This window comes from Microplitis mediator, chromosome 6, assembly GCF_029852145.1.
Source record: "Microplitis mediator isolate UGA2020A chromosome 6, iyMicMedi2.1, whole genome shotgun sequence".
NCBI lineage: Eukaryota > Metazoa > Arthropoda > Insecta > Hymenoptera > Braconidae > Microplitis > Microplitis mediator.
In genome coordinates, this window is record NC_079974.1 from 14,791,749 (window position 1) to 14,912,717 (window position 120,969).

Below are 120,969 nucleotides of genomic sequence, written 5' to 3' on the forward strand. Positions count from 1 at the left end.
TATAATTATATAAAATTTTATGCAGCATTTTTTTCCGGGCGTGTTTTGAATGATTTTACTTTTTAGCTTTAGAATTGTCTCAGTCGTTAATGGATTAATAAAATAAAAAGGTCGATCGATATTTTCGTTGAAAATTGAACGCTCTATATAAAAAGGTGTCTTGTTATTTTTCGAAATACCTACTTTTTCAAAAGTTAATCAAGGCCAAAGTTAAATTAATCGTAAATTTCAATATTGTTTGACTTTCTTGACAAAACTATCAGTTTCATCGCTTGATACCACAAGACTTTATTTGTAGATCTTTTTATTTTTCTGGAACTATCTTTAATGAAGTTTTTAAAATTCCTGAAAACGTTTGAGTTATTTGCATTGAAGTGTCAATTTATGGAAAAAAATCTTGTTTATTCATTATTAATCGATTATATAATGTGAGATATACGTTTTTGTAACTAAAGTCATTTATTTATAATTATCAAATCATAATAAAAAAAAAATCATATGCTTAGCAATGTAAATATCTCTGATTAATGTTATATAATTTTGCTTAAAAATCTTCGTTGAAAGACGGATCGATTCTTATTAATAATTCACTCAAATTTAATTGTTTTGCACTCTTAATAATAAGGATAAGGTATAATTATAAAATCCAGAAACTATGCGAATATTATTATGTTAGCAAAGCTATAAACAAAAGAATGTTGGTCTTCTCAGATAGCAAAATGACGTCTTGATGAGTTCTGAATGAATTCCTATTTATGATTTGGACATTTTATCAACATCTTAAAGAAGTCTTTAAGAAGTCCTCAAAATGTCGAATGAGCCACCTAGCGAATTCAGTAAGATCTCAGTATGAATTTACCATGACGTCTTTAAGGAGCTCCTAATTTTGAATTCATAAAGAAGTTTAAAACAGAATACATTTAGTCGTCACAAAACTGACGTCTTATTTATGGAGTCTTCAAAAACTCTCAATTTAAGAGTTCTTAAAAATGACACCTTTAAGAAGTCATTATAAGACTTCTTGAGGACGCCTTCAAAAAGACGTCGTAAAGCAGCCATTGCGACTTGAATGCTGCCTGGGTTGTTAACAAAGGAATTTCTTCAAAATCTATTATTGAAAACATGAACTTATATTTACGTCAATAAGGAAAAAAAAAGTTTTGAAAAACGGTTGACTCTGTAAGCTAACCGCAAAACTTCTCGCAGTTTTCAAACTCGGAGAGCTTGGAAACGTTACTATTGGTAAACTTTTGAGTTCTTCGAACTCAAATACGGCTTCACCAAAAATATATACATTTCGCTGAAAAAAAGTAATTTTTGTCCGACGATATCTTCGGAACAAATCAACCAATTCGCAGGTGCATTGCGGCAATCGAAAGAGTTTTTAAAGACTTAGATTTGATCAAACTTGAAATCAAATCGAGCGATTTACGAGTTATGTACGAGAGCTTACAAAAAAAAATTTTCTTTAATTATTACAACCGTCACGAAAATTAAGGAGTATTAAAAAATTCCAAATCTTTAAGTGATTTTCGACAAAAAGTAATTCGGAGGAAAATAGTCGTACAGCAAAGACAAAAGAATCGAATCATAGCTTCAAGATTCTAGTTTTCAGATTTGAACTTGAAAAATTTTTATTATGAACGGTTTTGAAGTAATCCTAAGAAGACGGACGAAAAAAAGAAATTTCTTTTTTTCAGGTTTCGTAGTCTCAAAAGTTTCTTTGGGAACTGAAAAAAATCAGCTCGAAATCTCGAAAATTGAGCTATTGCTTGACAAGTTCATTTTCCCATTGAAAATACATGTAAAAAATTTTGACTTTCATACCCTTGTAAGAAATCAAATTCCCTACAAAATTGTCCTAAATAGCCGTGCTCGTAACTACAATACAAACAAATGTTACAAGCCTCTAAAGCGAAAAAAAAAAAAAAAATTTTTTTATGTGTAATTATTGTTTTTACTTTTTTGTTATTTAATTGCTGGTATTTTTTTTTTCTAATTTTAATTTGCAATCTTCTACAGAAAATCGATTTTTCCGTGAGAAATTATTATTTCATCAGACTCATAAAGTGAAAAAAAAGTTATCGAGCTTAAGCTACTTGAAATTTCAAGGTATTAAATACTTTAAAATCGTGACGATTTACTTTTTTTTTATCTGATGTGTCAATCAGTCAATAAAATAGATTTTCTGTAAAAGATGAAGCAATTGCAAATTAAACCCTGATTAAGAAATCTAATTTGAAATGATTTAAAAAATCTAAATTATTTCACATTGTATCATATCATAAAATTATAATCTAAAATAATTCGAAATAATTTAAAATTCTTAACTTCGAATTATTTGAAATTATAAAAATATGATTTGAAATAATTCAATAGAATTAAAAATTCTCGACTTTGAATTATTGGGTGCCACAACCTGTGCCTAACGGAGGTGACTCGAAACGCACATTTGCATCGAAAGTAAAAGTGTAAGTAGCGACACGTATGAATAAACAAACGACAGATAAAAGTTACGTTCGGAGAAACAGGAATGAAGAACGTGATGGATGTATCATGTCCGTTCTGATGAACGTAATCTCTGAATAAAGTTCCCTCCGATAAACCGGACGTTTGGTTAAAGTAAAATTTGTAGAAACGGAAGAACGGAAAACGAGCCACTTGTAGAAACGGAGGAACGAAGAATGATACGTTTGAATAAACGCGGGTAACGGAGAACGAGACGTTTGTAGAAACGGAGGAACGAAGAACGTCCCGGGAAAAAATGATCAGACCTGACCATGCCTGTTCATGTATGATCAGGCCTGAAATTAGACCTGATTATGCCTGTTCATGTATGATTAGGCCTGAAATTAGACATGATCAGGCCTGATCATACCTGTCCATGCCTGTTCATGTCTGAAGCGTTGAATACACTCAGGCCTGATCATGCCTGTTCATGTCTGAAGCGTTAAATACAGTCAGGTCTGATCATGCCTGTTCATACCTGTCCATGCCTGATCATGTCTGAAGCGTTAAATACGCTCATGCCTGATCATACCTGTCCATGCCTGATCATGCCTGTTCATGTCTGAAGCGTTAAATACAGTCAGGTCTGATCATGCCTGTTCATACCTGTCCATGCCTGGTCATGTCTGAAGCATTAAATACGCTCATGCCTGATCATACCTGTCCATGCCTGGCCATGTCTGTTCATGCCTGTTCATGTCTGAAGCGTTAAATACGCTCAGGCCTGATCATACCTGTCCATGCCTGGTCATATATGTTCATGTCTGTTCATGGCTGTTCATGTCTGCTCATAGATCTAAAATTTTGTTGACCAAGAATTTATCACGTATAAGATTTTTATTACTTGAAGTTCATACGAAACTTACTTTTCAACTAAATCTCTTAGGTCAGTGGGTAGCGAGTTACACTTTCGAGCGCAAGGTCCATGGTTCAAATCCTGCACACGCCCGAATTTTTTATTTTTTTTATTTTTATAGCAATAATTATATACATGTATAATTGAATATAGTTATAAATAATTATATATAATTATATAGGGCCATTTTTTATATATAATTTTTTTACCCGGATGGGCATGACCAGGCCTGACCATGCCTGATCAGGCCTGGTCAGGCATGGTCATTTTTCATGTCTGATCAGGCCTGAAGACTCATGCCTGTTCATGTCTGATCAGGTCTGATCATTTTTTCCCGGGGTGACATGTGGACAGCGTGCGGAACGGTTCAGGGAATACGCTACCGGACCTCTTTGAAAAATAAATGGGACTGTCTTTGTTGCGCTCGTAGAGTAAATGAGAATTTTAAAACAATTTTTCGCTGAGACGAATTATAATTTTTGAAAATACAAAATTTCTAGCCCTCTGTTAAAGTTTTAAAAAACGCTAAAGACTTTTTATTTTAGGTTTCCAGTGTTTGTTCGTGACTTAAATTGAATTGAAAATCGGTTACCGTTACCTCTTAATGTGAGGTTTCTTAAGGTAATTTGGTAGTCAAACCTCCAACAGTTAACCCTTACTTTAATTGTGATAATTTCAAAGATTATATTTTAAAAGCCCTTGAAAACAAAAAACCAGAATTTTTTACCACACCGTTTAAAAAATATAATTAATTAAACTTTCGTGAAAAATACATGGGCTCTTATGGCTGTCTTTATTCAACTTAATAGGAGGTCGATAATTTGTAAAAAAATGGCACAGTTAACTTAGGCAAAAAAAGTATTCAGTCTATGATATAATATCTAAAATATCTACCTACCAAATTTCGAAACAATTTACCACATGGTTTTTTTTTTTTTAATTAACTTTTTTTTTGTGTGACAGAAAGATTTCTGTCTTTGTTTTGTAACCTATTCTGCGCTTCTCTTATTTATACTAGAGAATAAATGGCGGTTCTGCTGTACCCGCGAAATTTAAATTATTGTATACATTCAAGGAATAAACATATATTTTGTAACATGAGGAAATTCGACATCGACCCGTGGTTCAACATTATTTGAAATATAATGAATGTGGTGAGCCAATTCTGGTGACACCTATGAGCAAAAATTTCGACTTCAACCGAGTATCGATCCAACGCTTGGATTGAAACGAGAGATCCGGGATGGACTCCGTACTGAACGTCCGCGTTTTTGTAATTTGAACAATTCGACTCCGACTAACCGGACATTTTCGACTCGGACTTTTGAAATTCGATTTATGTCGTGAAGAATAATCCGAGTATTAAGCAACGATTAATTAAAGTAACCGACGATTTAATCCGAGTGAACAATAAACCGCCTTTTGAGAACAAGCCGAAGCATTGGCGCGAAACTGAATAAGTGTACGAGTGTATTTATTATTGAACAAGTGAGACGCATTCGCGTAATAATTATTAATTAAATAATTAATTACGTGTAACAATTATATGATAGTGAAATTTAACGCGTTACCGAAATAAAATATTATTTCTATTTTATTTTATTTTGTTAGAGTATTTCTAAGAGTTGCGGATTATCTCTTTCTCATTCGTTGCGGCAACCGAGTCTTGCCGTGTACAATACTCTGACGTCACTCGTCAAGTATTCCGTCAATACGCACCTTGTATGTGTGTTTGAAAAATAAAATAAGTTTATTTTATTTTGACAACCGACTGTTTTCTTCGAGCAATGAACTGACTTTGTGTTCGATCAAATACGATTTCTACGAGCAATTTTTTTTGTTTATATCGAGTCAAGCCGACAACGGCAATTTATATTTTATTTTGTAAACCGATTATTTGATTTGTGATACCGATTAATTATTTTGTTTGTTCAATATACGACTGATTGTTTTGTTTAATTCTGATCAATCATTTATCGTAATCTTAAGTGCCTGACCTTTTCACGATCCGCCACCCTGAGCCGATATTTTCGACATTTGTTTAATGGTGATTAATAAATCACCTGGCGCCCAACTTAAATAATTTGAACAAGGTTGCCAAAATCGTAAGTGTATTCGGACCTCACTCCGGTAGATCCCCGGTGGTGAAAAACCCGTTACAATTTATATAATGTTCGTTAAATACTGGTAACTGGACTGGTAACAAATACAAACTAAAGAGTTGAATAAATAATAATAATTAATACTTATCATCAATAAGATAAGACATCTAAAAATTACGAGAAAGTTTATATTTCAATTATTAAAATTAAACAAAAAATCATTTACGTTTTTTACAAATTAAAAAATTATTAGATGTGAAGATTAGTACATTATTTACATTTATACATAATTTCTTTTGTAAATTGTGTGTCTTACATTTATCATATTATTATGAACTGTCAAAAATTTACTGGGATTATAAGGTTATATTTACTACGAAAACGTGATACACATTAAACTGTCAAAGAAACTAGTGTAAGCATGAGTACCAACTTTCATAAACAACAACTGTTAGTACTGTTGTTATGCCCTGGGAGGTTACTAGGATCGAAGCTGACGCCACCTCCTGGACAGTAGGCATTTCGTTGTCACGCGGGACCAATTTTGAATTTGAAAACAGTGATAAATTTATTGTTGACTATGATGATGATGATTATTATTATTATTTAATGAAATAATGAAATTATGGATAAGGATAGATGTAATCGATAAAATTACTTTTATCTGAAGACTGAGTTTTATTATAAAGTATAGATAAGATTTGATCAGTAATAACAGTTGTGCTCGTCAATAGTTCTCGGAGAGAAGTGAAGTTACATCAGACGGCAGAAAGATCTCTGACTCTCTACTCTTCGACTTCTCCCACCATTCTCATGCTCACACACATACTTATGCAATATATGCACTTATACATATCAACGTTCTTTCTAATTATATACTTATACATTTATACTTCCTACTAATACACGTACGAGATATGAGCTTACACCTCTACGTTCTTTACTTATCCGTTCTATGACTTTATTTATTACTTCTATTATTTATATTCCGTTTTCCTGTACTTGAATACAAATTTTTAGTTAATTATTTCAGACTATCAGAGGTTTATTCCTCTATAATTATTGTATATTTAATTATTTAATACGATTGACATTATTATTTGTCGTAGACTTCATGAAAACTTTTGATCTAGTACCGCATAAGCAGCTATGGCGAGAGCTTGCAAAGCTGAAAGTAAGCTCAAGATTTGTAAAAGTGTTGAAATATATATATGACAGAGCAAACATACGAATCAAAGTAGGTAATAAGCTATCGGAAAGCTTTTGTGTGACTGAGGGTGTACTCCAGGGTGAATCTTTAAGTGCGTTATTATTCATCATATATATAAGTGATTTTGAGGCATATCTTAGAAGTGAGGGACTAGAAGGATTAAACATTGATGGCATAAATAACCTACTAGCTGTCCTATTTGCTGATGACACGGCTATCCTGGCAAATTCACATGTAGATCTGAAGAAGAAACTAGAAGTACTAAAAAAATACTGTGATAAAAAAGGCTTGAAAGTGAACAAAGAGAAAACCAAAATAATGGTTTTCAAGAGATCTGGAAAGCCAAAAAACATTAGTCACCGGTTCAGAATGTATGATAATGCAAGCATTGAGGTGGTTAATACATATAAATACCTAGGAATACAGCTATCGTCGACGGCCTTAGGCAGTGCTGCGGCGTCAGGGGCAGTAACCAAGGCAAATATTGCTACTGCAGCTAGCTTGGAAATTTTATATAGAACCAAATGTCAAAACTGGGAGGCCTTTATGAACCTGTATTACAGTATTGTGACGTCAGTAGCTTTATACGCCTTTCCAGCTTGGGGTATGGGCTATGATGACATGATTGACAAAATCCAGGTAGGGTTCCTCAAAAAAGCACTACATCTACCGAAGTGTACGCCAGGTTGGGCAATAAGACTCGAACTTAGCATTCTACCTCTGAAGTACCAAGCCATGAAGAACACATGGGCATGGTTTGTTAAAATACTTCCAGTACTGGAAGCGAAGGACAACTATCTGCCAAAAATTTGTATAATGCGTCTTATCAAGCTGGCGCAACCCTATCCAAAACATCCCATAGAATCCATTAGAATGGGTCAAAAGCCGCTTAAAAACCAATACAAGTCTATAGGATTCTATGCGGCTTTTGACCCATTCTAATGGATTCTATGGGATGTTTTGGATAGGGAAAATACCAACGCATCGCAGAACTATAACTGGATAGTACACTTTAGGGAGTTTCTAAAAATATCAACTAGTGAAAATTTGCTCAACAATCTGGAGGTGGATTCTTGGAATAGGAAAGAAAAGTTGGTATTTAAGAAATTTAACTATAACTTGATCCTAACTGACTTTTGTAAGGATAGAACATCTAGATATAGTCAACTACATATAAATAGAGTAGTTGAATGTGATAGGGCTGAATATTTCTGTATTAAATCTACTGCTCTTGTCAGGTCGATAGTGCAATTGAGATTAGCAAGCAAGTACGCATCGTACTTCACGCTAAATAAATCAACAGTTCGAGTTAATCCAAAAAAAACTGGTCAGTGCTGTGGTTTATATGAACTTGAAACTATAGAACATTTGTTTATAGACTGTCCAGCTTATAACGCTGTGAGGCATCTTCTGCCAACTATCAACAACATGCCTCTAAGCTTTAGTTACCTTCTTGAGCTGTTTAATAATCTAACTTATTCTAGGTGTAAAGCTATTTTCCATAATTTATGGATAAAAAAAAAGAAGACTAAGATTTTATTTAAATTATATTGATATAATTAGTAAATTAATTATTTTATAATTTATAATTTCTTTTTTTCAATTAACAATTATTTTTTTTTGTTATGTAACTTATGTGTAAATAATTAAATAAGTAAAATAAAAATTACATTATGACAATAAAATATTTTAAATTATTAAAAAATATGTTAATTAGATTACCTATTATTAAGAAAATAAAAAATACAGTTATCAAAATAACAATCTTTGCTCAATCATTAATTTTAATGTTTTTATTTTTATTAATATATGTTTTAATAAAAATTTTATATGAATTTAAATTTTCTTATTCCGATCCCTACCCGCGTATAATGTTAGAGTTACCTTTCGAAATCTACTTTACCGTCAGAGATATAAAAATTAAAAAAGTTGGTACCACTGTATACTCGAGTTTAAAGTTTATTTGGTATAATATACTGCTACCACTAAATCGCACAAGAATAAACTTCTACTTGCTACAACTTTCGATGCTACTAAGTATGTTGGAAATGTACAATCGCTGACTTGAAATTATTGTAAACTTAAATAAGGCTAGACAAAAATTCAACTGGCATTATAAGCAAACTGCTCTAAATTAATTTGACTCATTTTAAAAAAAGTATATAATACTAATGCATTAAATTGTTGTTGTTATAATATATTAGTGACTATTTTTCATAATAGCAACAAATACAAATGTAACATTTTATATCCGACTTAATCACTGTATGCAAATACACATCATCGGTTCGATACACAACTGTTCATAATTTGACATCTTTCTACATTACTAAGTGACTATATCGTATTACTACTATCAGCCATAGGTACAGTCAGAACAAGTGATTCATACCGTCCATGGTTACAAGCGTACCAACTGATAAATCTATAATGCGATAACTCCCTGCAGTAGATTTCTTGCTAGCATAGTTATATGAAGGACATTTATGTTATAAGATAAATCTATGTTAAAACTTTTCTATGCAGAATATTTCTATTGCGGGACATCTCTATGTAGGATATCTCTATGCAGGATATCTCTATGCAGGATATCTCTATGTAGGATATCTCTATACAGGATATCTCTATGTAGGATATCTCTATGCAGGACATTTCTATGTGGCAGATTTCTATGCTAGACAAATAAATGTCTAATTACATTTCACCATAATAAAATAACTTTAGCACATAGGTCTTAGTTTGAAAAAATAATAAATAGTGAAATTTTTTTTTTTTTTTTATTGAGGCTTAAATTTATGAAATCGACGATATTAATGATTAAAATTTAAGTCAAGAAGCGTGTATTTTTTTGAAAAAAATAGAAAAAAAAACCTGAAAACGGTTGACCCAGTGGGCCAACTCGAAAACTTCCCGCTTTTTTCGAGCTCAGAAAGCTCAAAAACGATTTGATTGGCAAATTTTTGAGCTCTTCGAAGTCAAAAAATGTTTATTTCAATGTTCAACGAAAATAAAAATACATTTAGCTGAAAGAAATTAATTTTTGTCGTATACGATATCTTTAGAACGAATTATTCGTAAATTCTTGAAATGTTAGAAAATTTACGAATAATTCCAAAATTTTTTTTTCAGCGACTTAAAACTGTAATAGTTATTCCCATAAATCAAATTTGGTCAAAGGTAAATAGAGCTCAGACACGAACATACAAAAAAATTATTTTAGATTACTTTAAAAACTCAGCTCCCCCATATAAAATTGAATATTTGAAAGTTGATCAAAATTGTCTTGTTGTCAATCGAGTAATTTAAAAAGTTACAACGCGTACAAAAATTTTCGGATAATTCTTAAATATTCAAATAATTCGGAAATTCGAATTGAATAGTTATATTCGATTCGATTCGAACATCCCTAAAATTCGTTTTATTACCTCATAATATTACCTTATAATATATATTATAATTTCATAATATAATTAATAAAAACATTGTTTATTTACTAAATGTATGAAAATATAACTATACGATTGAAACTAAAATTTTTGAAGTATATGAGTTTAGAAAATTCTTTTACAGCGTTAATGAATAATTGTATTTTTGTATATTTATATTACTCTTGAAGCCATAGTTTTACATATATTTGTCCTACATACAAATGTCCTGCATAGAGATGTCTTGCATGGAGATCTCCTGCACACAGATATCTTACATAGAGATATCTTGCACAGAAATGTCCTGCATAGAAATATTCAGCATCGAATAATTTTGACATCGAAATATCTTGTAATATAATTGTTCTTAATTATAATTATGCCGACTCAGAAATTTACTACAGAGAGATATCTGAGCATAGAAATTTCTTGCATAGAGTTTTCTGTTGGTACGCTTGTAACCATGGACGGTATGAATCACTTGTTCTGACTGTAACTATACCGGGAATAATATTCAATCGAAATACTTTTCAACTCGAAAGAACTTGCTGTTAGGACAAAAAGATGGCACCCGAGATGTACATCTCTAACCGTAACATATTGTAGTCAGCTTGCCCTAAACTTTCTAGTGATTTTGACGTCCAAATACAGCTGTAGACTTATGGCAAGTTGAAACTTCCGTTTGACGTCAACTTGCAGTCATAGTGGCTATCAGGGCGCAAGTTTACTAGTCTTGACAGAGGTAATCCCCTCTCCATTATTAAAAAAAAAAAAAAAACAAATGAAATGAACAAGATTATTTTTTCTGTTATCAACTATAAAAATGTTAACAACACTTGTTTTAATCATATAATATTTTAAATTTAGCTCAAAAGTGTAACTTTAGACCGACTATATTTTAAGCCAGAGTGACTAGAGAAATAAGTGCTCTTTGTACGTGTAACATACATAAAAATTTACATTATATGTATATATATATATATATATATATATATATATATATATATATATATATATATAGATCGCAAACGATGGATAAAATGATTGCAGTTCACTTAACCCATCTGGCAGTTGATCCAGTTGATTCATTAAAATTGTGATTTATTTATATTTTTAAAGTCACGTAATTATTATTACTATTACCACAATATAGAATTTTAAATGAAGAACTTTAAAAATTTAAATGCCACTGAAAAGTTATTGTCAATTAAACTACGATAATGCACAGTTTTATTATTTTTATATATTATATGTATCCAAGTGTTTGTGTAATTTATGTGTCCAATGAATCAATTTTATTTCCCCTAAATCAATAGTATAATTATGTAATTTATAAATTTATTGAAAGTTTGTTCGCTAGATATGCAATTATATATATCTGTCATGACAAAAGAATAAATCGTGTTTTATTGTGAATATATATATAGGCATTACATATATATATATATATATATATATATATATATATATATATATATATATATATATTAGGGTGATCCAAAAAATAACAAATTTTTTTTTTTCTCAGAAACAGGTTCAAAAGTTTGATTTAGATAAAAAAAGACGCCTGTGAAAATAAGAGCTCTTAATATTAACATCAAGAGGTTCCTAATCGCACTTTTCTATTTTCCATAAGAATAACATGGAAAAAATTTTTTTTGCGTCTTCTGATTATTATAAGTAGCTAACGATGCGTCATAGGAATAATTGGCAGGCATGTTTTTGTAGGTAATTGAATGCTCTGCAAAAAAAGTTTCTTATCATTTTTTGATAAATAAAAAAAAATAGTCTTGTGATCGATTTTAAGAGCTTGATATTAAAATGAAAATAACTAGAAAACAATGCGGGATTCGAAAAAACTTTATTGGAAATAACTTCTAGGGAATGAAATTGTCTACAAAAAAGGTTTCATGATATTTTGTAATAGGTCTGATGGTTTCGCCGGAAAAGTAAAAAGATCTCAAAATTTAATATGAATTTGACTTCAACCTTAAATAACTTTTGAACAAATAGATTTATCAAAAAATGATAAGAAACTTTTTTTGCAGAACACTCAATTAGTAGCTAACGATGCGTCATAGGAATAATTGGCAGGCATATTTTTGTAGGTAATTGAGTGTTCTGCAAAAAAAGTTTCTTATCATTTTTTGATAAATCTATTTGTTCAAAAGTTATTTAAGGTTGAAGTCAAATTCATATTAAATTTTGAGATCTTTTTACTTTTCCGGCGAAACCATCAGACCTATTACAAAATATCATGAAACCTTTTTTGTAGACAATTTCATTCCCTAGAAGTTATTTCCAATAAAGTTTTTTCGAATCCCGCATTGTTTTCTAGTTATTTTCATTTTAATATCAAGCTCTTAAAATCGATCACAAGACTATTTTTTTTTATTTATCAAAAAATGATAAGAAACTTTTTTTGCAGAGCATTCAATTACCTACAAAAACATGCCTGCCAATTATTCCTATGACGCATCGTTAGCTACTTATAATAATCAGAAGACGTAAAAAAAATTTGTTTCATGTTATTCTTATGGAAAATAGAAAAGTGCGATGAGGAACCTCTTAATGTTAATATTAAGAGCTCTCATTTTCACAGGTGTCTTCTTCTATCTAAATGAAACTTTTGAACCTGTTTCCGAGAAAACAAAAATTTGTTATTTTTTGGATCACCCTAATATATATATATGTATATATATATTTAATAATTTATACGTCGTTAATGATATATTTTAATTGTTATTGATGAATTAAATTTAAAATTTTAGATAAGATAGTAAACTTCCGATGGAGCGTGTTTTGAAAGCTGTTCCAGTGGATTTGAGAGTTAAAATGGAGGCATTGGTGCATGATTTGACATTAGCACTAGAAGAAAGCAGTAACACATCAAACATTAGACGACGTTGGGGTTTGAGAAGGCGAGCACGATCTACGGGAAATATCCGTAAGTGTAAGGACTCATATTTTATTTAATTAAACTAAAATGTAAAAATTTCTCAAGAATACTTTCAGTATGTTATATATGGGTCTCGTCGAGATTTCAACTTTTAATTAGGTATTTTAATAATTTATTCTGCAGACAGTCTGAATAATAATGCCTAATCATTTTCTTATTAAAATGTTCGTGTTATTGATAGATTACATAACAAATTGAATTTAAAAGGACATTAATTTGCACTTATTTAATTGAAGTTTTATTTTTCTCGATATTCTTATTATTAATAAGCCGTACAGTAATATTTGTAAAAAATTGTTTACATGTAAAAATTGATAGCAGTATTAAGAAGAAAAATTTTTTTTTAGCATCTCTGAATACGAACAAACACTCAGATGATAGCTCATCTTCTGCCTACGGTGCTCGTATTCCAAAAGCTTCATCAGTATCAAAATACCAATCTGATAGCGATGATACTAACAAAACTAAAAGATTCGCACGATTTTCAAATCTTAACAATATAAGTAACATTGAAAGTGATTCAGTAAATGAGAATTTTGTACCGAGAACTAATACAAAAAGAAAAAGGAAATTCAAACGAATGGCTATTGATTCTGATTCAAATCCATCAACATCACAAACAGCTATTACATTTATAGCACATTCTGTTGGCAAAAAAAAACGTGTTTTTCGTAATAGCTGTGAAAATAAATATGGTACTATTTGGTGTGGTAAACGTAAAAGATCATGCCGTGAAAGATCAATTGATTGTGAGATGCTTTCACCAAAACAATCACGTAATTCAAAATCTAAAAATCGTGCTAAAAGTCAAAGTGAAGATGCAATGGATTGTTCAAGAATTTCAAGCTCAAGTATTTCATCGAGTGATTCAGAAGCCGGAATAATTACAAATGATGAAGATAGAGAAGGTGATGATGAGCAATCAGATTGGTTTGGTGATTCAAATTTATGGGATGAAGATTGTACTGATGATAAGGCACCATCTAATCCAGCTTTCCAATCTATGCTTCAAAGAAATTTTGAACATTTAACAGATGAAGCTAAGAGGAATTACCGTCAAAGAATTCAATGGATTCGAGATGGTTTGAGTGGGCGTGAAATTCGTGCTGGACGACGTCATGTTGATAATAAGCCTGGTTATTCTATCATAACTTCAGCTAATGAAAAAGTATCAAGGTTTCTTCAAGATCCTTCTCAAAGTGAACTTAAATTACATCCAATGCATCAACCAGAGCGAGAAAAATTACGAAGGCTGGCAAATCTTTATAGTCTTAATTTGAAAGGTGATTTAAATTGTCCTATTTTGTATAAAACTCGACATACAACTCAAGCAATTTGTGTTGATCAAGTTTCTTTCAAAAGATTTTCTGATTATAAAAGACTGAGAAGAACTCCACCACATTCACCAAATTTTGAATTAAGAAAATCAAATCATGAAATTCAAGCATCATGTACAAATGATCCTAATCCAACAATTTTGCCATCACCAAATTGAATCAATTCAGATTCTCACAGAATCAACAACTTATTGGGGTCCTAAGAGAATAAAATATGATTTATAGTTGAAAAATTTTCATTTTTATTCGTAAAAAATCGATTGAATAATAATTTTTTTACATTAAAATAACTAATTGTAAATGATTTCGAATTAATCAATAGAATCAATTTTTATTTATATATTTATTTGAAAGAAAATTTTATTTGTATATTGCTAAATAATAACAGCCAATATTCATTAAAATAACTCATAAAAAAATTTTGTCAACCTAAGTTACTCAGTGAAAATGAGTAAATACTTTTAATTACTTTTAATTAAACTTGTTTGATAATTTTTCACATATATCAATTATTCGTTGACTGAAAGTTACTTGCTGTCTATCTTAATTTAATTATTACGTCAAGATATTTACAAATTATTTCTAATTACGGCAGATGATCTATGCCCTGTATTTTAGTGCTCACGATCGGTTTCCACCTATGGCTCGTACTATGATTTCTAGTCATTGGCCATCGTTAGATCCCACACATTTCCTTGAGTAACATAGATACTATATGGGTCATTCCATGCCAAATCGACCACTTTTGAATCCAACCCTTTGCAATTTGACTGAAAATAGTCAAAATTGATGATTAACATGAAATTTTTGGCTCAAATTTTTTTTTTCTTTTATAATACCTTGTACTGATTTTCAGAAATTCCGAAGCTTTCAAAACTATATATTTTTATTGCTTTTTTTTTTTTAAATATGAATTTCTGAATTTTGGTGCAAAAAAATTTGTAATAGTTATACAAATTATTTTACAAAAAAAAAGAGAAATCTCATCTAAAACAGATTCTTTGTAAAAAATTGCGCTATGTGCATGTTCAAAATTTGTCACATATTAAATGGAACATGATTTAAAAAAAAAAAAAACGACAATCACATCAAGTAACTGGGTTATTGTAGAGTTAAAGAAAAAAATTTTTTTTTAATTATACCTTGTGGAGCTCGAAAACATTATTGTCAATACGTTTTTGAGCTCTTCAAGCTCAAAAATAGAAATGCTGCACATTCCATTGCGAAAATTCAAGTAATAAACTATAACAAAAACAAATATTGGAGTAAATTGTTTTTTGTTTTTATTTATATCAACAATATTTTCAGAAATAATGATCCGATTTTGACGTTCAAAAAGCATTTGACGCAGTTTTTTGACTTCTAACATTAATTTTAAAACATTTGATAACTAATATTATGAGTTATTCAGAATAAATGATGTAAATTGTTATTTTTCTTATTGTTAATCACCAATATCTTTTAAAATAATGAATTGATTTTGACGTTCAAGGTGACATTCGACGCAGCTTTTCAATCATTAACGTTCAAAAAAACACCGTCGTCAATTAGTTCATCTATTTAGATTTTATTAGAAAAAAAAAAACACTTTTTCGCAATTCTTTTGACAGCTGTTTCTCTTGAACGTATTTACCGATTTTGATAGTTGAGGCAGCATTCGAAGCGGCTTATAAAGTTTTAGAGCTGATTAGATTTGGGAATTGATCCATCAAGTACATTACAAGTTATAAAAAAAAAAAAACAATTTTGAAAAAATTTTATTTTTGAAATATCTCTGAACGTACCTTACCGATTATACTCAATTTCTCAAAAAGTGTTGGAATTAATGAGCCGCTTCGAACGCGACATCAAAAAGCCAAATCGGTTCATCCGTTCAAAAGTTACAGAATATTTACATACATGCATACGTACGTGCATACACACATACATCATCTCGAAATTAGGCAGAATAGCTTCTTAGAATCTCAAAACGTCAAGATTTGGTAGAAAATCGATTTTCGAAAATCGGACCGAAACCAATAACTTACCTTTTTTTTTTAATATTTTCAATTTTTTTATTCATTCAAAAATCAAATTATTAATTAATTAATATCATGGATCTTTGATGTCATTTTTATTGACCAGTTGTCTAATTGCATTCCAATCGATAAATTCTTCATGTTTGTCATATAATTTAGGCTGCTTAGGGATTGATCGTGAAAGTTTTTAGAATTGGAATTACAAATGCTAGAAATAAATTCACTTCTAAAATACAAGTGATAAATATTAACTGTTGACATAATTAAAGTCCCAGTATCATACATTCAAAAAATTATGTCTCATTTAGTTTCTTTTTTAAATATTTTGATTCATACTAAATCCAGCGATTTTTTTTATTATTAAAATTTTATTTTTTTTTTTTATATGAAGTGTTGACTTAATTCAAATAAGCACCTTAATTAAACGTTTCAGTTTAAGTGTCTCGGTTGTTGCAATTTCAAAATTATTCAAGTCATTGAAGTATTGTAAAATTATATTTTTACATTCTTTCATTAACTTAAAAAAAAAATATTATCAATACTTAAAATAATGAATAGGTCTCTTAATAAACTAGTTACATATCACGAGTTGAGGTAATTATTGATTTTTAGAATCTTCTTTTACCTGTAAATTAACATAATTTTTTAAAAATGATATTAGTCTTATGATATAAATTAAACTTTTTAACAATGATGTACAGTTTCTAAACTGAATAAATGAAATAAATATAACAAATTAAAGTGTTATTAATATTTATTCAATAAAATCTAATTATACATGAACATACTTATAATGAACAACATTTACCCAAGTTTTTTAACATTAGCCATTGCATTTTCATTCATAATCATTTGGTACTCTTGAAATCTCTGAGATACTCGTTGATTCATTTTTAAATATTTCTCCATACAATTTAAAGCACATTTTTCTTCTTTTTCTTTAATATCTCGTGAAGTAAAATCAGATATACAATCAATGAAACAAACTTCTGATAATTTATTGTACGATGTAAGGAAATCTTTAAACTTATTGGAAAAAAAAAAAATTATTTATAAAACAGAAAGTAAGTAAATGATATTTGTTTTTAAAATATACTTACAGATTTAATTTGTTCAGCTTCAACTTCAGCAGGTACACCAGCCATTGCCATTCTTATTTATTAATTTTTAAAGATAGTATTTAAATACTTTTACATTGGTTCTTATTAACTTACGATTTATAGTAGGTTATGTTTGAGTTTTGAATGTTTTTGAATAAGAACCATAAGAACTAAGAACGTTAAAAACCGAATGAATGTGATAAATGTAAATATGGCTTTGTGTCGCGATTTCGCAACTTAGAAATTACCATTTTTCGAATGACAAATTTTGAATAGAAAAAAAGTCAAATCGTAAAATTTTTCAAACATCCTAAATCAACGATCATTCAACAGGTTGATTAATTAATTAATTATTTTTTCCTTAATAATTGAAATTTTTTGTGATTTTAGGAATGTATTTTTTTTCATAAAATATTTATAAATAAAGTTTTATTAAAAACTTTTTATTTCATTTTTAGAACAAATAGAAAGTTAGAATTTTGATTTCTACATGAAATAGTTAAAAATTACCAAATTGTGTCATTTGAGTTGTTCATTTTATTTAAAAATTAGAATAATATTGTGTGAGCTTCAAAAATGGAGATGAAATTTTTTTCTTCGGTTTATTTAATTAATTAAAACTAAATTTAAAAATATTTATATTTCAAATAGCAATCAGTTTTATAAAATAATTTACAAAATTAAAACTTTAATGAACAGAACACTCGTAATTACATGAATTTAAAAACAATTCAATAGTGATGATTAATAGTATATTTTAATTGTGAAGAAATTTCAAATTTATTTATAATAAATTCAATACTCATAAAAAAAATTCAAACATGAAATTGTGACAAATATCTATATCGTATATATATATTGGCTCCGTGCACGAAAATACTAATACTATTAAATCATCAGTGTAGACGTATAGATGCATAATGACAGCGCCACCAACCAGGAGGATCGGAACTTCTGGAGGATAATACGTATACACAAACACATTGACTTCTATAGTAGTATACGTAAGCGCACGGAGCCAATATTCCGATGGTTTAAACACACTACACCATTAATTTTTAATGACGTCCGTACATGTAAATTCCCAGGTAATTCTAGTAATAACCCTAATCCACTTTAGCTTGAAATTGACAGTAATTTGACATTGAAATTGCCTGAAATTTGCTGCCTGAATTTGCAGACAATTTGACGGCTAAAGTTGGAAACAAAGATTTACGGTTAATATTTGCTCAATTTCCCTGATAGTCACACTCTGAACATAATTGCTTAGCAAGTTCTGCAGTGAAACATTTACGGCTAACTTAACGACAAGTTTCTGGCAAGCCTCGGCTAGATATGTTATGTCCTCCACCTATTGGGAGGTTGATTAATTAATTTACTATAATGTGAATTATCTGTATGGGGTTATTTCGCCCGGGAGTATTTAAATACTCAGCTTTGGTATACCGATTGTAAATTGGGAAAAGATTTTTCAATGAAAAATAAAGTTTACTTTTTTATCTGAACAATTAAAGTGGAAAATATATTTTAGCTTAGTACAAGATGCGACATTCGCACTCGAGCTTCTGGCTTATTTTGCCTTACAAAATTCATCTTAAGATTATTCCAACTCTAAGTTTTGAAGAGGCGTTGCCCTTGGGGACCATGGCAGGGTAAGTTTCCCTTATTGGCTGGCTGTGGGGACGTAGTCGGGGCCTCATGACGTCACAGTCACTACTTCTGCCCCTCGAGGTTGAATCTTCTGCTCGCCGCTTGGTCGACTTTCTCAACAGCTGCTGCGTTACCCGATGCTTGGACCGCTCGAGTTTTATTGCGGTCTCTAACCGGCTTATCTTCCATTCTTCAAGTTTTTAACTTCCCGCTAAGAAAATTGTAAATTTTCAAAAATTCGGGAAGTTATTGTTTTCACCCCGATTTTCGAAAATCGAGTTTTCATCAGATGTCGACGTTTTGAGGTCCTAGGAAGCTGTTCTGACTATTTTCAGAATGATGTCCGAGTGTATGTATACTAATGAATCGATTTGGATGTTTAAGGTGGCAATCGAAAGAGCTTGTTGGCCATTAACTTTCCTAAAAATTTCAGATCATTTGGTCATGTAGACTCGAAAATATTGGCGAATTACGAAACTAAAAAAAAATTTTTTTTTTTAGTTTTTTAGTGATTTCTCAGAAACGACTTGAATAATTGACTTCAAAATCGAATCAGCTCTAGAATTTGATAAAACGCGTCAATTGCCGCTTTAGCCATCACAATCGGTTAATTCGTTCGTGAGATATCGTGGGAGAAATAAATGCTAAAAAACGGTTTTTTTCGAAAACAATGGCATACGCGGGAAGTTTCGGGGCTGGCCCGCAGGGTCAACCGATAGACCGATTTTTTATTTAAAGGTTTCAAGGAATTTCCTACTTAAGATTTATGATAGGGTACTTAAATCTCTATAAAAACTACTTGAATTCGAAATACACAAAATGTTTATAAATAACTAACTCAAACGTCTACACAACTTTCTCTTAATTCTAGCGAACAACATGCTTAGAAAGTTTCAGACATAATTTCCTTACTTTAACAATATTACAAGCATTTATAATTTTATTCTAGGCGAGCCTCGAGTGACCAGATGGACCAGAAGTTTTGTTCTTTCAAGTCCCGAAAAACCCTAAATTTTCCCACGATTTATTTCAAATATCTATATATATAATTATATTTTAATAGCCCGCGTAGGGTTTATTTCTTAATTCCGCGAGAGGTCATTTCGATCAGGCAGGTGAATCGCGATGGGACATCACGTATAATACTTGCGTGCAAGTTGATGCAAATCAACTGCCGTCATCTGAATGTAATTTGACAGAAAAACATGCCATCAATTTGAAGTAAAACTTTCAACCAACTTAACGTCATCGATTGACAGTAACACTTGGAGTCAAATTGAATTCAAGTTACAGATAATTTACTGTCAACTTAAGGGTAACTGCTTGTCTCCAACACTTTTCTTTAAGGCTCCGACGTACCTATATAACGAAATTTCGAATTTAAGAATTCTAATTACTTTTTGAATATTTATGGGACTCAAATGATGAAAATCTTCCGAAGAAGTTCGTCTTCATTAGAATTCTTAAATTCGAAATTTCGTTAGGTGCGGCCCATTCTTAAGTTGGCTTTAAAATACGGCAGTAGCTTGAAGTTAACTTGTGGATAAGGTGGCTATCAGGGTAATAGCACAGTTTGCTTTAGCAAAAGTTTATTTTTCAAAAGCTTCCTTGAATTTTTCGGCAAATTTCCGTCAACTTCGGACTTTTCCGTTTTTTACTACAATTTGTATGCAACTCGCTATTCAATTTGACGTAAATTTACTACCAGAATTAGAATGCAAATTCACTTCAAAGTTGACTAGAAAAAAGTTTTTAATTTTCAGGCAAGTTTTATGTCAATTTATTGTTAATTTGACTTGAAAAATTGTAAAGTATTTTTTTACTGTCAAATTGTAGACATTTTTATCTATAAATTTGCTTACTTTCTAAAAAGGTAAGAAAGAACATTACCGATTTTTTTTTATCTAGTAAAAAGTTACCTCTATCAGGGAGCAATCTTTATTTTTTACGTTCGAAACTGTGATTTTCTAAGGTTGGTATACTTCTGAAATTTATACTTTTGACGGTTTGCCTGCAAGCCCATTGAGCATGATAAAGTGCAGTCGTCAGATGTCGTTTCCATCGTTCACTGGAAATAGAAAATTAAAAATGTAACAATATCGCTAGATGACAGCACGTAGATCATTTAGAATTGTCTATTTAAAAAATTGAAAAGTAAACACGCAAGCTTTAAACAAAGGTTTTTTATTTCATTTATTTTTTTTTGTTTGGTACAACATTAGAATAGTTATCTAGGCTATGATAGAAAAAAAAAATTAACAGACATTACGAAATAAATGAAACAATGTATTCCAATTTAAGGTATGCAATTGATTGAATAAATTTTATTTAAGATGTTAGCTCTGTAATAAAACAACAAAAGTCAATCATCAGAATTTTGATACATATTGAAGATGTTTTAAAATCTTGTATTTATAAAGGACCCACAACGAAGTTAAAAAAATATATAATCTGTATATACTGCGGACGTCGAATACACGCTGGTTCAGCTAAGGCCATAGTGTATGAAAAAAAAATAAAATTTTATGCCAGCTTAGAACAGAAAATGCATTGTTACCAGCTAAATATTAATTAATAAGAAGTATTGGTCTATCGAAATTTACAGTTTTTAAGATTATTCATCTCGTCAAAAAAAAAAGTTTATTACAGTAAATAAATTTCATAACCGTATTGGCGCCGAAATAGCTCAGTTGGGAGAGCGTTAGACTGAAGATCTAAATGTCCCCGGTTCAATCCCGGGTTTCGGCAGGTCATTTTTTTTTTTTTTTTTTACTATAATTTAATATAACAGGAGTTATCAGATATTTTCGAAAACAAAATCTCTAAATACAAAATACAGACCGAACATTCCCTGGCGGTCCTGATTCACCGTGATATAGGGTGAATTACGGTGAATCACGCTACTAGGGTGAAATTACGGTGATTCACGGTAATTTACGGTAATTCAACGCGATTCACGGAGATTCACCGTGAATCACCGTGAATTACCGTGAAATTACGGTGAATCACCGTAAAATACCGTGAATGTGTGCGTGATATCACGGTGAACTTTCACGGTGATTCGGAGTAAAATCACGGTGATTCACGTCTATCCACGGTGATGTTCTATAATCGAACTATGGAGATTTACCGTGATTCACGGTGAACTTTTGTAAAATTCTGCTGCCCCATCGAGGTTTCATAATGTATTGCCTTTTTTTTTATACAATAACAGTGATTCACCGCAACATCACGGTGAACTCTCACGGTAAATCACGGTGAGCGTTCACGGTGATTCCCGGTGATTCACCGTAATACACCGTGATTCAGGACCGCCAGGGTTGATGCACTACTGTCTAATTTAGCGAAGTGCGCTTAAATTGTTTGACAATATTCGTTTGTTTAAGAGAGAAACTCGGCCAAAGTTTCCATTTACTGCACAAGTGCAACAAAGATAGTACTGTTCGTGGACTTGAGTGTAATAGAGAGAGAAGTACGAACCCCTGTTATCATAAAATTGTAAAGTAGTTGCATTAAAATAATTATGGATTTTAAATACACTGGTCACAAAAATGAAAGAATATGAAAAAACGATACTGAATTTTTCAGTGATTTCCAAAATGCTGTTACTTCGCGTAAAATTATATGACGTGTCTGCTTTTTTTCCAGTTTTTTTTTTTTATTATATTTTGCTTCATTTATAAATTGTTTCCGTCCATCGGATCGTATGTGAAATCTTATCATACGGTAAAAATTGAAGTCTTTAATCTGACAGATGTAACCATAAGTAAAAATTGGAATCTATTCAATTTATTATTTAATTTTTTGCACACTTCAAGCGCAAAAGTGCTATGGATGCTTTATGAACGGTTTTTTATTTCCAATTATTTTTTTCACACAAAAATGTTTCTATACACGGAGAGAAATGAAGCTCAATATAAACGAAAAAATACTGTCTGATTTTCGATTTCTACTAGATCTGTTTAGAAAATCATAAATTATGATAATTTTTATGAAAAATTAGTAGAAAGTAACAGCTCTGATTAAAAAAAGCGATTTAAAACGATTCGAAATAAAAAATTTTAAATACTTTTTAATGCTTTTGAATACCTTGAATACTTTTGAATCCCTTTTCTTATGGGCATTTAACATTGCAAATCGTTTTAAATCACTTTTTTTAATCAGGGAGGTACGCAAAAAAAATTATAGAGTAGCATAATGATTTTTGAAGTCTTTGATTTTTAATAACCAACAAATATAAAATATGTTATGCTATGAAAGTAGTATCAAAATAAATCTTGAACTTTTATAAATTGAGAGTAAAGTTTTGATAAACGTTTGCTATTAATTGAAAAGTAAATAAAAATTATTATGTGCTATATATTATAGTTCTTTAATTATGGATTTGTAAATTTTTTATAATTTTGTATCAAAAATTATATTCAGCATAAAAATATTTATTTCAAATAGTATTAAATTCGAAATAAATTCGTTACATTTTAAACTTCTGTGTAAAATTTTTTCTACAAAAAAATGTTTTTTTTGTTTTATATTATATAAATTTTATAATTTTTGATCACTCAAGAATTAATAAGAACTAAAAATAATAATTGCCACAATAGAATAACAAAATTTACGGATTTTGTCATGATATTTATATTTACTTCAATTTTGTTATAATTTACGGGGTATAAATTCTCGAACATTGATTCAATTGAAAATTCTAAAGCTAGCATAATAAAAATTCTTAAAATTTTAAAAGTTTTAGTTTTGTCAGTTGATAAGTTTCATTATACGATCAGTAGAAATTCTACTTTATCAGTAATGCAAAATTTCTCGTGCCAGCATAATAAAATTTGTGAAATTTAAACTGATATTTACTTTGAGGAACAACACTTCTAGAAAATCATTAAAGTTTCAAAAATTGATAACAGTCTTTACACCCATTTAATAAAATTTCATTGAAATACAGCTATTTATAATTTTTTGACAATAATTTTTGTTTGTCTTTGAGTAATTTTTTACAACGGTGTTTAAACAAAATAATCTTTCGTTCTAAATGTTCGGATTTGTTTGGTTATTTTTCTGATCAGTACTCCGTGGGAATTCATTCAAGAAGCATCTATTTTATTTAGCAAGTGTCAATTGTTCAGTTGAGTTTTATGGAGTTGTGTGATTGTGAAAATCTTTATTCTTATTGATTTTAATATTATTATGCTTATGAGATTTGTTTGCATAACTATTTTTACGTTTGATAATAAATTACACACTTACGAATAAGAATAAATTACATTTTTCTTTTGTTTTTATAAAATAAAAAACTATTCGATGTATCATTGTATGTCATAAATGTAAACCGCATGGATTTTAATTTTATGGAAAATTAGATGTATTTTTATTTATTTTATATCATCCTTATAAATGTTTATTAAGTTAGATGAGTAGTTATAAGACTTTTCGTAAAATTTATAATATTAATATAATAATTTTAACGAGACTTTTCTTTACTTTGTAAATTCAATATTGTACGAATCGTGAAATTAATTTTTGAAATATATTGTTAACTAATTACCATTACCAATGCTGCTTAATAAATATAAAATTAAATATTGTTGGAAAATCCAAAATTGCACACCTCAATCGCTCATTTTATTTTTAATCATTACTTTTATTTTTTTTTTATGAATTTTTTTATTCAACTTTTAAATTATGAATTTGATTATTTCTTTACTTAATTCCACTTAAATTTTTTTTTTTTATTTAATTTTTTCTAAATATCCCGCATTTTTGTTGTAGATGTCGCTCTTTTTTTTGCATACCTCAAGCGCGAAAGCGCTGGTGTGCTTTATGATCGCTCCCCTAATAGCCACTTTGCATTGAAATTGACGGTAATTTAATGTTGAAATTACCTGAAATCTGCTGCCCGAATTTGCAGACAATTTCACAGCAAAAGTTGAAAATAAAAATTTGCGGTTAATTTTTCTTCAATTTTAAGGTAAACTTGTACGAAAAAAAACGGTCGGTAATGTTCATTCTTACCATTTCAAAAGGTAAGCAAATTTATACATAAAATTGTCTACAAGTTGAGCGTAAAAATATACTTAACAATTTTTCAAGTCAAATTAACGATAAATTGACATAAAATTTACCTGAAAATTAAAGACAACTTTTTTCTAGTCAACTTTTGAAGTGAATTTGCATTCTAATTCGGGCATTGAATTTACCTCAAATTCAATAGCAAGTTGCATACAACTTGTCGTAAAAAACGGAAAAGTCCGAAGTTGACGGGAATTTGAAGAAAAATTCAACGAAACTTTTGTACAGTAAACTTTTGCTCAAGCAAACTGTGCTATTAGGGTCTATTTTTTCAATCCTACTGTTTTACGCCAGTGCTGCTGCCAGTAGTTGATGGGGAGAAAAAAAGAAAAAAAAATTTACTTGTGTAATAATAACAATAGTAAAAATAAAACTGGCCTCTGAACTTTTCGTGAATAATCAGTCTTATTATTTTATTTAATTACAATTAAACTAAAAAGATTTAGACAGTAATTTTCAATAGGGTTCTTGTGATCAAAAATACAAAGATAATAAAAAAAAAGTTAGGCCGATTAATTGTGTCTATCGAGAGTTATTTGGTTTACTAAGTTTCATACAGGACAATTGACAACTCGTATCACTGGGATGAGAATAATTTATATTTAATTAATGGAATAATTAATCGACTTAATATTGGGTCGAAGTTATTCTTTAATAAATTGTCTTTGTGTTGGTATAAAATTTGACCCATTTCAGTGTAATCGAAAAAGTCTAGAGATAATTTAATGTGAGTGAATGAGTCAAAAAATTTAGAGCGATCATAAAGCACACCAGCGCTTTCGCGCTTGAGGTGTGCAATAGAGTGTTTTGTGTTGATATTCTCATATGTTTCTATCAATTATCTTTAATAGTCTTATATGTATATACAAAAACGTATAGTATAAATATTAAAGATAATTGATAGAAACATATGAGAATATCAACACAAAACACTCTATTTTTTATTTTATATTTTTTTAGCAGCATTGTTATTGGTAATTAGTTGACAATATATTTCAAAAATTAATTTCACGATTCGTGCAATATTGAATTTACAAAGTAAAGAAAAGTCTCGTTAAATTTATTATTTTAGTATCATAAATTTTACAAAGAGTCTATATACATTTTTAGATTAGTAATATAATTTTTATAAAAGTTAATTTAAAGAGTAAAAGAACAAAAATGAAAATTATTATTTTCTTCAATAAATTTTTGAATAATTTTGATCGTATAAGTAAAATAATTAAAACAATTTTTATTATGCTAGTGGTACATTTTGTTATCATAAGACGGTGAACATTGCATCCTAGCGACACAATTTTTGTCGTGTCAGTTATTATAACTATAAAATACTTAATAATTTTTATTATGCTCAATACGAAATGTATTATGTTCAAGAAAGAAATTTTTGTCGGCCGCATCGAAATTTTATTATGCTTCAATACAATTAGTAACAACACGCATAACATAAAATATTGGAATATTATACGGTTTCAAGTTTAGTCGGCTAGCATAATAAAAATTTATGGATTTTCACATAAAATTTCATGGAATTTTCACCTTCATTTTTTTCCGTATACTCATTTAATTACACTAAAATAGGACAAATTGTATACAAGCATTTGGAGAATTTATTAAGGAACAATTTGAATTTAATGTAAAGTCGATTCATTATTTTAATAGTTTAAAATAAACTATTTCAACTCAAGAAACCAGTGCTGTGAATTGTTACGTATGAAACTTCGTATAAACAAAATAACTCTCGATAGACACAATTAATTGGCCTAACATTTTAACATCATGTTAAGGGGGGGGGGGGCTAAGGGCTAAATATCAGATTTTTTTGGTTTTCTTATAGCTACACATTTTAAGAATATAGTCTCCAAATTTGAAGTCGATCAGAGCAAAACTCTCGAAGTTATTAACTAGTTGGTCTTCTTTGAAACTGTAGCTTCGATAGCTGCTGGTGGTCGGAAAGGGAGTTTATTCACTTAGTGATCGTTCTAACCTATATTGTTCTGTTTTAAAAAATTTTTGAGCAAGTTGAAAAAAAAAATTTTTTTTTTTTTTCATATTTAGCATTTAAAACTTTAAACGCATTTTCCTCGAAACTACTTTTTCAAAGTCCGTGAGCACTACTTTTTAAAAACTACATTACCGATTTATTTAAAACTCGGTACACACTTTCTACGTATAAAATAGTTTTAGAATGTTTTTTTTACATCATGGGGGTTTCCTACCTCCAAAATGACGCAAATTTTCGTAAAAAATAGCAGTTTTTACTTTAAATGACCACAAAAAATGAAAAAATGAAAAAAAAATAATCAGAGAACGTTGGGGGAAGGATTTAATAATGCTTTGACTAAATTTCAGTGGTTTTTTATTTTAAATAATTTCCATCTGAGATCTAGTGCTCACCGCAAATCGTCTATTTTAAAAGACGTTCTGGAAAAAGCTCCGTCACCGGCTTGTTTGCGGATACTTTTGCAGAAAAAAATTACTTAATGTTGTTGAATCTATACTTAATAATGTTCAAAAGGTTGCAATAAATTAGCTCAATCCATACGCCTACAAAAAATTCGTAAAAAAAGTGAGTTTTTTCACGATTTAGCCGTTACCCCCCCCCCCCCCTTAAACTATTAATTAAAAATAGTTATTATTAAGAAAATATTTGAATATCGATTGGATAAAATAAATATTTATATATAAAAAAAAATTTGGGACTTAAAAAAATTTGATGGATTTAAAAGAGTTGAAAAATTTTTTAAGTCCAGAATAATTTTACAATGTTAATTTGGACTTAGAAAAATTTAATCGACTGACAAAAGTTGAAAAATTAGCTCGAATCGAGTTAGCGTTAGTAGAACACATCTCATTGCTTCGCAAATGACTTGTGCAATTTATAAGTCCAACAAAATGCTGTCTTAAATTAAATTTTAGGCAATGTAGGATAGAATCACAGTTCTAAAATCACTTTGGAAGTATGATTTTACCCTCCCACTCTAGCGGACCTGATTTACCGTAAATTTTCGGTAAGTTCTAATGCAACTCCACGGTAGGTTTCCTAGCGAACCGGATTTACCGTATCTCACGGTAAATCCACGGTAAATTACGGCAAATCCACCGTAATTTACGGCAAATCGGAATTTTACGGTGGTTTTACCTAATTTACCGTAAGTTGGGTCCGTTAGGGCAATGCTACTTTGAGGGCATGGAGATCAAAATTACAGTACAACTGTGAGCGGCAGGCCTGTTAACAAAAGAATTGAGGGTAATATCTAGGCTAAAACCACATTTCAGATTTCGACTCGAGTAAACTTTTTATAACTTTTGAACTGATTAACCGATTCGAATGGTTCTTGCGTCAATCGAAAGAGTTTGTCGATCGTCAACCCTGATAGCCACTTTAACCACAAGTGAACTTCAAGATACTGCCGTATTCTAAAGCCAACTTAAGAACCGTTCTCAGATAATTTTGTCCAAGCTTTTCTCTGAGATAAAAATCCTAAACGCTAAATAAAGACACAGACCCGATGCTTTACTCTATGAACTAGCGAAGTGCGCTTCAATTTTTTGACAACTTCCATTTGTTTACGAGAAAAGCTTGGACAAAGTTTCCATTTACTGTACAAGTGCGACAAAGATATTACCGTTTATCCACTTGAGTGCGAATAGAGAAACAAATGAAAACGCGTCTTAAAGGAAAGTTTTGGAAAGCAAGCAGTTACCTATAAGTTGACGGTAAATTATCTGTAGCTGAAATTCAATTTGACTACAAGTGTTACTGTCAGACAATAACCCTTGCGACATTAAAAACATTCTGGATACACTCTGGAAATATTCTGGTAACACGATGCAACCATACGGACTCCAGAGTATTTCCAGAATGGTTTTGTGCCCTTTTCTGAGAGTGAACCCAGAGTATTTCCAGAGCGGATACGGAGTAAATCCAAAATGTTTCCAGAAAGTATCCAGAGTGGATACATACTGACACCGTTATGCATCCACATTGAACACAAACTGATACCAAAGTGTTTCCAGAATGTTTCCAGAGTGGGATCAGAGTGAATACATACTCAAACCAGAGGGTATTCAGAGTAAATGAATACTGAAAGAAAAAAAAAATTTACCGAAATATATTATTTTAAGAATATTCAAGAGCATTTATTGAATACAATTATGTTTCTGGATTGTAAAAACAATTTTTCAAGAAAACAAAAATATTTGACATTATTGTCACAATGTAATATAGCATCTACTACACGGAAAAAAATAGATAGGAATGGTTACTGTGCTACACAGGAATGATCGTAAAGTATGTAAAAACTAACCTTAGCACATTACTAGTTCTCGTTATAATAGGAATGGGTCGTTTTTACATACGACTGAGTATGATCTAACATAGCAACCATTACTATGTTACACATTATGCCGAAAACATGACTGGTTATCGTGTTCACAGTCACTGTTCGCTTCCTAGATAATACAGATTTCTTTCAGCAGTCGATGTGTTACTATATAAAATAGGTATAGGTCCTGTGTGGAGATGCGAAAGACTCCCCGGTCAAATGCGTCCCATTGTCGTTCAGCATAGTAACCATTCCTGTGCTGGACAGGAACTGTTGTTTTCAGCCACATGTCTGACTACTGTTTAGCGGGAATTTATGTTTTAAACAGCACTCAGACATGTGACTGAAAGCAACAGTTCCTGTCCAGCACAGGAATGGTTACTATGCTGAACGACAATGGAACGCATTTGTCCGAGGAATCTTTCGCATCTCAACACAGGACATATACCTATTTTATATAGTAACACATCGACTGCCGAAAGGAATCTGTATTATCTAGGAAGCGAACAGTGACTGTGAACACGATAACCACTCATGTTTTCGGCATAATGTGTAACATAGTAATGGTTGCTATGTTAGATCATACTCAGTCGTATGTAAAAACGACCCATTCCTATTATAACGAGAACTAGTAATGTGCTAAGGTTAGTTTTTACATACTTTACGATCATTCCTGTGTAGCACAGTAACCATTCCTATCTATTTTTTTCCGTGTATATGACCATCCAAACAGGCACTTGTCACTCTGTCAAATAACAGAGAAATACCCGTGACAGAATTATTTTTAAATATAGAATATAAAAACTCTGAAACACCTATCTAACCAGGAACAGGACAATCATAAGTTGGGCGCGATCTAGCGGCGAACACTGAACTACTTCCACTGCTGCTTAGCACCAGTGACTTTCTCCTCCTTAACATATATCTTCTCCCAGCAAATTTTTCTCTCAAGTCTTTCACATTAAAACCCGGGTCAAAGCAAAAATTTTTTTTTGGGATAAAAATACTTAATGAAAATAACAATTTTTAAAAAAACAATTGTTTCTTAAAAAATGTTTTTTATTGCTAAAAAGCGAATTTGCTAATTAATAATTTTTTTGTATTTATTAAAAAGTATTCATAAAAATTACTGTTATTCATAATTCCTTAAGCAATTGAGTTAGAGCTTCGGTTACAAGCTCGATTTGTTTAATGATTAATGGATAATGAAAAAGACTTGAAGTGTTGTAGTTGTGTCTTCAATAAGTTATTTTAATAACAATAGAGAAGAACAGAAAGGTAGCGACAAGTCCAAGTGTACAATAATTTAAAAAATTATATAAAAGATTAAAAAAAAATTTTTTCTACAAAATAAAACGCTTGGTTATTTTTAGTATTTGAAAAAAATATTGCGTGAAAATTTATTTGTTTACAACAAATTGTTTGTTTAATAAACAAATAATAAATGAATGAAAACAATTTTTTTTCTAATATAACAGAACATGATTAATGATTATTTAAAAAAAATAATGGTTCTTTAATATTAATATTGAGTAAAAAAAAAAATTGTTAATTAGCTAATGCGCTGTTTAGCAAAAAAAAATTTTTTTAAGAAACGATTTTTTTCTTAAAATTCCTTATTTTTATTAAGCGTTTTTTTCCCAAAAAAAATCTTATTAAATCTAATTAGCCATGTATTTGTTTATGACAATTATTTAAACAATGCAAGTAAAAATTTTTTTCAAATTATTGTTATGTAGCTTTCAGCAATAAAAAAACAAAATAATCAAAAAAGTAAATTTTCTTGATTGCTTTATTTACGTTTTTTATTTTTCAATGGCTTAGATTGTTAATAAAATCGAAATTTTTTTATTTTTTCACCAGCTATCTTTTCTAAACCCTTTCAAGAATAGCTTTAAGAAGTAAAAAAAATTCGGGGTTTTTAGTTTGGAAATAATCAGGGTTTTTATGTAAACTTTCAACAAGTAAAAATTAATTAATTAACAAAAGCATAGTTAATTAAAAAATTTGGGTTAAGATTGTTTTTCTGTAGATTATTATTGATTTATGAGTTTAGAAAGTACCCAATTTTTTTTAGTCCTTAGTATTTAAATTTTATCGACTCTGGGCCCATTTTGAAAACACTCTGATTTCATCCTGTACTCATTTTGAGCCCATTTTGAAAATACTTTGATTCCATTCTGGACTCACTGTGGGCCCATTCTGAAAACACTTTGATTTCATTCTGGATTCACTTTGAGTCCATTCTGAAAACACTTTGATCTACTCTGGATCAATTCTGAAACCACTTTGGTTTCACTCTGAAAAAAGGGCACAAAACCACTCTGGGAACATACTGGACTTAGAATGTTTACATTCTGACTATGATTCCAGAGTGTTTCCAGAGTGGGTTGAAGGTCGCAAGGGAACGTTAAGTTGATTAAAAGTCTCACTTCAAATTGACGGCAAGTTTTTCTGTCAAATTACATTCAGATGACGGCAGTTGATTTACATCAACTTATACGCAAGTATTATCCAGTCGAGGTTTGCAAGAAACTTGTCGTTAAGTTAGCCGAAAATATTTCACTGCAGAACTTGCTGAGCAATTATCTTTAAAGTGTGGCTATCAGGGAACATTTCTGAAAATTTTAATTCATTTGATCAAGTAGACTGGAAAATATTTGCGAGTTACGAAAAAAATTTTTTTTTTAGTTTTTTTTTTCTTTCAATTTCTCAGAAACGACTCAAACGATTGCCTTCAAAATCGATTCAACTTTAGAACTTAATAAAACGCGTCGGTTGCCGCCTCAACCATTTTAATCAGCTAATTCATTCGAGAGATATCGTTGGAGAAATAAATGGAAAAATACGGTTTTTCGCGAATATCCTTGAGCTCTAGAACTTAACGCGCCGATCGCCACATTAAAATTGGTTGATTGGTTCAAAAGATCTCGGCGACGAAAGGTTTAAAATTAACAATTTATGTCTTTTGTTCCGGATAAATAATAATATAATGTACTAAAATGTGTTCAAAATTATACTAACTCTTCGTCTTCGTGGTCACTCTCGAATACCACATAATGAAATAAAACTCGTTCTTCAGTTTAAATAATTTTACCAACACAAAAATTGAAAAAATACTACGAGGTCACCCGTCCAATTTATGTCCCACGTCGATGCTGCTTAACTTTGGTTATCGATGGTTTGTAGTCTGATCCTCTAGTCTGTTATACACTTACAATTAAGAAACGTTTATGGCATTACTTAACTCAAATAATGAATTTGATATATCCTACGTAAATAATGTACCTAATGATGAATTTGGTTTTGTACATAAAATACAATAGAATTCATTAGATACATATAATCAAATCTATTTGTCTATAAAATTATAGATATTCGTATATCAATCGATATCGATTTATACTTTTGAATTGCTGTTGAAACACCTTTGAATATTTTTTAAGGATTGGGGATTTAAGTTTGATTGATAGTTGATAGAATAAAAATTTAATAATATTGATATTAAAAAATTGTCATATTATCCCAGTAAACACATTGACGTAAATTTGACGTCAGAGTGACGTTACGCTATATCATTATTTACGTAAGATATAAGTCACGAATGAGTCAGGTGTGACTCATTATTTCACAATTTTTTACGTAAGATTATGATGTAAAACTAATGACGTATACATGACGTAAATGTGATGTTTGTGTGACATTCTATGACGTCAATATGACATATGGGTGACGTCAAAATTATCAATTTGGAAAAAATATTTTTGAAAAAAAAAAAAAAAAAAAATGAAATACTGAATTTTCGATTTGATTGTTACCGTGCGAACGCATTGTGAATTCAGAAACAAGATTAGATAACCTTAAATAATGAAAAAATCCTGGGTGTCTGCTGGGTTTAAACACGGCTCCTCTTGGCTGATAGTCCTGAACGTTGCTCACTGGTCCATATCACGAGAGTCCAAGTCTTGTGCTTAATTGATGTATTAAGAGTGAAATGCCGGAAAAGACAGAGTTCATAAGTTTTCGTGAAGGATTTTTACAAAATTTAAACAAACTTTATGAACTTATATGAAAATTTATAGAAACAATATTTGTCGGCTTCGATCATTGTGAAAACTTAATGAAGTTTTAAACAATAATGATCGAAGCCGACAAATATTGTTTCTATAAATTTTCATATAAGTTCATAAAGTTTGTTTAAATTTTGTAAAAATCCTTCACGAAAACTTATGAACTCTGTCTTTTCCGGCATTTCACTCTTAATACATCAATTAAGCACAAGACTTGGACTCTCGTGATATGGACCAGTGAGCAACGTTCAGGACTATCAGCCAAGAGGAGCCGTGTTTAAACCCAGCAGACACCCAGGATTTTTTCATTATTTAAGGTTATCTAATCTTGTTTCTGAATTCACAATGCGTTCGCACGGTAACAATCAAATCGAAAATTCAGTATTTCATTTTTTTTTTTTTTTTTTTTCAAAAATATTTTTTCCAAATTGATAATTTTGACGTCACCCATATGTCATATTGACGTCATAGAATGTCACACAAACATCACATTTACGTCATGTATACGTCATTAGTTTTACATCATAATCTTACGTAAAAAATTGTGAAATAATGAGTCACACCTGACTCATTCGTGACTTATATCTTACGTAAATAATGATATAGCGTAACGTCACTCTGACGTCAAATTTACGTCAATGTGTTTACTGGGCGATTTTCTTTCAGAAATTTCCTCCTCTTTAAAGTTTTTTTTTTTAGATTTTCGATATCACTTATAGTTATTGAGTTATTAACAAAAATCTAAGATTTTTTATTTTGTTTATGTTTTTTGTTGATAAAAAATTGAAATTTTGATAAATAAAAAAAACAAAAAACACATCTTGCTCAAAATTTAATTCTGCATCGAATAAGTTATCACTTATATTTTTGCCACAATTCTAAAGATTTTTTCCAGCATATTCACGCAGGATTTTCACAAAAATCTTCGTTCCTATGTAACATAGTAATGGTTACCATGCTAGCATAGGAATCAGAACTATTTTTTTCTCTTCGTTCAGTGAATCGACGCAAGATCTCACCACGATGTCGTAGATCACGGTGATTCCGCGAAAATCACTGTTATTGTATAAAAAAAAAGGCAATACATTACACCGGCACACAAAAAAAAATAAGTTCTCTGTACTTTTGACGGGACCTATTTATTCCCATGTATTTTGACTCGCTGAATCCGAATCCAAGGTCCGTTTAACCCGTACACCCTCAGATTTTTAGAAAACTTTAAAAAACCTCAAAAATACACAAAAATCGACCGTTTTTTAAATTTATAAATTTTTTTAACCCTAACTAAGCATGATTTTTATGTATTTCGGTCCTCCACATACTAACCTGAAGTTTATTTAAAACATTAGCCATTTAAAGTCTGAGTAAATTCCAAAAAACCCCAAAAAATTGCAAAAAAGCAAAAAAATTCTTAGTATTGTGATGGAAAAAATTTTATAGGGCTAAATAAATAATTATTTTCATGTATGTTTATCTGTCACATATAATTCTCGAACATCCATGGCTCAGACATCTCTAAAATTTTAAATAAATGGCAAAAATTCCCAAAAAATCGAAAAAAATAAAATTTGGTATAACAAAAATCATTTTTTAAATCGAAATAAATAAAAGAAATCATACTGTTCGATCTGTGATATATATATATAAAAAATATTTTGGCCGAAAACACAAAAAAATTTTAATATGCTTCAAAAAATTTTTTTCATCATAACACTAAGAATTTTTTTGCTTTTTTGCAATTTTTTGGGGTTTTTTGGAATTTACTCAGACTTTAAATGGCTAATGTTTTAAATAAACTTCAGGTTAGTATGTGGAGGACCGAAATACATAAAAATCATGCTTAGTTAGGGTTAAAAAAATTTATAAATTTAAAAAACGGTCGATTTTTGTGTATTTTTGAGGTTTTTTAAAGTTTTCTAAAGATCTGAGGGTGTACGGGTTAAACGGACCTCGGATTCGGATTCAGCGGGTCAAAATACATGGGAATAAATCGGTCCCGTCAAAAGTACAGACAACTTATTTTTTTTTGTGTGCCGGTGTTATTAAACCTTGATGGGACAGCAGAATTTTACAAAAATTCACCGTGAATCACGGTAAACCTCCATAGTTTGATTATAAAACATCACCGGATTCACCGTGAATAGACGTGAATCACCGTAAAAGCTCACCGTGATATCACGCACACATTCACGGTAATTTACGGTGATTCACCGTAATTTCACCCTAATAGCGTAATTTACCGTGATCCACCGTAATTCACCGGTATATCACGGTGAATCAGGACCACCAGGGTCAAGAAATATTTTCTTGAGCCATGAATTTATTTCTGAAGGAAGTCAATTATCTTGCTTCAAGATTTTCTTCGCTCTAAAGATTTTATATCTTCGATGGATAACTCTCGTATCTTGACTCGAAACTATAGTTTGTATATATATGTTATCTACAATTGATACACTATCGAATTCTTCAAACAAGACCACTTGATGCCGTCAACTAAAAATGTCGTATTACTGTATTAAGAACCCGGGAAAAAATGATTTTGCCTAATTATATATATAATTATATAGGGGAGCCTGGGGCACGAAGGCCCCCTTAAGCCGGTTTTTTTTTTTTTTTTTGTGGCTTTTAACTATCAAATGCGTTTATTTTCTGTCTATTTCGGAAGAATCAGTCGAAATTTTGCAAAAAATCGAAAAAAAAATTTTTTTTCTGGGGCACGAAGGCCCCCTCGAAAAATTATAAAAATTTTTTTTTTTTATTTTCCGTGAAGTTATGACCTTTATAATGTTTTTGTTATATTTCAGGTCAGTATGGAATATATGGGGTAAAATGAACCACTAGAAAAAAAACATTGTAACGAAAAAAATTTTTTTTTTTTTCATTTTCCGTCAAGTTATGACTTCTATAATGTTTTTATTATATTTCAAGTCAATATGTGATATGTGGGAAAAAACGGACCACTCAAAAAAAAAAAATTGTAACGAAAAAATTAACTCGACGGAAAATAAATATAGTCATTTTTAGAATCTCATTTAGAATATCTGTAAATTATTAATTAAGTAATTTAAATAAAATTTAAATAAAAAAAATAAAAAAATTTAAATAAAAAGAAGAAAAATTATTTTCCGACGACTACTATTTTACTACGAGGCCACCCGTCCAATTAATGTCCCACGTCGATATTGCTTAACTTTGGTGATCGCTGAATTGTAGACAAATAATCCTCTAGTCTGTTATGCACTTATAATTAAGAAAAGTTTATGGCATTACTTAACTCAAATAATCAAATTGATATATCCTCCGTAAATAATGCACCTAATGATGAATTTGGTTTTGTACATAAATTACAATAGAATTCATTACATACATATAATCAAATCTATTAATCTATCAACTTATAAATATTCGTATATAAATTGATATCGATTTATACATTTAATTTGCTGCCGAAACCTTTGAACATTTTCTAAGTATCGAGGATTTAAGTTTGATTGATAGTTGACAAAATAAAAATTTAATAACATTGGTATTAAAAACTGTCAAATGATGTAATATACATATATATATTAGGGTGCTTCGTTTAAGATGACTATTTTTTTTTTCCAATTCCCATGTCAAAATATCATTGTACACATTGAAAAAAAAATTCTCACCAAAGATGAGCTCTTAATTTCACTTTTAAGTACTCGCTAAATGAATTCGAAATTTTCCCATTTGATTAACACGTAAATTTCAATTTTATTTTTTCAATTATCTATCAAATAAATATCAGTTGTGTGATAATATCTAGTGTTTGTAAATAAATATCTAGTGCTCAACTGATATTTATTTACAAATAAACCAATAATAAGGTTAGAACGGTTGTACCGTGCTTGGGGAGCCGATATCAGTTGAGCACTTCTGTTGAGTTCCCCCTCTACCGTCAGTCCGGGTAGCGAACGCGATCGCTTTATCGGAAATCCGCTCGCGTTCAACTCGCTATTATTTGACCCCAATCAAAAATTAATTTTTTTCAAAATAGCCGAGTTTTTTGCAATTAAATTCTAGATTTTTTAGAATAGGTGCGAGTGCTGTAGTAAATTTAGTTTCGGAGATATTGGCTTCCAAAGAAAAAGCGGTTCTTTGATTTTTAAAAATCAAATTTTTGAGATAAAAATTTTGAAAAATGTTAAAAATGCTCGTTTTATTACCAGAAATATGTGGAAAAAAGAAAAAATGAAATCGGTTGATTTTTCAGCTTGCTAGCTCAATTTGTTTATAAAACTTCGATTGTTAATAACTAATAAACTATCAGTCTGACGGGGATTTACCCAAAAACAAAATTGTAGATTTTATTAAGCTCTACAAATTTGATGTGAAAACTTAACCCGCCAGATTGATAGTTTCAGAGATATTTAATTTTTAATTTACGTTTTTTTTGTTTGCCTATTATTTATAAACAAATTGAGACCGCCATTAGATACTTGTTAGAATTTCTTATTATCCTACTTAGTATCGAAATTTCAAAAAATTAGAATTTTTCGATCAATTTCCAGTTGGCACCGCCGATTTGGCTAATTTCTGTGGGCTAAATGTATAAGAACAAAATATAAAAATACATATTACACATTCATATGTAAATATAACAAGTATATGAAACAATTATCTTTGTACTGAGTGAGAAAGTAAAAAAAAAAGCTTCCGATGGTCAAACAGAGGCGATTGAATTAAGTGAAGAAAAGACGGAGGAAATGTAGTAGAAGACAGTTTTGTTTTACATGACATATTTTTGATGATATATTAACCAGAATATGTTATATATTTCTTCGGCCATAATTTTTTCAAAAAGTACTAAAATCTTGGATAAAACAGCGATTTTTCAAATTTTGAGATGTTTAATTGGATTTATCTCGAAAACTACTAGCTCTACGGTAATGGCTTAGATAACTTTTTTTGTAGGAAATCAAATTTCCTACAAAAAAAGTCGTGTACAATTTTGTCGTAAAGTTAATGGTTTGTGAGTAAAATAGAAGAAACCATTAAATTTGAGAAAAAATTGGCTTTAAGATTTTTTACTGGTGAGGTCGGTTAGAAAACATAAATTAGCTACAAGCACTTTTAAAGAGGAACGATTCCTTTGTGATTTCCACCTATGGTCGATCAAATATCTTGAAATGCCGTAAAGCTATAGATAATTGAAAAAATAAAATTAAAATTTACATGTTAATCAAATGGAAAAATTTCGAATTCATTTAGCGAGTACTTAAAATTAAAATTAAGAGCTCATCTTTGGTGAGAATTTTTTTTCAATGTGTATAATGATATTTTGACATGGGACTTGGAAAAAAAATAGTCATCTCAAACGAAGCACCCTTATATATATATATATATATATATATATATATATATATATATATATATATATATATATATATATATATATATATATATATTAGGGTGTGCCATTTTAAGGCTGTATCTTTTTTTTACTGTTATACCAGAAATTCTGGTAGTATATAGAGAATAAAAAATTACGCCGCTGGGCTAAAGGGTCTAAGTCCAATAGCGGCTTAGCTCTTAAAAAAATTCGATTTCCCATTTAAATAACACAAGAAATTTTTTTTTTAACTTTGAGTATTTTTAACTCATGAATAAATCAATAGATCGAATTGACTAATACATATTTTTGTAGGAAATTGAACGCCCTACAAAAAAGGTCTCTTATCATTTTTCGATCAATCGATCTGTTCTAAAGTTATTGGAGCTCGAAGTCAAATTATAGTAAATTTCTAGATCTTTTTACTTTTCCGGCAAAACTATCAGACTTATCACAAAATATCGTAGGATCTTTTTTGTAGACAATTTCATTCCCTATAGATTATTGTCAGTTAAATTTATTCAAATTCCGCATTGTTTTCTAGTTATTTTTTTTTTCAATTTCAATCTCTTAAAAAAGTAGTGTTCTGATCGATTTCAAGAGCTCGGCATTGAAATAAAATAACTAGAAAACAATGCGGAATTTTAAAAAATTTTACTGATAATAATTTGTAGAGAATAAGATTGTCAACAAAAAAGAACCTATAACATTTCATGATAAGTCTGATAGTTTTGCCGGAAAAGTAAAAAGATCTCGAAATTTACTATGACTTGACTTCGAGCTCTAATAACTTTAGAACAGATCGATTGATCGAAAAATGATAAGAAACCTTTTTTGTAGAGCGTTCAATTTCCTACAAAAATATGTATTAGTCAATTCGATCTATTGATTTATTCATGAGTTAAAAATACTCAAAGTTAAAAAAAAAAATTTCCCGTGTTATTTAAATGGGAAATCGAATTTTTTGATGAGCTAAGCCGCTATTGGACTTGAACCCTTTTTCCCAGTGGCATAATTTTTTATTTTCTATATGCTATCAGATTTTCTGGTATAACAGTAAAAAAAAAATATAGCCTTAAAATGACACACCCTATATATATTAGGGTGCTTCAAAAAAAAACTTTAATTTTTTTTTCGCTCTTACCCCATAAAACATTAGTGGTTGCCGAGAAAAAAATCCTCCCAAAAGATGGGCTCTCTAGCTCAACTCTAAGAGGTCGCTATTTTAATTTTAATTTTCCATCTGATTAACATGTAAAAATTTATTTTTTTATTTTAAGTGTAATTACTCGTAAGCTGCTCAATTTTTTTCAAATTTATATATAGATCTTCAAAGTTGATTTCTCAAGCTTTCTAAAACCCTATGACAAGTCATAACTATCCCCAATTGAAGCTAGCAAAAAAAAATCGAATATTAACAATTTCATTTTGAAATACAAAATCGATACTTTTCAGATAGCTTTAATTGACATTCGAATAATGGTAATTATGACTTGTCATAGGGTTTTGAAAAGCTTGAGGACTCAGCTATAAAGGTCTATGTATAAATTTGAAAAATATTGATCAGCGTACGAGTAATTACACTTTAAATGAAAAAATAAATTTTTACATGTTAATCAGATGTGAAATTAAAATTAAAATAGCGACCTCTTAGAGTTGAGCTAGAGAGCTCATCTTTTGGGAGGATTTTTAACTTCCCGCTGAGAAAATCGACGATTTTCAAAAAATTCGGGAAGTTATCGGGTTTTCATCCCATGCCGACATTTGAAGGTGCTAGGATGCTATTCTGACATTTTCAGAGCGATGTCTGTATGTATGTGTGTGTGTGTGTGTGTGTGTGTGTGTGTGTGTGTGTGTGTGTGTGTGTGTGTGTGTGTGTGTGTGTGTGTGGATGTAACCTCTCATATCTTTTTGATGAATGAACCGATTTAAATGGTTCTTGCGGCATTCGGAAGATATCTTCTGAACTTGGATTTTCAAAAAATTTTTAGACCATTTAGTCAAATAAACTCTGAGATATTGAAGAAATACGAAAAAAAAAAAAAAAAAAAATTTTTTCGTTTTTTTTGGATATTGTGAACTGTTGGATCGATCAATTCCAAAATCTAATCAGCTCTAAAACTCGATAAAAGCTTTCGATTGCCACCAAGAACGTCTCAATCAGATAATCCGTTCAAAAGATATCGTCGACGAAAGAAACAGTAGAAAACGGTTTTTTGCAAATATCGTCGAAACGACTAAACTAATCATTTCCAAAATTTCATCAGCTCTAGACCTCAATAAAACGCGCCGATTGTCACCCCAACCGTCTTAATCGGATAATCCGTTTGAGAGATATCGTCAACGAAAGAATGAAAAAAATCGTTTTTTTTCGTTTTTCGTGAATATTTCGGAAACTATCGAATCGATCAATTAAAAAATCTAATCAGCTCCAGAACTCGATAAAATCATTCGATTGCTGCCAAGAACGTCCCAATCAGATAAGCCGTTCGAGAGATATCGTCAACGGAATAATAAATGTTAAATCAATATCTGCTTTTTCATTGAATAACATCATAATTACTAAACAAAATTACTCAAAATTAATATGTTCTTCTTTATATAAGTCATTGGAAGTGATTGCCTAAAAATCGTCATGTTCGCTCGTATCAGGATATACTTACACGATATAGATACAACGTATCACGTAAATACTTATTTTTGAGCTAATTATTGAACATAATTGTGAACAAATATAAAAAATGCTCGTTCATTTATTATTTTGGATTCTAAATTTTTAAACTTTAACACACTGTAAAAAATAAGGTACTGACATCAAACTCCCTAAGAGTTTGACAAATTTCATCTTCAGTGAAACCAAATTCGTTTGAACCCACGAAAACTAGTTTGTCTCAAGAAAATCATTTTTATTGAATGAAAATCTCTACTCGATTATGAGAAATTGCTTAAGCGTTTATGTTAAAAGTTTTTAAGTTTGACCGTAATTAAAGTAACATTTGATTGAAAAGTAAAATATATTTTAATTAAATTTTGGATGTACTTGATTTAAAAATAAAAACTTGTTAACGCAAACTCTTCAATTTTTAGAAATTTAACTGAAACTCTTGAAACGTTTAGTTTGACAACTTCACTTGTTTCAATGAAACAAAAGTAGTTTCCTATAATACCGAACGTGTTGTGTCAACCGACGAGTTTCTTGGAGAGAGAATCCAACGAGGTTGTAGGAATAATTTGACGCACTCACATTAAAACTGTAAAATATTCGACAAGAATATAAATGTATTCGTTACAAAATATCGAACTATATTTGAATGAAAGTCTTTATATTATCGGTTAAATAAAAAAATTTATTTATAAAAAGAGTCACATATTTATCACGTTTAGATCAATGTATAAGCAATTGACTGTATGTATCCATTCAATATGAGAACAAAGTACTAGAAGCACAACTAAACTCGAACTTTCCTACTGGTCCCGTAGCGTAGCGGTAAAGCGCCTGACTCTCGCGCGTAAGGTGCTGGGTTCGATTCCTCCGGATACCAATTCTGCGGTTATTTAAATTTTCACTAAAAACTGAGTATGTCGGAATTAATTGTAAAGTGTAATGTATATAATATAATAATAATAATAATAATATAATGTAATTGTCCCAATACTTATTAAAAAAAATAATAATCATACTAATACTAATAATAATAATAAAATCAAAAATAAAAAAATACGTAAGAAAAAAAATTTTTTAAAAAATTAATTATTGATGAAATAATTAAAGGCAATATTCACTTGATGCAGATTACTGTTTTTTTGGATCAATGCAATACAGCAACTTGAAACAATTCGATTTTTTATTGAATCAATTGCAAGGACAGTTTCAACGGACCTACAAAAATATTACTTTCAACACTAAAATTCATTTGCTTTAATAAAATTTTGACTTAACTGAAAATTCATACCTTCAATCACCTAACAATTTACTTTGAGTGAAATTTTTAATTATTTTATATAAAACAAAAATCATTATTGTATCAACAGTTTCAATGACTTGAACTAATTTCTATTTTTTTTTAAATGAAAAAAGTTATTGAGTTATATCAAATACTATAGAGTTAGTTCAAACGACTTGGTACCTTCCCTCAAGAAACTCTCAGTTGAAGCAAAATATACTGTCAAACGTAGAGGGCGGTAGACTCGATCGCTTGACGCGCTTGGCTGTATCCAAACGCATGGAGTACTTGAGCCAAACGAATCTGGTTTGACGTCAGGAATCTTTTTTTACAGTGCATAAAACGTTACCCTGTTGAGCTTGAAAAGCTCATAAAAAAAGGAAACAAAAGTATCTTCGAGCTCGAAGAGCTCAAAAATGTATTCACAACAATGTTTTAGAGATCGAGGAGCTCGAATACAGCGCACGGAAAAAAATGTGTAGTTAAATTTACTACAAATGGAGTTCCATTTACTACACTGACTAGTAATATATAGGATAACTACACGTTTAGTAACAGTTACTAGTACACTGTAGTACACAACCTGTAGTACCATTTACTACAGTAAGTAGTAATAAGAACTTGTATTAAATAACCACTGTGGTTCATTTTACTCCACAACATAGTAGAATATATTTTATTCGTAATGTATTAATTTAATATCTGTTAGTTAACGATCATTAGTTTTTATGATATTGAAAACGTTATAAAAATATAAAAATTAATCTTAGATTCTTCGGACTTACAGTATATCAAATTAAAATGATATAAAAAAGAATTTATTAATGAATAACTTAAAATAATAAGGACTCAAATTTCAAAAGCCTACATTTTATCAATATCTGATAAGGATAATTTTAAAAATATATTTGTAATCTATAAATTCTTGTATAAGCATAAACTTAGAATAATTAAGTATAAATTTTTATTAATAGAAAATATAAAAAACATGGTTTTAAAAGTTATAATTCTAATAAATAACAAATACTCAATAGGCAATGATTTAAAAAATTGCATTAAAATCAGGATTCACTGATAAGAGCATAGAAATAAAATTTTATAGAAGAAGTTGTAGGTGAGGTAAGCAAGAGGAAGAATGACAGGTAATACAAAACAAATTTTTTTGTATTATATTTTTTATATATATATTTATTTTAAATTATATATATTATAATTGCACGCCTCGATTTTCAATTATATATATAAATATTTTTAATTAGGGGAAGGGGGGGCAAAAGGGGGTACCTAAGGAAATACTAAGTTTTAGAGGACTTAAATACGCTAAATCTTTTTGTTTCTAATGGCATTCACGGTAAATAGACAAAATTTTAAGCTGCCGTTGCAAAATAAAATTTTTATTTTTGACGGGCAAAAAGGGGTACCCTTAAAAAAAGTTGGAAAAAAAAATTTCTGAAAATTGATCAAATTTCATTAAATTAAATATTTTATATGTAATATACATATAGAAAAATTACATTTCACATCATTGGTGGATACGGAGGCAAAAAAAAAAATTTTTTATGGGGCAGAGAGGCCTCTTTCCAAAAAATGAGAATTTTTTTGTATTTTTTAAATTGTTTTCATCATTAAGAATGTATTTCTTTCTCTTGACAACTATTTTTGGTTCTATATTACTCAAAAAAAAATTTTTTAGGTGTAATAAATCGTTTCCCCTCGATTAGCTTAATTACTAATTGTTATTTAATAAAAAAAAACAATTCTATATTTCGTATTTGTCATTATTTCGAACCCAAAAAAACGTGTTTTTTGATTTTTTTAATTACAGATTATTTGGAATTACTTAAAAAATTTTATCAATTAAAAAATAAAATATTATTTTCGAATATTTTTAGTGGCCAAATCTGCCCCAGCTGTAGAAAATCAGCCGAAAAATGGATTAAGATATTTAATTTTTTTTAATTTGACGAGAAAAATATTAAAGAATTATGTTTTCAGAATTTCCGGCTGGTCCACTTAGCCCTAGGTGTCATGCGTAGGGCTAAAAATACGAAAATATATCGGATTTATAGTAATTAGACGAAAAAAAAAAAAATTTTTTTTTCCATAAAATTTTGGGGGTACCCCGATTGCCTACCCTACCCCCTTTTGCCCCCCCCCCCCTTCCCCTATATAAATTATTATTTATAATGTTTTATAATATTATTTATAATATTAAACACACTGACACAAGTTGAGGATACCCACAGAATGGAGTAAAAAAGTTTTAGGTGGCGCTGTTATTTTCTTCTTTCGATCATTTTACCACACATTGGAGTAGATTGTACAAGTAATCTGGTATTGTATACTCCAAAAATAGTAACAGATACCAATTTATATAAAATTGTGTGGTTCCCAAAACCACAAAATAAGTATTTTATACTACATTGAGTAGTTGTGGAAACTACAAAGTTTTACCACATTACAGTAGTAAGCAGAACTCCTATGGTAGTAAAATATCATGCACACTGTGGCTTATGTTACTACAGTTGTCATTGCGGCGACCATAAAGTGTAGTAAAATTTTTACTAGTTTGGTGTAGTAAATTCTACTCCAGCATTTTTTCCCGTGCGCGGGAAGTTTTAGGGCTGGCCCGCAGGGTCAACCGATAGCCAGATTTTTTTCTCGGCAACCACTAACGTTTTATGGGGTAAGAGCGAAAAAAAAAAATTTAAGTTTTTTTTTGAAGCACCCTAATATATATATATATATATATATATATATATATATATATATATATATATATATATATATATATATATATATAGATATACATAATTAAATATTTATAGGTTTTATAATATCAATGGAGTCTGATCAGATCTAATCATACTCGCTTCGCTCGACCGGATAACTAACTCGGTCTTGATAAGAAAGCGCCCATAGCCTCAAACGTCTGACCCCTATCCAAAAATTCCCATAGAATCCACTCAACTGCGACAAAAACCGCATAGAATTCCATAGACTGTATTGGTTTTTATGCGGTTTTTGTCGCAGTTGAGTGGATTCTATGGGAATTTTTAGATAGGGACGTCACTTCAAGCCGTCAGAATCTCCCTACCTTTCCGCATATGTATCGAAAATAACTATTTTCACACAAGCAATCCTTGATTACTAAACGCACAGCACGTCACGCGCAGAAATTTAATGTACAAGCATTTAAATTTTAAAATGTGTTCAATGAAAATTAAAATAGAAATATTGAAATTCAAAATGTCTTTGATTTTTTATACTTGCGTTGAAAATTTTAAAAACAAGTTTAAATTTTAAGTACGTTTATTAAAATTCGTATTTTTTTTCTTAACTTTAAATACCAGCTTGATTATGAAATTACGTACTTTAAGTTTCAAGCTTTTTTTAATTGAAAATGAAATTCAAATATCTAGTTATGAAAATTCAACTCCTTTTTTAATGTAATTTTCAAATTATTTCAACAGTGCAGTTATTCTGAATCTTAAAGAAAACATTTTTTTGTATTTTTTACCGTTTCGGTATATAAAAGATAAAGTTAAGTACTCTTTATGCCATATCTACTTCAACTATTGCTACTTTTAGTAGTATTTAATTAACTATAAAATAGTACTATTAATAGTACTTTGGCTTCATCTTGACGACAACATTATGTACTGGACACTTTACAAATGTGTAGGATACAGCTGTATACGCATAATTTTGAATCATAAAATATTTTTTTTTTTAAAAGCACAGCTGAATAGTTGGAAGAAGCGGCAACACTGCCAGTGTCTGCTAGGTTCAAGGGTACGGACGAACAGGAGGTCGGTCTCACGGAGTAAAAAAGCTAAGTAAAAGGATGCCAAAGTCGATCGAGATATACTGCACCCGTGGACTGATGTTTCATTCGTAACACAAAAAGAACCCCAGAAGGCCGGGTCGAGCAGACGGTTAATTTTTAAATCTCAAATTCACGTCATATAGGTTGCGTGACGTCACGAGTTGTTGGCCTGCTGCATTTTACGTACACTTGTAACAAATGAGTAGTTTTAATTCCCTGTCAAGCCCTGACTCCTATGACTATTATTTCTTTGTTTATCGTATTCATTTTGGGTAATATTATGTTTAATAAACTAAGTTTAAGTTTGAGTTTTAATACTAGAATCGAAATTATAAATTTATATATAGGGCATTCCATGTCAAATCGACCACTTTTGAACCCGACCCCTTTCGATTTGACTGAAAATTTTTTTTTCTTTTCTACTCCACTAAAATGATTTTTCAGGAAATTTTCAAATTTTTTTACCCAACCCGAAAAAAGTTATAAGTTTTTAATAAAAAAGGCTTTTATTTTTTCGAATAGCTATAACTTCTTTAAAAACTGACTATTTGGGACGTTTTTTTTTCAAAATTTGTGTCTTTGAATTTACTTTTCGAAAAAAAATACAAAGAATACTAAGATATTAAAATCTATGGAATTTTTCACTTTTTAGAGTCACAGGCTTTTGAAAAAGCGACAAGCGTTGGATTTCTTTTTCAAAAGCTTGTGGCTTGGTCAAAAATTGACCAAATGGCAATTTTTTTTTCTCCATTCTCTTTGTTTTTAGATGTTGTTTTTGGAAAAAAATACAAAAAATTATTTATTGGTGTTGTCTATTTATTTTTTTTTAATTTTTTGAAAAAAATCCAAATTTTTTTGAAGATTACTGCTTAAAATTTTTGTTTCTTCTCAATTTTTTTAATTCTGAGGTCTTTTATAAATCCTCAAAAATTTCCAGTGATGTTTTGTGAAATAAGCCCAGCTAAGAAATAGTTATTTTCGATACGTATGCGGAACGGTAGGGATTCTGATGGCTTGAAGTGACGTCTTGAAGTACGAGGTCTTGATGAGAATGTATCCATAGCCTAAAACGCGTGTCTGCACTTCAAGTCTGTCAGGGTTCCTACCTTTGAGCATAAAGTATCGAACAAAATTTTTTGTCATATTAACGGCGGAAGTTGAATTTGAGAGAGAAACAGTCGAAAATGTTTCAAGGCTTGTAGGAATGTAGAGACAGATAGAGAGAGAGAAGTTACTTTTTGATACAAGTTCGAGGAAAGTTAACCAAACTATAGATTGCCAGAAATCGTATAGTTTGCGCCCTCTGCATGTTGCTTGAAAATTGAACTTTCGCAGTTGATATGACAAAAAAATTTTTTTTCAATCGATAAAAATAATAGAAGGAAAAGTCGGCCCACTCTGTGCTGGGCGGCATTCTTTTCAGAATTGAATAAAGCATGTTTTAAGATAAAAAAAAAAAATCGAAAACGTCGGACTTCGAGAAAATTGCGATTTTTCTCGGAAAAGTGAAAAATTCCATAGATTATAATAACTTAGAATTTTTCCGTATTTTTTTTCGAAAAGTAAATCCAAAGACAAAAATTTTGAAAAAAAAAACGTCCCAAATAGTCAGTTTTTAAAGAAGTTATAGCTATTCGAAGAAATAAAAGCCTTTTTTATTAATAACTCATAACTTTTTTCGGGTTGGGTAGAAAAATTTGAAAATTTCCTGAAAAGCGATTTTAATGGAGTAGAAACGGAAAAAAAAATTTCAGCCAAATCGAGAGGGGTCAGGTTCAAAAGTGGTCGATTTTACGTGGAATGCCACATATATATATTAGGGTGTCCGTTATTTCCCAAATCAATTTTCATTTACCGATCGCCCCCTGAATCTTTAGTTTATGACCTAAAAAAAAATATCCAACACAATGAGGCTCTTAATTTTCACATTAAACCGTGCCCAAATCATTTTATATTTCCCATTTAAATAACATGGGATTTTTAGACTTTTTACTCTTAATTTTTTTTCTCAGAAACAAATGAGAGTAAAAATTTAATCGAAGCATATTCTGATAGGAAATTGAACGTTCTACAAAAAAGTTCTCTTATGAATTTTCGATAAAATAACTCCTTCAAAAGTTATTTAACGTTAAACTTGTGTTTGTTATCAATCCTATAATCCCTTGCGACATTAAAAACATTCTGGATACACTCTGGAAATATTCTGGTAACACGATGCAACCATACGGACTCCAGAGTATTTCCAGAATGGTTTTGTGCCCTTTTCTGAGAGTGAACCCAGAGTATTTCCAGAGCGGATACGGAGTAAATCCAAAGTGTTTCCAGAAAGTATCCAGAGTGGATACATACTGACACCGTTATGCATCCACATTGAACACAAACTGATACCAAAGTGTTTCCAGAATGTTTCCAGAGTGGGATCAGAGTGAATACATACTCAAACCAGAGGGTATTCAGAGTAAATGAATACTGAAAGAAAAAAAAAATTTACCGAAATATATTATTTTAAGAATATTCAAGAGCATTTATTGAATACAATTATGTTTCTGGATTGTAAAAACAATTTTTCAAGAAAACGAAAATATTTGACATTATTGTCACAATGTAATATAGCATCTACTATATGACCATCCAAACAGTCACTTGTCACTCTGTCAAATAACAGAGAAATACCCGTGACAGAATTATTTTTAAATATAGAATATAAAAACTCTGAAACACCTATCCAACCAGGAACAGGACAATCATAAGTTGGGCGCGATCTAGCGGCGAACACTGAACTACTTCCACTGCTGCTTAGCACCAGTGACTTTCTCCTCCTTAACATATATCTTCTCCCAGCAAATTTTTCTCTCAAGTCTTTCACATTAAAACCCGGGTCAAAGCAAAAATTTTTTTTTGGGATAAAAATACTTAATGAAAATAACAATTTTTAAAAAAACAATTGTTTCTTAAAAAATGTTTTTTATTGCTAAAAAATTTTTTCTACAAAATAAAACGCTTGGTTATTTTTAGTATTTGAAAAAAATATTGCGTGAAAATTTATTTGTTTACAACAAATTGTTTGTTTAATAAACAAATAATAAATGAATGAAAACAATTTTTTTTCTAATATAACAGAACATGATTAATGATTATTTAAAAAAAATAATGGTTCTTTAATATTAATATTGAGTAAAAAAAAAAATTGTTAATTAGCTAAGGCGCTGTTTAGCAAAAAAAAAATTTTTTAAGAAACGATTTTTTTCTTAAAATTCCTTATTTTTGTTAAGCGTTTTTTTCCCAAAAAAAATCTTATTAAATCTAATTAGCAATGTATTTGTTTATGACAATTATTTAAACAATGCAAGTAAAAATTTTTTTCAAATTATTGTTATGTAGCTTTCAGCAATAAAAAAACAAAATAATCAAAAAAGTAAATTTTCTTGATTGCTTTATTTACGTTTTTTATTTTTCAATGGCTTAGATTGTTAATAAAATCGAAATTTTTTTATTTTTTCACCAGCTATCTTTTCTAAACCCTTTCAAGAATAGCTTTAAGAAGTAAAAATAATTCGGGGTTTTTAGTTTGGAAATAATCAGGGTTTTTATGTAAACTTTCAACAAGTAAAAATTAACTAATTAACAAAAGCATAGTTAATTAAAAAATTTGGGTTAAGATTCTTTTTCTGTAGATTATTATTGATTTATGAGTTTAGAAAGTACCCAATTTTTTTTAGTCCTTAGTATTTAAATTTTATCGACTCTGGGCCCATTTTGAAAACACTTTGATTCCATTCTGGACTCACTGTGGGCCCATTCTGAAAACACTTTGATTTCATTCTGGATTCACTTTGAGTCCATTCTGAAAACACTTTGATCTACTCTGGATTCACTTTGAGTCCATTCTGAAAACACTTTGATCTACTCTGGATCAATTCTGAAACCACTTTGGTTTCACTCTGGAAAAAGGGCACAAAACCACTCTGGGAACATACTGGACTTAGAATGTTTACATTCTGACTATGATTCCAGAGTGTTTCCAGAGTGGGTTGAAGGTCGCAAGGGATATTTTTAATTCTATTTTCATTTTTATCGTTTTTGGCTATAAAATCGTTAAAGTAAAAGATAGTTGTTATTATCACCAGAGTACCGATGATCATTCATGTAGATTTCATGGCCTAAACAGAAAATCAAGGGAAAAAAAACATTGTTTTATGAGAAATAATAGAAATAACATACGAACTTTAAAATGAATTAATGGTAAGTGATGAAATAAAAATGTAATAACTTCTTTGTCTATAATATTATAAGCAGATTTATTATCAACTTTGCTTTCTCTATAATTTTTTGTTAAGAAAGCTATGGTCGCATTAGGATATTTTGTTTTGTACTCATTTACAACTTAAATCAAATATTGTTTTTGGTCTTTTCGTGTTGTTAAAATGTTGATATACTCTTAAGTTGATTTAATTGCTCTTTCGGTGAGATCATTAATGACTTGTAAATTGTTAACAATTCGCAAGTAAATTTGGAATCCTTACAATTTTTTAAAAGATTTAACATCTATAGAAATTTTTTGAAATTAGATGTGAAACGTGGGCGGGCAATAACGACTATTTAGAAGGCTTTCGAAAGAAAGCAAAAATGATAATAAATCTGCTTATAATATTATAGGCAAAGAAGTTATTACATTTTTATTTCATCACTTACTATTAATTCATTTTAAAGTTCGTCTGTATGAGGAAAGGTATGTTATTTCTATTATTTCTCATAAAACAATGTTTTTTTTCCCTTGATTTTCTGTTTAGGCCATGAAATCTACATAAATGATCATCGGTACTCTGGTGATAATAACAACTATCTTTTATTTTAACGATTTTATAGCCAAAAACGGTAAAAATGAAAATAGAATTAAAAATATTATAGGATTGATAACAAACACAAGTTTAACGTTAAATAACTTTTGAAGGAGTTATTTTATCGAAAATTCATAAGAAAACTTTTTTGTAGAACGTTCAATTTTCTATCAGAATATGGTTTGATTAAATTTTTACTCTCATTTGTTTCTGAGAAAAAAAATTAAGAGTCAAAAGTCTAAAAATCCCATGTTATTTAAATGGGAAATATAAAATGATTTGGGCACGGTTTAATGTGAAAATGAAGAGCCTCATTGTGTTGGATATTTTTTTTTAGGTCATTAACTAAAGATTCAGGGGGCGATCGGTAAATAAAAATCGATTTGGGAAATAACGGACACCCTAATATATATATTGAGTGATCCAAAAAATAACAAATATTTTTTTGTTCTCGGAAACAAGTTCAAAAGTTTTGTTTAGATAAAAAAAGACGCCTGTGAAAATTAGAGCTCTTAATATTAACATTAAGAGGTTCCTCATCGCACTTTTCTATTTTCCATAAGAATAACATGGTACAAATTTTTTTTACGTCTTCTGATTTTTATAAGTAGCTAACGATGCGTCATAGGAATAATTGGCAGGCATAATTTTGTAGGTAATTGAATGCTCTACAAAAAAAATTTTTTTATCATTTTTCGATAAATCTAATTGTTCAAAAGTTATTTAAGGTTGAAGTCAAATTCATATTAAGTTTTGAGATCTTTTTACTTTTCCGGTGAAACTATCAGACCTATTACAAAATATCATGGGTCCTTTTTTGTAAACAATTTTATTCTACATAAGTTATTTCCAATAAAGTTTTTTCGAATTCCGCTTTGTTTTCTAGTTATTTTTATTTTAATGTCATGCTCTTAAAATCGATCAGAAGACTATTTTTTTTATGAGCATGACATTAAAATAAAAATAACTAGAAAACAATGCGGAATTCGAAAAAACTTTATTGGAAATAACTTATGTAGAATAAAATTGTCTACAAAAAAGGACCTATGATAATATTTGTAATAGGTCTGATAGTTTCACCGGAAAAGTAAAAAGATCTCAAAATTTAATATGAATTTGACTTCAACCTTAAATAACTTTTGAACAAATAGATTTATCGAAAAATGATAAAAAATTTTTTTTTGTAGAGCATACAATTACCTACAAAATTATGCCTGCCAATTATTCCTATGACGCATAGTTAGCTACTTATAAAAATCAGAAGACGTAAAAAAAATTTGTTCCATGTTATTCTTATGTAAAATAGAAAAGTGCGATGAGGTACCTCTTAATGTTAATATTAAGAGCTCTAATTTTCACAGGCGTCTTTTTTTATCTAAACGAAACTTTTGAACCTGTTTCCGAGAACAAAAAAAAAATTTGTTATTTTTTGGATCACTCAATATATATATATTAGGGTGTGCCAAAAAAATTCGATAATTTTTTTTTTGACTCTCCCACGAGAAATTTGTTTGTCAGCTCTAAAAAAAAATTCAGTTAAAATTTCAGCCCTTAATTTAAATTTTAAGAGGTCCATCATCGATCTCAAAGTTTTCCCATTTAAATAACATGGGAAAACTATTTTTTTACGTTATTTATGGCTGCAAACTGTAAAGATTTTTTTTTTTTGACATTATTGATCAGTGAACCTAGATAAGCAATAAATTGTCTACAAATAAGTCCAAACAATCAAATCTGTGCACTCAATATTTCGTCTATTAATGACGTTAGAATATGCGGATTTTACGAAAATTTGTTATTTTTACATCTGGAAACTAAACTGTTGGTTGTAGAAAAAAAAAGTTAAATAGTAATTTTGTAGTACATTTGATTCTCTACAAAATTGCCATGAAGACCTTTTGTGTATGATGAAGAGATCAATAGTTATGAGCTCTCGAAGTCTTATTATTTAAATTATTTACTTATAACAATTAGAATATTGACTATAAAAAAAAAGTTGAATGGTAATTTTGTAGTACATTTGATTTTCTAAAAAATTCTCTTTATGACTTCTTCTGTATGATGAATAGTTCAATAGTTACGAACTCTTGAAATCTCATTATTTGAATTATTTACTTATAACAATTAAAGTATTGAGTATAGAGACAACAGTTATTTGAAAATTCGGTAAAAAATCCCATACAGTACGAATATACGCGGAAATTTTATCTTCCACAGGTTAATAAATTTGAGCTCCAAAAGTCTCAATTATAGATTTATTTAAATTATCAGTTTAACCTATTATCTGTTGAGAATAATTTGAATCACGATTCTTTAGCACTATTTAAAATATATGAAAAAACTCGTAAAAAGTCCGTCATATCATTAATAGTTGATGGTTTATTTACTTTTTCTATTCCTTGATTACAAAAATCTAAACAAATAAATTTTTTTTTGTTTTCATTAAAAAAAATCTGTCTATCGGTTGACCCTGCGGGCCAGCCCTTAAACTTCCAGCTGTTTTCGAGCTCCTTGAATTTTTTTCAGTTTTTTTCGGATTTCTCAGAAATGGCTCGATCGGTCAATTCCAAAATCTAATCAACACTAAAAATCAAAAAACAGCGTCGATTCCCGCCTCAACCATCTCAATCGGTCAATTTGTTCGAGAAATATCGTTAAAGGAAAAATGGTAAAAAACTACTTTTTTCGAAAAGAACGGCACCCAAAAGTATTTCCGAGCTCGAATATGTATTCACGACATAGTTTTCGAGCTCAAGGAGCTCGAAAACAGCAGGAAGTTTTGAGGCTGGCCCGCAGGGTCAACCGATAGACAGATTTTTTTTTATTAAAACAAAAAAAAATTTATTTGTTTCGATTTTTGTAATCAAGGAATAGAAAAAGTAAATAAACAATCAACTATTAATGATATGACGGACTTTTTACGAGTTTTTTCATATATTTAAAATAGTGCTAAAGAATCTTGATTCAAATTATTTCCAACAGATAATAGGTTAAACTGATAATTTAAATAAATTTATAATTGAGACTTTTGGAGCTCAAATTTATTGAGCTGTGGAAGATAAAAATTCCGCGTATATTCGTAGTGTATGGGATTGTTTACCGAATTTTCAAATAACTGTTATCTCTATACTCGATACTTTAATTGTTATAAGTAAATAATTCAAATAATGAGACTTCAAGAGTTCGTAACTATTGAACGGTTGATCATACAGAATAAGTCATGAAGACAATTTGGTACAAAATCAAATGTACTCCAAAATTACTATTTAACTTTTTTTTCTACAACCAACAGTTTAGTTTCCAGATGTAAAAATAACGAATTTTCGTAAAATCCGCATATTCTAACGTCATTAATAGACGAAATATTGAGTGCACAGATTTGATTCTTTGGACTTATTTGTAGACAATTTATTGCTTATCTAGGTTCACTGATCAATAATGTCAAAAAAAAAACATCTTCACAGTTTGCAGCTATAAATAACGTAAAAAAATAGTTTTCCCATGTTATTTAAATGGGAAAACTTTGAGATCGATGATGGACCTCTTAAAATTTAAATTAAGGGCTGAAATTTTAACTGAATTTTTTTTTAGGGCTGACAAACAAATTTCTCGTGGGAGAGTCAAAAAAAAAATTATCGAATTTTTTTGGCACACCCTAATATATATATATATATGTATTCGTACTTTTATTTTTAAGCATTAGTTTCTTTGTTGTATTTATGTCAATAATAATTATCAACGGGTGTGCATAATTTACTCTTCTGTATTATTCATTTTTAAATTGTTATAGTATTTTTATAAGTGAAATAAATAATGCGAAATTTCTTAAAATCATGTTTCTGTTCTGATTGCATATTTTTACTGTACATATGGACGAAACATCTGCTCGATCAAACAATAGACTCAGACTAGGTATTATTTAGATCACCCTGTCGTAACTAAAAATGCCATTTTACTCTTTAAAAATATTTAATCTCCTTTCTTTTCTTAGTACATGTTACTTAAAATCTTCAAGACGTAACATCTGTCTTTTTCTCTTTCATTTTTGTTGAGAACGTGCTGAGACTCTTTATCCAAAAAGGGCATTATGGCAAAACGGGAAATGACAGGAAACATCTGCTCTACATCACTTCTAAAATTTATAGAATAATTATCTATTTTTCGAGGTCTTTAAATTGCATCTTCTATATATAAAAATACATACAATAAACACAATTTCTTACTTTTTAATAACAATTAATTTTTTATTGTAAATAACAAATTAATAAATTTATTTTTATTGCTTTTTAAGTTAAACATTAAACTTTTCGACTTTTTTTTTACTTTTGTTACGTTCAGTAAACACAAAAAAAAAATTCTCGACTGAAGGTAAATATTCTTGATTCAAGAAAATTTTTTTGGAGACCTAAATTTTCTCAGATAAAGTAGAAATCTTCTCCAACCAAGACGAATTCTCTTGACTCAAGAAAATCTTGACTTGGTTCCCGAAAACGTTAGTCTTCAAAAATATTTTCTTGACTCAAGATATCTTTTTTTTCTGTGTAATGCCATCAGAAGAATAATTTAATTTGAAGAATAATTATTTACTACATTCAAAAATTATTAATGCAAAAGAATTAAAGACTTCTTCTATAGAATAAAAGTTCTCCTACAGTTTTTTACCAGTCTTTTTTATTTTATTTAAAAATTATAGAATATTGGATTTCAATTTAGATATACACAGAAAAAACTAATATCGTTCTGATAACAAAAGACGGGATAGCGAAAGATTTTTTTATAATGACAAACATGATTAGCTTACGGTAACAAATCAATTTGTTATAGTAACAAATGAATTTGTGTCGTAATTAAGAAGTCAATTTGTTATGAGAACACATGTTTATTATAATAATATCGTCGTACCCGGGAAAAAATGTTTTTATAAAATTTTATAAAATTTTATACTGAAAATGGCCTGGTAAAATTTTATAAAATTTTATAAAGTTTTATAAAATTTTGTAAAATTTCATAAAATTTTACCAGGCCATTTTCAGTATAAAGTTTTATAAAATTTTGTAAAATTTATATAATTTTATATAAGTTTTATAAAACGATTTTTTTTCCGGGATGGGTCACCCATCCAATCAATGTCCAACCTCGGTGCTGCTAAACTTTTGTTATTAAAGAATGGTAGCCTGCTCCGCTCGTCTATTGGTCACTTGTAGCTTTGAAAAATTCGTGGCGGTATTTATATGATTACTCATGAATTCTCATCAGCCATATTTCATAGTATTAATTTATAATTATATATAAAAAAAAGATTTGAATAATTCAACTATCGATTGTTTAATGGATATATAATTTTAAAATTAATTAAATTTATTGATTTTTAATGATTTATATTTTTGAATTAATGGCAAAACCTTTGAACTTTTCCTTGAGTAACGACGATTTAATTTGAATTGCTAGTTGCCAAAATAAAAGTTTAAAAACATTAAATTCAAAATTATCACATTATGTAATATATATATATAAATATGTGAGAGAAAGGGGTGGCGGGGGTAGGCAAAACGAGGTACTTCTAAAATGTTATAAAAAAATTTTTTTTTTTTAAATCTATTATAACCATCCCAAAATTACTTTTGTAAATATAATCGAGCATTATTTTAAATTTTTACGTTAAGCTTATTCAAGAATCGAGTGCCGGTCGAAAAATGTTAAAGACTTTTGTATTATGATAAAAACTATTAAAAACTTTTTTATCTTCCTTTGCATCCAATAATTGTGTAGAATAGAATTTTTCTTAATGTAAATAACTTACAAAAAATTTTAATAAAATCAAACTTATTCAATATTCAGAATTTTTTTTTTTTCTACATTTTTCTGGAAGTACCCTGTATATATTTAAATATTCAATTATATTTTTTATAATATTATAATATTAATTTTTTTATTTAATATAATAATATTATTTTCATATTTGTTTATGACCATATTTTGCCTGCAGAAATGAAATTTTTTTTTTATGGCCATTGAAAATTTTGTCTGTTTACTTTAAATTTCTAACAATTTTTATAATAATTTGTAATAAACTTTATAAAATTGTGTGAAATTTTATGAAATTTTACAAAATGCTACCCCACACTAGATGCAATAGTGACATCAAATTCTCTAAAGTTTTATGAAATATTATAAAATTTTATACAATTTTACAAAATTTCATACAATTATATAAAATTTTATCTCATTATTACTTCCCTTTTGAGATCTTACTTTATGAAATTGTATAAATTTGTATAAGATTTTATAAGATTGCATATAATTTTATGAAATCGTATACAACTTTATAAAATTTCATCTAAATATTACTTCTCTTCTAAGGACTTACTTCATAAAATTATATAAAATTGTATAAGATTGTATAAAATTTTATATAATTTTATGAAATCCTATAAAACTTTATAAAATTTCATACAATTACATCAAATTTCATTTAATTATTACTTCCCTCACTAAGATCTTACTTTATAAAATTGTATAAGATTGTATAAAAATTTATATAATTTTATGAAATTGTATAAAAGTTTATACAATTTTATAAAATCTTATAAAATTTCGTACAATTATATAAAATTTTATCTAATTATAATTAGATCTTAAAAGGGAAGTAATAATTATTACTTCCCTTTTAAGATCTTACCATATAAAATTTTATAAAATTTTATAAAATTCTATGAAATTATATAAAACTATATGAAATTCTATAAAATTTCGCGGTAGTCTTATAAAATTGTATAATATTTTATTTAATTTTATACAATTGTGTAAAACTTTATAAAGATTATTGTATTTTATACAATTTTATAAAATGTCATACAATTTTATAAAATTACTTTTATTTATTACGTTCCTTACTCGGATCTTACTTTATAAAATTTTATTGAATTTTATAAAATTTTATAAGATTTCATAAAATTGTATAAAATATTATAAAATTTTATAGAATCGCATGAATTTTTTTAAAATTTTGCTGTAAAATCTTATAAAATCTTACAAAATTGTATAAAATTTTATATTATTTTATAAAATTTTATAAAAACATTTTTTCCCGGGTAGTTCAAAACCGGCATTTGCTACCGTAAGTAATCTTAGCTTAAGATTACAAAAATTTTTGTTAATGCTACAAATTAATTCTGTTACTTTAACAAATCAGTTTTTTTATTGGAACACAGCAGTTTTGTTACAGTTACAAACCATTGCTTGGCCCAACGAAGAATTTGCTAGCATTACAAACACATTGTAATCCCAACGAATGCTTCGATATCCGCATATTAAGGCACAATTTTGTTACCGTAAGTTATCTTATCTTGTGGTCACAAAAAATTTTTTTCCGTATACAGATAAAAAAATTAAAAAGAAAAATTATGCATAGTTTATAACGTCACTGATTTCTACAGCAGTAAATTACCTTCTGCTTGTTCCCTTCTACGGTCCTGAATAATGATTTTTTTCAAGTTTTTTGTTGATTTAACCCTCACGCCTCTTTAGCTCAGTGGTAGAGCACTGGTCTCGTAAACCAGGGGTCGTGAGTTCAAACCTCACAGGAGGCAATTTTTTTTTTCTTTTAAAGATTGTAGTAGTAAATATTTAATAATGTTCCACCTCTTTTCCTCTTTGCACACCTCAAACATTCCGAATGCTCCGCTCTCACAGAAAATGCAATTCTCACTGGGTTTATTATAATGAAAAAATTTAATGTTTATTCGATTCTTTTTAATAATTGACAATTTTTCTCAATTATTAGAAATTTTGATATTTCCGTGGGTTCATCAGGTACGTGGCAACACAAAATAATAAATGGTTATGAGTCATTTTGCAATAAAATTTTTTTTAAATGATTCATTACAAAAAAAAAAAAAAAAAAAAAAGGATTAAATGAATGGTGATTAACGATAGAAAATGCCATTATTAAATTGAAATTATAAGATTGAAAAATAAAATATTAAGTCTTTTTGAGTTGATAAAAATTATTTTTCACTACATTTTTTACAACGTGAGCTTTATTAAATGATAGGGTTAGTGTGGGTATTACTGCGGTTTTTTTGTAGGTCTTACTTCAAAACACGGAAAAAAATGAACTATATAAATTGAGAATGACAAGTTATATAATGATAAAGTGATTAGTAAATACCATCATTCTAAATAGTAATTTTTTCGTTTATGATTCAAATGTGAATAATTACAGGATAAGTATGAAAATTTATTGTCTATGTACCCTCGCATTTTTGAATCACGGTGGAAACACGGTGGGTTTGTTCCATTTTACCACTGTGATTACGCGGTGAATCCACCGTGATTCCACGGTGGGTTGCCCACTGTGTATACACGGTGTTCCCACTGTGATTACGCGGTGGATACATCGTGGAACCACGGTGGTGAAATAGCAAAAAACCACCGTGGAATCACGGTGAATGCACCGTGTAATCACAGTGGGAACACCGTGTATACACAGTGGTCAACCCACCGTGGAATCACGGTGGATACACCGCGTTATCACAGTGGATACACTGTGTATACCTGGTGGTGAAATGGAACAAACCCACCGTGTAACCACGGTGGATCCACGGTGTTTACACTTCCACGGTGTTTCCACCGTGATTCAAATCTGCGAGGGTAAGAAAAATTACTATTTGAACTTTAAAAATCGTAACTGATCCTTAGAAAATAGACGACACGCATTATAAAATTTACTATTTGAATGTTAAAATTTCCCATATTGACAACCGGGTTATAATTTCAAATAGTAATTAGTAAAGTTTTTTTTTCCGTGAAGCAATTTAATGAAGTTTATTCCAAGATATCGATAATTTTTTTTTTTATACCCAAGTTGTACTTATTATTAACTTAAAATAAAAATCAAAATGGGATAAACTAATATTTTCTTTAAATAATAAGCATTTTAAAGACAAGCCTATATGTATGTATTACTGCGGACCGAAAGTGTTTTCCCGAGTCGAAATATAGCGCCTACATTGATCCTCCTAGTCCTAGATAGTTCCTACTCTGAGCCTCTAAGTCCGACTAGCTCCGATATTGAACCCCGAAGTCTGACTACTTCGCGAGAGGTCCGACTTTGAACCCCCAAGTCCGACTGCTTCGCGAGACGTCCGACTTTGAACCCCCAAATCCGATAAAATTAAATTTATCATGTAATGATAAATAATTTTTGATCAAGAATAATAAAAAATCAATTAATCATAACAAAAATTGTTGTCCATATGTACCTATGATGTACATCTGTTCTATTGATGATTTATACATACTTTAAATTTTTACTATTGCAATAGCATGATGCAATTTAATTTGTTTTAACTTCATTTAGATATCATTATAATATTCTATTCTATAAGAGTGTTCAGCAATAATTAAGTGTTAATTTTCAAAGCAATAGTGAATAAAAACATACACGGGAAAAAATGCTGGAGTAGAATTTACTACACCAAACTAGTAAAAATTTTACTACACTTTATGGTCGCCGCAATGACAACTGTAGTAACATAAGCCACAGTGTGCATGATATTTTACTACCATAGGAGTTCTGCTTACTACTGTAATGTGGTAAAACTTTGTAGTTTCCACAACTACTCAATGTAGTATAAAATACTTATTTTGTGGTTTTGGGAACCACACAATTTTATATAAATTGGTATCTGTTACTATTTTTGGAGTATACAATACCAGATTACTTGTACAATCTACTCCAATGTGTGGTAAAATGATCGAAAGAAGAAAATAACAGCGCCACCTAAAACTTTTTTACTCCATTCTGTGGGTATCCTCAACTTGTGTCAGTGTGTTTAATATTATAAATAATATTATAAAACATTATAAATAATAATTTATATAGGGGAAGGGGGGGGGCAAAAGGGGGTAGGGTAGGCAATCGGGGTACCCCCAAAATTTTATGGAAAAAAAAATTTTTTTTTTTTTCGTCTAATTACTATAAATCCGATATATTTTCGTATTTTTAGCCCTACGCATGACACCTAGGGCTAAGTGGACCAGCCGGAAATTCTGAAAACATAATTCTTTAATATTTTTCTCGTCAAATTAAAAAAAATTAAATATCTTAATCCATTTTTCGGCTGATTTTCTACAGCTGGGGCAGATTTGGCCACTAAAAATATTCGAAAATAATATTTTATTTTTTAATTGATAAAATTTTTTAAGTAATTCCAAATAATCTGTAATTAAAAAAATCAAAAAACACGTTTTTTTGGGTTCGAAATAATGACAAATACGAAATATAGAATTGTTTTTTTTTATTAAATAACAATTAGTAATTAAGCTAATCGAGGGGAAACGATTTATTACACCTAAAAAATTTTTTTTTGAGTAATATAGAACCAAAAATAGTTGTCAAGAGAAAGAAATACATTCTTAATGATGAAAACAATTTAAAAAATACAAAAAAATTCTCATTTTTTGGAAAGAGGCCTCTCTGCCCCATAAAAAATTTTTTTTTTTGCCTCCGTATCCACCAATGATGTGAAATGTAATTTTTCTATATGTATATTACATATAAAATATTTAATTTAATGAAATTTGATCAATTTTCAGAAATTTTTTTTTCCAACTTTTTTTAAGGGTACCCCTTTTTGCCCGTCAAAAATAAAAATTTTATTTTGCAACGGCAGCTTAAAATTTTGTCTATTTACCGTGAATGCCATTAGAAACAAAAAGATTTAGCGTATTTAAGTCCTCTAAAACTTAGTATTTCCTTAGGTACCCCCTTTTGCCCCCCCTTCCCCTAATTAAAAATATTTATATATATAATTGAAAATCGAGGCGTGCAATTATAATATATATAATTTAAAATAAATATATATATAAAAAATATAATACAAAAAAATTTGTTTTGTATTACCTGTCATTCTTCCTCTTGCTTACCTCACCTACAACTTCTTCTATAAAATTTTATTTCTATGCTCTTATCAGTGAATCCTGATTTTAATGCAATTTTTTAAATCATTGCCTATTGAGTATTTGTTATTTATTAGAATTATAACTTTTAAAACCATGTTTTTTATATTTTCTATTAATAAAAATTTATACTTAATTATTCTAAGTTTATGCTTATACAAGAATTTATAGATTACAAATATATTTTTAAAATTATCCTTATCAGATATTGATAAAATGTAGGCTTTTGAAATTTGAGTCCTTATTATTTTAAGTTATTCATTAATAAATTCTTTTTTATATCATTTTAATTTGATATACTGTAAGTCCGAAGAATCTAAGATTAATTTTTATATTTTTATAACGTTTTCAATATCATAAAAACTAATGATCGTTAACTAACAGATATTAAATTAATACATTACGAATAAAATATATTCTACTATGTTGTGGAGTAAAATGAACCACAGTGGTTATTTAATACAAGTTCTTATTACTACTTACTGTAGTAAATGGTACTACAGGTTGTGTACTACAGTGTACTAGTAACTGTTACTAAACGTGTAGTTATCCTATATATTACTAGTCAGTGTAGTAAATGGAACTCCATTTGTAGTAAATTTAACTACACATTTTTTTCCGTGATAGATCAAGAAAAAAATTCGGAAGACAATGTTTTTCTTGATCCAAGTTAACTGTTATTTTCTGTGTGCCCTAACAGACCTACTTTACGGTAAATTCACCATAAATTACGGTACATTCACCATATTTGACGGTAAAGGCGCCATAATTTACGGTGACTCCCACTGAAGTTGTAAGGTAGGTTTACCGTAAAATATGGTAAATTTACCGTAATCCCTTATAGGAAAAAAATGTTTTACGGCGGGACCTGTCTTGGCACAATATTGGGCTACCGAGCCTCGATTTGCTAGTCTTGTCCCAAGAGTTTGCCAATCCTCGACTCCCGAGCCTCGGTTTGCTAGTCTTAGCTCAAAAGTCTGCCAATTTCCGACTCCCGAGCCTCGGTTTGCTAGTCTTGGCTCAAAAGTCTGCCAATTTCCGACTACCGAGCCTCGGTTTGCTAGTCTTGGTCCAAGCGTTTGCCAATCCTCGACTCCCGAGCCTTAGGTTGCTAATCTTGGCCCAAGAGCTAGACTATCTTTGACTACCGAGCTTCGGCTTGCTAGTCTCGGCCTACAAGTCAATTTTCTATCAAATTTGTTCGAGTTCGCTAATAATTGTATTTTTATTTGAGTTCAAATACACTGGTCACAGAAATTAAGGGATAGAAAAAAAATCCGAAATTTTTAGGTGATTTTCAACATGCTGTAACTCGGTGAAAAATGGTCGTATAAAAAAAATAAAAAAAGCAAATTGTAGCCTCAAGTTTCTAGTTTTCAGATCTGGACCTCAAAATTTTTTATCATGTACGATTCCGGAGTAATCATAAGAAAACCAACGAAAAAAAAAATTTCAAAATTTTTGCTGGTCTTTCAATACCTCTATGGGCGACAATAAATTTTTTTGAATAATCCGACTGTCTGACTTTTCTCGGAAATTTTATGCCCTTTAATTTGGTGGCCTTAAAAAGTCTCTACGACGATTTGGCGCCGAGTTATCATTGATCAAAGCAAAAAAGTCCATTTTGGCTTTGATAATCAATAACTCCGGATGTATTGGTCGTACAGAGAATAGAAGTAGGGTTTTGAAAACTGGAAAACATTTTCTATAGGGCAAAATTAGTGGCATTTGATAGGAAAATTTTTTTTAAAGCGATATTGTTTGGTAAAAAACAGGTCAAAATTCACAAATTTAAGGATATTCGGAAATCTTGCTATAACTTTGGATATAACGGATAAACAAAGGATATCTTCGACTTTTTTTCAACCTCAAAGTGTCCTGAAAAAACCCTGAAAATTTCAAATCGCTGCGATTTTTCTTTCTTAGTGCCCCGAAGCTTTAAATTTATCGATTTTGTCAAAAATCACCATAATTGGTAGTTTCTCGGTTTTTGTTCATTTTTTCGATTTGAAAATTTTTTTTTTACCGATAATCTTCATTTCTTTAATCAAAAAGATCGATTATCGAAAAAAATTGAAAAAAAAAATTTTTCAAAAAATTTTTTTTTTCAAAAATTTTTTTTTTTTTGTTGTATCTGTAATGATTTATCACTGTCAAAAAAAATTCCTAAAATTTTTGTTACCGCTGTAACTGCATCTGCTTTAAATGTTAACTTAACAAACATACGCTTTGGGTAACTCTAATGCCGGCGGTAAAAAAAATTTTAGGAATTTTTTTTGACAATGATAAATCATTGCAGATACAACAAAAAAAAAAAAATTTTGAAAAAAAAAAATTTTTGAAAAAAAAAATTTTGAAAAAAAAAAATTTTTGAAAAAAAAAATTTTGAAAAAAAAAAAATTTTTTGAAAAATTTTTTTTTTCAATTTTTTTCGATAATCGATCTTTTTGATTAAAGAAATGAAGATTATCGGTAAAAAAAAAATTTTCAAATCGAAAAAATGAACAAAAACCGAGAAACTACCAATTATGGTGATTTTTGACAAAATCGATAAATTTAAAGCTTCGGGGCACTAAGAAAGAAAAATCGCAGCGATTTGAAATTTTCAGGGTTTTTTCAGGACACTTTGAGGTTGAAAAAAAGTCGAAGATATCCTTCGTTTATCCGTTATATCCAAAGTTATAGCAAGATTTCCGAATATCCTTAAATTTGTGAATTTTGACCTGTTTTTTACCAAACAATATCGCTTTAAAAAAAATTTTCCTATCAAATGCCACTAATTTTGCCTTATAGAGAATGTTTTCCAGTTTACAAAACCCTACTTCCATTCTCTGTACGACCAATACATCCGGAGTTATTGATTATCAAAGCCAAAATGGACTTTTTTGCTTTGATCAATGATAACTCGGCGCCAAATCGTCGTAGAGACTTTTTAAGGCCACCAAATTAAAGGGCATAAAATTTCCGAGAAAAGTCAGACAGTCGGATTATTCAAAAAAATTTATTGTCGCCCATAGAGGTATTGAAAGACCAGCAAAAATTTTGAAAATTTTTTTTTCGTTGGTTTTCTTATGATTACTCCGGAACCGTACATGATAAAAAATTTTGAGGTCCAGATCTGAAAACTAGAAACTTGAGGCTACAATTTGCTTTTTTTTTTTTTTTTTATACGACCATTTTTCACCGAGTTACAGCATGTTGAAAATCACCTAAAAATTTCGGATTTTTTTTCTATCCCTTAATTTCTGTGACCAGTGTAACTTTAAACAGTAAATATCATGATTTTATTATTATTTTAAAATTTCACATATTTCATAATTACAACACACACACAAAAAAAAAATTCTCGACTGAAGGTAAATATTCTTGATTCAAGAAAATTTTTTTGGAGACCTAAATTTTCTCAGATAAAGTAGAAATCTTCTCCAACCAAGACGAATTCTCTTGGCTCAAGAAAATCTTGACTTGGTTCCCGAAAACGTTTGTCTTCAAAAATATTTTCTTGACTCAAGATATCTGTTTTTTCTGTGCAGCAAAATAACAAATGGTACTTTAAAACCTCCAGCTCCTATGAATAGCCTCACAGCCTAGTGGATAAGAGACGCCTAGCAGCCATAAAGGACCAGGTTCGAGACCCAGCAAATCAAAAAAACCTATTTCCATCGGTGCACTCGATTTCTCGATGTCCGAATTTATCTCCATATGTTACCATCACGCACATGATTACCGATATAATTTTTTTTTTTTAAATTTACTTTTAATAAATATAGGTGCTTTATTATTTAGCAAGAGCTTTAGCACAATACTGGCACTCGATATTGGGTCAATACTTAGATGTAGTCTTGGCACATTACTGACATTCGATATTGGGACAATATTAAGATGCAGTCTCGGCACAATACTGGTATTCGATATCGGGTCAGGATAGAATGTCAGGCCTGGCATGAAGTTATCATCCCGATACTCAAATAAACTTGGGCCAGGCTTGAATTTCTAGCTTGGCCCAGAATTAGTAAGTATTGGGCCAAGTCTCAACCAAGTCTGGGCCCGTCGTCATTCCCTACACGGAAAAAAATGTGTAGTTAAATTTACTACAAATGGAGTTCCATTTACTACACTGACTAGTAATATATAGGATAACTACACGTTTAGTAACAGTTACTAGTACACTGTAGTACACAACCTGTAGTACCATTTACTACAGTAAGTAGTAATAAGAACTTGTATTAAATAACCACTGTGGTTCATTTTACTCCACAACATAGTAGAATATATTTTATTCGTAATGTATTAATTTAATATCTGTTAGTTAACGATCATTAGTTTTTATGATATTGAAAACGTTATAAAAATATAAAAATTAATCTTAGATTCTTCGGACTTACAGTATATCAAATTAAAATGATATAAAAAAGAATTTATTAATGAATAACTTAAAATAATAAGGACTCAAATTTCAAAAGCCTACATTTTATCAATATCTGATAAGGATAATTTTAAAAATATATTTGTAATCTATAAATTCTTGTATAAGCATAAACTTAGAATAATTAAGTATAAATTTTTATTAATAGAAAATATAAAAAACATGGTTTTAAAAGTTATAATTCTAATAAATAACAAATACTCAATAGGCAATGATTTAAAAAATTGCATTAAAATCAGGATTCACTGATAAGAGCATAGAAATAAAATTTTATAGAAGAAGTTGTAGGTGAGGTAAGCAAGAGGAAGAATGACAGGTAATACAAAACAAATTTTTTTGTATTATATTTTTTATATATATATTTATTTTAAATTATATATATTATAATTGCACGCCTCGATTTTCAATTATATATATAAATATTTTTAATTAGGGGAAGGGGGGGCAAAAGGGGGTACCTAAGGAAATACTAAGTTTTAGAGGACTTAAATACGCTAAATCTTTTTGTTTCTAATGGCATTCACGGTAAATAGACAAAATTTTAAGCTGCCGTTGCAAAATAAAATTTTTATTTTTGACGGGCAAAAAGGGGTACCCTTAAAAAAAGTTGGAAAAAAAAATTTCTGAAAATTGATCAAATTTCATTAAATTAAATATTTTATATGTAATATACATATAGAAAAATTACATTTCACATCATTGGTGGATACGGAGGCAAAAAAAAAAATTTTTTATGGGGCAGAGAGGCCTCTTTCCAAAAAATGAGAATTTTTTTGTATTAGTAGATTTCATAAAAATCTAACTATTGTATTTGTCCTCATGATGGAATTTTTGAAAAATTTTGCTACCTCTCAACTCAGCTCGACGAGCTGAGTCAGGAAATACATTCAGTTCAAAAGTTTATATATGTATTTATATATATATATATATATATATATATATATAATATAACGCGCCGTTCTCCAACGATAGCATCCGCAATTCTACACCGATCTTAATGAAACTTAGTATACTTATTCTATGGACGATTACCTTGAATGAGTTCGAAGATGAGCCATTTCGGCCAATAAGTTTAGAAGTTATAGTTAATTGAAATTTTGCAAAATTTTCAAAAAAAATTTGTTTGCTGCTCTAACTGGATGTAACTTCTGAACGGTAAGATATAGCTTATTTTCGTTTGTTCTATGTGAAAGCTCGTCCGATTGCCTACAATTTTGACTATACAGCTCATTAATTTGACCATTTTTTCTAGTAGATAAATGGTTTTGAACATTTACAAAATATTATAAAAACTAATTTTATGCGGGTTTTCACTTTGATCATAGCCACAATTTCACACCGATCACCTTGAAACTTAGTATACGTATTTTGTGGGTGACTACCTTGTTCGAGTTTGAAAATGAGCTCAATTGGTCCATTAGTTTAGAAGTTATAGCATTTCTAAATTTTCAAAATGTCCAAAATTCATATATTTTTATTTATTCTTCCTTCAATATCTTTTGAATGTGATAACTTATCGACTTTACATCAAATCCATCTGAAAGCTCTTTGAATAAGCTTTAATTTTCATGCCTATATATATGCCTAGACCACTGGAATTACTTATTTTACCATTCATTCAATGAAATTTTGCTATTGCATTAGTTCTCCTACTCCTTAGTACATTCATGGAGCTACTTAAATTCATATAATCGCAGTGTGACACTTATAAAATCCATACATCTCAATTCAGTGGGTATATATAATTTTGTTTTATCGACAGTGTATAAATGATATGATATATCAATAACAAGATTAACATTAGTTATGATGATAATATTCTCTATATCTACTCGTCGTTCGATATTCTAATAGGTTTTTTATTTCAAATATTAGTACTAATTTCAAGTATGACACTTTGATGTATCGCAATCAATTTTTAATCTTAGAATATTTTATTAGTAGATTTCATTGAAAGCAAATTATCGGCTTTGTCCTTATGGTAGAATTCTCGAGCCCTAAAACCATAATCTTTCATAATTTTTCGAATAGGGTCCGGAATACCATTGGTCCAATAGTTTGAATATATGCATACGAATCTTTAAATAACGTCAAATCAAAACATATAGTGCATTATCAAAAATTCTTCTGAAGCTCAGTTAGTTAGCTTCAATTTTTGGCATTATACTTATAATTTTTGGATTTCTTTTGTTTTAAGAATTTTTAAGAAAATGTAAAAAAAAATTTGATTTTATTATCAACTTTTATTTTAACAGTGAAAAAAATTAAACAATGAGAAATCTACTTCCATTTCGGCTGCCGAATGGCCTTTTTTTTTTTAAATTGTTTTCATCATTAAGAATGTATTTCTTTCTCTTGACAACTATTTTTGGTTCTATATTACTCAAAAAAAAATTTTTTAGGTGTAATAAATCGTTTCCCCTCGATTAGCTTAATTACTAATTGTTATTTAATAAAAAAAAACAATTCTATATTTCGTATTTGTCATTATTTCGAACCCAAAAAAACGTGTTTTTTGATTTTTTTAATTACAGATTATTTGGAATTACTTAAAAAATTTTATCAATTAAAAAATAAAATATTATTTTCGAATATTTTTAGTGGCCAAATCTGCCCCAGCTGTAGAAAATCAGCCGAAAAATGGATTAAGATATTTAATTTTTTTTAATTTGACGAGAAAAATATTAAAGAATCATGTTTTCAGAATTTCCGGCTGGTCCACTTAGCCCTAGGTGTCATGCGTACACGGAGAAAAAAATATTGCTCCTCGAACGATCTAAAGTATAGTAACTCGTAGATCGTTACCACAACAATACGTATGCTTATGGTAACAATACCGTATCGTTCCAGTAACTATCTATTCGATAGCTGTGAGCCCTATACGACTTTCCGTAGTCGTCATCTCACACGGCACCACCTAACCTATTTAAGCATCCATTTTCGCGCCAACTTTTGAATATTGTATAATTGTTGCTAGCAGACGTTTAATAAAAAAAATAGTGTAAAAAATAATTGTGATGTTGAAATATGGACCCACGGGTAATTAATAAATTAACAGAGTAGAATCTCCGTAACTATGTTGACATATTTATTGATAAGTGTTTTTTTATGCTTTTTGTAATCAAATATACATTCATAACCAAAAATCTAAATATTATATATAGTCGACGTTTTATAATTTAAATGTGATACGTAAATAGAAGAAAAATAATTAATAAACAAATGAGATCTGAATTAATATTGAATTTAAAATTAAATTACTAATAAATAAATTCAAAAAATTAAAAGATATATTTTATTAAAAGATATAAGATTATATTTATATTTAAAATTTATTTTGACTATAACTAACTAATAAATCAGTTTTATAAATTATTTTATTTAATTAAAGTTATTTGCTTATCATTTATTTATGAATGATAAAGGTTTTTAAATATCTCATATAATTTGCAACGCGCGTGACGTCAGATAGGGCTCAGAACGATACCGTATAGGTATCAGAGCTATCCACCGTATTGTTGTCAGAACGATACAGTAGATCGTTGCAGTAACAATCTAGTAGATAACTATAGCGTATTGTTACTGTAACTATACAGTATACTTCTGAGAACAATATTTTTTTCTCCGTGTAGGGCTAAAAATACGAAAATATATCGGATTTATAGTAATTAGACGAAAAAAAAAAAAAATTTTTTTTCCATAAAATTTTGGGGGTACCCCGATTGCCTACCCTACCCCCTTTTGCCCCCCCCCCTTCCCCTATATATATTATTATTTATAATGTTTTATAATATTATTTATAATATTAAACACACTGACACAAGTTGAGGATACCCACAGAATGGAGTAAAAAAGTTTTAGGTGGCGCTGTTATTTTCTTCTTTCGATCATTTTACCACACATTGGAGTAGATTGTACAAGTAATCTGGTATTGTATACTCCAAAAATAGTAACAGATACCAATTTATATAAAATTGTGTGGTTCCCAAAACCACAAAATAAGTATTTTATACTACATTGAGTAGTTGTGGAAACTACAAAGTTTTACCACATTACAGTAGTAAGCAGAACTCCTATGGTAGTAAAATATCATGCACACTGTGGCTTATGTTACTACAGTTGTCATTGCGGCGACCATAAAGTGTAGTAAAATTTTTACTAGTTTGGTGTAGTAAATTCTACTCCAGCATTTTTTCCCGTGTACAAGGGAAATTACAGTAAATTCGGTCCGTGAGAGCTTGGTTATAGCAATTATAAAAAAATAGTTTTTGCAACTCATGGTAAGAAATGTAACGGGGTGGAATGCTTCCACATTACATTTTAAATTCAATTTCGACTTGCGCCAAAAGATCCACCCTCCTTCTTCAACAACTGTCAATAATTAAGGAAATACAGTTACTGATGCGCCGGGGTCGCTACGGTCGAGTCCCGACATTTGGTTTTAGGGGTTGGCCAGCCTGAGTGGAGAGGTACGAGGACCAGAGACGACGAGCTATCGGTCTCTTGGCTCGCAGCAACCGCCGTAGACGGACGTGCCTTACTTCGACTACCACTAATATCTTGGTTTCCACTACAATTTCCATCTACTACTACTACACGTGCTGCTAGTGATAATCAAAATGGGCCAAGAGCATAGAAGCCCACCTCAGGTGGAAGCTTATTCTTTAATTAAGTTTATTTAAATTATATTATTAATAATTATTATGGAATGGACCTGGTTGATTTGGAAATGCTTGGAATGGATTGGTGGACTTAGAAGGAACTGGCTAATGGTTTTGGTCTTGGAGGAAAAGAATCGGTGGAAAGAAGGACTGGTTAAGGTTGGAGATTGTTGGAGTAAGTCGAGTCGTTTTGTTTTATTGTCGGGTTAACTATTCCATTTGTAATGTAATATATTTGATTAATCGAGGAGTTATTTAGTAAAAGTATTCGAGTCAGTTTTATTTAATTAGTTGAATCAGTTTTGTTAATTTAGTCGAGTCAGTTTCATCAGTCATTTGGTTATTGTTCATATCTCATTAATTCAATTATCTGTAAAGCGGCTTCGTTTAAATAAATGACATAGTTCATATTAAATTTATACATATTTAATTAATTTTATAACAACCTTCCTGATAAGTTAGGTATAAGATCTCTCTCTTAATTTTAATACTGCGTGGTCCAGTACGGGGTTATCCTCGTCCTGAGATTACTGAGCATAGCTGGACAGGTACGTAAAACACCATGTTTTACACATGTGTGGGCCCTTACTTTATTACGACCACATTTAGCTGATAAAATAAGTGGACCCATTACAGAAAGCACGTCTTTGATTGGTTGAAAATGACCCCTGATAGCACGAGTTGCTCGTCAAAAAGTTGGCATTCATTAGATTGCGATCAACTCGACGACAAGTTGTCGACAACTCTAGCTTTTGCAACTTTTGGCTACAGGTTACACTCAACTTTCTGAGAAAGCTGGCGTCAGTGAAAAGCCGCAATTCGAAGGCAGTTTTCTGAGAAAATTGAAGGCAACTTTCCGTCAACTTATGGATTGCCAACTTTTGCCACCAACTTTCTCAGAAAGTGACCGTCAACTTATTGGATTTCCAACTTTTGCCACCAACTCTCTCAGAAAATGTCTATCAACTTTGGAAATACCAACTTTTGCGGCCAACTTGGCGAGTAGTTGCGGCTGTTAGTTTGATGCCAATTTATCGCTAAATTGGCTATCAGGGACGCTACAAAGAATAAATATCGCGAAGAATGTTCATGAAATTGTTGTTCGTGAAATTCGTGATATGACAAATCTACACTTTTTGTATATATGTATGTATAGATATAGATAGATGTACTATTTATTGAGAATGTTTGGCATTTGCTTTGATCAACGATAACAGCACTAAAACGTCGTAGAAACTTTTCAAGAGCATTATATCACCTAAAAGAGCCTTAAGATAAGATTATTCAAAAAATTGATTGAAGCTCATAGACCGTTTTTAAGACGAACGGAAATTTGAAGTTTTTTTGCGGTAGTTTTCTTACGATTACTGCGAAACCGTTCATGATAAATTTTTTTAAGGCCAGATCTGAAAACTAGACGCTTGAAGCTACAATTTGCTTTTTTTGTTTTTACTGTACGACCATTTCCCTCTGAATTACAGCATGTTGAAAATTACTTAAAAATTTGGAATTTTTTAATATCCGTTAATTTTTGTGACTAGTGTATATATCTAAAAGATAAAACATGATAATTATATTAATAGCCAAAAAAAGTGTAATGAATACAACCACATATTTTATAAAAAAAAAATTTTTATTTAAAACTCCGATACGAATAAAAAAAAAATTACCACATTAAGAAAGTACATTGGAAAAGAGAAGCCAAAGTATTGTGATTTTAGATTCAAGCAACGTTTTCTTGTGTTCTGTGAATGCACTTCACGTACAGTAAAGAGCGAAGGAAAGAGAAAAATAAGTCCTGCGCCACCTCCTCAGTATTCAGACGCAAGCAGCCGTACAGTTCCCGCAAAATATTTTTACAAAGGACGAAGCAGAAAGTGTAGATCTATCGTGTGAATTTTATAAATAAGACAACATACATATGAAAAAACAAAAATTAGTAAAGAATGATTTAAATAAACAATTATTTTAATCACGCATAAAATAATAATTATTTCTAAACGTCAATTTAATTTAACATATATTACTTTTTATTTTAAAAATTTATTATTCTGTTATTATTAGGTAGTTTAAATTGCTATGCCCTTTGTTTCTCCAGTCGACTGTACTTCTTTGGTCGTATGTTCTGGACCGGTTTTGTCGTACGGTCGTCAAGAGACACGACCAGAAGTGATCTTAAGTTTTGTAACCACGTATACTAAATATATATCCAAGATTATGGTCTACCATCTTAATATAATAAATATTCACATCTATAAAATAATAAAATTGAAAATATTATTAAAATAAACGAAAAATATTTTTAAACGCATATATATATTAGGATGTGTCGAAAAACATTTTTTTTTTTTTTTGGCACCACCAGAGATCGATAGTATATGACAAAATAAAAATTGTGTCAGAAGATCAGCTGTTAAATTCAAGTTTTAGAGGTAGCTCATCGAGATTTTTGATTTTCCATTTAAATGACAGGGGGAATAAAAATCTTTAGTTCGGAATTTTTTATTTCGGCAATGGCCCATTGTACAGATAAGCCCAGGATACATTTTTGTAGGGAATTTAGAGCTTTACAAAAAAAACGTCTCTGATAATTTTTTGATAAATCCATCTGTTCAAAAGTTATTGGAGCTCGAAGTCGAATTATAATAAATTTCGAGATCGTTTTACTTTTCTGCTGAAACGATCAGACTTATCATAAAATGTACTGAAGCTTATTTGTAGAGAATTTTATTTCCTACAAATTATCTCTAATAAAGTTTTTTCGGATTCCGCATAATTTTGTAGTAATTTCGATTTTAATGTCAAGCTCTTGAAATCGATCAGAACACTATTTTTTTTTTAAGAGCTTGATATTAAAATCTAAATAACTAGAAAATTATGTGGATCCAAAAAAACTTTGTCAGAGATAATTTGTAGGAAATAAAATTGTCTCCAAAAAAGACCCTATGACATTTTATGATGTCTGATAGTTTCGCCGGAAAAGTAAAAAGATCTCGAAGTTTACTATAAATTTGACTTCAAGCTTCAATAATTTTTAAACAGATGGGTTTATCAAAAAATGATAAGAGACTTATTTTGAAGCACGTTAAATTCCCTACCAAAATATATCCTGGGCTTTTCTGTACACTGAGCCATTGCCGAAATAAAAAATTTCAGACTAACAATTTTTTTTCCCATGTTATTTGAATGGGAAATCAAAAATCGCAATGAGCTACCTCTAAAACTTGAATTTAAGAGCTGATCTTCTGAAAGAGTATTTATTTTGTCATATACTATCGATTTCTGGTGGTGCCCAAAAAATAAAAAAAAATGTTGTTTTTCAACACTCCCTAATATATATATATATATATATATATATTCGTCTAATCATTCTTGAGAGCTGTTACTAATGATAATCACGATTTACCGTATTCGTTGTACGTTTTAGAAGTATTCTCAACGTGTCTTCGAATCTTGTATTCTATACGCGTGGAGATTCGGGCGTACGGCCCCTTGAAACTATGGGGTTACGTGACAAGCATAAAGTGCAGAATAGGGGTATATAAAAAAATTTTCTGTATGAAACACAAAAATTATTGTAAAATTATAAGGGATGCTTAATATACACGCACGGATTTTAAATATTAAATTATTTATATTTTTTGCACACCTCAAACTCGTGATGAGTGTGCTCTACTGTTGTTTGAAAAATTTTCTACAACACATTAAACCGTTTTCACAGCACACGGAAATGGTATCAAAAAAACTCTGTATTACTGAATAAATATTTTTATAAATCAGATTATTGCAATACAAGTCAATTTCTACAAAAATTATTTGATCCAATTGCATTTATGTATATTTAAAAACTTTTCATTATTGTATTTTTGTAAATTTTTATGTGGATTTTTCAAATTTATAGTTAAATTGCTTTTGAAATTTTGAATGAAATATTTACACTAATTCGTGACTTCAAGAAATTTAAATATTTTTTTCCTATTTGGATTTTAGTCAATGAGAATAGAATCCACACTGAAGAATTTTTAACTTCCCGCTAAGAAAATTAGTAATTTTCAAAAATTTGGGGAGTTATTGGTTTCACCCCGATTTTCGAAAATCGAGTTTTCATCAGATGTCGACGTTTTAAGGTTCTATATAGGAAGCTATTTTGACTATTTTCAGAAGCATGTTCGAGTGTCTGTATGTGCGTGTGTGTGTGTGTGTGTGTGTGTGTGTGTGTGTGTGTGTGTGTGTGTGTGTGTGTGTGTGTGTGTGTGTGTGTGTGTGTGTGTGTGTGTGTGTGTGTGTGTATGTGTGTGTACGGATGTTAACTCTTCATATCTTTGGTAATGAATTGACCGATTGAGATGGTAGACGTGGCAATCGGAAGAGTTTGTTAACCGTCAATTTTTCTGAAAATTTCAAATCGATCGATCAAATGGACTCTAAGATATAGAAGAAATACAAAAAAAAAAAATTTTTTTTTCAGTTTTTTGAAAACTTTTCAGAAATGGCTTAATCCAGGGTTGCCAGAAAATCTTTGTCCGAGACGCGCCAACTATGATCAAAATATTTTAACAGGTCGCCCAATCATTTTCAAGTTTAAAATAATTTTTTTGGCTTACAGTTTATTCTCTATTAGCCAATAAAAGTACACTATAGTTTACCGCATAAATTAAAATTAACTTTTTAAAAAGTATAATTGCAATCATTTTTTATGTAGTGATAAATTATAGGATGTTTTTAGGATAAATTTGATGAAAAAATAATCTTAATTAAAGTTTTTTGCAAATTATTAATTATTTTTTAGTGTGAAAAGCAGAATATCGTTACGTATGTTCTGATTAGCATCAAATGTATTCAAATTTCTGTATCTGATTATGAAAAATAAAGGAACAATTTACTTTCAACAGTTATGATGAAATCATCACGCGCGATTAAATTTATAATTTTTCATAAGAAATAAAATTACTACTCAAAACTAACATTTGCATGTCTTATTTATACCAAAAAAGTTGACCTTAAGACGAAAAAAAATTTTGTTTTATCCTTTTAAAAGACATCTTTAAGACATCTTAAAGTTGACTCTGTGACTTGGGAAACAAAATGTTTTTATATGTACACGGAGAAAATTTTATGGTAAAAGTTACCATCAAGTTATAGTACAATTTTTAAACTGAATTATATGATTGATAATATCATTTAAATTATGAAATAAACAATCTGAATGGTAGTGTCTACCATCTGTATGGTAAAGTTTACAATTATTTATGATAGCCAGAAATTATAACGGTTATTATCTTAAATAATTACTACTATTATAAAAAATCGTAATTCTTATTAACCTGATGGTAATGGTTACTATCAGCCAAAATAATGATGACCATCTAAGCTAATAAAAAATTAAATATAAACGTTATAGTCAGACGCTTGTCTATGTGTAATTTGATTAACTGGGGAAATGATTAATTTCATACACACACACACACACACACACACACACATGTATACATATATCTACGCACGTGCACATGCACGCACACATGTACATAAATACGGGGTCGCACACTCACGCGCACACTTACCTGCACACTTACCCACACACACGCGCACCCTTGCGCACACTTATCCGCACACATGCACACGGGTGCGCACACACCCGCGCGACCACATGTACATGTGTGTGTATGTGTGTGACCAGTCTATAACTTTTTAACTAATGAACCGATTTGAACGGTTCTTGCGGCAATCGAAAGAGCTTGTTGGCCATAAACTTTCCTGAAAATTTCAGATCATTTGAGCTGGTAGACTTGAAAATATTTGCGAATTACGAAAAAAAATATTTTTTTTTAGTTTCTTATTGATTTTTCAGAAACTAGTTGAATGATCGCCTTCAAAATCTGATTAGCTGTAGAACTTAATAAAACGCGTCGATCGCCGCCTCAACCATCTCAATCGGTTAATGCGTTCGAGCGATATCGTTGGAGAAAGAAATGGTGAAAAACAGTTTTTTCCAAATATTTTTGAAACGACTGACCCGATCGGATTCAAATTTTTAATCAGCTCTAGAATTCAATAAAACGTGCCGATTGCCACCTCACTCGTCAAAATCGGTTAATTAGTTCAAAAGCTATCGGCGTTAAAAAGTAAAAACAATAACATTTTATGTTGTTTTTTCCGGATAAATCATAAGATAATGTACTAAAATGTGTCTGCAATCATACAAACTTTTCCTTTGTATGGTCTCCTTTGATCATCATATAATGTCATCTTACTTGTTCTTTAGTTTAAATCATATTATCAACAAAAAAATTGAAAAAACACAGTTTTTAATATTTTTCTCTGATATTTTATATATTATTGCTCTGACATGAGTCAAAACTTATTTAAATCTTGATTTTGATCACTGACAGTGATTTCTGTCTCAATACGTCTATTTTATTGAAACTAATCGGAAATGAAAAGTTAAAAACCGTTCTTCATGAATGATTTTCGATTCTTAAATTTTCAAACTTAAGCATAGAACGTAACTTGTTAGAGCTTGAAAAGCTCATAAAAAACAATTGCATGCAATATATTCACACTAATATTTTCGAACTCCTTGAGCTCGAAAATAGCCGGAAGTTTTGGGGCTTGCCCGCAGGACCAACTGACGCCCAGATTTTTTTCTACACATTCAATACATTTTAGGTGGATTTTTTTAAAAATCTAGGTATTGACTTTTTCCTCATGGTCAATTTTTCAAGGAATTTTGTCACAACCTATCATAATTGGTTGAGTAGAATTCAAAAATACTATTCGTTAAAAAATTTATATATACACTGATAGAAGGATTTCTTAGCATTTAAGAAAGATTTCTTAGTATTTAAGAAATCATTTCTTAAACATGATTTTTTTGCATTTCACATACAGTCGCCGTTAATGGAAAAAATGCCGTAGGTTGGCCGATGTCTGACTGCCATCGCCCGGCCAAGTATTGGCAATTCGTAATGGGCCAAACCTGGTTAATTATCAGCAGCCATTTAATTTTTTATCAAGATAGCGTAGTCAAATCGAAATGAATTATTATTAAAATTTTTGAGTATATATGTAATGGCATTGCTGGTTTCATATCAGAATATGACTTCCCGTAATCCCTTTAAAGGAAACGCCAGACATACGACGCTGCCGATGGCTGGCCAATGAATGGCTACTTATGACTGGCCGATTGTCAGTTCGCAACGTTGGGCTACTGTCGGTGAATCAGTAGTCCATGATTGATTCTTGTTAAATGAAAAAATCTACTAATCAATTATTAATTATTCAAATAACTTGTTATTGATAGTTTCCTTTAATTAATAATTATTTATTTTTGAATTAAACTAAGTTTTAATTAATAAATATTTTAATTTTCCGATTAAAGTTATTTACAACTAACAATTAATATATTTTTTAGTTCGTTATCATTTGCAATCAACAACTGAAATTTTATAACTTTACTTATAAAAATTAATTTAATTAAAAAATAAGTCTAGTAAATTTTTAAAGTAAATGTCATTTTTAATGATAGTGGTAGAGCAAGATAATTCAACTGGGTTCTCGATAAATAATCAATTAAATTTAATAAGTTTTATTTTAAAAAATTATGTAATTATAATCAAAATAGTACGAAATTATTATTTTTTTTTCTACATAATTGAAAATATTAATTCAATTGCTCTGTATATTTTATAAAACCGAATGTTTGTAGTCGAATGAATAAGTAGATCATATAAAAGTATCAGTTCAACATTAGTAGGTTCGTCCAGTAGCTACCGTTCAGACCCAGCTATCAGAAGGACAGCAGTTCGCGCCCAGGTTCCAGCGGAATTTGCAACGAGTTTCTTTAAATCCACATCATTAACCTTTTTTAAATAGTTTAAACGTTATTGATCACAAAATATATTAGGTTAATAATATTAAAATTTTTTTTTAGTTAAAATTTATTTGCTTGCTTGGCCGATTGCTGGCTGCCATTAATTGGCCGATAGTCGAGCCCCATTAATGGGCTTATCATTCCGGGTATAAGCCGTTTATCAGCCAATAAAAATTGCCATTACTGAGCCATTAATTGATATTCTTGGCCTAGTAATGGCCCGATCTAGGGCCGATTTCCAAACTTTGTATGGGTTAACAAAAATTTTTTACTGTTTAAAAAATTATTTCTTAACTATTAAAAAATCATTTCTTAAATAGTAAGAAATATTTGTTAAATACAAAGAAATGAATTTTAAGAAAAGGGTTCTTAAATACTAAGAAATCCTTCTATCAGTTTATATATATATGTAATAGAACCAACTTTAAGGACACGATTGCGCCTAATACAATTCTTATCCGATCTTAATGAAATTTTCCGTACTTATTCTACGAGCGATTATCTTGATCAAGTTCGAAGATGGGCAAAATCGGTCGATTACTTCAGAAGTTATGGCTGTTTGAAATTTTCACGATTTTTCGAAAAAATCAGTTCTTATTAACTGTTAAAGTTCATATAACTTTAAAATTAAAACTAATAGACAATTTCCGTAAAAAGATTCTTAAAAAATTTGTTTAGTAAGCTTTAATTTTTGACCGTAAGTTTATGTTTTGACTATTTCTTCCAATAATTTGAGTCTTGAAAGTTTGGATAGAATCAAAAAATTTAGAAAATGTGGTTTTCATTCCGGATAACTTAAATATTTCCCTTCATAATTTAATTTTGTCAGTGATGTTTTGTTGTGAACAGAATAATCTGTAAACTTTACAAATATTTTATATGTTCAAAGTATATATGGGGCATTCCATACCAAATCGGCCACTTTTTGAGGTCACCCCCTCCGATATTTTTGAAAAATTTATATGTTTTGGAGGCTGATAAAAAACGCTCTCATGAATTTTTTCAAATTTTTTTGACTACTCGTTTCCGAGATACCGATTTTTTTCAAAATACGAGGTTTTTTTAACTTCCCGCTAAGAAAATTGAAAATTTTCAAAAATTCGGGAAGTTATTGGTTTCGGTCCGATTTGCAAAAACCGAATTTCTATCAAATTTGGACGTTTTGAGGTTCTAGGAAGCTATCCTGACTAATTTCACGATGATGTCCGAGTGTATGTATGTGTGTACGTACGTACGTATGTATGTATGTAAATATTCATAACTCTTAAACGGATGAACCGATTTCGATCGTTGAGGTGTCATTCGACGCGGCTTGTTAATGTCTTGAGGCCGTAAAAATTTGAACTTAATCGGTAGGGTGCGTTCAGAGATATTTCAAAAATAAAATTTTTTCAAAAATGTTTTATTTGGATAACTTCCAATTTGCTCGATGGATTGATTTCAAAATCTAATCAGCTCTAAAACTCTATAAGCCGCGTCGAATGCCACCTCAACCATCAAAATCGGTTCATTCGTTCAAGAGAAACCGTTGACGAAAGAATTCAAAAAAAATTTTTTCCTTGGTTTTTTTGAAATTTCTCAAAAAAGGGCTGAATAAATCAATTTCAAAATTCGACCAGCTTTAGAACTTGATAAAACGCGTCGATTGCCACCTCAACCATCAAAATCGGTTAATTCGTTCGCGAGATATCGTGGAAGATAGAAATGCTAAAAAATGGTTTTTTACAAAACAATGGCATACAAAAGTATTTGCGAGCTCGAAGAGCTCGAAAATATATTCACAATAATGTTTTTGAGCTCAGCGAGCTCGAAAACAGCGGGAAGTTTTGGGGCTGGCCCGCAGGGTCAACTGACAGACCGATTTTTTTTGAAACGGTTATAACTTCGCGAAAAATACACCAATCGGATCGCTTTTTTTTTTAAAATCTTCGTTTTTGAATGTTCTTTCAAGAAAAAAAAACACGTTTTTATTCTTACTCAATTCCTTCATCGTTTATTTTAAGTTTGAAGCAAAAAAAATGTTTTTTGGAAATTTATGCCCCCTCCGATTTTTTTGAAAAAATTCTCAAAAAAACTTGGATGAATTTAGAAAATTTTGAGACCAATTCGATCGTGGGCAAACAATTCGTTCTATTTTTTTTCTTAATTCGAAAAAAGTTTTTTTCCCTAAATATTGTTTTTCGACTTAATTTGACCAATGAACATTCTCAGATCAGTCTATTTAGATGCTATGATTTTTTTTAAATACTGTGCCGTTCGGAGTATACTATTTTTGGAAGTTTTTCTACTCATTCAATAAACTTCCATCTTCATTTGGTATCACGGAGTTATTTGAGGTTGAAGTCGAATTCATAATAAATTTTGAGATTTTTTTGCTTTACCGGCGAAACTATCAGACCTATTACAAAATATCATTGGATCTTTTTTGTAGACAATTTTATTCCCTAGAAGTTATGCGGCTGAGGCAGCCGTTCGGCACGCGCGTGGCTCGGGCGATCACCGAAGTTAAGTAGCATTGAGCATGGCCACTACTTGGCTGGGTGACCGTTTAGCCACGCATTGGGTTCGAACGAAGGTCTCTGACCGTTAGGCGCGGGATGAAGATCCAGTGATCGGTAAAATGGGAATTTTATCGATCACTGGAGCTTCACCCAAACCGAAACTGTACTGGCTAGGTTTTCTCTGTGGTTTCCCTACGCCACTACACCTCCATTGCACAAGGGAAGTTGTAGGGCATCACAGTAATGATGCAGTACAGTATAAGCACAAGTCGGGCCACAGCCGCACAATGAAGGCAGAAAGAGAAGTAAAGCAGTTGCGATATAAAGGCAAAAAGTGTAAAAGGCCGTTACTACGGCTATATACTAGAAAAACAATTAAAAAAAAAAAAAAAACTTCCCTAGAAGTTATTTTTAATAAAGTTTTTTCGAATTCCGCATTGATTTGTATATATTTTCATTTTAATGTCAAGCTCATAAAAAAAATAGTCTTCTGATCGATTTTAAGAGCTTGACATTGAAATGAAAATAACTAGAAAACAATGCGGAATTCGAAAAAACTTTATTGAAAATAACTTCTAGGGAATAAAATTGTCTACAAAAAAGGTGCAATGATATTTTGTAATAGGTCTGATAGTTTCGTCGGTAAAGCAAAAAAATCTCAAAATTTATTATGAATTCGACTTCAACCTCGAATAACTTTTGAACAAATAGATTTATCGAAAAATGATAAGAAACTTTTTTTGTAGAGCATTCAATTCCGTACAAAAATATGTCTGCCAATTATTCCTATGACGCATCGTTAGCTACTTATAAAAATCAGAAGACGTAAGAAAACTTTGTTCCATGTTATTCTTATGTAAAATAGAAAAGTGCGATGAGGAACCTCTTAATGTTAATATTAAGAGCTCTTATTTTCACAGGCGTCTTCTTTTACCTAAATGAAACTTTTGAACCTGTTTCCGAGAAAAAAAAAAATTTGTTATTTTTTGGATCACCCTAATATAGATATATGTGAATGTGTGGCGGTGTGAGTCAACCGTGTCTCTATACGATTGTCATATGCCTCTTTAACATCTCCCGTATTTAAATTTATTTATAATAGATGAATATAAATTATAACTGTTATTTACCTATGTGTTTATTAATCCATTAACATTCTCTACCAATCCCATGAGAAATCTAAGAGCTTAATATTTTATTTTTCTTTTTTAAATATCTAAATATTTGCTTGCGCCGTTTTTGATAATTCTAATGAATCTATAAATCTCGAAGTTTTGGTGAATGTGTAAGTTTTTTTCAATACATATTTCGTTACGTATGTATATTTTCGTTTCTAACCCTGTTTACTTAAAGCTTGTTTGTCAATCCGAAATTTTAGTAATACGCGCGATTAAATTAGTATTGTTCGTATATTTATATATAAATATATGAGTGAACTAATAATATTTGAATCGTGGATTAAGAATCTCGGATTGAAAAACTGACTTTCAAAAATTGGCTTTAACCTTATAGTAAAAATGAACAAAGGCCGCCTTCATCTTAAACTAAGCGCGACCTACCGAAAAGTCAGGGATCGATCCCTTTCTTCGAGGTGCTGAAATTTTTTAAAAATCTCTCTTCCATTCTGGCTGCCAGATGGCATTTTTTAAATTTTTTTTTACAATGTTTCTTATTTTTGCACGACTCATGATGCGAAGCATCAGTGTGCTTTACGATCGAAAAATATTTTCATCTTTATAACTCAAGCATACAATAGAAAGTCTAATGAGCGATTCATTTTAAATAAATGTCACAGTAAACGCTTTTCTTATTTCCAAGAAATTAGAGACAAATCTATAGAAAATTAAAAAAAATAGATTAGTGCTTCATTCAGGCTTATCACTCGTCGCATGCCGATAACGTTGTTTTATTGACAATCATGGCGGCCCCGGAAAATTATCAGCGTTAACACGCAAGCGCAATGTGATTCTTTTTTTTACATCCAACAGGCTTTTAATCCACGAGGTCTATATAACTATGTATATACTTCCCTCGAGCGTGTCTCCAGTGCTTGTTGTGCGTCCTGGTACAAGTCGATACGCTTCGACGTTTACATCTTTTTTTCGCTATGTTCAATATGTGTATCGCAATTGCTTGTTAGCTGAACTCTATTATTATTATTTTCTAGTAGAATTTTTAAATAAATTAATCTTAAAAATATTAAAAAAAAAAAAAATTTCAGAAACAATTCTTTTTTTAAGCTATCTTAAGTTTATCATATCAATCAACCAAATAATTTTATTAGAAACTATTTAGTTAATAATTTCATGTATACAAGCGACCAAGGTCAATCTTGCAAGAACTATCTATATATAAAACGTATATACCATTTACTGGGAACTTACTCACTGATGCAAAAGAAGAAGCTGGCCTTGAAAGCAACTTTTTCTCATGTCCACTGTACTGATGTATCTTAAAATGTTTTTAAGAGAGAATTATTTTATTACTATACTTCTTATACTTTTCAATGTATTACTAATACATCTACAGCCTATATAATTTATTTTCATCATTTTTAATTATTAATTTATAAAAATATAAATAGTACTGTTTACTAAAAATTTTAATAATAGTTAAAAATACAAATTTCAAATAATTGTGATTATTTGAAGATAGTATCAATTATTGTGAACATTGTTATTATTGATTTGAAAAACAGCTAGCTCTTGTTATTTATTATACACAAACTCGCATGCAGCTGGTTCAAAATTGTGGGACGAATTTTTCAGATGAAAAATCAAAATAAAAAAAACCTGTGATCGGGAGAATTTCTAATATCAATTAGTTTGTTGTTTATTTTATATCGTTAAACTTGCCATGCCACTTTTTTTTTTTTTTTTTTTTCTATATCAATCGTAAAAGTAACATTTTCTGCATTTTGATAAAAATTTTTATCACTTGGTTTAAATGTTAAGAAAATATCTAAGTGAGATTAAAATTATCTCATTTTAAACAGTTATATGCAAATAATTTTTCTAAGTTCAACAATTGACATGTCTTGAAAAAATTATTTTCATTTTTCATGTAATGCTACACGAATCAAAAGAAAATTATGTCCCTGATTAAACAACTGAATCCAATCGAATTAAACAGAATTAAATCTTTAATTCTATTTAATTGAGATAAATTCTGTTAATTCGGTACCTAACTTAATAATGAATTCTGTGCAATTCGACAGGAAAACCAGAATTTATCCAGATTAAAACGAATTTAAATAATTATATTCGGTTTAATTCTGATTAATTCGAAAATAATTCTCCAATTTCTGGTTCTGAATCCGAATTAAACTGAATTAAAACGAATTTGAAATTTTTAAATCGGTTTTATTCTGTTTAATTCAAATTCAAATTTTCAATTCAGTTTCTGTGTCTACATTTAAAAAAATAAATCGTACATTATTTATTGCTTAGTTAATTATTTATTAATGAAATAAGCAAAGTTTTCATTACAAATATATTATGATATGTTTCAGTTTTAGAGAAAAAAAATCTGTCTATCGGTTGACCCTGCAGGCCAGCCCCAAAACTTCCCGCTGTTTTCTAGCTCCTTGAGCTCGAAAACATTGTTGTGAATACATTTTCGAGCTCTTCGAGCTCGAAAATACTTTTGTATCCCATTGTTTTCGAAAAAAACCGTTTTTAGCATTTCTTTCTCCCACGATATCTCACGAACGAATTTACCGATTTTGATGGTTGAGGCGGCAATCGACGTGTTTTATTGAGTTCTAGAGCTAAACAAATTTTGAAACTGTTTGATTTAGTCGTTTCAAAGATATTCGCAAAAAACCGTTTTTTGGCATTTCTTTCTCCCGCGATATCTCACGAACGAATCAACCGATTTTGATGGTTGAGGCGGCAATCGACGTGTTTTATTGAGTTCTAGAGCTGATTAGATTTTGAAGTCGATCGTTCAAGTCGTATCTGAGAAATCAATAAAAAACTAAAAAAAAAATTTTTTTTCCCGTAATTCGCCAATATTTTCGAGTCTACTTGATCAAATGATCTGAAATTTTCAGAAAAGTTGATGGCCAACAAGCTCTTTCGATTGCCGCCTTAACCATCCAAATCGGTTTATTAGTTAAAAAGTTATAGACCGGTCACACACACACACACACACACACACACACACACACACACACACACACACACACACACACACACACTCGGACATCATTCTAAAAATAGTCAGAATAGCTTCCGAGGACCTCAAAACTTCGACATCTGATGAAATTTCGATTTTCGCAAATCAGGGTGAAAACAATAACTTCCCAATTTTTCGAAAATCGTCGATTTTCTTAGCGGGAAGTTAAAAATGTCCAATTAGTTATAAAAATTTTTTTATTTCAATTTTCAACTGAGTTATTAATTTTGAAACAATTTTTTGTTGCAAGTAGGGTAACTTTTTCGATGCTCTTTAACAACTTGCAATAAGAAATAAAATACAAAACTAAAATTCTCTAGAGAAGAAAATATCCCTACTCCAATCTCCAGCAATAGTGGAAAAATCTTTAGACGTTTTGAAGACGTTATCGAAAAAAAACAACATGATCGTGATTTCTAATGATTAAAAACAAAATTTTTAGAATTATTGAAAAAAAATTTTCAAAAATTTTGAAAATAAAACTCAAATAATACTTATATTAATGACGAAAAATGAAATTCATAAATTAAATTGAAATTTTTTGATTATCTAATCAAAAACTCTTTAAATTAGTACACATAAAAGTTTGATAATGAATATCTTTTGAACGTTTAATTTAATCGCCAAAACATAAGACACCTTTTTTATAGAGCAGTTAATTTCCTTCAAAAATTTTTATTGCGCTTTTATAATAGTCATTTATTGTCGAGTTATAAAATTCATAAACAAAAATGAAATTTGTCTTAAAATAATTAAACTTAAATCTTTAATATCATTCAAATGGTGCGGTTGACGGAAAAAATACAAGATACCTTTTTTGTAGAGCATTGAATTTCCTACAAAATTTTTTAGGAACATTTTTCTGTACAATCAATGAATGATGAAGTATGAATTTTTTCCTATTGGACTGAGAAAAAAAGAAAAAACTGCGATGCAGAGGATCTCCCTATTAAAATTAAGAGCTCATATTTGCTGAGAATTTTTTTAAGGTGTCTACCAACCAATTTTTCCGTGGCACGTGTGAAAAAAAAGTAGTTCATTTTTTTGACCCACCCTAATATATATATGCATAGTGCATATAAGACAATTTTGTCAAGTTTTGCCAATAAAGAATCTAGGGCAGTTAACTAACAGGTAACTAAACAATTGTTTCCGAATGTCTTTTATTACTAAAATCTAATTATTTTAACATAGGATTAGAAAAATATTAATATGTAAGAATAAACATTAGACTGTGCCAAATGAAATCGATATTTTTTTTTTCGGTCCCATACGAAAATTAGGTTGTCTCACTAAAAAAAAAAATCCTGAAAAAATTTCAGCTCGATATGTCTATTTTTCAGTTAGCGCTCGCGTAAATAAGAATTTTCTAATAAAATTGTTTTTTATCCCAACTTAATATTTTACAACTCATTAAATATATTGATTAAAAAATGGCCAAGGTGCCATTTTGTAGGGAATTCAATTCTCTACAAAAGGAACTTTTGATCGAATGAAAAACGTCAGCCAATTTTTTTCTGCAGCCCTTTGAACCTAATTTTTTTTCAAAATTCATATTTATATTTACTATTAAACGCTTAGAAAACTATGTTGCTATGTATGAAACTTATTGAATTCAATTTCTCTAGGAACATTTATAATCCCAAGGAATAGTTTTCATACTTAAAGTAATAAAACTAACATTAAACTATTGATATTAATGATATTTCTAACAAGACTTTTTCTTCGTTTTGACATTTTTTGCATTTAATCTTTCTAGTAATTTTTACCTGCATTAGAATATCGTCCATAATTGTAATTTTGAAATTCTTATACTGCTGATCAAAAATTATTACTTTATTGATAAAAATATACATTGTTTATCATAATAAAATACCCATAAAAATTCAATTAAAGAAAAAAGTGATGTTCTAATTGTGCAGAAAAGTTTTTATCGATTCTGTTACTAGTTTTTAAGAGATTATGATTTGTCAGGAGAACCTATTGCAAACAATCTGAAAGTTGCCTACAATGGGCAGCAACAACTTGTAGTAGAAATTATCTAATTTATCTATTTATTGATTAATTAACTAATTAATTAATTAGATTGGAGCAAGTACAGTTTATATTCGCAATAAGGTCTCCTGACATGTCATAAACTCTTAAAAACTAGTAGCAGAATTAAAAGAAAATTTTCTGCACATTAGAACATCAATTTTTTCTTTAATTGAATTTTTATGGGTATTTTATTATTATAAGCATTGTATATTTTTATCAATAAAGTAATAATTTTTGACGATATTCTAATGCAGATAAAAATTACTAGAAAGATTAAATGCAAAAAATGTCAAAACGAAAAAAAAGTCTTGTTAGAAATATCGATAATATCAATAGTTTAATGTTAGTTTTATTACTTTAAGTATGAAAACTATTCCTTGGGATCATAAAGGTTCCTAGAGGAATTGATTTCAATAAGTTTCATACATAGCAACATAGTTTTCTAAGTGTTAAATAGTAAATATAAATGTAAATTTTAAAAAAAAATTAGGTTCAAAGGGCTGCAGAAAAAAATTGGCTGATGTTTTTCATTCGATCAAAAGTTCCTTTTGTAGAGAATTGAATTCCCTACAAAATGGCACCTTGGCCATTTTTTAATCAATTATATTTAATGAGTTGTAAAATATTAAGTTGGGATAAAAAACAATTTTATTAGAAAATTCTTATTTACGCGAAGGCTAACTGAAAAATAGACATATCGAGCTGAAATTTTTTCAGGATTTTTTTTCTTAGTGAGACAACCTAATTTTCGTATGGGACCGAAAAAAAAAAAATATCGATTTCATTTGGCACAGTCTAATAAACATATAAATTGAAAAAATTAATCCAGAAATTATCGGAGTCGATGGAATCACAAAAAGTAGTCTCCTTAACCTACATTTATGATAGAGCATTTATAACGTTTTGTGAAGTGAGAAGTTGTAGAAAAAGACAGAGAAGTGCATCTGTTGTAAGCACCTGACGCAATTCACCTGCTGTGCGTCAGGTGCTCTTCCTCTTGTGCAAGCCTAACGGACAATTCTTCAGCGCCTGCCCGAGAACAAAGAAGAAAGAAATTCACCACTTTATTTTCCCTTGTTCTTATGAACTGTGTGCGTATGCGCGTACGCGTGCGCCTGTATGTGTGAGATTAAATATTCATTTTTAATCAATTTTTACGTTTAACTTTAACAAATCTGTTGATTCCTGATTTAAAAAAACAATAAACGGAAAATAACTACGATTCTAAAATAAAAATAAATATTGTCAATGATTAAGTATCTAAGTATCGCATTTGTTTAAATCTCACGCGATACAATGAAATACACGAGAAAATACCTTCTGTAGATTTAACGGGGACATGCGAGATCGCGTTTAAATACGCGTTTTGTCACACCCGACGGTAGAAAAAGGAATGGAGAGAAATAAAACAGAACATACACCATTGTGTCATTAAAAACATCGGCTTTTGTATACTTTGGTGTAGTTTAATCGCTTAAAAATAAGTTTCGTGCATAAAATAAAAAAAAACGTGTATGTTTATAGTTACTTAAAATAAAGTATGAAATAACTATGTATAGGGCTTCGTGGCGTCTTGAAACAAAGACAGAGAATAATAAAAAACAGGGGAGAAAAAATGACTATTGTGTACACCAAAATAATATATTCTGTAAAAAAATTAATTGAATCAAAATGCAGGCGTCACATGTTAGATTTAATTATATTAATTCAAAATATAATTGATAATATATAATGTAAAATAGTGTGAAAATTTCTTTTTTTGATCGTAACCTATATAACAATCTTTTTAAATTCTTGAGCAAGTCTGTTCTCAAGATCGAAAGGTGTTAGTGTCTTTTTCTGCGTATGTGTTTTGCTGCAGATACTTGTGACCAGATTTAAATTGCAAGCCTTACACAAGACATTCGTGTCAGATTATAACTTAATTCTGGAGGAAGACTTTAGTTGAACATAGTTGCGCATGGCTTGCTCAAGATTTGCTCAAGGCTCAAAATTGACCTTCAGCCTTGAGAAAATCTTGAGCAAGTCATCCGTAAGTACCTACTGTAAGTTACTGGTGCAAGAAATGCGTCAAACATTTTTTTTTTATTGCACCGTGTTCAAGATATCTTTAATATTCTTGCGTATGATACCATGAGCAAGGCATACACAAATCTTGACATAGCCCTGATTAAAGAAAATGATTAAAAATGATTTCACACGTTAAATGTCCATAAGAGACAGGATTAGAAATGATTTGAAGGATTAAAAAGTATTTAAAATGATTAAAAAAGAAATCATTTTAAATACTTTTTAATCATTTTTTTTAATCAGGGAGATTTCTTGATACACGATCATGCAAAAGACACATACGTAGAAAAAGAGCGTAGACTAGCAGCTAGGGGTCTTGCTCAAGGTACTTATTCCAGAATCTTGCTCAAACTCGTGTTACCAGGGAAATATTCAAAAAAAGTTTTAATAAATTTATAGTTCCCTTATGTTGTACATTCCCTCGTGATCACATCATCTATGCGATTTTAGAGCCACCTTGTAGCTTTTTTGCTGTGTTTATACATATAGATATAAAAAAGAAAGAGAGAACAAAGTATATAAAAAGAATAAAAAAGTTTTGTGACTAGAGGATAGAGATGAACAATGTCTATTGAACGATGCGCAAACGGGGCGAAGAGAGCAGTCTGTAACGTCTATAGTTTGCACATCAAAACCGGTTGCGCAGAAGCGAAACAAATGGCAACCATTTGAGAACGAGTGGAACAGAGAAAGAATGAAAGTAGTATATTGCAGTACAGACATAAGTGGCGCACCATCCCGTTCACACACTGTCACATAACACGAGACTCCACTCACACATGACACATTTTCTGAGCAACGTATACTATATCGTAAGTTCCATAGTTCAGTGGAGTGATAACGACACTGGGTTGCAGCGTGACGTCACCCTTGAGTACGAGAAAACGGAGGAGTAAGAGAGATTAAGTAAAAAGTAAGACAAGGGTAGCGTTACGTTCTCTCTTGCCTTGTCTCACTTATTTCTAGCAGGTTTTCTTGTTTACAAACGACCATAAACACAAATATTCAACGCCATAACCTGTACTGAAGAAATAAGACTATGGTCGTATTAAATTCTTGCTTTTTTTACTTTGCGAGACAACCACGTGACACTCATGTAAGCTTTCAACTTTAACGCATTTAGATTTCCCAGTCACGTAGAGCTTCGTGATCGTTGAGTCTCATGACGTCAACGTCATGGCTCACGCACAATGTACCCAACTATGTTACTGTGGTTTGTGGTAACCGTGGTCGGGTTTTCACGCGTCTCGGTCACCGATTATCATTATTGTATTAAATGCAGCGTGACGATAAATATGCTTTTGTATTGCATAAGCTTGTCATAGTTAAAATTTTTGACATTAGTTATGCGATAACATTTTACATAATAATTTCAATTTATAATGTCTTTAAATTTATGTCACGAAAAAATAGTCATTTACTAACGACCACTGGTGTAGATATTAGTATATATAACTACACATAATATGTTAATATACTACACACAACAACAATAATAATAATAATAATAAATAATCTTAATCAATAACATTCGATCAGTAATTTTCCAACCAATAATAATAACGTACTCAACCGTAGATTTAAGTCTGTTCAACTCAACATGGTTTTTTTATGTCTTTATTTAAATTTATAATAATTTATATGTAATCAGAAAACTACTACAAATTTTTCGAAAAAAATACTAAGATTACTGTACCAAAAATTAAATTGTACTAACAGATAGTTTTTTAGTATTATTGTACGTAATTTTATGACTTTTTTTACCAGTCGTTACAAACTCCAAATTTTACAAGTGTAATTATGTGAAATGAATATTCTATTGTTTATTCCCTTTAATGTTACTATCAAAAAGCTGTCTATTGATCAGCTCTGCACAATTGTATACCCGTAATTGTTTTTCTTTTGATAGATTTGAAGAATGCACAATAATGTATGAAAAAGAGAATTTACAATTCATAAATTCGACATTGAATAAAAACTTAATAAATTTTTATTATGATTCCCATCATTCTTCTTATGAATGACATGCATTCAATATTAAGATCTTTAAAAAAAATCCAGTTTAACATATTGCTAGTTATCAATTAATCAATTATACACCTGATTAATCAGTAATCACTGTTTAACCCTTCAGCACTTTCGCATGAGTGCAAGTGAGATATTAAATAATTCAGAAGTGATGAAGGTTTCAACATTCTCTTTTCCCTTTTTTTTTTTTTTTATAAATATTTTAAAGATCAGACTTTTATGCCTGTCTCCTGACTATCGTAAAATTCACAAAATACAAATTCAAGTTGAATTCGTAATTAATTATATATTAATAAATTTAATCAACCAGTCACCATAACCGCAAGGTAAGTAGGCTTACTCGAACTTAGTAACTGGCCAGGCATAGGTTCGAATCTCAGTGGTAGCCGAGAAAATCGGCTCTCTGAAATTCGGCCCGCCACCGACCTTACAAAACCTCGAAGTCCCAACGTACCACTCAAAACAGTTAATGGTCTCTAATGACCAGGGGAGTTTAAAAGCGTCTTTAATGAATAAATAAAAAATAAATTTAAATATTAATTTTAATTAACTTTATATCGTATGTAAAGTTCTTGAACTCAAATTTTCATAAGGTTATCTAGAATAATCTTGACATTGATTTTGATGGCTCAAGGACATCTTTTGAATCACAGAATGACATGAAAGGATGATTAGGACATTCCGTTAATTTTTTAATAGGTGTAGTGAAGAGAATTTTAGTTATGTAGTTATTATTGTAATATAGAAATGGTAGAAGTTTACAGAAATAACCTAAGCCAACCTCTTCTCCGGTCAATATCATAACAAAGTACCTTGTTCACCGTGACTGGTAGAAGTAGAGGGAAATGAAAAGCAAGCGGAATTTTGCCAGGCGGTTAGTACCACATTACAACCTCGGCGCTCTTTCATCGAAAAGTTAGTAGATGAAGAACCGGATTGATTTTCTCCGAGTCTCAACTCTGCAGCAATTCCATAACAATAATATGTGTCTGTGACGTGACATAGAAATATTTTTTTTTGTTTTAATTTCTTTTGTCTTGCAGTCTCCAGGAAACAAATTTCAGGAAAAAATTTTTAAAATTGATTGATTCCTTTTTTTTTTCTTTTTATAAATTTTTCAAAAATATTTATAACACAATAAAAATATAACGGGAAGATTATAAACGAAAGTGATGAGTTTGATTTCCGGCGCGTAAGCTAATAGTAAAGACTCAACTCATCAATTTATTTCTCTTCAATTCACACTTGAGTATTTGTTGCTCTTTTATTCTTCTCTTAACGCGGCAACATTGGCAACGGCGTATGTGATACGTGTAATAGGCTCTTTCTTCTATTGCTGCTATGTGTGGGTGTTTATGCGCAACCAAATCTCTGATAATAATTTGGCAACGTTGAATAACGCCACGATGTTGCCAGACGTTCTTTTCTCTTGCTGGCATACTATACATACATACTATTTTCCGTCGTGTCGTGTCGTCGTAGACTGCAGATGACGTCACGGCCCGTACGATAAACCGTGAGCACGTAGCATCGTCAGCCCGGTTTTGTTCGCCAACAAAGTACGAGTTACACTAGAAAAATTTATATACACACCAACATTTTGTTACGTTTTATTTTTATGATTTTTAATTGATTAAATAATTTTTTTTTTTAATGGTTCTATAGAAAATGTCACACTATTAAATCTACCCTAGGTTTATAGGGCATGCTTTTTTTTCATAAACATTAGTATTAAAATTTCACAGTTTAAAATTATTGTTGAATTTTAGTATAATTATAATAAATATATTAAAATATAAGTTGTAATATAAGTGACGTTTAAGAAACACAGATCATGAACTTAAAATTTAAAGTTCTTCATGATGACGATAGATAAACCAGGAGTAATCATTTAAAAAGTATTGTATGAATTTGTAAAAGTATTATCTTATTCTATAAATACTGGGTCACTTTTAATTTCATAACTAAATTCGCAGCCGAATATAGTAAAGATACTAATTAATTCATTGTTTTTATTTTTCATTAATGATTTTTTTATTGTGTACAGGTATAAGTCAATTGAAGAATTAATTTTATTGATTCAATGTGTTTTTAATTTTTTTTAATTATTTTTTTTAATAGCTCTGATAATGTGGTATGTTTTTTATAGTCATAACCATTATATTGATAACTTCCTAAATAGTCGTCGCTTACGACGTAGTTCAAGGTCAACTAGCTTTTGTATTTATCGTTTAAAGTTTACAAAAAAAAAAACTTGAGTTGTTGAAATTCCATTAGATAAATAATTATAATAATAATAAACGAATAAATTAATTTTTGAATTAATAATTTAAATCTGTAGAGAAAATGAAAATTAACGAAGACTAAAATTTACGATGAAAACATTGATAAATTAAAAATAATAATACAGGGCAGAAGTACCATTTGTGGCCACTGCTCTATTTTTGAGCATTTAATACTTTATTTCAATGAATGAAGAATTATAAAATAAAATTTTTACTGCAATAGTGTGATAAAAGTATCTTTGTACACATTTTAAAAATGAATTATGTCATTGCGTCTTTGTCAAATTAATTTATTAAAATTCTTCTAAGTGTCCAAAACTGGCCCTAAAGTGGCCAAAAATGGTTCCTCTACCCAATATAATAAATAATTATTTAATCACATAATTTTTTTTCCACACCAAAATAAAATTAACGTCTAAATGAAAAAGAAACTAATTTTGCTGTTTTCATCTGGTCTTATATTACTCTACGTCTTACTTTTTTTTCTATACACTTGACTTTGTCAAAGAATTACAATAACGACTCGTACTTGCTTGTGGCAGTCTTAGTGTGATGTCAACGGCAGTGATGTCATTCAACTAATTTAACAAAGTAAACTCGTATAATACTCACTTTGATTGATACTTGACTATATGACGTAATTTGAATTATTAAAATTTCTTTAATAATTTCTTTATGTATAATAAACTATATGTACTCTAAACCGGTCAACGACTGGTTACGAATACATTATGTAACGTTAATAAGAAACGTTTTACAAGTTAAGTTCTCAAGTATAATAATAGTAAACAATAGAGTTGAGAACGATTACTACACATGCTTGTGATCTATATTTTTAATATCGTTTTTCCATGAACGTCAGTTTATATATTTTCAAATAAATATTTTTATTGTTTGAATTTTACGTTGTACTTTTTTTTTGTTCTTTATATATTAGTAAGTAATCTACAATGACCCGAAAAGCTGTCATGATATTTATCATACACAACATAACCATGTGTGTATGCCTTGGTCAATGAAATATTTAGTATATTTACTTATTATTATCTTAATAATTGAAAAAAAAATAATTAATGATTAAATATAGTGAAAACACAAATTTTAAACAATATGACAACTCATATCAGCAATGTATGCTCGTAAATAGTTATTTATATTTTAAAATAGTATATTACCCACTAAGGAAGGAAAGTAGGACATTCCAGCCTGCATGTATAATTGTCTACTCGAGCCAAAGGCGAGGGTGGCAAACACGCAAATTGGGATGTCCGACTTTCCTCCCTCGGTGTGTAATATACTATTATCATTATATATAAATTAATAACATGTATTTAAAGTTATTGCATAATGTTTAATTATATATATATATATATATATATATATATATATATATCTATATATATGTACTTATTTTTTATGATATATCATGACTCATACTATTTAACTGATACATAAATACATTAAAAGATAAAGACAATAAAATAAAGATATTTTTATTTTTGGGTTTATATCATTTTTGGCGGGTGTGATGCTGACTTGTTTGCTAACACAATCGCACGATCCCGGTTTGCCGTTGCGCTCTGTGTACGTGTCCCCCGGGGTCGAGCGTCACGTACGCGGGGAAAAGAGAGCTAGCCGGTCAGTCGCGCGAGAATGCAACGTAAGGAGAGAAGCTGCGCGGAATATAAGACGCATGCGCAAATAAATCGTGACGTCGCGTTTTGTGACGCCACGTTTACCCATTGGCCAAAGCTTGAGCTCTACTAAGTGTAGTGGGGGGTTACACCCGTAAGTGAGTTTCAACGTCGCATTCTCGAGCGTTCCGCGTTTGTTACCGCTGTGTTATTTTCGTGATATTAATTTGTTCAATACAATTTTAATATACCAGTGAAGTCCATGAAATTTATTTAGAAAATATATGTAACTAACTTCTTTGTAAATATATATTTAAATACTTAATAAATTTATAAAACATAGTTGTATATAAAGTTTATTTTAAATTTTATTTATTTTTATATTTTTTTCTTTTTCATTCGACGTGACTCCACCCTTGTGGCTTAAACCTAGTGGTTGAGATTCTCATCTCTCTGTGAGAAGTGAGAGTGAAAAAATTATTAATCTGAATCCCGAGTGATTTTTTTTTTTTTTTTTTAATTAATTTATGATTTTTATATAATTACGATTTTCAACTGGTTTATTTTTGTTTTTATTTGTGTTAGTGAAAGAAGAAAAGACGGACAAATGATCTCAATAGAGATTATGAGATAAAGGATTACTTATTATTATTGTTTTTTTTTTCAACGTGGTGTTAATAGAAAATTTAAATACAAAAATAAATACTCTTATATTACTGATTAAAAACAGTAAATAAAATAATAAATCATCAAGATGATGGGAAAACGAACACAGTGTTATCTTTGTGACCTACCGCGTATGCCGTGGGCTATGATAACGGATTTTTCAGAACCTGTATGCCGTGGTTGCGTCAACTACGAAGGCGCAGATAGAATAGATTTGGTATTAGAGTCAGCCAAACAGCTGAAGAAAGCTCATGGCTTCCAGGACACAAGACCATCGGTTTCAAAAGCATACAGAAGTACCAGTCACGCCGAACACAATGGTGGTACAAATATCGATGTTTTGCCAATTCAAAATGCCGGTCAGGCTCATTCGAGGCACCACAATATTGCTAGTTATTCACAGCTTCATCATCGTAATTCTATAAATGATTTTAATTCAAGTTCACGACAACAGCAACAACAACAACAACAACAGCAGCAACAACAACAACTAGTTGCAGCAGCACGTCAACAACAGCATGAAGAACCTCATGAATTGGCTAATGGCATGAGAAACAATAACGTAAGAATGACAAATGCTCATTTAGCTGCAGTAACTCATCATGTAAATCTCAGTCATAGTCGTAGTACACAATTAAAACGAGGAATATCTACCATTGATGAAGATGAACATCCAGAAAAAAGATTATCACTTGAAGAACAACATCCAGTCAGGCCACCTCTTACTCGAGGTGAATCTCTTCCTGCTGTTAGCCTTGCTGTTAGCTATGTTCAAGATAGAAGCAAAGAAAAACATCCAGTTAGAGCACCTAGTTTTGAGACTGCTACAACATTCAAGGCCAACGGTAAGTTTTTCTCTCTATCGTATTATTTTTATAACGTAACAATAAATTTAAAACTATTTAATAACATTACTTTGAAGAATTGATATCTGGCTTTCTTCATTTGATGGATATTTGTTATAAATAAGAAAGAAAATGAATGTGGGTATTTTTATTTAATCATTAAATAGGTATACAAACATCAGAAATGACACTTGCTAAAAAACAAAAAAATAAATAAATAAATGTTGACAATGACGTACAGACACATGACGTCACGATGATATATTTAGACCAATGAATGGATCCGGTTTTCTCGATATGAATCTCTGAAGCAAACTATTGAAAGACTTTTCCGTATGTTCGTCTTATTTTATTTTTAAAATTGAATCTTAGTTTATACAACTAAATATCAAAATAGATATATAAAATAATTACTTAGCACTCTTATATACACTTATATACAGTTGATTGAAGCATCTATGACTCATCATTTTAATTCCTATGTATGTTTTTTTCCCCTCTCCTATTTACTCACGCGTGACACGTTGACCGATCGATAGTATATATCTGTTACTCTTTACGCTATTATAACTTAATCCTATCAGGAAAGAAAAGTTTCGCTCTATATGTAGACACGTAAAAAAAAATGTATAAAATCTTGTATTTTTATAATTTTTTATTAATTTTATCGAATTGAAATTAATCGTAAGAGTAAGTGTTTAAAAATATAAAATGTGTGGTTAATTAAACTTTTTGTTAAAATATCTTTATTTTTTGCTTTCATTCGATTCCATTGATTTGTAGCATATACTTTTCTTTGAAAAGAGGAATTAATACCGTTACTTTTCTGATCGTGAATAGATATCCGTTATATATGATAATAAATTTTAAGAATTTTTTAATAAGTATACGACAAAAATTTTTTTAAAAAGCAACATAATTTAATTTATAATAAAAAGTTCTCATCTTATTTTTAAAAAAATAATTTTAATTGTTTCAAAAATAAAATTATGACAATTTACTGTACATTCAGATTGTGATATGTTTATAAAAATAAACATATCATAATCTGAATGTACAGTAAATTGTCATAATTTTATTTTTTATTATATGTCATTAATAAAAAAAGATTAAACCTAAAATTAAAAATTATTTACATTGCGTAGTCTTTATCTTTTATTAAAAATAAAGAAAAATCATTCGAATAAATACATTATTATAAATTTGACGAGTTATAAAATAACGAAATACTACACTGAACGAAAGGTGATCTTGGTTAAAAGAGAATTATCTTGAGTCAAGAGAATTTTTAGGAAAACAGAATGTACATTGATTAAAGTAAATTTTCTCTTAATATTGATTATTTTGATTTAAAAAGTTATTTTTTCAACCGAAATGGATTAAAGCTTTAAGTTAAAGATATATTACTTTAGTTAAAATAAAAAAAAAATTATTAAAGAAAGTAAATTGTTTTTGAATTAATATTTTGATTTTCTTCATTTATGCATAAAATATTTCATTCTATGAAATTTAATTTCTCTACGTAAGGGGTGAAATTTCTCAAACCAACTAGTGGCTATTACTTGAACCAAAAATAATAAAAATTCAAGTCAAGAAATTCAAGCTCTTGGTTTCCGTTCATAGCAGCATGCGGATAACAGTGGCACTCGGGTATATGCTGCTTCTCTACTTCGGATACCACTTTGTGTATACACGTAGACGCCCGAAAATCCTAAAAATATGAAACGAGTCAACTAACTGCTGGCGCTGTATTTATATACTTCACACCGATATTCTAATAGTATTAGTTTATTAAGTGAACAATTAATTTATTCATATAAAAATATTGTTTTGAATTGAAGTGTTCAGTAAAAATGTGAATTATTGTAGTTATTAGTCATAATATTTGGTGTTTTTCTCCTGATTCAAGTTAAGTTCAATGATGTGGTTTCAATCGCAAAAAAGTAAGTTAATTATTATTTATGCTGTTTTTAATTACACCAGATAGTCAAGTTTGTTTTCATTTCTGATTCTAAATTCTTATAAAATTTTCTTTTCAGTATGGTATCGTGCAGTTAATGGTGTCAATGAAGCCAGGATAAATGGCAAAACCTTCCATTTCTTTTTGTAAACAAAAAAAATTTTTAATTGTAATGAAAGATCACAATATATTTTTATGATTAATTGTATGTATCCTGAGAATTGAATTTTTAATAAAAGAAATTAATTTAAAATTGAACTGATTTCATATATTTTAAATAAAAGTATTTTTTAATTTACATTAATGTGATTTAACTTTAAAATGAATTTTTTAATTTTTTTAATCAAAAATTGATAGTTTAAAAACTCGATGTATTGAAATGAATCGATATCGACTACATTCGAGAGAACGATGTTTTTAGAAGGAGTTAGTATCTTCCGAAACCAAGAGCTTGATTTTCTTGAGCCAACTAAGTTGTTTTCTTATTCGAAGAAACAAAAAACATTTAAAGCAAAAATTTATATTTTTAAATCAAGATTGAATTTCTCAATTTGAGAGCTTTATATATTTTAATTAGAAAAATAAATTTTTTCGAACAAGAAAATAGGATATTCTAATTTAAGAATTTATATTTGGAAACGACTATTTTCTTCATTCAAGGATTCCTTTTTTTCTATGTATAATAACTAAACTTCAAATATATATTTATTGCTGGGTTCAAAACATACACCTAAATTTAGTAATAAATATATTCTTCTACATTCTCACAACAGTTAAATGATCTCAACAATAAAATTATTGTTTTGAGTTACTCATCAAAGTATGTTAAAATATGTAAGTGTGAATTAAATTGACACAGTTCTTTCCCAAAACTTTTTACTAATTCTAAACTAAAACTCTATTGAAAATGGTTATTGTAATTCACGTCATTCAATTAATATGATTGAATACAAAACACATTTTTTATTATCTTTTTTTCATTATCTAAAATATCTTTATTTTTTTTTTTTTTTTTTTTTTTTTTTTTTTTTTTTAATAAATGCATTGTTCAAATGAAATAAATATCATTATTAATAAATAAATATTAATTCCTAGTCGTGTGATATTTGCAAAATTAGTCTGCGACTAGAAATCATGTATTCATCTGGATTCAAAATACGTATAAATCTGCTCAATACATGAATCTATATTGAAATTTTTTTTGTCAAGTATTCTTAATAAATATTTTTTTTTCATTTGTTAAAAAATAATTAATAATAAATACAAAATAAAAACATTACGTGAATCAGTTAACGCAAAACGACAGGTTTTTCGATCGATCAGCGCTTCTGACCAATATGGCGTCCGGTAGGGTTCCTACTACTAGCGACATAGAGAGTTTAAACGACCATTCAACAGTTTTCGCAACAAATTGACATGAGTTTGTGTTAATATTGAATATATAGAAATATTCAATAAATTGTTATAATAGCTGTAAGCTACGTCATCTTTTCGAAGATATATATATACATATATATATATATATATATATATGTATATATATATATTGATGTGTGTTTGTCCGTGTGTGAATGTGTATTATAACCAGCGGTTTTGAAACAAGGCCGCAACTGCAACGCAACGATCAGTGACTAAGCCATTACCCCTTACTCCTACTCCTTGTGTTTCGTGTCTCTTTTACGTTGCTTTACAAGTCTTATTTCACGACATCAAGTTTGCGTGTACTATATGCAGGGAAAAAGTGCTCGAACCGTATCCCTCTTTCCTCGCTATAGAGTATGCCTTAATGGTTCTTGTGGTCACGGAAAAGTACCGGTCACATGTCTCGTCGACTGGCGATTGCGTGCTTCATGTTGTCTCACTGACTGACTGACTCAACGCTCCGATTCCGTGCTGGATTCACTCTTGAACCGGTTTTACTCCGTGACAATATTTTATTTACATTTTTTATTTTTATTTTTTTACTATCCCATACTATGATTATTTTCTTTAAGAAAATGACACATCTTATGTTATTTTAGCAACGTATAGTAATATATAATTGTTATAATATATAAAAATTTTAAGTTGTAGATAAAAAAAATAAAATAAAATAAAAAATCAAGTGTATATGAGTAATTTACTTAGCTGCTGTATTGTAAATATTATCAATACATATTTTAACTATTGTACGTACGTATGTCTATCAGACGTTTGTAAATTGAATATTTAACATTCTATCATGCTCAGAGTTGATTGCGTGAGTCGCATATATAATAGATACAACAGGACTAAGAACATGAATTTAATTTTCGATGATTCAGTTATAGTTTTGTCATAAACTTTCTCGTTTTTTTTTATTAATTTTCTAAAAAAGCATTTGACATTGACATTAAACTAATAAAAATTCGAATCTGCACATATAGTTATTTATTTTTTTCTTTACAGGTGGTTATGTTGGTCCTTCAATTCCATTGGCACCGGCAAGCGTTGCTACTAATGGTGGTGGATCGCCTCTTCGTCCAAGGACTAGTCCACCTCCACCACCACCTCCTCCTCAAGAGACTGGAGGTGGAAATCAACAAGGGAATCATCATCAAGTAAATTTTATTCCTATTTTCTTATTATAATAAAATTACAAATCACTATTGTATAAATTTTATGATTATTTTCATTTTTCAGGGAACAGCTGGAGGTCCATCACCAATGGCTGCTTTAATGTCTGTTGCTGATACTTTAACATCACCTGAACCTGTATCACAGCCTCCTAATAATCCCAGTCCAACTAGCAGAAGCCCTCCAACAACTGCATCCAATGCTCAGCAACGCAGCGTTTCCAGGGGCTCTCAACATAGTCCGAATAGTTCAGGTATTACATTAATTATATAATTAATAATAATAAATTATTGAATTAAGAATTATTGTATTAATTGACTATTTATTATTTTTATATCTAGGATCTTCAACAAGAAGACAAAATGGATCTAGACATGTATCATCTACAACTGTAATGACATCATCAGAAGGTGCAACCGCCCAATCCACTGGATCTGAACCAGTGACTGCGCCTGCACTCAAGTGTACACTTTGCCAAGGTCGTCTCGAGGACACTCACTTTGTTCAATGCCCTAGTGTCCCTCATCACAAGTTTTGTTTCCCATGTAGCCGAGAAAGCATTAAGAGACAGGGTGCTGGATCAGAGGTCAGTATCTTTTATGGCATTCATTTTTTTTTTAAATTTAATGACAAACATGAAAATTTATATACCCGTGTGTTGTAGGTTTATTGTCCGAGTGGAGAAAAATGTCCTTTGGCTGATAGTCAAGTACCTTGGGCGTTCATGCAAGGCGAAATTGCTACTATACTCGCTGAAGACACTGCGGGCACTGGCCTGAAAGTCAAAAAAGAACGTGAAACTTAAAAAAATTAAATGTTTATTAATATGGTTGAGGCTTAAATTTTTGAACTGCTCGATATCTCAACAATAAAAGAGATAAGCAGAAATATTTTGATGGAAAACCGTGAAGGCTCCATCAAACAAATTGTTTTTGGTTGAAGAAAATAAAAAAATCACATGTGTTAATGTTGCTCGCTAATCGAGTTAACTGGTTTAGAGCCGAAGACGTTGAAATGAATCGGAATTTTTTTTGCAAGCAGTTAATATTTATTGAACTAACTACAGTTAAAACAAAAGAAAAATTGATATAAGTAATATCAATCATTTTTATTCTTTATAAAAATACTTTTGATGAAATTGATTGAATAATAATTGATAATTTATCATCGAGAGTATAAGTGATAGTTGGTTTTGAGCAGGAGTCTTCGGCATTTTGATAAGCTGGCGAATTTTCTTACCTTTTTGGTGCGTTATTTATGCACGAAAAAATCAAGCATTAAAAACGTTTTTTATTTCATTTAGTTTGTTTTTCAATTTTTTTAATGTTTAGATTTTTTTTTATTTGATATGCGATAATGTACAGTTGCAATAACTTTATATGATATACAGAAAAAGGATTCGTACTTAGATTTGATTGTTGTCACATTTTAATGCGTCCTTGAATGATCAATAAATAATGATTAATTTATATTATAGTAACTGAGGTTTATGATGTTTTAAATTTTACGTTACATATTATTATTATAATTTTTTTTTATATTATCGCTCAAAGCGAGTAAGTTAATTTAGGTTTGTACCTTTAAGATACAAACTATTTTTCTGTACATTGTGTATATGTGTATATAAATTTGACATTAATTATTATTAAATAAATATTATGATTAGTGGAGTAACCAAGTTATCAGTGTACAAAAATACTAAAAGATCTAGAATTGTGCGTTAATATTTCATTTGTGTGTGATTTCTTTGCACATAGTATAAATTTATTTACATTCACACATGCTTTTATATTTTCACACAAAAGCCATCCAAGTCGTCATCTTTTGACGAATTGTGTTTTACTAATGATAAAAACTTTTTCTAAGTGATAGAAAAAAAAACAAAAAAACCATTATCATTTGCTTAATGTGCGTGAAAAGTAAAACGCATTAAACTTGATAATTTTTATAATGATAAATAATTAAATGGTAGTATTTAAGTTTAGAGACTTAAAGTCTTTAGCTTGTATTGAATATAATATAAAGTATATTTAAGAAAATAAAATGAAATCAACAAAAACTTAAACACCTGCTATTTAAAACATTTATAAAATTTAGTGTACAATAATTTATCAAATACTTTTTAAATGAGCAGTTGACCGATGAAATAAACTTTATTGTATAGGAATTTTTTTAATTGTTTACTTGATAATTTTGAGGCCGCCCAGGATTTTTTTTTTAAGTAATAAAATAATGAACGTCTGAATGATAACAGTAGTAAAGAAAATAAATGATATCAAAAGAGTGAATGCTTTCAAATAAATACATTATACCATAATTTATATCAAAATCCCGTTTACTGGTCAAATGTTTTTTTTTTTCTTTTTATTTGTACATATTTGTACAAAAACATTAATCGAAATAATGTTCAGACATGCATCGATTATTTTAAGTGATATCAAAGTAAAAATTAAGAAGAGTTTTGAAATTTTTCACTCCGCCTGTCTATTATATCGTCTTTTTTCTCAATCTTTCTAAATGGAAATTTTTAATGAATTTATATGTATAACTTGACATATAATCGAATTTCGTTAGAAAAATATTTATATCTTACCCACATCGAGAGCAATGTTTGTGCAAACAAACATACAAATAATTTTATAGCAAGGTTCGATTATATTTCAAAGAAATGGTACAAATTGCATAAGCATGACTTTGATAAAAATGACTAAAATTAAATCATCTAAATCATCGTAAATACATAATCATTATAACCAAAGTCTCCGCAACTAAATTTTTATGGAGAAAAAGAAAGAAAAATACATCTATTGAAAGTTTTTTTTCTTGGCGTTTTTTCTATTTTTTTAACGGCTTTGAATTGTTTGTAATATATTTTTAAAAAATGGCATTATTACTAGACTTATTCTCCAGTATCTTTATACGTTTTACATGTACAATGTAAATTAATTTGACTAAGTAAAAAGAAAAAACTACAATTTCCAATTAAAATAAAAGACCTAATACCCGATGAAGAACGAATGCCCGATTACTCCTTGTATTTGTATATCTATATTTATAAATATAGATAAAAAATACATGGATTAATCGGGTACTAGTCCTACATCGGGTATTAAGTCTTTCACCTTATATTATTATTTTTTTGATTGTTTCTTGTTTAAGATTGTAAAAGTAACATATGATCAGACTAAATAGTCTGTACTCTAAAAAGTCATTTGACAAAAATTTAAGTAAATATCTATGAGTCATGTAAGAATGTGACTCTATCTATGATGGCAAAAAAAAAATAATTATTCAAATAGAAAAGTAATAAAGAAAAATAAATTTGAAAGAAAAAATAATAAACGTTGAATGATAATTGTAGTAGCGAATAAAATAAAAAATTAAATTGATGAATTTTTTTTTTTTTTTTTTTTCTTTTTCTTTTTAAATAAAACAACTTGGAAAGTGTAATAATTGTACTGTTTATCATATGTATGCAATCGTAAAAAAAAGCGAAAATATATATGTTGATGTGTAATAATTGTCTTATACTTATTGACTTGTTATTTGATCCGATTATTTGTTTCTTGTGGTTAAAGCTGATAATATATCATATCACTTTTTTTTATTACACGAAATAGTATCCTATTGGTTGAATTTTATATTTATGTGACTCCTCACAGATACCAATCACGAAAAAAATCAATGTCGACGCACTCCATTGCGATATGACGGTACTTGTAGAAGGGCAAAAAAAATAATCAGAGTTGGAAAAGGTAGGCACAATGCAGTCCAGTAATTTTCATAATTATCTGCAAGTAGTTTTGACCATTTCTTCCAATAATTTGTTTGCCTTGAAAGTTGTGATGGAATCAAAAAATTTTGAAAATATCGTTTTCATTTCTCATTACCTATGCATTTCCTATTATAATCCAATTTCGTCAGATGTATTTTATTGTGAATAAGATAATCTGTAAATTTCACAGCTATTTTATATTTTAAAAGTATTTCTTTGATTACTTATTGTGTTTCAAACGTACTTGTAGTACTTTAGATTAGAACTCGTCTTGTTATACATTTTATTATGTATGTATATTTTCGTTTCTCAGCATTTGAGTAAACACAAACAGTATAAGCAGACTTCAAATGTAATATCAAAAAACAAATCGGTCTATCGGTGGACCCTGTGGGCCAGCCCTAAAACTTCCTGCTATTTTCGAGCTCAAGGAGCTCGAAAACATTGTTGTGAATACATATTCGAGCTCTTCAAATTCGAGAATACTTTTGTATGCCGTTGTTTTCGAAAAAATACGTTTTTTACTATTTTTTCTCCAACGATATCTCTTAATCGAATTTACCGATTGGGACGGTTAAGGTGGCAATCGACGCGTTTTATCAAGTTCTAAAGCTGATCAAATTTTGAAATTGATTTATTGCGTCGTTTTTGAGAAATTTTAAAAAAACTAAAAAAAAAATTTTTTTTTTATTTTTTTCGACAACGGTTTCTCTTGAACGAATGAACCGATTTTGATGGTTGAAGTGGCGTTCGACGCGGCTTATGAAGCTTCAGAGCCCAGTCGATTTTGGAATCAATCCATCGAGCACATTAAAAGTTATCCAAAAAAAACATTTTTGAAAAAATTTTATTTTTTGAATATCTCTGAACGAGCCCTACCGATCAAGCTCAATTTCTCACAGCTTCAAGATATTGACGCCGCGTCGAATGACACCTTAAAGTTCAAAATCGGTTCATCCGTTCAAAAGATACAGGTATTTACATACGTACGTACGTACGTACATACATACATACATACATACATACACTCGGACATCATCTTGAAATTAGTCAGAATAGCTTCCTAGGACCTCAAAACGTCGACATCTGATGAAAATTCGATTTTCGTAAATCGGACCGAAACCAATAACTTCCCGAATTTTTGAAAATTTTCAATTTTTTTAGCGGGAGGTTAAAAATGTTGGAAAATCCAAAAGTGCACACCTAAATCGTTCATTTTATTTTTAATCATTACTTTTATTATGTAATATTAATGTATTTTTTTTTTATTATGAACTTTTATTCAACTGACAAATTATCAATTTGATTTTTTTATTTTTTATTTTCAGTTTAATATTTGTTTACTAACATTTTTTTTTAAATATCCCGCTTTTTGTGTTAGATTTCGCTTTTTTTTTCAAACTTATTGATACGCTAGTGCTGTCACCAGTAGTTGATAGAGAGAAACAATGAAAACAATCGGTTTATCGGTTGACCCTGTGGGCCAGCCCTAAAACTTCCCGCTATTTTCGAGCTCAAGGAGCTTATATATATTGTTGTGAATATATTTTCGGGCTCGAAAATAATTTTGTATTCCGTTGTTTTCGAAAAAAACGTTTTTACCATTTTTTTTTCCAACGATATCTCTTATCTTGAACGAATTGACCAATTGAGACGGTTAAGGTAGCAATCGACGCGCTTTGTCAAGTTCTAAAGCTGATCAGATTTTGGAATTCATTTATCTAGTCGTTTTTGAGATAATTCGAAAAAAAATGAAAAAAAAAAATTTTTTTTTAATTCTTTCGACAAGGGTTTCTCTTGAACGAATCAACTGATTTTGATGGTTGGGGTGGCATTCAACGCGGCTCATAAAGTTTTAGAGCTGATTAGATTTTAGAATTAATCCATCGAGCACATTCCTAGTTATCAAAAAAAAAACATTTTGTGAAAAAATTTTATTTTTGGAATACCTCCGAACGAGCCCTACCGATCAAGCTCAATTTCTCTCAGCTTGTAGGGATTAAAAAGCCGCGTCGAATTTCCCGGTTTTCCAGTAAAGTTTTTCACATTTTTCCCTGATTTAGAAATTTCATTCATATCATTTAGATATTCAAAGTTTTTATTATATTTCCATTTTTAATAATTAAATTTGATAATGAAATCATTCGAGGAACCAGAAAAAAAGGCAATAATAAAATAAATTAATATTGCCTACTTTTGATTATTCGATGTTAAAAATATGTAAGTTTAAATATTTAATAAGAAATTTTACAATTTAAATAAATTCAAAATACACTGGTTACAAAAATTAAGGGATATTAAAAAAATTTCAAATTTTTCAGTAATTTTCAACAGTTTGTAACCCTTGTAGGAAAAAAAATATTGACAACGGGGCCAGTCTTGGCACAATACTGGGCTACCGAGGCTCGGCCTCCCAAGGTTGGTCCGAGATCCGACCAACGTTCAAGTGACGAGTCTTGGTTTGCCAGTCTTGGGCCAAGATTCAGCCAATACTCAAGTGACAAGCCTTGGTTTGCCAGTCTTGGGACAAGATTCAGCCAATGCTCAAGTGACAAGCCTTGGTTTGCCCGTCTTGGGCCAATGTTCAGCCAATGCTCAAGTGACAAGCCTTGGTTTGCTAGTCTTGGGCCAATGTTCAGCCAATACTCAAGTGACAAGCCTTGGTTTGCCAGTCTTGGGACAAGGTTCAGCCAATGCTCAAGTGACAAGCCTTGGCTTGCCAGTCTTGGGACAAGGTTCAGCCATCATACAAGTGACAAGCCTTAGTTTACCAGTCTAAATAACAAATGGTACCTAAAAACTCCTGGCTTCTGTGAACAGCGTAACAGCCTAGTGGATAAGACGCTTGCCTAGCAGTCATGAAGGACCAGGTTCGAGACCCAGCAAATGCAAAAAAAAAATTAGTTTCATCGATCCACCTGATTTCTCTGTGTACAAATTTATTTCCATATGTTACCATCCCGCACATGTCTACTAATATTTTTTTTTTTTTTTTTTCAATTTATTTTTAATAAGCATAGGTGCTTATTTAGCAACAGTCGTGGCACAAGTCTGGCAGCCAAGCTTGGGAGGAGGTTATCATTTCGAGACTTAGACTGGCTTGGGCCAAGCTTCAATTTAACTCTTGTCCCAAAGTTATGTAGAGTTGCGCCAGTCGTTTACCAAGCTTGGACCAATCACCGTCTCCTCTAAGGGAACTCGAAGGAAAATGGTCGTACAGTGAAAACAAAAAGTCAAACTGTAGCTTCAAGTGTCTAGATTTTTGACCTGGTCTTTAAATTTTTTACTATGCACGATTCCGGAGCAATCAAAAATCAATGAAAATTATCGAAAAAAATTTATTGAAGCTCGAAGACTGTTTTTAAGACGAGCAAAAATTTGGTAAATTTCTTTTTCGACAGTTTTCTTAGGATTACCCGATGAAAAGATTTTATACAATTATATATAGACTATATATAATTGGATAGAAAAAATGGCCCGATCCAATTGTATACATTTTGTATAGAATTGTATACAATTTTTATATAGTTGTATACAATTGGATCGGGCCATTTTTTGTATATAATTTTATACAATTGTATAAAATCTTTTTTCATCGGGTACTCCGGAACCGCACATAATAAAAAAATATAAAGACCAAATCAGAAAACTAGAAACTTGAAGCTACGATTTGATTTTTTGTTTTTGTCGTATGATCATTTTCCTTCGAGTTACAAACTGTTGAAAATCACTTAAAAATTTGAAATTTTTTTGACATCCCTTAATTTTTATAACTAACGTGTATAATTGAAAATTTTTGAAATTTGGAACTGTTACAATTTAATTCCCGGATACTTTTCGAAATTCCCTGACATTCCCATGATATTTCCTGGTTGCATTAAATTCCCTGATAAATTCCCGGTTTTCCCGGTTCGTGGCCACCCTGATGTTGAAACTTTAAAATTTACATTTCGTAGTGGGTTCTATCACTATTCAAACTAGATTATTCAAAAGAATAAACACAAATATTACCAACTGAAAATGTAAAATTTACAGTTTATAGTGGCAATATCGCTATTTTGAGAAACAAGTTTCAAAAATTTTAACGTAAAACTTGCTGAGAAAAACTGTAAGTTTTAAAGCTTATCGAATAACACTTTGATAATTTTCTTTAAATATTACAGTGTGAGAAAGTAAACTTAATGCATTTTCAAACTGTAATATTTCATACTTAAAATCTAAAACTTGCTGCACGGCGCCAAACTTCAACTTTTACAGTTTCGTTTGTGAAGCTCTGCGTTACTATTTGAAAATGTAATAGATGCTCGTTTGAACAGCAATTATTCCTGTTTTCTTTTTTCCATGTGGTAAATGTTCATGTTCAATTTCTTTTTTTTTGGCATCTTTTCTGTTTCTTCATCATTATTATCATCACCATCATCGTCATCACCAGTGAAAAAGCGGTCATAATTCATAGAGCAATCATTATCAGTGACACTATTGGCAGGAGGCGCGACGAAAACGCCATCTGATGGTTACAAAAAATCATGCTCGAGAATTATAATAGATACATAAAATCAGTGTAAAAAATGAAAATTTGGTATAGAATCAAAATACAAAAATTTATAATGGTATAAATAAAAAAGTGCAATTGTATTTTTGATAGAGAAAATTAAATTGAATATATTTCGATAAAGAAACTAGGGATAAACAATTTTAATAAATAATAAATACTATTATTTTAGAATAGAATAAGGTTAACCGATAAAATCAAAACAAATAATACATGACAACTACAATAATAAAATTTTAAAAGATAGTAGAATAGTAAATTGCGTTTTTTAACAAAATTCTAGTAAATAATTTTATTTTAATTCATGATAATTTGCTTATGAATCGTAACTAAGAAAGTATTAACTTATAATGTTTTTTTAAAATATTATTTTTCGGCAATCATAAAAATCATTATCCAAACCGGATTTGAATCAGTAAATTATAAAATATTGTTTTAACTTTAAACGATGAGCAGAGGCAAACATTAATGACACAATAACTATTATAAACTATTTATAAACTTAATATTCACATGTTTATTTTCCACAAGAGCATGATTCAACGAAATTGTGCCCCCTATCCAAAAATTCCCATAGAATCCACTCAACTGCGACAAAAACCGCATAGAATCTTATAGACTGTATTGGTTTCTATGCAGTTTTTGTCGCAGTTGATTGGATTCTATGGGAATTTTTGGATAGGGACGTCACTTCAAGCCGTGGGCCCACATCAAGCGCTGCGATCGATTCAGTTGTCCCCATCATATACTAGACGCCCTCTGCCAATCAATGTCACCTGAGCTTCAAACTTCATTTTCAGCAGCGCCTATCTTGTCAGAGCAACCGTTTTCAATTATTTCGTCAATTTTTTGTAACCAATCTTTTTTAGGAGCAACAGCAGCAGCTAAAGATTCTTTTGTTCGGATTAATGACTCCCCTGCTTAAAAAATCCGATAGATTCTTATAGCTGTATGTATAAGGCCCTATACTTAACTATAGCACTTCTCATAGAACTCATTCATTCTTATAAAATTTCTGTAGGAATTTATGAGAATCTAATGGATTCTATGAGATTTTTTAAGCAGGGTCAAGTCCCGGGAAAAAATGATTTTGCCTAATTATATATAATTATGTATGATTATATATATGAAATATATAATTATATATGAAATTATGTATGATTATATATAATCATATCTACCTCCATATATAATTATGCATGACGTTATATATAATTTGATCTGATCATGTCTGACCAATACATAATTATGTTTCGAACTACACTAATGGAAAAAATTAAAGGATCAAAAAAAAATTCTAAATTTTTAGGCGATATTCAACAAGCTCTAACTTTGAGAGAAATGATCGTACAAGAAAAAAAAAAAAGGAAATTGTAGCTCCAAGTATCTACTTTATGGATTAGAACTTAAAAATTTTTTAGCGTCAGCAGTTTTTGAGTAATCTTAGAAAAACCAACGACAAAAAAATTGTCAAATTTTTTTAATTTTTTTTTTTGGTCTCCGGGCGTGGAAAAAATTATTTTTGCTTAACCACTATAAGGGTCGGATACCTTCATTATTCAGCTTTAATTTCTTTTTTTATGGACCTTGATACGTCCACTTCTCGCCGAGATATCGGTCTTCAAACGGAAAAGGATCCTTTTGTCTTTGATTATCGATATCTCAGAAACCAATGATCGCACAGAAAGTTAATGGTGGGTTTTAAAATCTTAAATAAATTCCCTTCAACGATTAGCCATTGCTTTTTCAAAAAAAAAATTTTTTCCTATCGTCACATGAATTTAAAAATGCAACCAAAAAAGGACTTTTTGTGGTTTTTTGGAAAATCAAACGCTGAAACGGAAATATTGTGGAAATCGATAATGTTGACTGTGCATTTTACAGTTCAATATGTCCACAAAAACCCTGCAGAGAGCCAGATTAATCCAACCAGCCGTTTTTTTGTTTCACGCGATCAAATTTTTAGAAAAATTAAAGGATCACGTTTTTTGCTCTGAAAAGCTCATAATCTTTAACAAGATGAAAACAAACATTTTTTCGGAGCTTTGTCCACAATTTTATTGCAGACAGTGCTTAAATTTCTAAAAAAGAAAAAACTTTTTTTTTGAAACAAAAATTTCAAAAAAAAAAATTTTTTTTGAATTTAATGACTGAGAGATCAATAAAATCACGGAATGCAGCGACGTAAACGTGTTAAAAATGATTGGGTGTTGGTTTCGTAAATTTCCTAAAGTTATCCAAAAAAAAAATTTTTTTGAAAAAATTTTTTTTGAAAATTTTGTTTCAAAAAAAAAGTTTTTTCTTTTTTGGAAATTTAAGCACTGTCTGCAATAAAATTGTGGACAAAGCTCCGAAAAAATGTTTGTTTTCATCTTGTTAAAGATTATGAGCTTTTCAGAGCAAAAAAAGTGATCCTTTAATTTTTTTTAAAATTTGATCGCGTAAAACAAAAAAAACGGCTGGTTGGATTAATCTGGCTCTCTGCAGGGTTTTTGTGGACATATTGAACTGTAAAATGCACAGTCAACATTATCGATTTCCACAATATTTCCGTTTCAGCGTTTGATTTTCTAAAAAACCACAAAAAGTCCTTTTTTGGTTGCATTTTTAAATTCATGTGACGATAGGAAAAAATTTTTTTTTCGAAAAAGCAATGGCTAATCGTTGAAGGAAATTTATTCAAGATTTTAAAACCCACCATTAACTTTCTGTGCGATCATTGGTTTTTGAGATATCGATAATCAAAGACAAAAGGATCCTTTTCCATTTGAAGACCGATATCTCGGCGAGAAGTGGACGTATCAAGGTCCATAAAAAAAGAAATTAAAGCTGAATAATGGAGGTATCCGATCCTTATAGTGGTTAAGCAAAAATAATTTTTTCCACGCTCGGAGACCAAAAAAAAAAAATTTTTTAAATTTGAAAACTTTTTTGTCGTTGGTTTTTCTAAGATTACTCAAAAACTGCTGACGCTAAAAAATTTTTAAGTTCTAATCCATAAAGTAGATACTTGGAGCTACAATTTCCTTTTTTTTTTTTTCTTGTACGACCATTTCTCTCAAAGTTAGAGCCTGTTGAAAACCGCCTAAAAATTTAGAATTTTTTTTTGATCCTTTAATTTTTTCCATTAGTGTATATGTATAAAGTTATATATAGGTCTATATATAATTAGATCTGATCAGACCTGAATTATATCCGCCTATGTATGATCATATATACGCTTATATATGAGTTAATACATGACTAGATCTGATCAGACATGGCTAATATAAATTTATGTATAGTCGTGCATAAGTTTATATATGATTGGATCTGATCAGAAATGACTGATATAAACTTATATGTAGTTATATATTGTTATATATTGGGACAAATCGCTTTTCGTCTTCGCGATTTTTACCAGCAGCCACCAGAATTCGCGGGTTGAACCCTGGCTTAGGCTGGCCTCTAACAAATTTTATTTTACTTGGACAGAGCAGTGGGCTGGAGTTCTTGCAAAGCAAAGACCCGCACTTATTCAAACTCGGCAACGTATGAGAAAACTTATCAACTTACCTCACGGCTTATAAAATTATAGAATATTCTTATTGATGGTCAAATGACTATTTGTAACTTAATTAATATTTATTTTATCAGACTATTCGATAAGCTTACCAGTAAAATAGGAAATAAATAGGATGAACAGATAAAAGATACAGTGAATGATTAACAAGTGCAATATCCCTGATTAAACAAAAGTATTTGACAGGATTAAAAAAATTTATATCCTTATGAATGCTATCGAATCCTGAAAATATGATTCAGAAGGATTTAACATGATTCAAATTTTTTAATTCTGTTAAATACTATTTAATCCTGAAAACATGATTTAACAGGATTTGAAATGATTTAAACTGTTAAATACTTTTAAATACTTTTTAATCCTAAAAAAATTATTTCAGGATTAAAAAGTATTCAATAGCATTAGAAATTTCAAATACTGGTTCAATCCTTCTATATCCTAAAAAGGTTATGAAATAAAAACATTATTTCAGGATTAAAAAGTATTCGGTAGCATTAGAAATTTCGAACACTGGTTAAATCCTTCTATATCCTAAAAAGATAATTAAATAAAAAAATTATTTAAGGATTACTAAGTATTCGGTAGCATTAGAAATTTCAAATACTGATTAAATTCGTTTATATCCTAAAAAGATAACGGAATGAAAACATTATTTCAGGATTAAAAAGTATTCAATAGCATTAAAAATTTCAAATACTGGTTAAATCCGTTTATATCCTAAAAAGATATTGAAATAAAAACTTTATTTCAGGATTAAAAAGTATTCGATAGCATTAAAAATTTTAAATACTGGTTGAATCCTTTTATATCCTTCTACTCCTTTCGATCATTTTAGTATTAAAAAGTATTTAATATGATTAATCGTGAATTTTGAAAAAGGATTTACGGTATTTAGCAGGATTTGAAAGTATTAAAATTTTAATCCTGTCAAATACATTTTTTTAATCAGGGATGATTGTTTATTGCCAATTATAATAATAAAAATTACAAGAAAGTGCAAGCGCTGGATGTAATGTAGACAGATGCGTGGCACAGTATAATTTTATATTGTGATTATATCGCCGGCAACGACAGTAATATCTAATTGAACTAACTTTGTTTATAATAATCAGTAAACTTGGACAGTAAAGTATATCGCAAGAGAATTGCCAGTAATACAACTATAACGCAAGTTAATTTCCCGATTTACAAAGTAGTTATCCGTATTAACAAAGTCGCAAATAAATTGCTAGTATTGACAGTAAAACTAAATTATACGTCTTATCGCTAATTGATCCAGGATCGAAGTGAAGTTCAATCACCGTAGGGTCTTAGGGCTGAGTTTTTGGGCTCGCTCCCCACTTCCCCTCACGGTCATGCGTTGAGGTGATAATTAGTCATGTGACCATGGCACTATGACTCTAGCTTTAGGTGGTTTCAGACGGCAACAAGACGGGGAAAAATGGGAACCGCAAGGCTGAGGGAGAAGATGACAATTCACATTGTCTCAATATGTCTATGTATGATTAGATCTGATCAGGATTCATTGATGTGAAACCTATAAATATTTAATTATGTATCTAGGTTCAATATATATTACATAATATGACAATTTTTTAATATCACACGGAAAAAAATGTGTAGTTAAATTTACTACAAATGGAGTTCCATTTACTACACTGACTAGTAATATATAGGATAACTACACGTTTAGTAACAGTTACTAGTACACTGTAGTACACAACCTGTAGTACCATTTACTACAGTAAGTAGTAATAAGAACTAGCATTAAATAACCACTGTGGTTCATTTTACTCCACAACATAGTAGAATATATTTTATTCGTAATGTATTAATTAAATATCTGTTAGATAACGATCATTAGTTTTTATGATATTGAAAACGTTATAAAAATTAATCTTAGATTCTTCACACTTACAGTATATCAAATTAAAATGATATAAAAATGAATTTATTAATGAATAACTTAAAATAATAAGGACTTAAATTTCAAAAGCCTACTTTGTATCAATACCCGATAATGATAATTTTAAAAATATATTTGTAATTAATAAATTCTCGTATAAGCATAAACTTAGAATAATTAAGTATTAATTTTTATTAATAGAAAATATAAAAAACATCGATTTAAAAGTTATAATTCTAATAAATAACAAATACTCAATAGGCAATGATTAGAAAAATTGCATTAAAATCACGATTCACTGATAAGAGCATAGAAATAAAATTTAATAGAAGTTGTAGGTGAGGTAAGCAAAAGGAAGAATGACAGGTAATACAAAACAAATTTTTTTGTATTATATTTGTTATATATATATTTTTTTTTAATTATGTAAATTATAATTGCACGCCGAGATTTTTAATTATGTATATAAATATTTTTAATTATATATATTATCATTTATAATGTTTTATAATATTATTTATAATAATAAATACAATGACACAAGTTGAGAATACCCACAGAATGGAGTAAAAAAGTTATAGGTGGCGCTGTTATTTTCTTCTTTCAATCATTTTACCATATATTGGAGTAGATTGTACAAGTAATCTGGTATTGTATACTCCAAAAATAGTAACAGATACCAATTCATATAAAATTATGTGGTTCCCAAAACCACAAAATAAGTATTTTATACTACATTAAGTAGTTGTGGAAACTACAAAGTTTTACCACATTACAGTAGTAAACAGAACTCCTATAGTAGTAAAATATCACGCACACTGTGGCTTATGTTACTACAGTTGTCATTGCGGCGACCACAAAGTGTAGTAAAATTTTTACTAGTTTGGTGTGGTAAATTCTACTCCAGCATTTTTTCCCGTGCAATGTTATTAAATTTTCATTTTGTCAACTATCAATCAAACTCAAATCCCCAATACTTTAAAATGTTCAAAGGTTTCGGCAGCAATTTAAAAGTATAAATCGATATCGATTCATATACGAATCTTTATAAGTTTATAGATAAATAGATTTGATTATATGTATCTAATGAATTCTATTGTAATTTATGTACAAAACCAAATTCATTATTAGGTGCATTATTTACGTAGGATGTATCAATTTGATTATTTGAATTAAGTAACGCCATAAACTTTTCTTAATTATAAGTGTATAACAGACTAGAGGATCAGATTACAATCCAGCGACCACCAAAGTTGAGCAGCATCGACGTGAGACATTAATTGAATGGGTGACCTCGTAGTAAAATAGTAGTCGACGGATAATAACTTTTTTTTTTTATTTAAATTTAACCGACTTTTATATTGGCGAAGACAATAAATCCTAATTAAATTACTTAATTAATAATTTACATTTATTCTAAATGAGATTCTAAAAATGACTACACGGAAAGAAATGTATGGCGTTCGACACTATGCTGGTATGGTCTCAAGACAGATACTATGGTATGTGAAATATTCCAAGACAGTATTGTAACGAGTCCCAGAAGTATGGCGTTATTTACTATACTGTATAGTACTGGAGCTATTGTATTGATCACACATATGCATAGCAAGCACGGCGAAAGAGCATGGCTCTGAGGGCACAATGCTACTACAATGCCGAGGGCACAATGATACTAGTTTTTCCCGCCATAATTTCTGGCGTGTCAATCAATGTATACTATCGTATTACCACCAAAACTATATAGATGTCGTTAGACTAGGTTTATCAGCCAGAAGCATTGCGGATACCTCAACGCAGTCTGGGCCTGATGGCCATACTGACATAACGATGACCGCGACAACTATTGCCAATGTGACTATTCCCGCAATGATTAAATCATCTATGCATACAATTTTATAACCTATAAAAATCTTCGATACCATACAGGCAAAAAGGGCCATTGAGGCAAACCGGTCTCCGGGGGCCAAATTTTTGGGGGACCATTTAGCCTCAGTGACTTATTTTGCCCCTCGCCACGCCCCAAACACTTTTCATATTAATAATTTTTTTGGGACCGGTTTGCCTCAATGGCCCTTTTTGCCTCAATGTCCCATTTTGCCCATCCCTCCACCCAAACACATTTCATCTTCAAAATTATGGGGGCCCATTTTGGCCCAGTGGCCTATTTCGTTATGATTACACGGATGGAAAATTTACACCGAGATAATTTTTACACCGATATTTTACACCACACGGCCGTGTAAAGTCCTCCGGGTCTAATTTTTACACCGACATATTCCACAGTGTATGGTCACTGGTCTGACAATTAGCCAGGTATAATCACATTCAATTACATATATACATATATATATATATATATATATATATATATATATATATATATATATATATATATATATATATATATACATACCTTTTTTTTTATTTAATACTTTGAATCAAAAAAAATTTTTATTTATTAATAAAATTAAATAAAGTAATGATACATAGAACTCTGTTATTGCTATGATTGAAACGAATAAATTTATTAAATTTAATTTTTCCCGCTACTATATTCAAGCACCTTCGCGTGCACCCAAAAAATTATACCGACCTGATGTTTACATCTGTCAAAATAAAAAGTTCCCTAATAGCCACTTTGCATTGAAATTGACGGTAATTTAATGTTGAAATTACCTGAAATCTGCTGCCCGAATTTGCAGACAATTTCACAGCAAAAATTGAAAATAAAAATTTGCGGTTAATTTTTCTTCAATTTTAAGGTAAACTTGTACGAAAAAAAACGGTCGGTAATGTTCATTCTTACCATTTCAAAAGGTAAGCAAATTTATACATAAAATTGTCTACAAGTTGAGCGTAAAAATATACTTAACAATTTTTCAAGTCAAATTAACGATAAATTGACATAAAATTTACCTGAAAATTAAAGACAACTTTTTTCTAGTCAACTTTTGAAGTGAATTTGCATTCTAATTCGGGCATTGAATTTACCTCAAATTCAATAGCAAGTTGCATACAACTTGTCGTAAAAAACGGAAAAGTCCGAAGTTGACGGGAAATTGAAGAAAAATTCAACGAAACTTTTGTACAGTAAACTTTTGCTCAAGCAAACTGTGCTATTAGGGTTACTAAATGGCGAATATTGTGTTGAAATTTATTAAAGAAACTACGCTCAACTGGGTATTTATAATTACTGTAAGTAATTTTTTTAATATTCTACGAGTTTATAAAATTGCTTGTACGAAGCCCTTTTTTCGATAAATATTATAATTTTTTTTTAATTACTTATAGAAAATAAATGTGATATTGACAGGTCAAGGACAATGAAAATATGATTTTTCAATCTCGGGTTTTAGATTTTTGTAGCATTAGCTAATGATTTTAAAAACATATATAAATTTTTTAATGCATTAAAAAATTAACATATGTTGCATTTTATTACTTTAAATAATTTTAATTTAATTTTAAAGTTTTGCAGCTCTAGTACTTTTTTTAGAGCGGCTGCCGGCCACCAGGCAGCGCCACATTTTTTGGAAAAAACACCCTCGAAGAATGGCCTTAAGAGTCCTGACCAAGTACTGAGGGTAATTGCGAAAAAGAAAATCATCGGAATTCATATCATCGAAATCATTTGTTTTTTTACTTTTTCTTTTCTTTTGTTTTTCATTTTTGACTTTGAATTTCTGATATTCTTATTCTTCTGTTGCTTTTGACGGCCATGTACGTAAATAATTTATAAACTCAACGATTGCCTACAAAATTAAAAAAATAACATCAATTACTCAATAATTATGTTTATGTATTATGAGATTGACAAAAAAACTTATAATTTCACGCTTTAAATTATTAGTTAATTGTTACTCCAGCATTTTTCAAATTATAAAAAGTAGTTTTTATTTTATTTGAATTAATTTATTTTGATAAAACACACTTTATACAACAGGAAGAAATTTTTAGCTTCCTGCTAAGAAAATTGTCAGGCGGTTTTCAGATTTTTTTACGAGAAATATCTTTCACATAAATTTAGGTAAATTAATGTTGAATATAACCTTAAATTTTGTTTAAGTTTAATTATTAAAGCACTAAAAACGATAATCACTAGCTGCTAGCAATTGTTTTCTGTAGTATCTAGAGATTAAAAATCGCTGGCTGCAAGCGATTATTTTGCTAGCCGCCAGCGATATTTTCGCTAACAATTATATAGGGTAGTTAGTTACCTAACAAGATTTACTTTACCGACGTTTGAATTTCTGTTCACGTCCGACGTGATGTGAATTGTACCCTCCCTAATAGCCACCTTAAGACTCGGCCGTACCTAACGAAATCTCGAATTTAAGAATTCTAATTACTTTTTGAATATTTATGGGACTCGAATGATGAAAATCTTCCGAGAAAGTTCGTCTTCTGCTTTTAGTCGGAAGCTAAGAAAATAACTGTTATGATAATTATTTAATGAATAATTAGAATTCTTTAATTCGAGATTTCGTTAGGTGGGGCCCAGCCTTAAAGCTTTGAATTTTACTTTTCTTTTAATTTATTAATCAATTGTTATTACAGAAATTTTTATAGCTTCCGAAAAAATATGAAAGACAAACTTTTTCGGAAGGTTTTCATCATTCGAGTGACGTAATTATTCAAAATGTAATTACACTGTAAAAAATCACCGGGGTAAGTCCAAGCGGTGTAGGTGTTAAAATTATGGGTCTTAAATTTACCCCCGAAAGCGGTGTGAAAATAACGCCGCCACTGGTGTAAATATTCTGTACCGGTGTTAAAATAACGCCACCACCGGTATAAATATTCTAGACCGGTGTTAAAATAACGCCGCCATCGGTGTAAATATT

General features: G+C 29.8%; 3 protein-coding genes, 2 long non-coding RNA genes and 2 other non-coding genes across 16 annotated transcripts; 5 read left to right on the forward strand and 2 right to left on the reverse strand.

Annotated features, from left to right (window-relative positions):
* Nucleotides 1-10,820: 10,820 nt before the first annotated feature.
* On the forward strand, nucleotides 10,821-16,981 carry LOC130669574 (G patch domain-containing protein 2-like). 9 transcript variants are annotated; one of them, XM_057472554.1, is made up of 3 exons: nucleotides 10,821-10,843; nucleotides 12,873-13,054; nucleotides 13,408-16,981. In XM_057472554.1, the coding sequence occupies exons 2-3, from the start codon at nucleotides 12,892-12,894 to the stop codon at nucleotides 14,553-14,555; spliced, it is 1,311 nt and encodes a 436-aa protein (XP_057328537.1). In that variant the 5' UTR covers nucleotides 10,821-10,843; nucleotides 12,873-12,891; the 3' UTR covers nucleotides 14,556-16,981. The 9 variants fall into 9 exon arrangements, with proteins under 9 accessions (XP_057328537.1, XP_057328533.1, XP_057328541.1 ...); XM_057472550.1 differs by lacking the exon at nucleotides 10,821-10,843 and adding an exon at nucleotides 10,868-11,034 and having other exon boundaries at nucleotides 13,408-16,979; XM_057472558.1 differs by lacking the exon at nucleotides 10,821-10,843 and adding an exon at nucleotides 10,869-11,034 and having other exon boundaries at nucleotides 12,873-13,048; nucleotides 13,408-16,977.
* Nucleotides 16,464-17,870, reverse strand: LOC130669576 (mitochondrial import inner membrane translocase subunit Tim9-like). 2 transcript variants are annotated; one of them, XM_057472559.1, is made up of 3 exons: nucleotides 17,516-17,870; nucleotides 17,224-17,441; nucleotides 16,464-16,623 (listed from the first exon to the last, which is right to left on the reverse strand). In XM_057472559.1, the coding sequence occupies exons 1-3, from the start codon at nucleotides 17,564-17,566 to the stop codon at nucleotides 16,479-16,481; spliced, it is 414 nt and encodes a 137-aa protein (XP_057328542.1). In that variant the 5' UTR covers nucleotides 17,567-17,870; the 3' UTR covers nucleotides 16,464-16,478. The 2 variants fall into 2 exon arrangements, with proteins under 2 accessions (XP_057328542.1, XP_057328543.1); XM_057472560.1 differs by lacking the exon at nucleotides 16,464-16,623 and adding an exon at nucleotides 16,906-17,040 and having other exon boundaries at nucleotides 17,516-17,846.
* A 354-nt stretch (nucleotides 17,871-18,224) lies between these two features.
* On the reverse strand, nucleotides 18,225-94,395 carry LOC130669577 (uncharacterized). The gene is made up of 3 exons (XR_008990219.1): nucleotides 93,155-94,395; nucleotides 21,085-21,233; nucleotides 18,225-19,585 (listed from the first exon to the last, which is right to left on the reverse strand). It is a non-coding gene; the product is annotated as an uncharacterized LOC130669577 (long non-coding RNA).
* Trnaf-gaa (transfer RNA phenylalanine (anticodon GAA)) lies at nucleotides 21,841-21,913 on the forward strand. Its single transcript has one exon. It is a non-coding gene; the product is annotated as a tRNA-Phe (tRNA).
* Trnat-cgu (transfer RNA threonine (anticodon CGU)) lies at nucleotides 59,123-59,194 on the forward strand. The gene has a single exon. It is a non-coding gene; the product is annotated as a tRNA-Thr (tRNA).
* Nucleotides 94,396-96,380: 1,985 nt separating the features above from the next.
* On the forward strand, nucleotides 96,381-105,920 carry LOC130669578 (interferon regulatory factor 2-binding protein-like A). The gene is made up of 5 exons (XM_057472562.1): nucleotides 96,381-97,772; nucleotides 102,160-102,311; nucleotides 102,394-102,580; nucleotides 102,669-102,913; nucleotides 102,992-105,920. Exons 1-5 carry the CDS (start codon nucleotides 97,016-97,018, stop codon nucleotides 103,130-103,132), a joined length of 1,482 nt encoding a protein of 493 aa, XP_057328545.1. The 5' UTR covers nucleotides 96,381-97,015; the 3' UTR covers nucleotides 103,133-105,920.
* LOC130669579 (uncharacterized) lies at nucleotides 97,795-100,604 on the forward strand. The gene is made up of 3 exons (XR_008990220.1): nucleotides 97,795-98,462; nucleotides 99,300-99,715; nucleotides 99,812-100,604. It is a non-coding gene; the product is annotated as an uncharacterized LOC130669579 (long non-coding RNA).
* Nucleotides 105,921-120,969: the final 15,049 nt, after the last annotated feature.

Coding starts and splice junctions, on each gene's coding strand:
- LOC130669574 (XM_057472554.1), top strand. CDS start 12,892: ATGGAGCGTGTTTTGAAAGCTGTTCCAGTGGATTTGAGAGTTAAAATG. Junction 13,055..13,407: donor TACGGGAAATATCCGTAAGT/GTAAGGACTCAT, acceptor ATTTTTTTTTAG/CATCTCTGAATACGAACAAA.
- LOC130669578 (XM_057472562.1), top strand. CDS start 97,016: ATGATGGGAAAACGAACACAGTGTTATCTTTGTGACCTACCGCGTATG. Junction 97,773..102,159: donor TACAACATTCAAGGCCAACG/GTAAGTTTTTCT, acceptor TTTTCTTTACAG/GTGGTTATGTTGGTCCTTCA. Junction 102,312..102,393: donor AACAAGGGAATCATCATCAA/GTAAATTTTATT, acceptor TTCATTTTTCAG/GGAACAGCTGGAGGTCCATC.
- LOC130669576 (XM_057472559.1), bottom strand. CDS start 17,566: ATGGCAATGGCTGGTGTACCTGCTGAAGTTGAAGCTGAACAAATTAAA. Junction 17,442..17,515: donor AAGCTGAACAAATTAAATCT/GTAAGTATATTT, acceptor TTTTCCAATAAG/TTTAAAGATTTCCTTACATC. Junction 16,624..17,223: donor GCTAATGTTAAAAAACTTGG/GTAAATGTTGTT, acceptor ATTTATTTCTAG/CATTTGTAATTCCAATTCTA.